Here is a 142,554-nt window from a genome sequence, read left to right as displayed (position 1 = left end):
CCGCCTTTTCCAGCTCAGCAGCTGAGAAAGTGCCAATCCCACAGTTTAAAGGCCCCACTGGCCCTGCCAGCATGATAGATAGTTTAGAAATGAGGATGCGTGTTTAAAAAAGAGAAGAGAAGGAGGGAGAGAGAGAGAGGAAGAGAGAGAGAGAGAGAGAGAGAGAGAGAGAGAGAAAAAAGGCACGCAGCAGCAGCTGTCAGACAGCACAAGGCCCAAGCTTCGATGACCAGGCTTTTAACAGAGAGAGAAAATAAAAGACTGTGCTACTGAGAGGTGAGGAATAAGCTGACAGGTATGAAGTACAAGAAGAGATAAAGAAGTGCAAATGCAAACAGCATGGCAATAAAAGAGATTAGATTACCAAGGGTAAATGTAAGAGAGGCTTCCCCTTAAAACAATACAGCATGATTGCTGTAGTTTAAAACAGATTAGATTCAGGAGAAGGTAACATACTGCAATGGGTTTAGACAAAGTTATTTTGGGGCAAAAGGTCAGTAGTTTGAATAAACTGATCACTAACCTTCTTCCCAAATGTATAGATATAAACATTCATTTGATAATTGCATCAATCTAGTTACAGTCACAGTATGACATGCATATGGTTATTAGCAGGTTGTTTAAAGTGTCACTTCTATCTGGGTAATCTTGATAGACTGTCACGTTGATTCCTAATGCTCACACTTCTGACACCTTCAGCCCCCTCCTGCTCCGTATCACACACATACAGATTCAACAGGTGGGAGCAGAAGACCTGCCACATGGTAATGTCATAAATATTGGTTGACAAACGGGTGGTTTAGAATCTATTTTCATGACAACAAACACCAAAACACTGTCTCTCTGCCTGTTTCCGTGCAATCTTCTCATCTCGTCTTGTAATGCACTGCTATTCAGACCCAGCGTGGTGGGCCCCATACGCAGATATTCATATGCTTTTTTTCTTCCATGGTACTCTCACAGGGGCCCTGCCTAACACTTATTAAACAGATCTTAAGAACATCTCCATTCATCATTGCCACCTCGCTCATGCATCAATGCTCCTGTGTGTCTGAGTGTGTGTGTGTGTGTGTGTGTGTGTGTGTGTGTGTGTGTGTGTGTGTGTGTGTGTGTGTGTGCCTGTGTGTGTGTGTGTGTGTGTGTGTGTGTGTGTGTGTGTGTGTGTGTGTGTGTGTGTGTGTGTGTGTGTGTGTGTGTGTGTGCCCCCTAGAGGCCTTCTGTCAGTTCAGAGAGGGTGTGATGATGTAAGAAGATTAATACTGGTGTGACAGAAGAACCATGCCAGGGAGGAAGGGGTCACTCATTACCCATCTGACCAGCCAAAGTAACACACACACACACACACACACACACACACACACACACACACACACACACACACACACACACACACACACACACACACACACACACACACACACACACAGATGGCAGCTGCAGTAAGAAGCTTCTGTAAACTCTTTTCAGGCTTAATCCACCGTCCTCTTTTCCTGCTTTTGTTAACTTTGTCATCTCCTCCTTTTCCTGTTTGTCTTTCATCTCCCTCGGGAGTTTTTAACATGTTTGATGAAATAAATCACTGTAGAGTCTGAGTTAAGTTTAGAGGGAAATTCCTGCTTTATAAAATGAATTGACTTTCTCCGGCTTATCTTTATGGTCAGCGCGTGGAGCATGTATGGACCGAAAGGAGATGGGAAGAGGTGGAGACATTAGAGGGGTCAAATACTGCAATTACTGACCAATTGATTTCCATTGGTGTGACGGAGAGCATAAGTGTTACTCCGTCAATGTTCACTCAACCTGGCAGGGATTCTTCCTCTGAGGAGGAGGACCAAAGCGGTGAGAGAAAGAGGGGATTCTTGTATGACTTCATTCATCCATTCAGTTGTTAATGAGGATGTTGACTAAATTTCTTCACTACGTTCAAGTAGCAGCTGATATCATTTATCAGTGCAAATCATAAAAAAAAAACTGAATATCTGAACTACAAAGGTTTTAAAGTTGATGTGCTAATATTTTAAAACTAGGTGCAACAGACGTGATTGCTTTACTTTAATAGGAAACTACACTTAATGGAGAAAAGTGGGCTGGTTTTAAATTTGGAAAAGGAGAAAATGATCTCACCCCTTGGCACAGGCAAAATGCACATTTAGCATTTAAAAAAATGGAAAGTTGGAAAGAGGATTTTTTTTTTTTTTTTTCACTTAGAGGAAACGAATACTTGAAAAATGCAGAGGGGAGATGTTGCTATACAGACAGTCTCAAGCTTTCACTGACGTTTCATAGAAGGTACTTAGACAGACTATCATAAAAAGGGAGAGTGAGTGCAAGCAGGTCCCACATACACTCCGAAGTGAAAATCAACAACCCACACGCACCCTGCCACTCCTCCCTTCTCATCTTCTCGTTAGAACATCCCTTACCCCCCTTCTCTGTTATCCAAGGTCCTCTGTCATCGTCCTGTTTACCCCGAGTTTCTCTCCTCTCTTCTCATCTGCTCCCCCTGTCGTGTCTCCATTTAAAAAGGGCCAGACTGTGGTCTGTCGATAGAATCAGTGGAAAACAGTTTGGAAACCCCAACCTCAGTAAAATTATTTGATTACAACCTCCCATTACTTGCTGGTTTGGAGGCATTAGAGGCTCGTCGAGAAGTAATGATTTCCATTTTGTGTTTGACTTGTAATACAATATTTGCTGTGGTTTCTTTCCGAGGACAGTTTGTAACAGTTGCTTGATTTTCTGGTTGTTTAGACATTTTTAAATTTGACATTATCTACATGGAAATGCAGAATGAATTGAATTGGTGAAAGAAAAAAGAACAGTTCAGCTACTGTTACATAAAAATATGGAAAACTTGTGTAATTATTTTACAAACTGCCTAGATTCACCCACTTACCAGACCAGTCATAATTCTGATACTCTGGGGAAAGTATGAGTTAGTCCACATTAGTTGACTAATATATGGCCCTTTCGAACAACAGGAGAGAGACCGGGACTAATTAAGTCTACTTTGTGCCTCACCAGTAATTAAAAAACATCTAAGCTTTGCACATTTCCCCCACAAATCTCTCTGTCCTATTGTCATTTCCTCCTAAACTAATGCAAGTTAAGCTTTTCATTAAAATCCAGAAAACCATGTTCCATCATTTTTTCAACAATAAAGGTCATGAAAACCACAATTGCACATTGCAGAGGATTCGGGGATATGAGAGGCTCACATACAAAGACTCTGAGTTGAGGGGGAGAAGTTAAAGGAGAAAAGTTTGATGTTTTTTTCAGCAGGGATATTTACTGGAGGATGTGTTTGTACATGTGCATACACCATACAGTAGAATTTGTGTATGTGTATAAACACATCCGTTTACATGTTTTTGTATGTGCGAGTGTGTGTGTGTGTGTGTGTGTGTGTGTGTGTGTGTGTGTGTGTGTGTGTGTGTGTGTGTGTGCGTGTGTGTGTGTGCGTGATTGGGCTGTTTGGCAGGTAGAAGGCTGTGAGTGCAGCCTGTCACAGCCCAGCCCTGATTACTCTGCACCATTCATCAAAGTGTCACCTCCCTGACAGCCGCTAATAAATATACTGCCACAGACCCCCACTCGCACCTGGCAGTGCTACACGTTCTCACACACGCAGATACACACCACATCCCCCTCACACACACAAACTGCCACCCCCTGCACCCCGATGCAGCACCAAACACAGCTCCAAACAGCAACACATCCTGAAGCTCATTTGCTAATTGCTGCATTTCCCATCAATTCTGTTTCTGTCTTGTTCAATGTCAACAGGAGCGAGAGGATTTAAATATATTAATGAATAATATAAAGAACCAATTGGAAAACATGTTATATTACTTCCCTCCATGTTTTTTTTTGGGGCCCTTACTTTTTACAGTCAAATTTTGACATGATATTTTCTCGTCATTTTTAATTGTGAGCACAGAAAGAAACAGCAGCCACTTCTTATGCAACAGAACATAATGGACTGATATGTAATGCACTGTGTCCCAGCTGTTCCACTTTCTGCTTGCTTTTTCACTGCATCCATCCACACCTACTGCTGCTGCACACATTTCACACATTTAACAAAATTGTTTTTTTTGCTTTCTTGGTTTGTATCGATATATCTTACTCGTAGCCACCGAAGTTAAGCACTGCATTCAAAACATCTCTACAGAGTATGCTAGTGCAATGTTTCGACAGGCCTCAAAGAAAGCTAAATCCTCTCCTCAAAAATGTGCATTTGCATGTAATTGCTAGTTTGCTTTCCCTTATTTTACTTCATTTGTAGTCAGTGTGGCATACACACACCCATGTGGTCATTGTTCCTCTGTTTGTCTATGATTAGGCAGTATGTGACTACTGTAATGATTCTCTCTCTCGCTCTAAGAGCCTCCTCTCATCTCTGACTCCTGTCTCCTAGCTCCGGCAGATGCTCCCCGGCTCCCCCTGTTGGGAGACAGATGAAGCGTGTGACTCAATAGGGCTGTATGTGTGTGTATGTTACACTATGCGTGGGATTTTGGTGTTCTGCTAGCGGAAGCGTGGATATCGGTATATCCTGCACTGGAAGATGTCCTTGCCAAGCTGTGCGTGTGTGAATGTGTGTATCTGTGCGCGAGTGGCTGTGTGTGGACATGAGCCTGAGGGCATGCTGCGCGGGCAGATGGCATTACTGCATTGCCGGGCCACCCTGGCTAACAGGGGGAGGACAAAGAGAAGGTGGGAAAGGAGGAGGAGACGGGATGTGAGTCAAAGAGAGAGAATGGGTGAGGATTGTAAAACTGATAACAGTGAAGGGGGAGTAGGCTAAGGATTGAACACGAGTTATCACAAGAAAGAAAGGGTTGATAAGCTGATGAATGGATATATCAAAAGGACAAGTAGAGAGAAGGGAAGCAGCCTTGCCAGGCTAAAACCAACTCTTCACATTGTTGCCAAAGTCATCCTCCCACTCGCCTCAGCACAATGTTAAAACACAACTTTCTAACACTCCTTATAATCCTTAATGCACAAGTTTGTAGTGGTCAGTGTGCCAGCTGTGCTCCAGTGTGTGCTGTGTGATTTCATGCGTGTGTGCTGGCGTGCCCTGCATGCCTGCTGGGCAGGAGGGCTGGGCCAGGTGTGGAGTGGGAGCAGTGGGAAGATTGGGAACATTGGGCCTGTTAATTAGAGAGGGGTGATTAATGGGACAGTAGAGAAGGAGTACTGTGTTAGGGAGGAGAGATGAAAGGAGGTGGGAGGGGCTGAGGGCAGAAGACAGGAGGGAGAAGGTAAACTGTTTGGGAAAGAGAGGAATATTTGATCATGAAGAACATTTAAAAACATGTATTTGAAACTTCAAATGCACAATCTGTGCATGTCATACAGGGCAGAGAGTTTTATCACTGCCTGTATGTGTTTGAGTGCGCCTTTGGTGATGTCTACCTCGGGATCCTGCGTGTTATTGAGATGTAAGAAGTGGCATTGTGACAAACTCTCCTCAGGGGATGTGGCGTGTAAACACCAATCATTTGGCAGATGCGCTGTGAGCAAATTGGCAGTGTATTCCCCGCGGCCAAGCCACTCGCCATTATCAGGATTGAGACTAATCGTGTGCCGTCTCCCATATGAGGAGCAATTAATTTACACTGAATCAAACTGCAAGAGAACAGACTGAGGAATGGGAAAACGTAGAGGAGATTGAGCGATGGAGAGGAAAAAGGAAAAAGTGGTGGTTTCTGAGGACAGATAGAGGCCTTTGTGAAAGAAGTTTGTGTTAAGTTTGATACATTTTCACTCAGATCCAAACACACAGCCACATAAACGCTGCTTTTAATTTTTTCTCTTCGAGTCACTTTAAGAATGCCGTCTTGTTTTGAACAGGGATAAACTTTCTCCAATAGGCTCACAGGGAAGTGAATAAATGAGGAAGCTGGAGTGCAAAAGCAAGAGGAAATTGACTTGGGAGGGCGTCCTGTGAAGCAGCTGAACATTTATTAATGTACTTCCACGAAGATCTGACACTGTGATAGTTTTACACTATCTGTATTTCTAGAAAGATGACACTTACAAGGAATCATTAAAGTGAGGCTTTCCTCATTCTCACCTCAATCCAGTCTCGAGGCATTGTAGTGGAGAGCCCCGCACAGCCAGACGCCGAGCCATTATTTCCTGTCTGATTGCTCTGCGGCCAGTGCGATTAAGGAAGAAGACTAAAAGGTAATTTTTCACTATGATGGACAGAAGGGGAGAGAAAAGTAGAGCCAGTCTCAGTTTAATCTCCTGCAGATGGAGGGAGTGAGGGAGAGGCAGCAGTGAGGGGAGGGTAGCCATCGTTTCCAGGGATACAGTACCTAAATTAATCGTTGGCCTGATGGCCTTTTGGATAAGATAAGTAGCATTATAATAAGTAAGGCCATATAAAAGAGCAGACGGCGCTGACAAGCCAAGGAAGCCTATTCAAAATGTCCCTCTCTCTTATACACGTGTACACTATGAAGATCGGTCATTTTACCATCTTTCTTTATTCCAGTTAAATAATTTCCCCCTCATTATCGGGTATTTTAAAAAGACAAAGGGAGAAATAAAAAAAAGTTACATATTGAAAGACCAACAGCCAGAAAACGTCAACAGAGGGAGACTTCTTGGAGCCAGGGGGACAGGAAAGAAAGGTTTTTGAAAGCCCTCGTCATTCATCACTTTGCCACGGCGAAGCCAGGTTGTGTACGCAATTCTAAGTGGTGATCACAACTTCGCAGAGGAGGTGTACCTCAGTGTGTTTGTCAACTCTGTGGAAGATTTATCTCAGATACCATAAAGTGCCAGAGAGGATATGCCGCGATGAGAAGAAAGACCGCATGCAACGATAATCATAAATGAAGTCTTCTGGAAGAGAAGCCAAGTGGCGCTGTTACACATTTATTTTCAAACCTTTTTAAACACTTTTCTATGCCCTTTTAATTATTACAACGGTACAAAAATAATTTCCGCCATCAAATATTTATCTGGACCTGAAAATGCCAGAAGAAAATAGTTTCAGAAATACATTAGCAACTTGCTTTATGCATCCAGTGCAAATGTTTAATATATACATGCTTTGAGAAACTATAATTGTAAACGATCGTTACATAGAAAGAACTTTCGGATGGATTAGCGTGCATCCGTCGAGTCAGTTGTGAGAAGGATTAGTGATTGATAACGAGCTTTAACACCAGCATGTGCTCTGCTCAGCATCATCATGACTAAATATGCTTGGTATCAGCTCTAGTTTGTTAATACATTAATATTGTTCATCATCACAGATACCAACATCTTTCCACTCAGTGCTGTCCTGGCAATTTCACCACAGATAAAGAGGTTTTATCAGCTTGTTATGTCAATCTCTGCTTCCCCCCCCGCTTTGAAGTTTGGTGTGTTTAGTCTGTGTGTGTGTGTGTGTGTGTGTGTGTGTGGGTGTGTGTGTTTATCAGCATTGAATAGAGTCTCTTTTAGAGTTCTCATTTGGCCCTTATTGAGTGATTGCGCGTTCGCGTTTCCCACTGAGCAAACATGTTAGTGCGTCTGTTCTCACAGTGGGCAAACAGCGGAGGGGACTCATGAGTGGTGTTAATGGGGAGAGGGAGGAGCGGGGTAAAGGGTAGATTGGGGAGGCGGCACAGGAGGTGAGAGGCGGGACGGGGGTTATAATTTAATGAGGAGCGAGGCTTACATCAGTGCTTAATGCAGGTGTTTGCCGGTGTTTGTGTGCGTCATATTAATGCAGAAGTGTGTGTGTCGACGCGTGGGTACATGTGTGTGTGTGTTTTTTTTTTGTGTGTGTGTGTGTGTAGAGGCCACAGGGCAACCTCAGAGAAACTCCACTAATTGCGACCACTGGGTTTTACCTGAGGGTCTTCTCTGGCTAATATCATTAGCTAATCTGCTGTGTGTTGTCCCCCTTGCCCTCTCTGTCATAGCGCCCCGCTTTAGCAGCACAACCAGCGGCATCCACCCCCCCCCAAAAAAAAAACCCTGTTTACACCCCGTGCCTGCTTCCCAGAGCCCAGTGCAGACTGCTGAGTCCGGGTTTGTGCTGCTGGAAGGGCCCTACATCTGGGCTCCACTGACAAAGAAGATTAATACCTCAGTCCCGCACACACACACACACACACACACACACACACACACACACACACGCACACACACACACACACACACACACACACACACACACACACACACAAGCATGGGCATACTTGCACGAGTTTGCACCCACGCAGCAAGGTACCCTCCTGGATCCTCTTCAAATGCACAAACACACACACACATTCCAACCTCAATCAGAACCCAACAAAAACATTTGTGCATTCTACCCTCCCTCCTTCATCATGCCCCTGTTTCTCAAGGCTGTGGACCACTCCAAGTCTTCCTCCCCATTTCCCCCCTACACCACTTTAAACAGAATCTCCAGGCCACAGAAAAACAACTTTCTGCTGATGCGACGACTCCTTCATCCTTCCCCATCATTCCCCTCTCTTCCTCCCACTCCCATCACACACCTTTGGTTATGGAGAATATGAGCCCTGAGCTCTGATGCAGACTTTGTACGCGAGTGGGCTGTAGCATGCCCCCCCCCCCGTGGGGAGGAAGTCCACCAGGCAAACATGCTTTCACTTCATTTCAAACCAACAGCATCCGGCTTGTCCAAGAGTTTAAAGTGAGAATACATCCGTGATGCAGAGCAGTAAAGCTTAAAGAATAGACAAAGTTTGAGTTAAGGAAAGATTTGTACCACAAACATTTACATTAATAAAAAAAAAAAAAGGAGTGATGGGGAAGCACAGAACTGGTGAGAAAAAGAGGAGAGGGTTATTTCCAGAAGTGACTTTTTTCTATACCTCACCTCTGAGTGTTCATACTGGAAACTCCCCGACATTCCCCGCTGAGTGCCGCCCAGTGTGTGGTTTGGTCCATGAGAGAGAAGTAACAGGGGTGTTTAGAGGGGTTAGAGGTATTAACATAACCTCTTTCTACCACATTCACCTGTGATGAACAGCATGGCTCAAGCACCACACCTGTTACTGGTGTGTTTACTATTATGTGTGGAAATGAATAAGTCTAACATTGGCAAAAAGAGACAGTTAAAAGGAAGGGGAAATTAAAGGACAGAGAGAGGTGGAGAGGCGTGTGAACAGAAAAATATCTGACTGTTGAGCAAAGCATCTGATAAAAAAAAAAAAAGAAGTGATCACTTAGGCAGCAACTACTCTGGCACACCTTTATGTGCCTAAACGCTTCCCCGTGTCAGCACATTGGCTGCTTGTCAAAGAACAGACGGAGAGAGAGAGACAGTGACCAACCAACAGAGGGGAATTAAGAATATCTGCACAGAAACCGAAAGTGGACAGGAAAAGCTTAAAAGAAGCTGAATTCCTGGTAAAGTTGACATCGCAACGGATCATCCACACGCTGCACCGGGACAGGGGAATGACATCATATCAAATAAACAAAAACAACCAGCACAGACAAATAAGAAAATTCCAGCTTTAGAAAGGAACATGCTGGATGTTGGCATCAATTAAAGATAAGAAGAATCCAGGCAAAATACTTAAGAGAACAGAGAGAGACGTGCAGCTTGAAGGATGCAGTGTATGTATGCAACATAACTCAAACACATTCACTCACAAATCCTGGCCTAGTCGTGTAACAAAACTTACAGTAATACTAATGCAGTGTTAATGCTGAGAGACGTTTCATATTGCTTGTAATGCATGTCCTTCTTTCACATTATAATGAAAAGCAAATTGCAGGACTTCCTTTGATCTTATCACCAAATTGAACAAAAAATGTTTTAAAAACAAAATAATTCACATACATAACAAATACAAAGTCACATATTTTCCCATTTATAACAAGAGATTTCCAAGTGTTTCTAAGCCGAGTAACATTTTTTTAATCATTATTTCATATTTTCAACTCCATGTAAATGTGACTCATGCACCAGAGAGAGTTTCAACAGAAACAACAACAAAAGTGGTTTAACTGATTTGATATGCAGGCTTTATAGCGTCCATGGAAATATATCAAACTGTCTTTGAGACTGTGTGGGGGAAAACAGAGGAAATATAGGTAATATCATTTAAACCAAAATAATAAAACACGTTTTCCATGTAATTTTACCATGAGTCATATTTCAATATCAGAATATAAAGGGGGAGTATTGGTGAGCATTATAAAAATGAATAACTACAGTGGGAAGTGTCATGATCAAACTTGTAATGTTGTTTGGGGTTTATTGTAGGTGTATTCTTCCACTCTCTCCGCCCTATCGGACCAGCATTCCATGTCCTTATAAATAATTCATTTTTTAATCTGATTTCCCAGAGCGATTCTCAGTGTGTTAGTCACATATTCAATAACGGTGCGCGGTGAATAATCTGGCTCTGTGTTTCAGTGATTTTCCCCCATGTTCTGCGTGAGCGTGGAGGGGGGGGGGGGGGGGGGGGAGGCGTCGGAGTCTGAAAGTGACTACAGAGGAGGAGAGAGGAGTCAGGTGCATCATCAGTCAACATCCCCACAGGTTGACAATGAACAGATGCATGCGTTTCTACTACACATCAATGTTTAGGATTACTTGTCCCCGTCATCTGGAGCCTGAACATCAACACTCGTCTCTGCAGCGCTCGCTCACAGACGCACATCTGGAGGGCTGGGGATGACTTGCTCTATGATTAAAACAATATCTCAATCGACAACGAGATGTGGGAAATAATCAAAGTTAGAGGAAAAACTGTAAAAACATTATATATATTATATACATTTATTTTATCCCTGCATGTTGTTTAACAAGTCTTGTATAACCAATTTCCTCTTTAACAAATTATTGTGTAAATGATTTGGAGGAAAGCAAAAAAATAAAAATGGACTATATATATAAAATTACTTGATGAGATATCTCATTAAATGACTTTTTTTTAAATCATTTAGGATTCTAAATCTTGGGGTTTTTTCATTGTCACAAGACATGAATGAAATTTGTGGTAACAAAAAAATATTCTGTGGATGATATTTTTCCTTTTAAATACCAACTTGAGTGTGACACAACTATACCAAGTGGTGAAGAAGTGGAAATGCTTCTTTGGACCATGCTACTGCCTATAGTGCCCTGGGCACGGTTATTTTTCCCAGCCACACAGTCTGGCCACAAACACAGACAACTATGCAAATGCAGTTCACCAAGATTATTCATCTAACTTACAACCATACTAAAAGAATATTTTGTTTCCGCCACAGGCAAGCGAATCACACAACAAAAGAGCTGGAGGTCAATGCATGCGTTTGTACCATGTCAATATAATTAAAAGAACAGATGGAAAATAGCACAACAAGAAAGTGTGTCAAACTGTGTGCCACAATGGAGGAATGTGCACATGAATTCCAATACTGTAGTTCTGAGGACACAAAAGTCACTGTGTGTTTCTGCTAAGGACTGCATGTTTGAATGACTGTCTGGAACCTGATCTTAGTAATGAAAGTAACACCACCAGCAGGGGAGTTAAAAGGTCTGCAACCAGATTTTTCCCCCTGCTTTTTCTATATTGAAACTGAGAAGACATATTCAAAATCTTTTTTATAAGAGCGTAGGTTCATGAGTGTGTATGTGTTTTTTTTTAGGCATGAGGGTAAAAAAAGCAAGAAGCTAAAAAGAGCAGAAATAAAGACAGAATTAGAGCATCTGGCTTATTCCTCATTTGCCCAAGAAAGACTGAAATCACATCTTTCAACCATCCAATTAGTGCATGTCCACTCAGCAGCTTTGTTCATATTGCATGGCATTAAGTAACTTAATACAAAGTGATGGACAAAACTAGTGAAAAACCTTATCTATTAACCCTATTATCATGCAATATTTTTTAACTAAGAAACTTAACCTCTGACCATTCAGTGACAACAACAAAGTAAGGAAGTTAATGATAAAAAAGGTCTTGTGGCAGGATGTGGTTTGATGGTAAGGGCAGTAAAGGAAGACTGACTCTTGGCTTTAAACTTGATCACTCTCTGCAAGTGCACGACACTTGTGCATTCGCAGACACACAAACACACTTATAGACACACACACAAGCGCACAGGGGTTTTGCTGAGCATGAATTCTCAGCAGTTGACTGGACAAACCTTGAGCACCCCCTAGTGTTGTTTTCGATAACCCACAGAACCACACTGTATTACACGGAAAGACAAGTACACACTATTAGAAATCTTAAGGCTGCAATGTCAGAGTGCATAAAAACATGGAAGTTATCATTCACATACTAATTAACACACTTAACTGAAAACATAACTTTCTTTAGCATTCTTTTTAAAAGAAAACTGGAGCACTTACTAATTATCAAAGGAGCGAAAAACTTTTTATAAATTTTGATGGTTTTTTGGTTTTTGATCAAAGAAAGTGCAATAAACAATTTTGATCTTTATACAACTTCCCTAAGGCCATCACTTAAATGTTTCCTTAGTTCAATCCTTGGAGATCAGAGCTGAGTGTTTTGGTATGCACTACAAACACATTTACTTATTGTTGGACGATACAATTCATATCTATCAGTAGATTCCAGCACCTGATGGTTGCTCTTTCAGGCAAATATCCCAGTTAGATTTTGGAGGGTTGAGTGTGAAGCCTTGCCCGCCGCACAAAGCAAACCCTTGGCTAAAGCTTAATGTGTATTTTCATCCAAGCTCCATGTAAATGTTTGCGATTAAAAAGGGAGATATGAGAGCCGAGGTGTTTCTGCAATCTTGCACATCCTAATTTGGTACTGGGGGAGTTAACGCACCTGCCAGCTTCCTGCTGACGAGGGTGATTTTTTTCGACTGTTGTTGTTTATGCCGTCAGTTTAAGGACAGACGAAGACGGTGAGAAAGGGAGAGAGGTCAATACAAAATCAGACACACACAAAATAAACTGTGCACATACACAGATCCCAGGCTGCTGCCTGTAACAGGCCATCTGAAAATGTGAAAATGTTGACGGCTTCATGATTGATGGTAGTTATTTGTGGCTTTCTAACCCTCCTCTTTCGCCCCCACAGCTATCCCCCTCTTCCTTCTCATCTTTTTTTCTGTTTCTCCTTTCTCCCTCATTTTCAGACGATGTGAACATGATTAATAATGTGTAATGTTGTGTAAACGGCCTGCTGTCCATCATTGCTGTATCGGTATGTCTGACATTTTTCAAAACCTAGCAGAGAGGACAGAGGTGTTTCAGGTAACACATAGAACGCAGGACACGAACCTGATAAAGTTCATAATGTCTAAATCAGAAAAGAATCTGGCAAAGCATGAGCTTCGCGCTATTTTGACACCATTTCTGGAAAGAAAAAAAACTTTAGTACTTGTGAATCATTTGTGTAAAGGCAGAAGCATCTATATTTAGATGTTTGTATGGGGACAGATGTATAAATAAAGATGTGAATACAGGGACAAATGAATAAGTGGCAGTGTAGTTCTGGGTGTCTGCTATTACTGCCACACTGCCAGCTCGCCATCCATCACTTGCTAACACTGTGTGGCTGAGTTTGTGTGTGTGCGTGCATGTGTGTGCGTATGTGTGAACATGTGTCGGGAGCAGGCAGAGGAGGAGGATAAGGAGAGAGGAGGGGAGGACATTGGAGGCCACAGTGCAAGTTCCTCATCCATCATTCTGTAAGACCAAACTTCAGAAGCAAAGGAAAGGCGAAGAGGAAAAGCAGGGAAGAGATGTTTTCTCAGAATGATTCTTTGCTTCCTCCCTCCTTTTTTGCTCAAGTAATCAATGAGGCAAAAGGGTGCATGAGTTGTTTCAACAAGCAAAGCTAGGAATTCCTCTGTTTCTTTGACTCACCCGCTTTGGCCAACGATCACCTGCTTTTCTGCCCGACCCTTTTTTTTTTTTCTCTTCTTCCTTCTGCCAGTCTACAGACAGGGGGAGAGAGGGAGGGGGGAGACAAGACAGGACAGGGCCTTTAGTCTAGAGATCATTACCTTTACATTATTAATGTATGGCCAAACCACAAAGGACATTCACAGACAATGAGGGAGTGAGAGTGACTGCTTCTGTTCTCTACATTGAAACATAAAGGAAAGATAGATTTTAAGGCTGTGCGCAACCCGACTGACCACACAAGACCATCAATGAACAGAGCATTCAGTGCAGACTTCAAAACATAACCACAATTCCAAAACTCAATGAATTTACGTAGAATATAGTTGTGCCTCACTAAAGCACCATGATCTTAGCAGTACATATTATTGTGTAGAGTGGAAATAATTCAGACTAATCATCTGATACTTTTAACAAAAGCAGAACACATAACTATGTACATGTGTACTTGTAAAAAATGTACACGGAAAGGAAATGTTCATATTAATCTCTTCATATTTAGACAGCAGTCGTATAATCTTTTGAATAATACTGCTCCAGTCTGTTCCAGACTGAAATCCAGCCAAAAATGCAAATGCCAAATGTAATGGATCATTGCTTGGTCAACAATTTAACATTCTGCTAAGTTTCCTTTCCATAAGGACAGTAGTTTATTTTGTAATCCTTCTTATAACCAGACATAAGGAAGCATCGACAACATAACGTTCCGCTGCAAAGGTTTTATATCGAGATAAATCCACAACAGTTCTGTATATTGTTGTCACGTCTATAGAACAATGTCAAATTGGTTTATTTAATAAATGAGTAACAAATGTTCCAAAGTGGTTATCAAATAATTGAAATGTAATTTTAACAGAAAAAAAAAAGCCATGAGAATAAACACTGTCGACATAAAAGATTTAATACAAAATTACAACAATGTGTTTGTCGGAATTTGTAGGACATAGGGAAGGATTGGCAGACATTCTGGTGAAGCTGAGAGCAGAATTAAGGAGCACGCTTTGTGTTTCATTAAATGCTCAATATATCTTGTGTTTTCTGGATCATTTAAGCCCCATTACAGAACAGTGGCACTGTTTTAATTTCTAAAGTGCCTTTCAAAAGGCATCACCTCAGGCACTTATTCCTGCGCTCTCTCTCTCTCTCCCACAAACACACACACTCACACACACACACACACACACACACACACACACACACACACACACACACACACACACACACACACAGTATATACGTATGTATGTACACACACATTTTTATGCACACAGATGCAAAAGTGCAAAAACGCAGGTGACAAAACACCTGCATTTATATTCACACCTATACTAAATAAAGGAATACACAATGCCTACATGTTGTCTAGTTCTCTGTACTCTTACATTTAAACCTTTTCTTTACACTGTTCTTTACACTGTGTCTGCTCTTGTCCTCCTGTGTGTCTTTCTGTTTAACAGATGACAGCAGCCTTGCATCAGCTCAGGCTGTCTTGGCTAACAGACCCATTTGACTTGCCAGTTTGGCCGGAGAATGAACCCTGGGACTAACCAGAGCCAAGGTCAGATTCTCTGAGTGGGAGCGTGTACACAGGGATGCACTCATCCATTTAGCTCAAGGTGTTGGTGCTGATGAAGACATGCATGCTTGGTTACAGTATATTTACAAGAATTAACATTACACAAACAAAAATCCCCCGATGCATTTGCAAATTTGACTTCAGCGCTTGCATGTGAAGGTATGTGAGAAGCGTATGCTGAGCCAGCTGCACTGAAAGGAGCTGGAGGTAAGGGGAGTGTTGTTCGGGGCAATTGATACATTGCAAATAGAGTGGGCTTCCTGTCCGGGTTTTGTGGCTAAGGTGCTAAACGCTTCAGGAAACCAGATACACTTGCACATTCTCTAAAGAGATAAAGGAACTGGTTTGGTAGGTGGGAGAAACATGGGGTGGAAGGAGAAGAGTAAAGGTACAAAAAGTGCCAGACACACTGATATAACTCTGCTTTTTAACTTTGCTGTATAAACGTAGAACTTCTGCACACCCTTATAATCTGGGATAAATCAAACTGTTGGCACCTACGTTGCATTGATGGCTGTTGACATCATAGACAGCTTCATTTCTCAGAGAATGCCTTTGTCGTTTGTACTCGTTCTCCTCTCTAATGAGATGGAATGTGACTAAATTAGCAGCTGAGAGGCAAAGCTTCATTTACAAGACAATCAAATGATCCTTTACAAAACACACTCAATATGCATTAGATATCAGCTTTGTGAATGTAGGATGGCCTCCCTGTGCACTCGGATGGGGAGGGGGTTGTGTTTGGATGTTGCGCCGTAGTGAAAATGCCAAACTGAAATCATCCATCACAGTGCAATAAAAAGGCCTGCAGCACTCTGAGTGGGTGAGAGAAGTGAGATGTTTGTATTGGCCCACTGGGTTCCCTCTCTGAAGAAGGCAATGTGTAAATGAACGTGTAAATGTTAAAAAATGTTCTTTTTATTAGACGAATTGCATCATTAAATCACATTATAAAAACAAAAAATGCACCATTAATTTCCTTCCCAAACAGCCTTAAGTACATGTCTCTCTGTCCCTGTGCCCATCTCTGTGTACACCCATGGGGCCGCATTTCGAGAGCTATTTCACTCTATTATACTGATCAATCAGGTTTGGAAAGATACATGAACACATGTTTGAGACTGGATGGCAAAAAAAAAAACCATTGTCTTCCTAATTTGGAGAATGCTTGTTTCTCTATCTATACCAAACAGGGGTCCCAGCAAACAGGTAGTGTCTCTTTTCCACTTTTTGCCCTTCCTCCATCAGGACACAAGAGGTAGCATGAATAATAGATGAGTGAGGTGATGAGATCAATCAGAGGCTATCTGTCTGCGAGATAGGGGTGGACAGAGTAGGACGTAGATCTGCACTGGACCAGAGCAGCAGACCTGCTGTCAGAGAGTGTAGCTAGAGGTGGAGATAAGCACTCTGTAGACCGGGGACAGCTCTGCCAGAGAGCCCTTGCAGTAAAAAAAAAAAAAAAAAATGTATTGAGAAGAATGACGAGGATAGGAAACGGCTAGAGGCCCCTAATACACCCTGAAATATCTCATCAGAAAACCTGCATCCACACGCATCCCTGCATGCATTGACCCCTGCACCGCACAGTCTCACATCTGTGACAATGCCAACGCAGCATGACAAATGTAAACAAAAGGTTCACCTATTTATCAATGTAGTGAAGGGGGCGGGGCTAATTATGCAACTGTGAAAATTATGACTTTCTGTTGTTTTGTTTGTCCTCTAAAATATTACAATGCTGAGGATGGAGGTTGTAAAGGGGGAAAATAGCCTCACAGCTTCTCTTCGGGAGGACATACAAAGGCACGAACACACAAACAAACAAACACACACACACACACACACAAATACAGCTTGCGTCCCTGCCGCCTGTGTCCCGTCTGTGCTTGCAGGCATGATTAATCCAGTTCAGAGAGGGAAGATTTTGACCCTAAACAGAAAAGTCCTGTTGAGGCTGCAGGAGGCACTGATTTATTTAGGCACTACTCCGTCCACATTAATTATTCCCATGCAGGTGCAGGCCCAAATTCCTCTTCTCCAAGCTGTAGCCCTAGGATCTGGTACAAACACATACACACAAACACAAAGGTACAAATAAATAAAAAAGTAAGCCCATGAAGCCTGCCCCCATTGCCTTGCCAGGATGCTTATAGCGTCTGGGTGGCAGAGAGAACACTTGCCGTCACAGCAGTGAAGGATTGCACGTCCGGATTTAGAACAAACGCAAATAACAAGCCAATAGCAAACACAAATGTACACACGTAAAGAGTGTGTCCTGAAGCATCCGCTTATCCAGCCCAGGGTTCCTCCTTCTAATTTATCTCCTGTTTGTACCCTCCGGTGAATCCTTCACTTTAGTAGCTGCAAGATTATGGAAGAATACTATTTTAGAAATAAAGTTCTGTCTTTTAAATGATCAATTAAGCAGAAATAAAGAAGTTCAAAAGCATTTACATTACATAAAATAAATGATAAAAATTATCTAGGACCTTCCTGGAGCGACATAACTCTTTACTTTAGATATATGCAAGGCATTTCAATTGTAAAGGATTATAAAATCTTGAGATTAGATAGTAAGATCATTTTCATTCTCAAGTTAATAAAATGTCACGGAATTGTGAAAAATGTTCATCATTATTTCCCAGAAACTAAAGTGACATCTTCATTTTATGTTTAACAAACAGTTCAAAACTCAGGGATTCTTAAATGTTGGGATTAATGAAAACTAAAAGAAGCAAATTTAAGTAACTGGAATCATCAAATGCTTGGCAATTCTGCAGGAAAAGTCTTAGAAAATTACTCTAAGAGTCTCTCATGTTATGAATTTACCTGTGATTTGCAGAGCAGCAACATTAGTCATAACTACTGACACAAAATTAAAAGCCACACTAGTATGTAAACTGACATTTCTCTGCTTGATCACTTTAACTTTAACAACTTTCCTTTACCTCACATCATGGTTTCCTCTTTTTCTGGTTTGTTGTGAGGTAACTGTCCTCAGGTGACACTGGGCTGGAAGTAACACCTGTGTCTATCTCTATATCCGTGTGTGTGTGTGTGCGTGTGTGTGTGTGTGTGTGTGTGTGTGTGTGTGTGTGTGTGTTAAAAGCAGCAGTTCTACCACTGTGCTTTCCCCCTAACAGAGCTTGTGGTGTGTGATGTGTCACTGAGAGCTCGAGTCATTATGGCCTACATTAGCACCCTGCCTCGCCCTGATTAGTCCCCTGCTGAGCTGAAATCCACAATGCAAGTGTACTTGTGTCTGTATGTGTGTGTGTGTGTGTGTGTGTGGGACAAGGAAAGAAGACACAGGGATTAAAGAGAGAGGGAGGGAGACCCTTCCTCCTCTTTACCATGAACACTGTCTCTTCATCCCAGTGACAGCTTCCTCATTTCTCTAATACAAATGGCTGCCGTTCCTGGTCGGCATGCATCAGGAGCTTGGGATAGGGCACCATCACTACTTCTCTGTCGCTCTCATTTATTACCCAGTTTGTTTGCACTCTTATCTGTGGCCTTGCCCTGCCAGCCTATCCATCAAACACATACAGGCACACTTCTGTTGACATATGCTGCATTCATGTGGTGTCGGACACCTGCTCAAGTCGGAACAACAACTCGGAAACTCGGAAAAGAATGAGGTGACCGACTTCCCGACATAATCGTCATCAAATGGCGGGCAAAATATGTTAACATACTTTTAATTAATTCAGGTATTGCACATCAACTTTTTGCTCAAATATAACTTGTAACAGTAACATTTCACTGATCTTCTTCGTACCATCAACGTTTTGTCGTACTATTGTTACAACATTCCGACTTTCCGATCTGAAATCACGTGAACACACTGAAGAACGACTTCCCAACTCGGAAACTTGGACCACCCGAGCAGCACATGAATGCAGCATCATACACACGTCTGCCAGCTGACTGTCATCAGCTTGTCTTCCTGGACATCATCAAACATGAATACTCAGGTATGGCTTCAAGTTTGCATAAGAACTCACACACTTATCTCTATGCCAACATATGCTTTCCAAACAACATACATTGGCATGTTTTGCTCTCATAATGAAATCTCCCGTGTTTATTTTTCTGTCACTTCAGCTTTATGTCAGCCGTCATGCTCATTTTCTTTCTTAAGGTTTTTCCCCCTAATACAAATCCCCAAGAGGACTTGTGTTCCTAAGAGCATGGTATTGAGGAAATCTTTATACTCATCAATAGAAATCAATATGCATAATTTTATATAATCCATGCTTTAACGAATGCCTGGCCGCAGTGGGTACTATCCATCAGGGGCCCTGTGAAAGGACTGTAATGGTAAATAGAAAAACAGAATAGAGTGTTAAACAAGTAGATGAAAATGGTAACAAATAAACAGCAAAGTTGCTCTGGCCATTTCAATGTCAAAAATGTTCAAGTTGACCCATCACAAGTATCCAAGTTTAACAATACTGTTTTAATTTAGCAAATGTTTCAAATATATATATATAAGCTTAAAAATTTGTTTTAGAAGATTTTCATCTTGTGGCGAAGTGCACCATAAAAAACTTCAAGACACTAATCTATTCATGGCATATACGCAGAGAAAATCCAGACCATACAGCTTGAGAGGGTTGGTATTTGCCAGCAGTTTAATGCAAAGCAGAGCTAAAATAAGTAGCTCATTAATTGATATATAGCACTTTGCAAGATGAAATCTCCAACAACTTGAAAAACACAAGTTATTGAAAATTACTCATTGCAAAAAAATATGATATAATTTTGAGATATCTTTCAGATGTAATTGATTTAACTAGCTAGTAAACTACTGGTTCGGATAACAAGATGATATTTTTTATAGACATTCATGGTCCCCAGAAACTGAGTCCTAGTCACTTTGGTGATCTCAGACATTGCTTCTTGCTTAACCTGCTTAACCAGAAGATGAAAGTCTTCATTTAGCCTGTTAGATAGCAAAACATCACTTAAATTGACTGCCACAGATTTTTTTTTTACTGACATTAATGTTACCCAGAGGGGGAATCCAAATGAATTCAGTGATTACCTCCACAGATTACGTTAATGGCTAAGCACATACCGGTAGTATTACTTAGGCACGAAGGATGAAAACATGGTAAATATTTATTCAACTTGCATGTTAGTATTTCCACCATATTACAATTGCATTTATTTCGCAAATAATCTCATCACATGTGTATTAGCCTCTTGTTGCCTAAATAAAGCCTCATAAGGCATCCACACTACTTTCAAATATTTGCCGGCCAACAAGAGAAAACCACCGTGTTTAGACCTGTTCAGTGCGCTGGTTACCATACCAGCCAGAAGAGCACAGAATAGATTTTTTTAGACCGTCTCAAGGTCACGTCATTGACAAAAACACATCACACATCATACTTCTCTACAGCTATATTATTCTATTGCATGGACAGGTAAGACAGAGATAATCAATACTGTTAATTGTGTTGCTTATAAATGGTATGTCAAGACTGAAATAATGGAAAAATTACATGTTTGCCAAAACTTTGTGGTGTAACCTACCCTTTAGCAAAAGATTATTTCATACACATATGAAACACACCAGGACATATATTACATTGATATTTTCACAGACACAACAAACCACTGAGTTCCCACACACATAAACACACACACACACACGCATACAAACACACACACACACATCATGTTTGGGGGCCAGCTGCCAGAAAATGAAGGATCTCCCTCCCAATTCACTTGTTATTGTGCTGTCTGGCTGACAAGTATACCTATAGAGTGAGTATTTATTTCCGGAATGTTTTGTTCCGTTTTCCTGCAATGATGAATGTTTCTTTTATAAATCCATCGCCAGGCCTTTTAAACCATAAACAATATTTCTCCAGCCCAGATTCCTTGTGCAGCAGTCTTGGGGAACCTTGAGATTTCCAGGCTCTGATTTAATGGCTCGTAATTCTTGAAAGGCAATCCTTCTTCACCCTCTGACGCTCAGATGCACCATCCTTCCGGCGGCCCACTGTGCTCGGCCTCTGCTCCCCTCTAGATCCATAGGCCAGTCCAAACGCCAGTTAAAACCACTCAGCTGGAAACAGCACAGTGCCCCCTCTGTCACTGGTACTGGATTATCTTCTATGGGCTGACAGGACAGCGCACCCCATTACTGCTTTTTATTATTTTGAGTAAAGCTACTTGAGAACCAGGTTTGCTTTTGTGTTTAGCTACAGCAGGTGTAGATGATAATCTGATATCCACATCAATTTCTGTGGATATCTAGTAGGATTGGGCCACTAGTTTTCAGAGATCACTGGCCCGACCGTTGTAATCACTAGCCCAGGAACATTACTTTTGATACGAAAAATTACAGTCACCAATTTACTATTGAACCATTCAGATGCTAGAGTAAATTACAACTTTTATTTAATTAATTGAGCTCTAGTTATAAAACATATTGTGTATTTTTCTTATAGTCATGTGCTTCATGTTTATTGACCATGCTGGTAACTGTAAGTTGTGAGTCTACTTAATCTGATTGATATTAATATGAGGCTGTGATAGAGCTGGAGTTGTTACGATCGCCTTTCTCTCCTTCTTTCTTCTCTGTGAGAAACTCTTCATCCTTAGATCTTTACTTTAGGAGCTCTCTTAAGGGCTAAGATGCTTTGTGAATAACTTTTATCTTAACCAGGATCTAGTCTTTAACTTTAAGGGGAAATTTAGCTGCAGCTGTTTCAGCTCCAACTGTCTGTCACTGTGGCTGAAACTTTCCTCCCTTCTGTTTTCGTCATGCCCTGCTGTCACTCTCGACTCTTCCGGTGATTTTTTCCCTTAGAATGCTGATTTAAGATCAGCTTTTGTCTGTATCTGATGGTTTAAAAACCGTTTTGCCAAACGTGTTTTTTAACAAAGAAAACCTGCGCTAAAATCTGTGTGCGAGTGTACAATTCAAGAGTGACAGCAGTGAAGCCGTCGGTTGCCTTTCAACTGTGACACGCACGAGCGCTTATGATACGTTGATGCTGTATCGTTTTTGAAATAATTACTGACAAAACACCGGTATGATAGGAAATCGCTGTGAAATTGAGAATGTGTTACTGTCTCTCTTTTTTTTTCAGGAAGAATTTTAACTGGCCTGAGCGGGCCAGCTGAACGTGCACTCAGCTGGCCCGGACTCTATCAGTCATTGGTCCAGGCCAGCGAGCCAGTTATAATGTCGAGCCCTGTGTTATGAAACAAGAGACTAGCAAATCTGATGACTGCTCTTTGTAAATCAAGTGTCCTTCATGATATTAGTTACCTGCTCTTGTGTGTGCTTAAACAGCAAAACATGGTTTTAATCTGGTACATCAAGGTCCAGATGTAGATTTAAAAAAAAAAAGGAAAAATAAGAAATAAAAGGTAATTCCTAAAAAGCCAAGTTTGGGGATAAACGGATTAAATAAGTTGTCAGTTAAAGTTATACTGATACATAGGACATTAACATTATTGCATTTTTGCTTGCTTGAAAAACAAACATTGACAATATTTTTCAGTATGTAAATAGAAAAGGCTAAATGATTTTATGTGTATATGGATCTGTGAATCACAGGCAGTACAAGACGGTGAGCTTTTTGTTTAAAAAAGTTACCGCGATAGGGCTGGTCCAGGCAAACAGACTTTCAATGCTGTATTACAAATAAAAAATATCAAAAACTTTGGAAGCGTCCAACTTTTTTCTCTCTCAAATATTTCTCTACCTGTTGCCTCTTCTGGCCGGTTATTTATAAATGAACTTAAAAGTCAACCAGAGTGCGTGTCATACAGTATGATAGCACAGAGAAGAGGTTTTAAGCTTATTTGAGAACAGTCAATAAACATACCCAAGCAAGTCAACTACCGCAAGCACAAGGAAGAAATAACAAGTTAAAAAAGCAATCATTAGGCTGGTATCTCTAATTGTGTTGCTTCCTCTACTCATGTATAATCCCTGGTTCCTCGCTTGCCTTCATTAACAATGGATGAATTAATTAGAAACCTTCATAGGATTTCTGCACAGTGAACCCAGGAGATAAAACACATCCTATCCCTCAGACCTGCTCCTTTCCTCCTTTTCTTTTTTTCTGCTCTCTACTCCCTCTGCACTTAATTGTATTGTTTGCTTGTTGTGTCGATAGCAGGATTAATTTCACTATAGATCAGGATTATTGACCTTCTCGTCAATGTTATTTCATTTCTGTACGGTGCTAATTATGGGGAACAGGGCAAAGCAAATTGCACTGTAACTTGTCTCACTTGCTTTCCAATAAAGCAGAAAGAAAACAACATTAATTCCCTTTTAGCTGCCCTGCGTGGCAAAGTAAATTCAAGCACTATCTAACCTTCCATCTATTGTATATAGAAGGGACACGGTTAGCGACTGCTCAACATGATTGGTCAACTTTTTATTTTAAGGATAGTTTACTATTCTGACCCATTCCCCTCCACTGACTGCCATTCTTTTCTTGGTTCTCTCACCTCATTTGAGGGAGGGGGAGGGCGTAGTTCATAAACAATTAACTGGCTGGATAAGTGATACACTCAAGCGCTAACAGACCTGAAAGACATTGTGTTATAAATTCTGGTAATTGAGTGGAAGGAGGTTAGAATCAGGCCATTGCGACTGAGTTGGCATCATCAGGTGGAGTACTTTAACATTAGCATCATCTAGTGAACGAAGATAGAGGAAACATTTTTTGCTGGAAAAGGTAGTAGACAGCTATATGTCTTTGAAGAAAATCCACAGAATTTTTTTTAGAGCTTTACAATGAGGTAATTTTTTTGCCTTTGTGTCCCTTTTGTGGCTACATCTGCTTCCAAAGCTCTACCCAAGTACAGCGAGCCCTAAAATCCTTTAATCCCACCTCTTCTCCCGATCTCGACCCCTCCCTTCTCCCACAGTCCTCTAATGAACTTAAAGGTCAGAGCACTAATAAAACTATTAGCAGAAATGAATCTCTCAGATGTGTTAATGCACTTTTAATTCCTGTTAGCAAATTTCATCCCCCAGCAGTTTGCTGCCCGCTAATGAGAAATAAAACGCCCCGCTCTGGGGAAGGGGGATGGGGGGGAACGGGTCGATGCTCCGGCTACTCCTCAGCAGACTCTATACCCACACGCACACACAAGTCATATACACTAACATTGCACCTTACACACACCCTGGATGTGCTGGATGTTATTCACGGACCGAGGCCTGTTTTCAGCCCTGTGATTCTGCAGGGTTAATTAAAGAGCACATCTCCATCTGTTCTCATTCAGCCTCAGCTCAGTGTCTTCCAATCAAGCACACAAGACACCCACCCATACACAGACACACACACACCCACCCATACACACACACACACACACACACACACACACACACACACACACACACACACACACACACACACACACACACACAGGATCCCACTCTTCCCTTGGTCGCTCTCTGTCATCAGCGGAAGGACAAAAAATCTTGACAGTAAGGTGTTCACAGGGACACATAAACATGACTTAAGGACATGATCTGGCCTCTAACCCAGCTTGTCTCGTGACCTGACTAATGAGGTACAGACGGGGCTTGACCCTGATGTCTAGCAGCCACCAGAGAATATCAAGCCATTGTGAGCAAGACGTCCACTGTGTTTGTGTAAATGTGTCTGTCAGCCTGCTGTCACATGTGATCCTTCAGGGAAGTCAAGGTTCAAAGTGTTCTGGGCCAACTTTTCCACTTACAAGGTGCACATGCTAGTGGAAAAAGAACTCCTGCAACTCATAAAATTAATCATTAATTATAATAAATACTTAATGTATTAATGTTCTTTGAACTGCAGGTGGTGGATTAAAAAGAGTGGCAGTATAAATAGAGGTGCACCAATTGTGAAATCAGAGCCGATACCAATTGAAATAACAATTTAGCTGATTGAAGAGTCCATTTTATTTTTTATATATTTCTTTGTGTCTGTTTTTCAAATGAGCTCTGAGATTGTATGTATTTAAATTGTTGGTAGTTGTCCCTCCGCATGAAATGTCACTAAAAAACTGCATGTTGCTGATCTTTCTCAGCGACGACTAGACTCCCACACTACCAACATTTTCTTTTATGGTTGATCATGAAAACAATTCAATGCTTTTCCAACAGGTGACTTCTTCGGCCCAATAAAAAAAAACGATTTTCTGTGTCAGCAGTACTACAGATGAACTTGCTCACCAGCTTTAAACTGATGTCTGACTCACTCAGACATCAGCTACTGACAATGGAGAATTCTGCATTATCTGCTGATGGGCCGATGTCTGTCAACAAGACCGATATGGACCAATACTAGAGATGTAAAGATTACTCGTAAAATTGTGATAAATCGATTCAAAGGGGTCAAGATTCACATTGGTACTCTGAAAATGAATACGCAATAATATCGTGAGCGTCAGTAGTGGTAGAGCAGAGGCGACTGGCAGCTGCAGAGCAAGATTTTTTAAATTGAGGACGCACCACTGTCCTTTAAATCGAAGGTGTGGAAGCAGTTTGGCTTCCCCAAGACAGAAAATGAAAGAGGTGAGAAGATATCAGACAAGACAAAAATAATATTGCAAGAAGAAGAATAGCACAACCAACATGATGCAGCATTTATGAGAAGCCCCAATCACCTCCCCTTGTTGCGAGAAAAAAAAAACATTAAAAGGCCAAACCACATTGACAAGTGGGTTTGCAGCCCCTAAAGGAATCTTTTTCAGTCATAATTTGTCTACTGTCTCATTTTATAAAATAAATCACGAGAGTATTGTATTGTGAGCCCAGTTTCATGAATCGTATCGTGAGTTGAGTGAATCTTCCGAACCGATACGGATGTTTAACTGATGCATCAGTACAAGTATAAGTTCAGTAGGCTAATGCCCAGCATGTAAAAAAATAAGCAGATTTTTTTTTTATTATCCATGTAAAATGAAGGAATCATGCCTATTACATATTTACCGAATCACAAAATTATTCAAAATGTTCAAACGTTTTCTTTTTTTTTCATGACTTTAAACTTAATGATCAAGAAGATTAATAAGGGATGAATGTTTAAGTTGTAGCTGGGATGCAACAGCTCTAAATGTTCGAGACAGTATGAATAATGCTGTATGAGTAATAAATAAAGTTGTTGTGATTTAAGTTGCATGAACAAAAAAATGTAAATAGTTAATTTCTTTATAATTGAGTGTCATTATTTATTATTTCTCATTACTACAGCTGCTACTGTATCACACAATTGTGTTTAAGTTTAGCCTGTAGAAATGAAATGTTCACAGTAAAATATCATCTTCTTTTATCCTAAGCTGAAAAAAATAAAAGGCAAAGGATAGCAAAGAAAGGCCCAGAGGGGAGGGCAAGCGACGTTATATTACCAACCTAAGCCTTTTAATCAATAAAGAGATAAAAGATATTTTAATCAAAGACATATTTCCTTGTTTGTCTAATGCTTCTGCCGCCACCGTGCACATAATCTTTAAATGCTGAAAAGGATGCATAATGCTCTCCCAGAGAGCTACTCATCCATATAAACACAAAACCAGAGCAGTCAGCAGAAACACACACCAGCCCGGCCCAGTGCACAGACACTCCATAGACGCCAAATTACATTAGGATGGGCATATTAAGAGGAAATTGCATCCTGTAAACTAGAATATTATTTCTACACACAAACACAGCGCTTGCGTACAAACACACAAACCATTTTTCAACATCATATTCCCTAGCTCCTTTGCTCAGTATTCAGTAACAGATCCATACAAGCATTGTTTTGTGCATGAACACACACACAAACACAATTCATAAACACAAAGCATGGTGCTATTAGTGTGTGGGCTGTTTGTCGGACATACAGGCATCCGCTCGCCGTGGCTAAAGCGTTCCAATGAGATTAGAGGGGTAACCGGAGCCCTAGCAGTCCCACTGAACTGAGCTCACGCCGGGCTAACAAGTCCAGAGGTGGTGGGTGGGCTGGATCAGGTTCCAAGAGCTAATGGGTCAAATACCTACTGACATTTAATTGAGTGATAGAGTGTGCACATTTAGTTGTGTGCATGCGGAAAGTGTGTGCCTTTTTTCTGTTTAAATAATTCACCTTTACATTCCAGCATATGACAAATTTCTTTTTTGAAATATTAATAAATAAGATGTGTGAATGGAGGTGGTGTGTGTGCATGTGTTTGAGCCTGGCTGGTACTCTACTTTGCACATGTCTGCCAAGCACCAGGGAGCAAACAGTAGCTCCAGTAATGGTGATTCATGCTTTTCGTCAGGCCCCCTGACAGGCAGGGTTCGATCCCCTGCTCAGTGCACTGTAGCGGCAGGCAAGGCAGCCAAAGCAGGCGGAGGACCACGGACATCATCATAACTGTTGAGGGAATGTAAGGCTGCTGACATATTGATCGACCCACATTTAGGAGTTTTGATAGATTGACCTCGGACTCTTGACTTGAAACAGTGAAAAAAGGAGGAGAGGTCCAGAAAACAATTGAGGTAAAAGGGTTAAGGGTAACAGAGAGACATCTATTACTGAGGCATAATACAGTAAACAGGTTTATTTAGGTTAAAATGTTAAGATTATGTCCATCTTTGATCAATCTGGCCATTCTTCTTCTAATTTATCCATTTAAATTGTAAAACATTTTTGAGATTATGAAACAATTTCCAAAGGCCTAATTTGGACTCTTCAGAAGACTTCTTTTGTCTAACCAACTATCAATTACAAGAGATTCAGTTTACAGTGATAGAAAATAGAAAAGACACAAAATTCTGAAAATACTAAAAGTATTTCTTCCATAATTGTTGTATCACATTTGATATGAATTTCCTTATAAAACATTAAATTATTTTTCTATTTAAGTCCGTTTTAACTTGATGTGTGAGCCAGGCTTACTTTGTTAACTCAACAAAAATGTACACTCATAGCCTTATTCTGTCAAATCTCATGACCAACAAGGTATTAATATTAACCAAGAAAAGAGATAAAATATATCTATGAGGCAACATATCTTCTTCCCTGCCCCCATACCAACAGTCCTCTAGCCCAGCGACTCATCAGACCATCGGGCTAAGCCTAACCCCTCGCCTCCTTTGGGCCCTTTGGGGCTCACGGGCCAGGAAGGAGCAGAGAGGGTACAAGCTCACACTAACGATGGAGGAAACCGTGTCCAGTCGGCTGGAGCCTGAGATGCAGCAGAAGACCCTGCACCATTGTTCTGCCAACATGCTGACAGCTGGTGATTTAGGACCGGAGCTGCCCAGGAGCGCTAAGGGAGGGACAGAAGCTAGGGAGGTCAGAAAGAGGCTCCACAGGCACCCTTCAACAATCGAACCCAAATCCCTCCATCCATGAGATGGCAGAATGAATCATGGCTGACCCAGCATAAGGCCTGAACCTGGCCTCTCCCTACCACCTCCATCCACCCCCTCCATCCACCCCCTCCTCTCACTGGACAAACATGACAAATCTGGTGTTTATTTACTTAAAAAGACCTGGAGAAAGAGCAAAGGGGGGCAGATAAAAAACAGTGTAAAATCAATACGGAGTTAGTAGTTCCTGCCCTACTGCTGCTCTTTCCTGTCTGTGTGGCTGCAGAAACCTGAGCTTGGGTCTAATCAGAACCCCAGGTGGAAAAGGGACGCAGGTGGCTACAGCAGGCTCCTTAACTGGAGGGATATGGAGAGAAAAAAAGCCTGTAGAGAAAGAGGAGTATGTAAAGCAAAATGCATTCAAAGCGAGCTTTGCTTCACAGCTCATCAACGGCAACAAAGATGGTACCAAACAAGTACTATTTGACTTAAATGACCATATCTAATCACATAATTTTGGAGATGAATTAAAGTTGCTGAAGGAGATGTTCCAAAACCATTCATAACTTTGGGGTATCTGGTTATGAGTATCGGCTGATACTATGTTCCTCTGCAATAACATGGGGATTCCAAATTACAGCAGATATGACAAGGCATGTTCAGATTGTGATGTTTATGCCTATTTAATATGAATTTTGAGATGGCATAAACCTGTGCCAGCATCAGATGTAGTAACAGAGATATTACAAGGACGTAGTGTTTCCCACACATAGAAGACATATGGCCGCCCACGAATATTTCCGACCTGTTTTTATGTAGTTTTACATTTATTCATACAATTGCTGCGTGCGTGAGAGAGCGATAGCGAGAGAGCGCAGGCGCCTGCACTCTCTCGATCTCTCCTCCAGCTCGCTCTCTCTCTCTCTCTCTCTCTCTCTCTCCTCACGACTCTGTCCAAAACTGAACGACTACGTGTTTTGGTCTGTGCGCGTGCATAGATAAATTGAGCAGATTAAAGTTTTCTGTTGCAAAAACAAAATTAATTTAGAAGGCAAAACACATTTGATATAAATAGAAACCTAATATTAATATATACCCTAAGATAAGAGTAAGAAAAAATAAGTATGTCGTGCAAGTTGTAGGTGTCCTTAATTGATGGAAAAGCAAAATATGAAACCCAGAATTAAAATGTCTATGACAAGGGACAAGGGAGGTTTTGGTTTGCCAGATGTCAAAGTATATAACCTATCTTTTGAAATAATCAAGTTGGTGAAACACTGGGTCAGAGCAGATATAGACCTAGATTGGATAAACATAGAACAGAGCGTATAACACATACTGCCCCCTTACCATTTTATCCCAACAGGTAGAAAATAATTCAAATCCCATAATGTCCTATTCAAGGAGTGTGTGGAGTGCAGTTCATAAAACTTTTAAATGATCAAAATTCAGTCAATTATACTCTTCACTCTGGAACAACCCTAAATTACGCATCGGAAAGAAAACAGTATACTGGAAGGAGTGGCAATCCAAGGGAATAAACACAATAGGCGATTTATATGAAAATTAATGTCATATCAGGACCTTCAAAAGAAATACAAACTCACAAATAACGGACACTTCTGGAGATATTTACAGATGAGGCACTGTCTTGGTTGCATATATAAGAATGGAGAGCCATTCCTTAATCACTTGACTCAGTTTTTCAAGTCACCTCAGGTAAATCATAAAGCCTCAGCGTTTTATAAAATGTACAAGGAAACCTCAGGGGATTGCTGCAATAATCTCAAACTGGTATGGTTTAAGGACTTTGCAACTACTATTGAAGATGATGAGAGGTTAGATATTCTTTCAAATGTGGGCAAAAACATCAGACAGGCCAGGGGGAAACTTATTCATTACAAAATATTACACAGATATGACTGGACACCAACTAGATTACATAGGATGGGAATTGCTGATAGCAATCAGCACTGGAAGTGTGAGAACGACTTGGGCACATATTTACATACGATCTGGGAATGTGCTATGGTGCATCCATTTTGGTGTAATATTTTGGAGATACTGGGGGATTGGATTGGTGTCACTCTCCCAGTGCACCCAAGGCTTTGCCTCCTTTGTGACAAGTCATTGGTGCATGACGTAACAAATCCCAAATTTAGCATTTTAAAGGTTGGATTTATCACAGCCGCGAGAATTATACTGCGAAATTGGAAGGACCCCAGGCGCCCCACTGTGAAGGAATGGACTGACGAAATGGGTAAGATCTCTTCATATGAAAACATGTTGGGAAAACAGGAATGTTGGTGGAAAGATGACAGAGATATGGGATCTGTTTTGGCGACATGTTAAACTAAGGTCATAGAACGGACTCATGTTGGTGGCTGTACCTCTCTTATGTCTGTGGCATTATTTTGTTATTTTTGTTATCTCATGCTAGGAGATGACTTGCATGCTCTGCCTAAGTGCTCTGTGTTTTGTTTTTGGTATAAGATGTGCAGCATTGTTTTAAAAACTGTTAAAAGTTAATAAAAACTTAAGTTACAAAAAAAAAGAAAAGCAAAATATGGTTTTTCTTTTTAATTTAACAAAATTTTATTTATTTATATTTCATTTTTTTTAACAAATACGTCATATACCGTACACCCAGGTATAATGGCAAGACGGTATGACGGTATGAAGAAATTATAGCGCCCAAGCCTAGCTCCCACTATTTGTTTACATGTCATGCTTGCACAATGCCGTGACGCAACAGACTGGGAGACCGATTGTATGTCACTGCAGAATCAATATGAAAGCACAAAGACGTAACGACAACCGAGCTTCGTTATAGCACTGTTGCAGAATTGTAATCTGAAAAAGGCTACTAATGGAAAACCCTGATTACCGAAATTCTACAAGCTTTGACGAATGTGACACACTCAGAAAGCAGTTTATTTTAAGTGGGGGCACTTGCCAGAGCATTGACTGTTAACAACATTTAAGTCAGTATCATAGGCCAATACAGATACTGGCCCTGATATCAGAACAACTCTACTTACTTAGCTGTGAAGGGTGGAAAACACTACAGCCAAACTCTAAATTGTGGGTGATGTATGGGCATAGTCAGAGATATGAAAGATAAAACTGTTGTCCAGGTTTGAGTCCAGACAGCAAAGCATTGAATCTACAGAGCCTCTACTCTCGCTATATGACAGGGACAAAACAGATAAGACTCATTCTCAGGGGAGTAGGAGGGTGGCCATCAAGCCAACCCCCTAAAAAGAAATAGCAGCAGCAAGCTGTCAAGGTTTTGTCACATCTTACATCAAGTTCGCCTCCCGGTCCATCCCATTGCTGGCAAACCATGCACGCAGTTGTGGCCAAGGATGAAAGTGCTGGAAAATGGGAGTCATTGTAAACCATTTTCTGCCCTGAAGCCCCCACCGCCACCGCCATCCCCTCCGTCTCCACCCCTCTTCTTCCAAACTCCTCTTGAAGACAAATGGGTCCAGGGCAATGACAGAGTAGCTGGTCCACAAATCACCGGCGGCCGGTCTGCTCGTCCATGCTTCCTCCTCCCCCGCTGCCTCCCCCCTGCACCCAACCTCGCCCCCTCCTCGTCCCCGGCCCCTCCATTAGTCATGTGCACGCGGGCAGAGGCGAGCAGCCGTAATTAGACAAGGACAAATCGCCAGCAATGGACACGGACGGGTCCGGCCGCTAAATAAGGCCCTGTTTCCATACCAACTAGTGGGCGGCAAGTAGGGCCAAGGAGAGGACCGGGGTGTGCGAGAATAAAGTGGGGAGGGGTCGGGACTCCATACTGTCCAATACACCCTGCAATCCTCTTGTCCTGGCCTGGCCTGGCACTTCCATTTATTATCCAAAAGGCCCATGGTTTGAACCCTCAGCTCACAGATACACATCTAAACTAAACCCCTATACTCTAAGAGCAACATACCCCCCAACCCCATTCCCAGCAGGTGTCCGGTTTTCAGGTCTACACTTGTCTTAATCAGATACAGATCTTCCTCTCATTATAGTTTGAAATAAAGAGGTCTGTGCCATACTTTTTTTCAGACTCCCATAGACTTAGATCTAAATGTCATGAATATTTAACTTTTGAGTTTACTTTGGTCAAAGTGCTGAAAGTGTAAAATTTAGGATCGCATGTTTTTTTCTACAGAATTTGAACGCAGTCATCCATCTTCTAAGACAGGGGCACAACAGAAATCTCATACAACCCTTCATCACGTTCCTGTCAATGCAACCCAACTACGTCACTTTGTGGTGTTCAAACCAACTCTAAACAAATTAAGTAAGCAAGTAAATCTAGAGCAATAAAGAGGTTTCAGGGTACATTAGGTGTAACATTAGAAGGGTGGAATTAGCAAAAATGAGAACCAATAGAATCAGATTACACACGGACGGAGAAAACGGCAGTCAACAAAATATAAATTACAGCCATTTGAGGGTTGAGCAAACTGAATCCGCAGAGGAGTATCAGTAACAATTGCTTTGGCCAGGTCAGAGCTGCAACACACTCCCTGGGCAGAAGGGGTTTGACAAAAAACTGACCGCCCCACACACAAAGACACACACACGCACGCACAAACACACACACAAACAGCATGCTCCACCAGAGCAAACCTTATTGATCTGCCTCCTAATTTCCTAATTAGTTTTTTATTGGATTTCATAATCGCCATCAGGACATATCAAAAGAAACTCAAAACCCCAGCAAGATTTTCTGCCCTGCTCAACATAATTTTTTTCAACTGTGAAAAGGAAGCCATGTTTTCAATTCCAAGTCCCCAGATGTGAGCGCAACCCTGCTTTTTATTTTCTTTAACTTCACCACCAGAACTCCTTGGACAGCAAACACTGCACAAAAACACCATTTCTCCCATGTGCACTGCAGTAACTGATGTTTAGCATTGCACATTTTCTGCATGATCTGCTGCTATTTGTCACACTTCTGCTCCCTCCACAGTCGCCTCGCACTTGTAGAACTTGTTTAACATACTGAGGCATGAGGTGCGGAAAAATGTGGATATAAAATAGAAAAACTAACACAGATACCAGTAGGTGTTTAAGTACATCCACTCACTTCTTGCAAGTCTTCATGACTCACCAGTTACCTCTGTGTCCTAAATAAAAAGTATCCAGATCTTTTTTCATCCCCTGACACTGCCACTGAACTACACTGGTCAGTTGGCATTTCTGCTCAACACAGGAAGCATCCGTTTAAAGACTGTGATTAGCATAGCTGCTCAACATCAGCATGCTGAATGATTAAACGTCCAGCAGCGAACAGAACTTTCCAACAGCAGCTGGCCAGCAGTTACTGCACACTCAAATGTTTTTATAGTGGTTTGTATGTGATGTTGAACGATATGCTGAGTACAAAAAGTAGACATGGTCTACAGGGATTTCAAGACAAAGAGCATCCAATGTCCTTTTTCACATAAGGGGGCAGTTGTGCCGCAGACATCTGTTTATGAAGAATCTAAAGAGTACAAAAAACAGCAGAGGATACTGTATCTTCAAATTACTGGAAGGAGCGTCCCTTTGGACCACAGGCCTCAACTTCGAGCAGGAAACAATGGTTGAAGATTTAGAACACAAATTATATAGAGATATCATGTCTATTTACACCACTACTTCAATGCAAAAACATTAGTAACACACTAATACTAAAACCTTCTTTTTCTATGCCTCAATATACTCATTTAATGCAGAATGCCAGATGTTTATCAGCCTCCCTGAATTCCCCGTTTTTTCTTTTGTTTATGGCCCATTTTGAGACAAAACCTCTGGCGTGATGAAACCAACACAGCAGCTTTAAATGTGAGAAAATGAAGACAAAGAGGGAAGTAAAGTGTGGAATGATGCAGGATTTGCATCGTTATTGACAGCAGAGAAACAGTAAGGGTTGATGAGGCAAAGCTAAAATCTTCAATTAAAGTAATCTTGAAATTCACATCCCCTATACTGACGAATTGAAAACATGTCTTCTAATACACATGAAACGTATTTTTTAAGAGTACAACATTTGGAAAGTCAAACATCTGGCTGAATAAATTGAGCTCTGAAGTATCAGTGAACCTCCAAAGTAAAACTGTGTGAAGAAATAATTAGAGAAGGTCTTAAGATTGCAAACAATCATAGGGAAAATAATGTTGGAACAAAAGTACAACTTCAGATAAAAGCCCAGCCTGCAAACTACTAGGCTTACTGCACTTATGGTTTTCAGTATTACCAGTAATTGATTTACACAGGTATAACCTTCATTTTTCACTCGTAATGTGTATAATCGTCTTTGAAGACCTTGAAAAAATTCAGGTACTCGCATTATACAGGCTGTAGACTATTCATAAGTCTATGAGGGAAATGTATTATGCCAATCAGTATGGGGTGCTGGTGGTGCAGTGGTTACTGCGCGCCCATGTATGGAGACTATAGTCTTCCAAGCGGGCGGCCCAGGTTCAAATCCCACCTGTGGCTCCTTTCCCGCATGTCATTTCCCACTCTTTCATTCCCTGATTTCTGACTCAATCCACTGTCCTATCTCTCCATTAAAGGCACAAAAAGCCCAAAAATAAATCCTTAAAAAAAAAAAAAAAAAAAAAAATGCCATTCACAATACAAGTTTTGTTTTAAGATTACCGGTATGTAAATAGGTCAAGTAAGAATTTCTAACAAAAAGCCAGAAGAAGGGGTGCGCTGGTGGCGCAATGGTTAGGGCGCGCGTCCCATGTATTGAGACTCTCATCTTAAGCGGTAGGCCCGGGTTCGCTTCCACCAGTGGCCCCTTTCCACATGTCATTCCCCGCTCTCTCTCACTGGTTTCCTCTGTCCACTGTCTTCTCTCTGCATTAAAGGCACAAAAAGCCCAAAATAAATCTTTTTTTTTTTTAAAAAGCCAGAAGAAAATAAATCTATAGATTAATTTAACCACTACCAACTCACCAAAGCCATTGATTAAACCACATGAAACAAAGTCATAAATTATAGTGAGTCATCTTAAATACAAAACAGCATAATTATAATGGCAGCCCTAATGAGTAAATGGTTGTATTTTACCCATGTTAAATTACTTAGACATTTGTAAAGAAAGAAGCTATTTTTTTTTCTATATTCTGCCAAGTCAAAATGCTGTGAAAAGGGGCCAGTACAACATTTTACCTGAATGTGTTTGTGAATGCACAAATATTGTCTAATACGTCTACTTTGAAGAGTGTTTAAATATTGATGAACATTACAGGCACATAAATAAAGTCCTGAAGGTATAACTCCTAAAGTGATCAATAAAGAATTGAAGATTAAGAAGTAACAGAGAAGACAAGACATTTTGCCCTGGCCAACATTAACAAAAAATTACAGTAGAGTACCGTTAATATCTTTAAACTGAAGTGTGAGGGACACATTGACTACATTTTCTTGATCTCATCCAATACTTCAAGTTCTCTCACCCACCAGACTCTCTTCATAGTACAGGTTAGTCCCACTCAACGTGCCTCTAAGTGGCTCTACAAATTCAATCACACAAACCCATGTTCATACTGAGGTGTGAAAAGGGGGGCAGAGCCGAGCTTAAATCCCAGTGAAGATGTTTTTGGCCTTGATCACTGTGCCCATCGATCCCTGGCTGATTCCCACTCAGGTACGTCTTATTTTATTAGTGGCTTCGGCCTTCTGCCGCCCCATTCCGCTGTGATCAATACCAGCATGGGGATGGCCCATATTTTTCTCACTTTTAGTGCCTTAACGCTGTTTAACCGTGTCACCTGATAAACGACAGGCCCTCCCCAAACACTGATTTCCTATTGATTTCTCCCTCATTCCGCCATCCCTCCCTTCGTCACTCTCCCATTGTTTTTATCTCCAGTTATCTCCTCTCTCCTCCCTCTATACCTTCACTCCCATCAACTTAAGTAGGGGATGGACCTGCCAGCTACCTTTAAACCATTCAACCACAGACACCCATTCTGTTAGGAGTCAGCTCAGGTCAGGCTATAGGGGGCCTGAATCACCTCTGTTAATGTTAGTGAATTACCATCCAAAAAAAAAAAAATCCTACAATTTCATCTCGTTAGCCATAGCTTGTAAGGTAAACACCAGTTCTAAACTCTGGAGGTTTGTGCTGAAAGGTAGGTTTGTGATTGTCATTTTCCATCATTAACCACCAAACAGCCCGCGCACAAACAGTGTTGGAGACCTATCTGTGTGCAAGCAAGCAGCAACAGAGCTTTATACAGTGAAGCACCGTGCAACAGATGCTGTGACAACCTGGAGGGAGACAGCTCCATCCATCATATGCTGAAGTCCTGATGATCGAAGCAGGGTTTGGACTGCGGAGGCGGATGCACTGGTAGTACTATCAGGGCGACCTACAATCCCCTTAATGGGCTTCTATCAGGCTTTTACTGTATAAACACATTTGATACTTGAATAGTGGATAGCAAAATTAGTTTGGAAACAGATTAAAAAGCAGTGATGATGAAACTGGGCTGGGACAAAAAAGGGAGGGGGTGTCTTGGATATTGAGATAAATGAAATAAACCGGGTCTAACCTGTTAATACAAATAAATACATAACCGAGAAAGGTTACCTCTTTGTTAATCTCTAATCTACAGTCCTTGTTTGAATCCAGTGAGTTGCTCACATCATTACTGCCATTGATACCATTAAATAAGGGACCCTTATCAAATGTACCAAAGATCCGCTGCAGGTGGTTGTGTGCAGGCTATGGGAGTAGCGTCATTAACTTATTCACAGGACAATACTAATATCTTCTCACTTTTAAAGTCTTGTGTTTTTATTTTATGTTAAACCTTTAAAATAAACTGTGTTGTTCAGTACTTACATTTTACAAACCACTTGAATTTTACACCGTACATAAAAGTTTACTGTTTTTGTTTTTTACCTTCTGTAAAAGATAAATAACAAAAGACAAATGTTCAACTCTTGGATATCTGGTGTAATTTCAGGTCTGCATATGAAGTCTGTACACCGACACTGTGAGCATCTGTTAAAGAATCCGATAACATGACCTGGCATCTTTTATTAGTCCTCTCACCCTCTAACAATGGGTTAAGTGATAAATTGACATTTACAGCACAGCCTGCCAAGAAACACTGGGTACAGAACACACTGAGAAACTGAGCGTGAAGTAATAACGAGGGAGTGGGCAAGAGCAGAGATTTTCTATTAACACAAGGGGAGAAGAGTTGAAGGGTCTGTGGGTTAAAGAAGGGCCACTTTCTTGAGCTAAACTGCCCCCCCTCCTCTCTTATCCCTGAGCAAAGTTTTCAGGATTCAGCCATGGGAGAGCTTGAGCACCAGCTAGCGGTAGTTTCACTGCCAAGAAGCTGCACACCAAACACATTAATCATGACCAGGGGAGTGTAAAATTCAATCGGCTCCTTCCATCCATTTCATGTGAAGCAGACTGAAGGCCGGCCTTGTAGTGCCTGAGAAAGGAAGGATGAAAAAAAGGGGGGAAAAAAAGAGAGAGGAGCTCCCTACACTTCATCAGAACCCCTACTTCATAACAAATGGAGTGTCTCTCTGGCGGAGGAGTGCCATCAGAAACGCGCTTTCTCTCTATCCATTTAATTCCGGCAGTGGAGGAAGGGTCAGGGAGGGAGCAGTGGGAGCGTGTTCTACTCTCCGCTCGCCGCTTCCCCAGTCACACAGTAAACTACCTTTTAGGAATTGTTTCTCAATAAGAAATGATCAGTCCATTTATCTGCACCAGGCGGGCCTGTCTCCTCACCCAGACCTCCAATATTTTTCGTTTGACCTGATCAGGGCTATAAACTAGACCGAGACACTTTCAATTTGTCACCCGAGGAGGCCTCTGCGAGTCCCATGCTACTGATTGCATCCTCCCTCACAAATGTAAAAATTCCTCCCATGCTTGAAATCTGATTTTTGTTCTCATGTATACAGCTACTTTAAAAAATGTGTCTTGTTCATGCTTGAAGAAAGTGTTGAGGGATAATCTACACCACGTCTCAAAACATATTTTCTATATAAATGAAAATATGCCGGCAAGATAAGTGTAATAAATGAAATATTAAAATCATTAATTAAGACACTATACAAATAAAATGCATGTCAATGTTAAAATCATTTTCACTCATCCTGCTCAACACTTAAGGTTATTTTTTGTATTTATGAGAGGAACAGTTTTATTAGATGTAAATGTAATAAATGACTGAATATGATAACCTTTTCAGCCTTCTTCAATGACATGATTTTACAGCTCTTCACCTTTCCAAGAGCAGTAACGCTAAATCTCTGTCCCTCAGCCCCTTTTCTTCTTACAAGGCTCTGCAGATACCCCAAAGGTTATTAGCGTTTGTTCTCGCTTTGATCGGCTCTTTTTGTTTATTGATTGGTTTGCCAGACCTAAGATGAAACCCAGAAAAATGGTTTATGATGCTCCAGATAGTGTGATGATAAAAACAAACAACGCAACACTGTCAGTAAAAAAGTAGGTGATTGACTTTGTGGACGAACACAGGTTACAACAGGATCATTGAAAGGATTCTGAAACAAGAGAATGGACACAAATGTTGACTGTTGATAAAACATAAAGAGCATCAGTAACAGTATGCCAGTATAGGGTAGGTCACCACATACTCCAGATATAAAAACACATGTAATGTTAAATTACAAAGAGGTTACCCTGCTGGAGATGGGTTAATCCGTGTTTGGCAAGACCTTAAATGTTCATCACTCCAGATGTAATTTTTAAAACCATGTTAATCCCTGTCACTTTGTAACGTTATAACACAATGAAGATGTGCTAAACTTTCATTAAGTCCAAGCAGTTTTACCAATGCTTAGTTACATTTTTTAATGACTTCAACTCCTATTTGCATACACTAATATCATGATGACACTGAAAATCGTTTATCCCAGTATGTACCCGAATATAAATTATACTAGTAAAAAAATAGTTGGTTTTTAGGGGGTCTCCCAGAGGACAAAGGGTTTAAACTTCTGTTGCATTCAGCAAAGTCCACAACATGCCATTTCTAGGGAAGCTAAGTATCTCTTTCTAGTACCATCTGTTTTTGCCATGTTGCAGTTCTGTTAGCAACCAGTACTCAGATTAGGATAACGCTGAAAGTGTTTAGTACGACCCACAGCCTGCGACCAATTTTGCGCTACCTACCTCTGTTGGTCACTAGTTGTCAAGAGTCTTTTTAAACCAGCACTCTACAAACAGCATTTACTTAATCGTGTTCCTTCATTTTCTTTAAATGCTTGATTTTGACCCAAAAGCTCCTTAAAAGTGGCCAGCCTGGTCCCTATTGCTATTTAAATTATAGATGTATATAGATTTAAGAATAAACAACGTAAGATAGACACAGAAGACCATCATAAAACTGGGAGAAAGAACCTATTACTAGTTGTTCACTTCGGGGAGAAATATTAACAGGACTGTTTTCTTTCAAAACATGTACAAACTTTGAACAGGGGGTAATTACAAGTCACACATGACTTGCTTTCCCATCAGAAAACTGTTTAAAACAGTTAAACATTCTTTGAATTGGATGGAACATGTCAATGATTTTTTGACAGCACGGAAATATGGTAAGGAACACTCAACCACGCACACACAACTTGCTCAAACTTCTGCCTTGTACAAGTCACATGCACGCGATTAATCACTGATACCTCCGGCTGACACACCACGCATGTATATGGTTACACAACACTAATGGGCAACTGAGTGGAACTGAATAGAACGTTTAGAAATGTACCTTTTTCTTAACTTGTTTTTGCCCTCTTTTACAGACTTCAGGTTGGTAAGAGGCTCCGTCCCATCTGAAGACACCAAGTCAGATGCAGTATTTTTCATTCATTGTACTCCAGCAAATCTCTGAAACATAAGACATACACGGCATTTTGTGGAAGTCTCATAGGTCAAAAAGACTCAGTCTATTAAAAAGCAAAAAATATAATTATGATATGTACATGTTTTAAAAGGTATTACCATTGAATGTTTAAATTTGCAACATTTCAGCATTTTGTGGAAATCAAACTAAAACACAACAGCTTATTGGCCTGCTTCTTAAATTATTCAATAAATACCTAAATATTGCACTCCGTTGGAAAGAACATAGTTACTAAAACTGATTTGACTGTAGAGGCAAGTTATCATTTCAACTTTAACCACACCAGATTGCCACAGTCTGTTCACAGTGGAGGTTGCTGTAGTGGTGTTGTAGTTGTACTGAACTGAAGTATAGTCTTGAACTGAAATAACTAGATTTATTGAGGAATACACTGAGCTGGATCATTTACACTGGAACCAGCATATTAGAACTCATAAAACTAGGTCCTGATCACTTCTTGTCCTCTATAAGCTACGGCATTATTAAAAGCATGTCTGATTGTTTCCTCCTTCCTTGAAGAAGACAGTATCTACCTTCTACAATACACAAAGAATAAGCCATGCTCTAACATCAAAATGTAATAATAAAGATTTCATTTTGCTATAGGGTACACACTTGTGTGGCCATACTTGTTGTTTGATATCACTTACTATTATGTGCTGAGCCATTAGCTTGGACGTTTTCATCAACTGCGAGTTCTTCTGTTGCCGTTTAAATGCTACTTTCATTCACATTAGGAGAAAATCCCACACCTTTTTAAGATCTTTGAAATTAGAAGTAGCCCTACCACTGAAACTCAACAAACAAGTATTTGCTTTTAGACAAGAACCTGTACATTTGGAAAGCAGGGGCATGCACCTCCTAAAATGCCTTCTTATATCAAAATATGAGTCCCCCCACTGCCCTCCACTGGTGGGCTGCAGAATAATGTAACTTCCCTTAATAGGAAAATATGAAGAAAGCCCAAACAAATGCATATATGCAAGGGATGTGATTGATCAAGAGCTAAAATTAACACTGCTTGTGGCCACCTTTACAGTATTTCTTCCAGCAGTTCAACTATGAAAACCATAACGCTTACTGAGCAAGCTTGATCTCTGAGAAGAAGTAGCAGCACTGACCAACAGTAAAACACTGCTTAGACCTGATCTTGTAAGGTACAGAGGATTGATCAGAACTAAATTTCAAAAATACTAACATTTGCCCATGAATGAGTTTTCAGATACAGTGATCCCAAATATGTTTTGCAAATAAACAGCCCCAATGCAACCCCAAGTGCCTCTCCTCTAGCCTCGCTGTGAGTGTAACTGATAGCTGAAGATGACCACTCAGTATTTTATCTAGCGATTCTGCACCGATGCTGACTTAATGAACAGGTGCAACGTCCTGTGTTGTTCATGGGACCCGCTCTGTACACAAAGTTTTCTGTTCTTTTATAATTGGTGATGGAGGAGGCTACCCCTGCCTGGAACGGCCCATTTCCATCAATACTCTATACAAACTGTTATTGCAGGAAAGCATGGTGGGGCAGTTAAACAGTTGTCATGCCAGAGCCCGCTCTATTGTTGAGCATACATTTGGGGTCATGGAAAAAAAAAAAAAAATGGTGGAATTGCAACCCACTTCAAGGCCCAGGAGGTAAAGCCAAGGTTCTACGCTGAGGTGACTCTCTCCACACCCTTTGCCTCAGCCACTGAGATATAATGGAGGAACCAGAGCTCCTACCTAAGGAACCTGCACCCCCCCCCCCCCCCCCTTTCAACTGCCAGAGGAGCAGGGCCCAGATGAGGGACTGACTCAGTGCCAAAGTGTAACGTGTTCACAATTGTGCTCTCAGTTCATGCTGGAACATTTTCCTTGTAAAGATGTCTCAGTTATTCTAGTTATACGCAATTTATGTTAAACTATTTGGTCTGACCTGTATATCTGTATTAAGACATGCAACCCCTGTGCCACACTGTCCAATGGCCTGCTATAACAGAAACCTGATGAAGTGTATTCATCATTTTTGTGCTCTAGTAGTATCTTATTGCTGTCCCTCACTTTTTTTTCTCTTACATGTTTTTTTAACCATTGTTTCAAGTTGCCAACTTCACTCCAGCTAGGCAAGTATTCTCTGGATAAACATGTTTTCATGATTATTTTAAAGAAGCATAATACATTGAACATAGCAGGCATCAGGCAATACAATTATCATAAGACACAGCAAGATTAGTTTTATCAATTTACCAAACTAGGTAATTGCAAACAATAAGCAGTAAGTATCAGTTTTGTCGGTTTAATAAAAGGTTAGTCAACAAACCTCACAGACTTTCCAAAGGATAAGTGTGCCAGCAGAAACTTACGGAAAAGCACTCTTTTATTTCGTTTGGTAGCTATTAACTGACAGACATTTAACTGTGAACCCAAAAGCAGGTGAACAAAACCTTAAGTGGCAGTCACGAGACATTAAGCGCGCGCGCTGGACGGCGCTGGAGGAACGCAGGTTAAGTGTTTTTTTTTTCTTGCTCGTGTTTGATGCTGCTTAGCAATGAGCTGCTCTGTGGTCCCTCTAGTGGTTGAATCCTGCACTGCAGCAGGCTATATTCCGACACAGGTAATATTTACAGGTTAAACAACACGACGCATAGAGTAAAATAATTGTCCTTATTATATCAACATTTAGCTTTAAAACTAGATTTTGAGACAGCACCAATCAGTTCAATATTAGGTTAAAATACAGGCATAACCTTGATGATTTAAATGCTTAGTTAAATGTGCTATTGTATTGCAGAAGCAAAATTGATAATTGCTAAGTTTTTCCACTGCTGGTATATTACCAGTATATTTGCTCTCTGGTTGACTTTATATGCCTTATTTAGAGTTAAAATGAGCATCTTAAAATACATGTTTTTTGCAGTAAACCTACATTTGGTTAATGAAACAGTGCCTACTTTAACGCCCAAGTCCGTAAAAACTCAGCTGGTATCAAAAATGTAGGAAAGGGAACACTCTGGACTTATAAAGGTGTAGGTTTGAGATGCTCTTTGATTTAATACTAAAGGCATTGTTAATTGTTCAAAAATGAGTGCATTGGTTTTTGTTTTGTTTTTTGCTGTTTTTTTGTTTGTTTTGTTTTTAACCTTAACATTCTCTAAAATGACATTTACAGACAGAAAACCCTTGACCAACATATAAACCTTGCATCTGATTATATCTTGGCTCAATGTGGTCTTACAATTGTGTAAAAAATTTAATTTTTGCCGTATATTGTGCAGTCTTTTTTAACCTTACTTCCCATGTGCTTAACACTTTTTTGACAGGATTAAAGGGCCAATGACTCTAGTTCTTCTTCTACCCATACGTCAACAGCAAAAATAATTATTTTCAAAGCTTAACTATCAAAAGGCCTACATGTACACACTCATATGTGCTCTAGCCAACCTCTCACTTACTTGTCTTTTGTATCAGCCCAATTAGCAATTGTTTGTGGTACAACAGTGCCACCTTCTGGAAAACTTGTACATTGCAAATAAAGTACAGTAAACAAAAGTACAATAAAAAAATAAAGGGAAACTGTACTCAGTGCATGACAATAAGGCTTTATTTGAGGATGTGAGGAAGAAATGGCAGGTGACAGGTTTTATCTCAGAGGTTAGCATTACACAGGTCTACAGGTTACTGCTTTGGCTGCATACAGACTCAAGAGTATCAGCACAAATGAGGATAAACAAGCCATTTTGCAAATGTTTCATTTGCATTTAGTCTACAAGGTGATCTTGGGTGTCTACATCTGAGTACCTTTTAGCATGCAAAGGTACCTAACTTGAATATCTGTCTCATTTGATTTGGTTTTATTATCTACTCTATGCTGTTCTGTTGTTTCGTTACAGTTTCACTGAATCTACAGTAGCAATGTCAAGAACAAGATCTACTAATAACCATGCAGGCAGAAGTAAAATTGTGTAACAGTGATCTTACTGATTTGAAAGCAGATTAAAATGACAAAACCTTTAATATACTGCTCACCGACACTTTCAGGGTCAAATACCTCTGAAGAAAAACAAAACTTTAAGTAAAAAAAAAAATCAACAAAAGTGGAAATTAAGGACACATGCTATCAATTTTGGAATGGAATCACAAATAAATGGCTAATTTCCTGAACACCTTGTAGATGAGGTTGATGGTAAAACAAAAAAGTACAAAAAAAAGCCTTGCTCAAAACTGAGAGAATCCACTAGAGGAAAGGCAAAGAGATGGCTGAAATCCAATAAATGCTACAGTTTCTTTGAGGCTTTGGATGCATGTCTAAATGCACTTTATAATCACAGGAACAAATGGCACTTTTTACTTTTGATTTCACAGCTTTACTTTTTTAAATGCTTGGGTGCATTTACACATTCCATCTGAAAAGGAAATGCGAAATAGGCTGATAAAGAAAATTGGCACAGAGTGGTGACAAGGCCACTATGTCTGAGCTAGACGGTAGTAAAGTGGCATTACAGGGTGGAAAACAAGGATCAATAAATAAAGCAGTCTTTTCACAGTATCATTATTAGACCTAGGATCTGAGGTTGACTGAAAAAAATAAAGCAGTGTGTTTCCTTCTGCAGCAAATTCCAGAAAAAGATACATATCCAAATACTCTATGTATAAAACAAAGTTGAAGTTATTCAAACTAAATTGAAACAAAAGTGAATTAAAACAAAAAAAAGGTTCCCACAGTGTGTTGGAAATAAATGAACCCAGACATCAAGTCTCTCAAAAAGGAAACATCCTCACAGTCCATTATCTTCCATTATTTATCATGCACAGGAAAAATACAGCAATTAAAAAAATAATAAAGCCAAGAACCAGGTATGGACGGGCCTGTGGCACAGACCGTTCCCTGGACCTGAGCCTGCTCTGACTATATACAAGAATGACTGAAGTGAACTACATGACTATACTGGAAAGAACACAAGACAGGCTGGACCTGGTCTCGTTTCACATTCATAACCATTTACTTTCATAGATCGAAATATGAACTATATCAAAATAAGACAGGCGCTTTCAAATGAAGCAAGTCTCACGTGTTAACATCAACACCACAAATGTATCCACTTAATCCCATTCTAGCATGGCTACATAGTGTGATGGGGTTGTGCAGGTGGACATGGACAATAAATATCTTACATCTTTATATACAGTGAAATGGAGAGGGGCACAGTGGCAATTTGAGAGGGCGTTTCTCCTCTTCGTATAATGAACCCCTCCGTCTTCAGGTGGTGTGAGGAGGGCAACATTCAGAGGACCCGCGATCTCTTGCTGGCCAGTGAACCATGCTGGAGGAGGAAAGAGACAAGACAGTTTAATTAAAATAATCCTGTTAGCAGATTATGAAGGCAGTCAATAAATGGAGGTGTCAGACGCTAAGAGAGTATTATGAACTATTACAGACATTATTCAACACAACAATATAACAAAACCTCCAACAGCAGCAAACTAGCCTTTACCAAACATTCACAAGAGTTCTAACCATTAAAAGCACAAGAGAGAGAGTCGTGTGTTTCTTTCTTCCACCTACCTTGGCCTGCTTGTAAAAGTGAGGGGCCAGCTCAACCAACCAGGAGGACTCAACAGCAGTCACATCACGCATGTAGTACTTTGCTGTCTGCACCACTTCATTGAAAACAACCCTGGAAAAGAGGCAAGGTGAAAGACTTCAAATTTAATATCTCTGACTGCTGTGTATTCATTCTGTACGAGTCGAGAATGCACTGACCATTTTGGAGGCTTCTCTCCAAATAGCACAGAGTTAGGGTGGATTTGAAGCTCACGGTCATCTCGTAAAGTCCTGACAGAGCAGTTGAATATGAGAGAGTGTCATTTGGTTTGTTGAAGTATGATAATGCTAGGAAACGAAAAACATCTATTTGAAGAAACAGCTAGAGAGCATGTCTCACCTGTAGGAACCAGAGTGGTGAATGCGGGCCGCGTTTGCAAAAAACCCAAATACAATGCACTTCAAGATCACATCAGGGTCACCTGTGCAAAAGAAAGTAGCAATGAACACTCCTTTATACATTTAATACACTGTTATTGCCCTATGCTTGTGTACAAATATCTTCTTTAAGGAAGCACAAAGTTAAGAGTAGAAACAGGAAATTAACAGAGGTTTGCCGACTCACCTATAACACCATTTTTTTTTTTTTTAAATGACACACTCATACCTTCACTGGAAGTCCGCGGAACCTTAAACTTGTTCATGAGTCGCCGGAGCTGCTCTCGTACAGTCACAGCCCGCAGCAGGCCCTTATAGTTGAGGAAGTGTTCCTGACACCACTGGGAGCTCTTCTGGTGCTGCAGGTAAGAGGACATTTTTCCTTTTTTTTTACCCCAAGTTAACTTATTCCCTGTCTTGTACTTAGCCCCAAGTGTTGTGTTCACTTTAACAGATTGAGCCTTAAAAATGACTAGATATAGACACACACAAACACACACTGTACCTTAATGAATGCTTCATACACATTCAGCATTGTGAGGTGGTCTCCCTCAGCAACTGCAAATTTCCTGTGTTCTCGGGCCTGCAGGGTAAGATAGCAAAAAAATGGATAATTGTTACGCTGACAGAGCATTTCTGCAAAACAAAAAACATGCTCCTATTGAAAGCTTGTTTTCACTTACAGCAGCTTTCTTCTGATTGGGCGGCACAACAAATATGTTCTGAATCTGCATCATTGCCGCAATGGTGACAATCTCTTTGGAGCAGCCAAAGTTTCCAGACTCTAGGAGCATCTTGGCAAACATGGGGCTGAGAGGAAACTCTGCCATCCGCACCCCCATGGGATCAGTCAAACGCCCGTAATGGTCCAGACCTGCCAGCAGACACAACAGCTGGTTAAGATTCTGCATGATGTGCAAGGACACCCGAGCTTCGTAGATGCTTTCCGACACAAATTGTGAACACTGGCCTTGCAGTTGAGGTATAGTTTTCCTTTTTTTCCCCCCCTCCCTGCCGACAGATTTGTATCTTACCTCCAAGAGCGTAGAGAAGCTCTAGAGCCTGCACCATGGTCTGAGCAGGGGGAGGCTGCAAAATCAAAAAAAAAAAGATGCTTGTTAAGGCTAATAACCGTAAATTTCACTCTGAAAGACAGAAAAAGTATACATCTGGTGTACATGGGGAGTTCTTGTCATAACATATTTCAAAGCGCTTACACACAATGACTGCATTCATTTTTATAGTTTCAATGCATCTTTCCCCAGACGCCGTGAGCCATTCTGGCTAATTAAAATGTAAAGTACATTTTCTTTCACAGTGCTTGAACACATCACAGCCACCCCTGTGGATGCAAAGAGAGCTACTCACAGAAAGGAAGCTGAACCGCAGCACGTTGTCGATGCCTAACGCTTTGAGCTGCAGGATGACAGGGGCCAAATTGGTGCGCTGCATCTCTGGCACAGTCGAGGCAGGCAGTTTCTCAAAGTCCTCCTCTGATGAACACAACAGAGGCAATAAGAACACAGGGAGGGACTGATAAAGAGTGACAGAAAATACAGGCAGAGAGGGCAAAGGGAGAAGGATAAGACTGCGACAGTTTGTCATAAATGTTAACGATGCACTGTTCCTCATCACTCTTCTATCTATTGCACACTCACACATACCCGTGTACAGTCTAAAGCATTTCCCAGGTCGGTTTCGCCCAGCTCTGCCTGCCCTCTGGCTGGCTGAAGCCTTGGAGATTGGAGTTATCACCAGAGATTCGATGGCAGTGCTGGGATTATAGGCTCGAAGCTTCACAAACGCACAGTCGATGACAAACACAACTCCGTTTATAGTGATGGAGGTCTCTGCAATGTTAGTGGCCACCACGATCTGAAAGACAAATAAAACAGTTGTTACAATTCACTTAGCAGACGCTTTTATCCAAAGCGGCGTACATCAGAGAGTAAGTACAACACAAATCCATTCATACACCGCCACCGAAGCAGCGACGACTCTACCAACTGAGCCACAGCCACCCCAGTTGTATATCACACCATTGTACAGCTGTAGTTCCCTGTGTCAAAACCTGGACAGTTTGAGTAATTCATTGAGGTCACTCTTAGAATTTTCTATATGACTTACTTGATTCAAACCTAATATGAATGATATGTGTGTAGATATGTACTTTCAATGGAGGCCAAGTCATTATAAAGCATATTTTTTTTGCACTATTAACTATCATCCCAGCTATTTATATTAAGTCCATAATAATATCTTAGGAAGATTAATTTGAGCAGCATTAAAAATGTGAAATGTAATTGAAACTGAGTTTGATTATTAAGATCATTTTCAATGTTGTTGGATTTGGAAGTGTAAACTGAAAAAAGGGACGCACACAGACTTTAAAATTTCTTCTGATTTCTTCTATTCATAAATGCACAAAAACAAATCACTATAATGACCTTGCGGACAGATGTCGGGGCCCGCTCAAAGACCTTCATCTGCTCAGCGTAAGGTAGACCAGAGTACATGGGCAAAATTCTGAGGTGTTTCTTCATGCCGTATCGTGACAGAGTCCTGGCCTGCTCCTGAAGTAAGGACACCACTTTCTCCACCTCTTCCTGAGAGAATGATCACAAGTATAGTGTGATTGTATATAATCTATATGCTTTCATTAATAGAAGTTAAGTAGTTCTAAAGTTGTGGTCACTAACCTGCCCTGTTAAAAATGCCAGGACATCTCCGTCATCCTCTGTCTCGTGGATCTTCATCACCGTCTCCACTGTGGCCTTCACATAGTCTGGGACAGGACTGAGAATAAACAAGACGTAAGACGTTGCTCCGTTACACAGAATGCAAAATGCAGATCCTGCAGCATTTCCTGGATTGTGCACTTTGACTACCTGACAGTGTAAAAGACGTCCACTGGAAAGGTGCGTCCTTCAACTGTCAGAATTCCACACGTGTCCTTGTTTGGATCGCCAGACTCATTCAGATTGAAGAAGTCATGAAATTTCTTCACAGAAAAATGACATTAGAGTAAGAAAGGGGAACATTAACATATTAATCCTGCCTTCAGTCTTTCATTCTAATAAGGATGTAACATACCGTGGCAGTATTAGTTAACCATTTGCATAAAGATAAAAGCTGTTCTTTGAACAGGAAGTAGAGTAGATGTCTGATGTTGCATTTCAGCTGATTTGTTTAACGCTGAGCACAGTCGTGGCCTGATTGTGTCGGTCTTTCATCAGTGTATTGTCAGTACAGCAGGATCTGACCTAACATCAACTTTTCCTCTGACTGTGTCTCTTTGTTTCTTTATTCTCGCTTATCAAGCATATCTGCTCATCTTAACGATGTAGTCACCTTGGCATCCAGAGTGGCAGAGGCCACGATCAGCCGCAGGTCTCGGCGCTTTTTCTGAATCTATGGAAGAATCAGAGACGCAGTTGGTGCAGAGAAGAAAAGTCACAAGGTTAAAAAACGAAACAGAAAGCGTGTTTCTCTGGGCTCTTGAGTAATAAAATCTTCTGAAATTACCTTTTTCAGTAGACCAATGGCTATGTCTGTGTACAGGGTTCTCTCATGTGCTTCATCCAGCATCAACACACTGAAAACAACAAAAGAAAACACTGGTAGGAATACAACCCAGTCTGAACTTTAATGACAAGTCCACATGTTCCACAAAAGCGTTCCTTTTTTCCGCACCCAAAACGTTGCAAGACGGCTGAAAACTGTCTCACTGTCGTTGATAACAAGAACTATTAAATACAACAGAGACCATTGTTAAAGATATTAGCAACCTCCAGTAAGTCACAATATCCACAGTGAATACTACATCCTGATGAGAATGGAATTTTGAGACCAATATGGATACAAACTTTCACAGATGGGAGACATACAGTGAACGCTGAGTGGTGTGGCGTTGATTCCAGGCGGACACACACACTAGAGCTCGGTGTTAGTCTGGTCATATATTCTGTTTCATGCATGTTTTAGTCGAGATTTATGTTATTATGTGCTGTCCAGTATGGCTGCTGACTGACACCTTTTGTCATTGACGTTTTCATGCTCTCAGTGCAAGGCAAATCCCCTTCGGGACAACAAAGGTTACAGTCATTCCTTCATTTGTGAGAGCAGCAATGAAACACAGCTTTTTCTGCGTGCTTTTGTTCAGACAGGACAATGCAAAGATTCTCAGACGGCGGCTTTCTTCAACAAAAAAAAGTGTTTAAAATGATCACACATGCACAGGACAGTCTTGTTGGAGCACATGAAAACAGAACTGTGTGATTTACACTATTTTCTAAATTGTTTTCTGCATTACAGGTCCTGTTCAAAAAGATTACAAATTGTAGCACTTGGAATAAAATAACGCAAATACCAACTTGTCTCTGTTATAAGCCCATATCTGCTCAAATATATCCCTAAATCGCAATATCGGTCAGCGCTCTGAGTACTAAAACAGCTTACATCATGCCTTAATCGAATTCATGTACCTGTATTTTTTCAGAAGAGGATCAGACATCATCTCCCGGACCAGCATGCCATCTGTAAGGAACTGAAGCACACAGGTTCAATTAGGTGAAGGAAGTAAACATAAAAAACAGTTGGCAATGAAGAGTTAAGGACGCAGCTGAGGAATACAATACCTTGATCCTTGTGGCATGGGGATCAGAGCAGTCATCAAATCGGATGGTGTAGCCCACCTCATGTCCCAGCAAGGCCCCCCGCTCCTCTGCTAAACGGTTAGCTACCTATCAGCAGGAAGGAAAAGGGGTTGAAAGTACAGAATATAAACGTGTGTCCCTTCAGTCAGTGTGAACTCAAGTGACTTGCAGTGAAATGACATTGGCAGGCGGTGACAGAGCAGCTGAGCGTTAACGGAAAAGTCAGTACGGGTCTTACAGAGATAGCAGCCACACGTCGGGGCTGTGTCACTCCAATCACCTTCCCCTCTGCTGCCCAGCCAGCCTCCAGCAGGTACTGAGAGGAGTCAGATGACAAAAAGAGAAGGTAGATTTAAAATAATGAAAAAGAGCTAAAAGATGAAGACATTGATGTTGCAGAAAAAGCACACACTGCATAAATGAAACCCTTTACTGATGTGGTCCAAAGCCTGCTCAGTAAAAATATGGCCACTTAGCATCAAGACAAGGTCATATTAAAACACAATGGGAGTTAAACCACATGAAGGGTACCAGTCCACTGCGGCAATGTTGTGCCTTTAGCGGTTAGACTGTGTGTGTGTGCATATTTGGAGGGTAGGCGAACAACAACAACAACAAACATCAAATCTCACTTTTCTTCTCAGTAATCCTTAGTTTTTTTGTTTTTTTTCCCAACCTGAGGTATCTGTGTTGTCTTCCCACATCCTGTCTCCCCAACTATGATGACAGTCTGGTAGCTCTCCACCAAATATAAGATGTTGTTTCTGTGCTGGAGAGGAAATATTGAACATGATAGTTTAATGAAACATCACAGAAGACACACACACACACACACACACACACACACACAAGTATTGTTTGGTGAATGCGTGTGTAGGGTCGCCGTGAGACCTTGAAAACGGGAAGTTTCTGTCGTTGTTTCTCGATGGAGAGGGCGGTGTGCGGGTTGAAGACGATGGGGGAGCCTGTGGTCTCGGAGTTGAGCTCGCGTTCCTCGGAGATTCCCGGCGCCTCAGACCCTGGAGCCAAACAGATGGTGCAAGCAGAGATAACATGTTTTATTTAAATCTCAGCAGGCTGAAGCTAGAAGAGGAAGATAGCTTAAATGGGTTTTTTTTTTTTTTTTTAGTGCAAAGTGCTGACATATAACCAAGGACATGGAGGAAACCAAACCTTCACTGTTTCCCTTTACATAGCTTGAATTCAGAGGTTGTTGTTTTTTTTTTTGTGACTCTACGTTGCAAAAGAGTTGCATGTGATATTTTGGCAGGTTCCAAACTTAAATTCCGCAGAGGTAACGTTACCGTGGCTGGACCGAAGTGGCTGCGGATGTCACGTAAGCTGCAGTGTGAACGTGTCGGCAGCCACGCCGAGGCGGACTCAACTTTAATAGCAGCCGGTGGTTCATCTATGCAAACCCCGAAATACATGCATTAAAATGCCGTATAAATGTCTATTTTCGTACTTACCCGGCTTCCAAAATTTCATCGTGGAAAGGGGAGCCGCCATCTTGGACTCTACGTCACACGTGTGTGTGTGTGTGTGTGTGTGTGTGTGTGTGTGTGTGTGTGTGTGTGTTTCTCTCCCTCAATCCAATATGACGTCATGATTTGAGCGAGAGTTTATGAATGATGTCAAAGCCGTCCGAGATGAGCTGCAGCTGCAACCAACTTCGTTCAGCAATTCAGTTCCTATGTTACCGTTCTGCTAAAATACACCCAGACTAAACTTAGAACAAGTCATGTAGTTTTGACTACTTTACATTTACACAACAGCTAAAGTTACTCGTTTACATTCAGGATCAGGGATTTGCAAGTCATTCATACAATACGGTGGCAACAATAAATGAAGTAGTTGCAATGAGATCAATTTATATTCATGATATGAAGATAGAGGCTACATAGGGATACGATAAACTGATCATCGAAATTCTACATCTCAATAAAAACAAAAGCCGTCTGTTTGAAAATGGAGGCCAAATAAAGCCCATGTTTTAATGATTCCCAAAAAATTTGATCATAAAATACAATCCTTTCAAACACCAGCTGTGTATCTAACATGACAGTATCATTGCAAGAACTTTTTGAGAACTGGCTTTTTAAAGTTCCCTATAAAATACTGAGAGATATGTTACATCAAACAAGATATAACACACACACACAAATAAATCTGCGTAACACAAGGTGGATTTGACGAAAAGGACGTTGTACAAAATTTACAGACGAGTTTAAATTAATTTTAAAAAAAAACAACAGGTAAGACTTTGATCTGGAAGCTACATGTGAGAAACAAATAATACATTTAAATTAATTCTACCCTCCTAACTAACGGCATCAGTAAAAGACATCTAAATGTACCAACAGCAAGTCATGGCCGTGCACAGATTGTTGTTTAGCTTCCATCTGTGAACATTTGCATCTGAAAATGGCATGCATGTTTCCTCCGTCTTTGCTCTCGAGGAAACTTTTTGGATTGACATAACTTAAGTTTCTGACTGAAGTAACGTTCTGTGAAACTACTGACAGACACTTGCATTGGGAGATCAGCTGATATGTGTACCATACCGCTATCATTTTTGTTATATGGTGTTAAAATTGGCTCAAGTGAGATTTAAGCCGTGGTAAGCTGCAGCATGTTTCATATTTGTTGGGCTCATACGCTTTAGAAGAAGTAACTGCTCACAGATTTTATATCAAAATGCTGTGTTCATATCCTATGAGCAAAAAAAGTAAGAACAAGGACAACTCAACCCTTAACATCACATAATGTAGCTGGTTACCCTAATAGATCTGACCATGTGCTTTACAGTTATTATTTTTAAACTCTGATTATTTTCTTAAGTCAAATAAGTTATTTTAGAGTGAAATCTAAGACCAATTATTTAAAAGTTGGCACAAACTAAATCCTCTAGTAGTTCTTTAAATCCACTAGGATGCTTTTTTTTTGTCCCGGCACTAAAAGGCATCTTTGTAACACAGATTGACCTGATTGATTCATTTAAGTAGGTGTTTTTTTTATTTTTGCAGTCTAAAATCTGTCACTCCTCTAAAAAGAAGGATCCAACAAATACCAAATCCCTCCTCAGATTAAAATCCGTAGAACTGCAACTAATCTCATCTGATTTTATTAGTTTTCTTAAAATGTTAGTGTTTTTTTTTTTTTTTTTTAACAGAGGTGATGACAAGCCAGTAATGAAGGAAATAAAACATTTATGGGAAGTGTAATGGAGGGTTGCCTTGAAAGGAACCCCCACATTTGAGAGATGTACAGCATTTCAACACGTTCGTCACGGTCGTGTTGCAGGATCTTGTGAATCAAACTAGGATTCCCATGATACACTGCACTGACTGAAAAGTCATACTGAATGTAGGAGTGTTTACACCCCTCAAGTCATGGAGTTCCTCTTGTCTTGACAATTTACTTCAACAGAAATGTTTGTATTTAGTGTCCCATGGATTCCTCTCAGTCAAAATGTAGAGCTGTGTAAAAGATTATCCACACCACCTGAGACAGAGAGAAAACAAAAACAAGCAATTAGACACCAAAGTTCAAACCATATGCCTCACATGCAGCAGATGTCGAACTCAAATACTAAAAAAAATTCATTGTAATGTATTCAACACAAGAATCAGATCTGTAACTGTCAATTCAGATGATAAAGCCTATTCATTACACTGTAATACAACTTCCAAATATATTCATAATAGGTTTAGTAAAGTCTTGATAAATCTGTCAGACGATGACATTCAAGTGGGCCAAGTTTCACTCCAGAAATAACATCATTAGCTTCACTTGTGCTTTTAAAAAGAAGTAAAAGAATCAACCAGCTTTGGTCATGAGGCTGGCGTTCTTAGGAGGATCAAGTAATGACTCTGGTTGTTGCCTAGAAGAAGTCAACATCAGTGAGACTTCTTCAATGTAAGGTCTGTTATTATCATATTGTTTTGCATTAGCCTTTGCTAAACAATGCCTTCTGACATCCTTTTATGTCGTATTTCAGGTAGTTATAGCTGATTTTAAACGAGTCTATGAAGGACTATCCCCACATTTCAGTCATCACAGACATTTGTCATTAGGCACGGCCCAAAAAGATGGCTCAATAGTACAACAATAGGAGGACAGTATTCTAAAGACCAGAACCCCATACTGAAAAAAACACTAAATTTCAAGACAACACTGAATATGAAGGGGAAAAAAAGTGCAACAAATGCAAACTGGAAATGATTTGAAATTACATATTTGACCTATTACTGTAAAATTACATACACAAAATGTTGCTCAATTAGGTTAAGGCTGCAGTATTTTTTTATTGTTGTTCTAATGTCAGTGTTTAGGATAGGCCCATTAGTGTGTGCTGCTGTGTGCACCATTATCGCATCGCTATTTTGGGGGTCGCGGGATGAAAAGTTTGGGAACCCCTGCTATAGACTATCCAATGGTGATGTAATATAACTATAATGACATACGATACCAATGCACTTTCTAAAAATTCCCATCCCACAACAGCAGTGCTCATATGACATTCAACTGTATCTAACATCCATGAGGTGGCTCTTAATAATATGGTCGCCTTGGAATGTCTTTATTTTAAATTTCTTTTTTTTTTTTTGCACCCTTACCAGAAACAGAGCAAAAGACGTCATGAAACCTTCTTTGGTGAGTTCCCACGTTCCACCATACTCCTCCTCATCAATCTGCTGAAAGCTGCTGAAGTATACGTACAGGACCCCGGCATTGATGATGCAGAATCTAGAAAGGCAATCACATCCAAGATGTTAACTTCCCTAGTGGGTATGAAGCGATACGTATACATTTCTGGACTCAGTGAAATGTTAGGCGGACAGAGGTCGTCCCGTGATACTTACATGGCTATTCCCAGGAAACCTTTCAACGGCGCGACACCCCATATCACGCCAAGGATTACTGCGATTATTTGCCGAAGCCAGTAAATCACATCTAAAAACTCGTCCTGAAAAAGAAAAATGTTAATAAGTAGATTATTGGTGGAGGTGCCTGAGGTGACAGGTGGAATTCAGATAAAGGGAAATCCAGCTCGATGGAGGAGGGAGTCCACACTTTTTTATTTTTTATTTTTTTTAAGTTAATGCATTAATTAATCTGAAGATGAATTAATAACCAGGTGAATATATGTTTGATGGTTGAATAATCATTTGAGCAAATGCATAAAGCCTTCTCTGGCTGCAGCCTCTGACGTGCTTTGCTTTTTTGACACTGTGAAGACTTCAATTAAAGAACTGATAAATACACAACAACTTATTTATTTTTTCACATTCAAAAGCAATTTCAATGACTTGACCCCCCCCTCATGGGGAAACACAAGACCCAGCATCATCAACACATTTAGTACATTTGTTTTTGCCTTCAACAGTAAACAACACCCTTGACCCGCAGAGGGATTTTCTCTTCAATTTGACAGTCAAATGAGATTAATGCTTAGCCTTAGCATGGCAGCTACCTTCAAAAAAAAAAAAAAAAGTCATCTTCGCAACACCTCACAACAACTTCGGAGTCATGAGACCTTCGGCCGTAACAAGTTAACAGGTAAGGTTTATTTTTTAAGAGGGCAAGTGACTGACCTTCTCTTCCCAAACAGCATTACTGTTGAAGGCTTTGCTCCATGTGGACTGTTTTACACCCCCATTCAGCAGATGACTTTCTTCTTTCCGCTTTAAACTGCTCGTCATTCTTGGCTGTTTCCTTCGGCCACAAACAAATGAAAGTAAGAATCCAAACCGGATGACACCTGCAGTTAGATTTAAGCCTCTAGCTTTCACTAGGGCAAGAAACTACAGTGAAATATTAGTTGGTATTAAGGGAATGTAGGCTCCGCTGATCTGACAGATTTCAGACACTGACCGAAAAAAGGCCGAGTGAGCATGCGCAATATTTCTTTGACCCCAGCGCCAGACAGCCAATCAGCGAGTGCGACGTTTCTTGCACTGCTGTTGTCGGAATCGGCTTAAATCCGACATCGACCCCCAGTGTTTAAAGACTGTAAATGCTCTAAAATGCAGCTATAAGTGAATGTTTTCAGGGTATCAATTTTACTGTGAGAGAATCTTGCTGTCAAATAAGATTCAAAATCATTCAGGCACAAAATCTTTTTTTTTTTGACCAACTTTTTATTTATTTTGACAGCCTTTACAGGTGTATATCAACCAATAAATCCATTAAGTAGTAATTCATACATCCATTTCATTGTCATAATTACAATGCAAAAATTAAATTTAAAAAAATTAAATTAAAAAAGAAGAGGATGACAACACAACCCTGCAAACCTGGAGTTTTCATAGCTCCCCCCTCCCCCCTCCCATGGGTCATGTATTTTAAATAAACAAAGAAGCATTTACAGTAAGTTTAAAAAAAAAAAAAAAACTATATAGGCAGCTCAAATTAACAAAAAATAAAAGGAGAAATAATAATGATAGCAATAACGGGATTAAACATTTAAATACCACAGTGTAGTGGAGAAAGAAAAAGAACAATCAAACCAATAACAAGATCATAGTATAGATCTGACAGAGTTAACAAAATCTTTTTTGATTTGTAAAAAGGCAGAGTAAAGCTATTATTTTATTTTTTATTTGTTTTCTCTTTATACGTCTATCATTTTATTTAAAGAGTCAGTCAAAAATCCAAAGATTTAGTTAATAACCACATGTGGGGGGAAAATATCAACAGAAAAATCCCCCGTAAAATGACAGAATATAAAAATGCAGCTCTAAAATGTGTGTATGGATTGAAAATGTACTTTTTACATTCTTTATCATAAAGTAATTTGTTTTAAATCGAAACTATATTTAGAAACACTGCGTCAGGGGATACCATGAAACTATTCTTTCTTATGAAACTGACCGAAATGTGCTTTTTTCATGTTAAATTCTTGAATTTGTTACTGCTTCAGATCTTTGAAGATATTTTTAACAAAACAATGTAGCCTACAATCTTCTTTCTGAAAAAACACACAGGGAAACCACTTAAGTGTTTTGATTGTTTTTTGATTGCAATAAACTTACAATAAGCAGCCTACTTAAACTTTGATTGATATATTGGTTGTATAAGAAACTGGTTTAGACTCATTAGACTGGAGTCATTGAGACCTTTCTGTCGTTCTCTCTGTTCTCCAGCAGAGGGCCTACTTCTTAATGGTGCACTTCAGTCCACTTACAGACAGTCTTATCTAGGTCCTGACCAACACTTCTGACTGAAGATAACCCCAATGGTTGACCCTTTCCTAATTGAAAGATAATACTGAAATAACCCTCTTAATGTAGTTATTTGGCCTATAACCCCACTATATGGCTCTGACAAAGCCTGAGTCCTGAAACAGGCTGGATATATGATATTATAATAATCGACCGTATGTGATGTGATTATAGGGAAGAAGAGAATTCCTATGAGATTTGCACTTAAAACACGGTTGAAGGGTTTAAAACTGGCCCTCTAAGTGTGACTCACTCATGAAGCTGGGGGTTGTGTCATCATCTTTAATTTTAGTCTAATTGGATGCATGCATAATAAACACAGCTTCATGGAAAATAAATTAGAGTTTCGGTGTTGGTCTTAAATTGTGTGTTTCTTTAATTGGCTATACTCAGTAAGTTCATACTTCTAGAGACCTGGATGTGACTAATATGTAGGCAGATTTAAATCAAATTAATTTTACTATGAGAAAGGGAAGAAGGTCAAACCTCAGCTCTTTGTGATAGTAACTAATGTGATTTTTTTTAAATCCACATGTGCTTTTTGTAGAGGGCAGGAACATATTCTAAATAGGAACTACTATAATATTATACGTTCAAGTGATTTGATGAACACTACCAGTCAAAAGTTTGGACACACAACAGTAACAGTACTATCAATAATACAGTAAACTAAATTATATCATTATAATATAGCTACTGTAAGCTGTATTTAGGGCACACCTGCTAATAGAAGGGTTTTTCGTTAACCAGGAGTTCACAGGTTCAAGTCCCGGTGCGGACCAAAATCTGGAAATTGGTTTCCAACTGGAAAGGTGCCAGTTCACCTCCTGCAAGGCACCAAACTCTCTGACATCTCTCCATTAGTGCACGTCTATAGGATGCTGTTTGTGCATGTGTGTGTATTTCAGCCTATGTGTGTAGCATGTTTAACAAGTGTAAAATTGAATTTCACCTCGAGGGATTAATAAAGTATGTCTTCTTTATTGTCATCATCATAAACATTATAAATATCACAAGTGCCTATGTTCATGAAAAAGCTGGGTCTTTAGCTTTTTCTTAAAGGTGCAAAGGGATTCTGCAGATTCAATGGGTAATTCATCCCCCCACTGGGGGGTGACATAGGAGAAGGGTCTAGCTAGAGACTTAGGGCCCTGTTGTGAAGGTTAGACCAAATGCTTTTCATTGGCAGAGCGGAGTGGGTGGGAGGGAGTTTAGACCTGAATGATAATGTCTAGATAAGGAAACCGTTTTTTTGTTGCTGTTTTGTAGTTGAGCAGCAGAGCAATAACTGGGACATGAACAGCGGAGTGATAAAGTTTTAAGGTGGTAACAGGTTGCATAACAAAACAGTCAGGAGGGTCTATTATCCATTTTTAAACCAGCATGTGGAACAAAAGCAATGAATATAAACTGTTATTAGTTGTATTGACACTTTAACTGCATGTTTTTTGATGAAGTGAATCAATTAACAGCATAAGCTCCTGCCATGTATGAGGAACATGTTCCTCATAAATGTCTGTGTAAAGCGGGTATTGCCAGAGAGGCACCAAAAGAGCCCCATGTTCAATGTATGACAGCTCATATCGGCAGCTAAATGATGTGCACTTTTGTAGAGAAATTGGACCACTTGTGTAATATCAACAAGGATACTGCATCTTATTGGCCTGATCGTAATGCCTTATTTCTATGTGAGTCCTTGTGTCAAAACATGGTTGTACAGGCCTACGTGTAAATGAAATAAAGTTATAATGTAGGTGTCAATGTGCCAAGGAGGTGGCACTTTTTAGTCGTGTTGCTCATTTCTATTCCATTTTGATTATGTTGTTTTTTCTGCTATGTCTCCTTTTTCATTCTTTCATTCATGCATGTCTCTAAATAGTTGAAAAGGTCAAAATAAGAGTTTGATCACAAAATAGAAAGTTATCTGTTGTAAAATATACACAGACATCGGATTTATTACACACTGTGCTACTCTACTTGTAAACAACAACCGGTCATGTTTTTCAGAATATTGTGTTCGTGCTCATGTTGAGCTTTCTCTATTGTGTCCAAGGTGTGTTTATGTATGGTTGAGGTGTGAATGTAACTTTTGACATACTGTGTTAAGTAGGCTTCTATCTCTTTAAGAGGGGGGTCACCTGGGGAGGGGGACAGGTGTGAGTGAGCTAGTGTAACATCCCGTTAACCCAAGACAGTGGGGGGGGGGGGAGAGAGAGACTCTTGTCCCTCTCCAAAAACTTAATCACGACCCCCTTCTGTTGTCAGGTCAAAGTCATGATGGGGATGTCTGACTCACTTCTGCTCTGAGCACGGTGGAGCTCGAGCTCTTCACGCCAACTCCACCGTCAGTGACGTCTGCGTCACGTGTCCGTCTCTTCCCTCGGTACGTCCGTCGTATTTTCCTCCCCTCCACCGCCTGCTTCAACACTGAGACACTCGAGATAAACAAGCGCAAAAAAAAAAAAAAAAAAAGGGGGTCGTTGAAGGGACCGGTCCGGCTCCTGTGTCCCGCTTATCACCAGCCGATGGACAGAGGGGCTTACACCGAGCCTAAGTTACCATCAGTAAAGCCCAAACCTCCCGTCAGTCTGAGCACATATCATTGTAAACTTTTTAAATCCTTCGCTGCATAAACTGCGCTCCGACAAAGCGAGGTGAGTGTGGTTTTCTGATACATTTACGCAAGTGTTTCACCTTTCCCAAACTTGTGTGTGTGTGAGCCATTGTAAAGGCTTACCTTTTGCGGGGCTGCGCTTTGGCTCAGCATTGCTGGCCAGCTGCATGTCGCTTGCTTAAAATGGCGACAGCCAACGGGGGGAGAGAGAGAGAGAGAGAGAGTAGTGGTGTTTTGGGGGGCTAGGGTCTTACCTTCCGACTCTACTTTGAATTTGCTCCGATATTTTAAAACCTGTCATGTAGACAAGTTGGGGCTCACTCCTCCTAACTTGAGCGGAAGATGAACACGCATCATTTTCGGAAATGTTTGACGCTGCTGCGCTCAGGGACTGACGCTGTAGTCCAAACACTTTGTGCTTTTGGTATTATTATAAAACACCGGGTTTATCTACATCTTTCGAGACATGCATTTCAGTGTATGAATAGCAGGGTGTTGTCGTTTTCTTTTAAAGTCAAGGCATAAAGATATTTTTGTAAACATCCGGCATATTCCCCCCCATTTCTTCAGTGTGGGTTATGAATGAAGAAGTAAGAAATAACACTTTGACTTGCAATTAGTTATGACTAACGATGTTTTCAAAGTTGTCCTTTAGAAATGGACAAGTTGTACACTAAAATGCTTCATCCACAAGTTTGTGTTATCAGGCCTATTTGTCATAATTTAGTGTGTTCACAGGCTGTAGTTTAAAACCCATGCTGAGATACTTTTAAAAAAAAAAGATTTATAAACTATAAGCAGAGTTCAAGCTTTATTCCTTGTTGCCCAACAGCCAGTTATGAGTTTGCTAGCTGTTGTTGCCTTGGTTATTTATCATGTCAGTGTTGTCATGAGTGTGTGATTCCAGGGATTAGAGCAAAGCTTTCCCAGACAGCTAGTTTGTGTCTGATGTGTCCACGTGAGTCCCAGGCATAGACAAGCAGCTTAGTCCAGCTATTTCTCTATCAGTGTTCACATTTCACTATTAGAAAAAGGCCAATTACAATATTAGTGTTCTTAAAAAAAAAATATATATATATATATGTACTGCAAAACACTCAATCTGGGTTAGATATGAGAAACTGCGTCTCAGATGTTCCAAACAGCTTGACAAAAGTTTGTTGACATTCTTGCCATGGTTATTTTGTAAGTATTATTGTTGTGCCTGGCTTTGCTGTAGCCTTTTTCATTCTGTTCATTGTCTGTGCTGTGTTGGTGCTGGAGCTTGTCTGTACATTGATCAGAATCCCTTAACCCCCCCCCCCCCCCCCCCCCCATCCACCTCCTCCCTCCCTCCCCTCTCCCCCCACCCCTTTCTGTGCTTCAGTTTCAGGTTTTATCACCTCAAATCCAACTGAAACAGTCTTTTCTTTCCTGTTATTCCTTTCAAAGTTTTACAATCTCCTTTATCTTGTTTCTTTCCTAGTTTTCCTTTTTTTAAGCATTGAATGGCAAGCTGACTGTGATTGTGTGTGTGTGTGTGTGTGTGTGTGTGTGTGTGTGTGTGTGTGTGTGTGTGCCCTTAATTTATGACTCTAAATCAGTAAGTTTCATCTTCTCATTGTAATGACAATTTATTTCCAGATCTCCTCCAACAATGACCGCACAAACAGAGTAGGCTGCTGCTCCAGAGCGTTTCTCCGTCGCAATCTTTGGGGTAAAGCAGTGTGATCCAATCACACATCCAGACCGAGTAAGCAGGTTTGGGTCAGCAGTAGTAGCAGCCTCTTGCTCTGCTTGGCTGGGTAACAGCTTGTGAAGTCAGCCATTTTAGGTTGGACAGCACAGAGCATGGTGCTCCGCCATTTTTTTCTCTCCCTCCCCTCTCAGCAACCCAGTTTTAATGCATGCACTTGCAGTGGCCACAGCATTGCAGCTGACTGCAACCCATGGAGCCGTCCACTCCCTGGCCTGAGATCAACCCAAAAAGTACCCAGCAGTAGAGGGAATGACACAATGACCGGCGGTTCCTTACGTTTGCCCGTACGGTGTAATGATCCAAATAATGTTGTGAATTAGTCCATTTCACAAAAGGTGTAGCTGTGGTTCTCAGCAAAGGTATTCTGATTGTTACCTTGGAGTTGATTGACAAGGGGAGGTTAGTTGGGGCCATGTCTGTTTAAGGTGGGTGTATATTAAGTATCTGCCAAGGCATTTGTGATTTGGGTTAGAAGAGAAAATGGCGAAGGATTTAAATGTTGGTGTATAAAAGAGAGAGGAAGAATTGGCACAGGGTTTGTGTTTTGGTTCAGGCTTGATAATTAGCTTGAATCCATGAGGGGATAAAGGTGGCTCATCTCTGAAGAAAGATAGCATCTTTTCAGCCCTGTTAATGTATCCATGTCTCTGTTGCCCACAGTGAATACAGAAGCCCTGCAGGCCTCAGGCCCCTGCAGACCAAACTCAAGGGCCACTGAGAGCAAAAGACAGGGCTGAAGCCCAGGCAGATGCCTGCACAAGGACTCACACACTGAATGAACAGGAAGAGACATCAACAGCCAATAGTGTGGCTTGGCGACAGTGACCACACCTAGCTCAGAGACATCAACACCGTGTGAGGGAGGCACTGAAATAGGAGCAGGGCAGGGACTCTCCAAATACCACTCACAGGGGTGTGTGGAACAAACAAGTCCCGCAAGAGCCAGGGACTGGATGGCATAGGAGATGTGTGTGTGTGTGTGTGTGTGTGTGTGTGCGCGCGGTTGTAGGCCTGAGTTTTTACCCACACGCATGTGCTTTAGAGAAATGAGCTGGTGGGAGAGAGAAAGAGAGGGAGGGGGGGGAATAGGAGGTGGTTGCCATGGGGACAGTAACACACCAGTGGCGCTGCCGACCTGTCTCCCTGGGCCAAACTTGCTGGGAGAGGGAGGAGAAGAAGGAATGGAGGGAGGGGAAGCAGAGGGCGCAGAGACGGTTACAGAGGGAGGGGGAGAGGGGAAAAGCGAGGAGAGAGGAAGCAAGAAATGGAGCAGGAAAGGACTGCTTGTGTTGTACACCTTTTTTTTTTTTTTTTTTTTAATGTGCACAATTGTAACACCGACAGATATCAACATTACACCTGTACTCTCAGCTAGGTGAGAAGAGGAACATGCAGCTATGTGGCCAAGCTTGCGTTAGGCTACTATGTGTGCATGCTATTATTGGCCTGCAATCACAGGATATAACCCAGGCCAAGACGAGAGTCAGGCCAGGGGATGAAAGGAGGTCACGCCGTGCTGAGCCAATGATGAGGCGTACATAATATAGGTTATGAACCAGGAGGACGAAAAGATTGTCTTTGTGTGTCACCAGCAGATCTCTGACTCTCACACTGGAAAAAACTGGCAGCCTTACTACCTCAGTAAACAAGCCTCACACAGACATGCAGGCAGCCACCCCCGCACGCCACATACACACACACACACACACACACACGCATGCATTCGCGAGCACTCAAGCGCCCCCACCCCACCTCCCTTCTCTTCACTCTCAATGTTACAGGAAACCCACACATGCAAACGCAGACACACATAGCGGACACAAACCTGACTTCAGCATGTGGTAGGTCAACATATGTGCAACATCAAATTAAAGTTTCTTCCCGATGAGTCGACAGAACTCGTGCATTGCAGAGACACGAGCTGCCAATTTCGACTTGCCAATAATAGCGCCGCTTGTATTGTGCATTGTTTCAGCTCTCACCTGTGTAAGGCCCGTGGGTGTCTGCTGGTAGCTGCCGTTGCTTTATACCAACTTTTGTCTGCAGATGTTTTCACACAGTAATGTTCTTTTTTTTTTTTTTTATTCATACGCAATCAGTGTGTGAATTCAGCGTTGCCATTGTATCCTAAGATGTATGCGAATCAGATTTTATACTAGGTGACAACTTGTGTTTTTGTTTTTAGTTTGGTTTACGTGTTTAGCATGAGGCAATGAAATGCATGTGTGGGCACATACTGCCATGGGAGCTGAACTTCAGGTTGTCCACTGGCTGAAGAGCTTGGGTTGGAACATTCCAGGCTTTGCTGTGCAGTAAGGAGGGAGGGAGGAAAAGAAGGACTGTGTGATTGTAGTTAGGGGCAAGAAGGGGGCGTTGAAGAGCGGGGGTTAGCTTGGTGGATTGGTGTTGGCTTGTTGGAGGGGGTATCGGAGGAAAAATTCTTCCCTGAAACACCTCAGTGCTTCCTCCAAGACTGTTAACACCCCTCCTTCCCCTCGCCTCCTCACCCCAAACTGGCTGCCCATCCCCCATCGTCCTCTCCCATTAGCTCGCTCTCTCTTCTCCTCTCCTCTTCTCTGGCCTGCCCACCCACACCCAACAGCACCACGTGATGGATGGTGGAGACTGCCCACCCATAAGCCTTTGTGTTGGTCATGTGACCAGCCTGCCTTGGCAGAGCGGTGCCCCCTGATGCAGAACTGAATGGCAGGGGAGAAGAAGGGGTGCACAACAGCCCCAGTGAAGGGCAGTTACTCTCTCTGGGGGGGGTGCACGGGGGAACAAGGGGCATCACATTCGCTCAACAGTAGCAGACATCATTTGCCTGTTAACCCCTCAAAGCCAACTCTTAAAAAAACAGACAAAGACAACCATATTGTTGTCAATCCAAGTCAAAAAATGTTAAAGCTCAATAGTAAATATCTTTTTAATATGACAGTGCATAGTTTCATTTTAAAATCTCAGAGAAGATGGTAAGCCATGAAGACTTTTCAGACTACAAATAAAGATGACTAAAAAAAATGCACGCCGCGTCGAACAACAACTAGAACAACTTGTGTGTGAAAAGGGTATCCATCACACCCCAGTCTTGTGAGGGTTAACTGGACTATGAGCTAATCTACCATGACCAGCAAGGCAGTGGGTGAGGCTAGGAAAAAAGAACGCATTTGTCATTAAACAAGTTCCAATCGGTTGGAGAGAGGTTCATCTATTGTATTGTATCACTCTTACTTGGAGTGTAATGTTTACCTGACAGCAACAGTGCAGCATCCTACATTAAGAGGATATATATTGTCTGACCTAGTCCCAGACAACTTTAACCTTTGCGTCAGACTGCTCTGTTTGTGTATAGATAACCTAAGATTTAACCTGTTAACCTAAAGGTTTGTTTTGATTTGTTGAAAAGATATCCCTGCATAGGGAGGGGCTGGGTTTTTAAAAAGTTTTAGGGTTTCTTTTTAGAGCCATTGAACTTTTTAAAAACTTTGGCTTCTCTGTGCGTGAGTTGTCATGTTGGTGCAGAGTGATTGGGAGGGTAATTGCCCTAGAGCTGTCCTCCATTACTGCATCACTACCTCGCTGGAAGGAGGGAGGTGAAAACCTCTCCACAGGAAGTTTCACCATTTTGTAAGGAAGAAAAGGAGGTCTAGGAGTGAAAATCTGAAGATTAACGTTCTTATGATGTTTCTGTCTGTACTTCCCCCGAGAGGAAAACACTATTTTTCAGAGGAACATCTGTCAAACCACCCACTTGCACAATTATGAAGTAGACCCTATCTTAAGCAGCACATTCAAAAGTGAATAATTTGTGGAAATCGTTATTAAGGTGTTCAGTGAAGCTACAGAGGCTCTGGCTTAGAAGAAAATACAGAATGTGCTCTCTCTGTGGGGGTGTGTCTGAACGAGGGGAAGTGAGACAGAGTTGTGTGGGGGAGGGGAAAGACGGGGGTAGGACAGGAGCTCTCCCAAAAAGCCTCCAGTGAAGAAGCAGACTGAGCTTGTTTGAAAACCCTCATAAGAGACGTAGCCTTGAGTTTCATGGTGAAGGGAGATGGGGAGAAGACTTTATAGATAGACACCTGACTGCATCTTTTTGTAAGGCCTTATTATGACCTTTGCTGTTGATTTTTACCTGCGAGCGGCTGTCGTGCATGGTTTTTGTGCAGCTCAGAGGAAACTGGCTTGTACCGAGTAGCGTAAGATACATCTTGTTTTTTTCTCCTCACGTTTCTTCCATTCCATTTGTTATAAACTGGCATACTTTGTACCACTAAACCAATTCTATCCAACCACACACAGGTGTACAGTATCATAGTTGACAAGCTGTTCTCTCTCATTTTTCAGAATTCCCTTCACAACTGCAGTGAGAGCCACAAGTGGACCCATGGACATGTTGCGCTGTCCTCCGTTCTCAAGTCCTGGTCCATAGTTAACCAGAAGCAACCAGTTTTCACACTCGCACGACGTACATTCTTCCCCACCTTCTGGTCAAACCATGGCAAGCAAGAGGAAATCCAAGGTTCCTTGTATGATCCCAAGCAAGATAATACGCCAAGCAGAGGAGGTTGAACAAGACTCTCCTGTCTCCTTGCATCAGTCAAGGATATCTGGAGGGGGCAGACATAGCCCCCTCGATCCAAAACAGTGTTCAAAACCCGAGGCGGGGGACGCTGTGAAAGACGGCGCTGGCACTTACACCTGTAGGCCTTGTACCTTTGAAACCCATGACCTTAACTTGTTCTTGGATCACGTGTACTCTGGTCACCCTGACTTCCGTGCGGACCCCAGCTTCTTTTGTGTGAGCTGTGGGGTTTCCGCGCCCAAGTTTGAGGGGCTGGCCCTGCATAATGCCAGGGTACACCCAAGCACTCTGAACACGACTCTGCAGCTGAGGAAGAAGGACAGGAGAGTAGTAGTGGAACAGAATCTGGTGACTGGGGGAGAAACGGGGAAGGACAGTGAGATTTCCATCACTAAAACACCAATTATGAGGATGCTGAAGGGGAAATCTGAACCTAAACGGATAGTGGTGTCTCACCCAGTCTCAGATGAGCCTTCCTTAGACCCCAACTCTATTTCTGCATCCAGGGAGAGTGAGAGAAAGGAGACTGCTGCAGTGACAGTAACCCATGTTCCCACAATTGTTCACAACGGAACGACCAAGGTCACGCTGCCCTCTGCAATCCAGATAGTTAACGGCTCTGGAGCATTGCCAATGCTCAAAACTCCCATCACACAGGTTTGTGGTAGTTTTTGCTGTCTCTTAAGTTGTTTTCACACATGCACCCCTGAAGATTTCTAGAAAGTCATTTGTTCACATATTTTCCTCACAGCGTAAGATGTGAAGTTAAAAACACTGACTGTAAGACCAAAATACAAGATTGCAGACAGAGTCTGACACTTTGATACACTTGCTTGCCTGTAATTGGACTATTTCACAGTATCAGCTAAAGAGCGGTGAACAACATACTCGCAGGGTATAGGCGGAATAGTTTTTGCATTTGTGAAAACAACATTTGACTGTCTGTTTGATTTGATTAATTCTGATCTTCTTCCTTTGTTTCCTATAGGTGGTCTCTGTGGTTCAAAACAGAACCTTTAATCAATCTGCATCAATCACAGCCTCCACAAACGCTTCCTCAACCTCCTCGCATTCTTCCTCCAAAAATCTCCCCAAGGTAGCCGCTCCTATTTTTTAGTGTCCAAGTGTTTTAACGTTTTGTTGGATTCCAAATAATGTTATAAATGACCATCATCATTTTTTTTCACGTTTGTCCCTCCCAGGTGATGATTCCATTGAGCAGCATTCCTACCTACAGTGCCTCCATGGATTCCTCTTCCTTTTTGAAGACCTCCTTCAGTAAGTTCCCGTACCCCACCAAGGCCGAGCTCTGTTACCTGACCGTGGTCACAAAGTTCCCCGAAGAGCAGATCAAGATCTGGTTCACCGCGCAGAGACTCAAACAAGGCATCAGCTGGTCTCCTGAGGAGATCGAAGAGGCGCGGCGGAAGATGTTTAACACCATCATCCAGACTACACCTGCAGGCTCGCAGAACCAGAACCAGAGTCAACGCAGCCAGGCTCAGCACACAATCACAGTCCTGCCTGCCTCTCTCGGGGCTGCTGGGATCCCTCAATTCCTGCAGGGCTCTCTCGTTGGCCAGGGAGGAGTAATTGTTACGCAGCCTGTGATGGCAAACGGTATCCAGGTTAGCAGTGCTCCCGTGGCCCTGGCTGTCACACCGAAGCCCCAGGCGGCAGCTCGCCCAATGATGCAGGCCCGTCCTGCTGCGGCCCTGGTTGCAGATAAAGGCATCAGCATGGTGGTGGGGACAGTGGGGAGCAGCAGCAGCACTGCAAGCCACATCATTACCAGTAATAGTAGTAGGAGTGGGGGAGGAGGAGGAAGTATTATTACAAGCAGCCAAGCCAGTGTCATCAACCTTAGTCTTGGAAGCAGTAATAACAGTAATGCAAAGGGGAGCAGTGTCAATGGTAAACACAGAGGGGCAAATGCTGACTGCAATGACAAGAAAAATAGTCATGTAAGCAGCCATGTAAATGCCAAGAACACGGATAGCAGCAAAGCCAACAACAGCACTGGGCAGAATAACAACACAGAGAGCAAAAACAGTACAGACAAAAAATCTAATAACGGTAACAGCAGAACAGTCAGTGATGAAAAGAAGAGCAAAGATACCAACAGTAGCAGCAGCGAAAAAAACAACCCAACCAGTACAAGCACAGACGAAGTGGACCCTCCCACCAGCGATTCTCCTGCCATAAGAATGGAGGATGCTTCTTCCCCCGCATCAAAGTCTTCCTCTCCAGCTCCTTCAAGCAGCACGCCTGGCTCTCGGACTCCCGTTAACTCTTTCCTGGACCCAAGCTTTTACAAGGGCAAGAAGTCACAGGAGCAGCTCAACGCTCTGAAGGACAGCTTTCAGACCGGCCAGTTTCCCGACCAGGAGGAAGTGGACCGCCTCATCTCTATGACCGGGCTCACAGTGCGAGAAGTCCGCAAGTGGTTCAGCGACCGGCGCTACCACTTCCGCAACCTCAAAGGTCCGCGCTCCAGCACAGGTGGACAGAGTAAGTCTGGCGGTGCAGCGGGAGCAGGTAGCGGTTCAAGTACGCCTGGGAGTGGTGCTGCTGGCAGTGCCAACCCTGTGGATCTGTCTGACAGCGGCAGCAGTTCTGGTTCAAAAACGCCCCAGCACAGTTCTGCACCCCTGAGTCCAACTGCATCACACACTCCCACTTCTCCCACCACGCCTTCCCGCCGGAACCCAAGACCTCCATCACCTGATTTCACGGCCATCCGCTACAAGGAGCGAGAACCTCATCAGGTGAGATTCTGAGCAATTTTTCTTTTTTTTTTTTTTTTCCATGTGATTGTTAAGTTTAAGGGCAGAAACCGGCATTTTTTCATTATTCCTTCAATTGAAAATAGTTACATTTCACCAATTCTTAGACTTAGAAAGAAGAAAGCTATATTCCCAAATACCGGAATCAGCCTTTCTAAGTCTTGTCAACTCGAGTGAGAGCTTTGTGAAATCTGAGAAGTTCAGCAAGGGTTTGAGTTATACACAACACATTTGACAAACAAGCCCACAATCTTGGGTGTTGTGTGGGTTTTCAAAGAAGTGAGGTCACCATACCTCTGAAGCCTGCACTTCATCTCTGTCGAGGCTGGTGTTGCGCACCTGATTCTCTGACTGAACCGTCGAAGGTGGCTTTGGTATAAGAAATAATATTGCGGTTTGTGATGATTTTTGTCTTGATATTAGTATTTGTCCTTCTTTTTAAAAATCACCTGTTGTGAGTCCAACAATGTTATGGAAGTGCATTACTTTATTTTTGACAGATATTTTTTATCTTTTGTTGTTTAGTTTATTAAGCGCTTGAAACCAGGGATATATGTCCATCGTAATCTTTTAATATCACATTGATTTCCTCTTAACCATTCCAAAAGTAAGGATTAGCTTGCAGTATTGTATAGCAGAGAAAAGCAGAGCACAAGTGCTTCCAGGTTCACATTGTCCACTTGTGTGGTGTGTTTAGGTGAAGGCTCTAGAGACGAGTTTTGCCCAGGACCCTGACCCACAAGGAGAGGAGGTGGACAGGCTGCGATGTGAGACCAAGATGACAAGACGGGAGATCCACGGCTGGTTCGCTGAGAGGAGGAAGAAGATGGCAGCTGAGAAAAGGAAAGAGGAGGCAGAGCGGGTGTTGAGACAGGAGGAGGGGGAGAATGACGGGGAGGAGAGACAGAAAGAGGACGGTTCAGGAGAACTTAAAGTCAACCCCATTAAGATCAATCTGAAGATGCTCAAAGTGACTGAAGCCAATGGCAAAGCTGAGGGTGAAGGGTCGGACAGCCCCACTTTACCCCTTCAGTCCAGCAGCACGCCTGCATCTTCCCCATCACCTACCCCAAAACCACCCCAGTCCTCCACCCCTACACCCAAAACCTCCAACTCCCCCAAACCTTCAACCATTCGAGGTAAGAAGACAGCAGAGCAGCTGCAACTGCTCAAACAAGTCTACGCACGGACACAGTGGCCAAGCGCCACTCAGTACGATGAACTGATATCAGGTACTGGGCTGCCCAGACCGGAGGTAGTGCGCTGGTTTGGGGACTGTCGCTACATGCAGAAGAACGGACAGCTGAAGTGGCTTGACGCTCACCAGAAAATCGCTCTGGAAGAAGAGCTTCAGAAGGTTGATGAACAGATCCTCCAGGCCTGCTTTGACACCCACGGGGGGCTGCAGGAGTCACAGGTAAATATGACCACAAGTAATGATTGTTTACACAGCTTTACTCAAGCAATTTAATGACTCTGATTAACTGAGGCCTGAGAAGCAGATGAACAATCTGTGCTGATTTGCTTCAAAATATAAACAATGTACGATAAAGATATTTTTGCAGCTGAACCCTGAACATGACTGGGAAAAATTACTCACATTACTTTGTAGAGTGTCATTCTTTGGCACTGACTGTACTTTCTTGGACTCTGAAAGATGCACATTCTTAATATGCGCATTGCTGCAGAACCAGTTCAGTCATTAATCTGTGCAAAACACAAAATATTTCAGGAGCTTGCATACGAATAACCCTACAGCAACACGTCAGGGGCAGCAGCATGTTCAAATAATGAGGCTCAGAAAGCAAACTTGAACTTGAATATTTTAGTTTTCTCTTCAGTCATTCATCCCCCCCCCCCGCCGCCTTTAAACCCAGAGACACCTGAATATGGTAAATGGACTTGAGCTTATATAGCGCTTTTCTAGTCTTCCGACTACTCAAAGCGCTTTTACACTGCATGTCACACCCACCCATTCACACACTGATGGTAGTGATCGCTATGTAGTATCATCCATCAAAAGTAACTAATCCCATTCATACACCACCACCGAAGCAGAGGAAGCAATTTGGGGTTAAGTGTCTTGCCCAAGGACGCATTGGACATGTTGCCCAGCTGGGGATCGAGCCCTCGATCTTCCGGTTGAAAGGCGACGACGCTACCAACTGAGCCACAGCCACAGCCACCCCCTCCACCACATTGGAGGATATCTTAGGATATAAAGAAACTTGAAAGCTGTGTGTAACCTATAGATGAATGTTGCTGTCTTACTAATTGTCCTCCTCAATGATTTTAACATTCGCATTTATCTGTAATCTTCAATTGTATATTTTAGTGAAACTACTCTAAAGCGGTATCTATCTATAATAAAAAATGACAGCCATGCACATCCTCTGATTTGTAACAGTGCACTTATTCAGGTTATTCTTTATCCGCAGTTGCAGGAACTGGCCGAGGCTAGCGGTTTAACTGCAGACTTGGTGAGATATTGGTTCAGCACCAAGGCGTCTTTGCACGGGGCGGAAAACACTGCTGCTGCTGTAGTTGCTCGAGGTGCAGCAACTGACCCACAAAAAGGATCCTCCCCTTTGGAGCCACAGCCAGGAGGTGGGACGGAGGAGAAAATGGAGCAGTCGGTGTGTGGTTTCTCAACAGAGGCGGAGGAGGCCAACCCTGACAAGACTGTGAATCCTACTGAAGGTAGTCTTTGTGTGTCGAGTCACTAAGCATGTGCCGTTCAGTAAAAGCCCCCTTAAGATACACCAAACATGGTGTAACACATTATAAAAATAATACTTTCAGAATACTTCCTTTATACATAAAACTGACAATCATTGTCTCATTAAATCAACCAGTTAAAAATCCTAAAATGTTGACCCATGAATTATGCATCAGTGTTTTCCACAAATAGAATATATCTGGGCACGTCACCCAGGTATGTTTCCAGCAGCCTACATATAGCTGCCAGCTGTTTTTGAATTTATATTTTTTTAGCTAGAGTTTGTTGCGAGTCGCGTCTGTATGCTCTACAGGTAATAAAAAAGAGAGAGAGAGATAAATGTCCAAAGTTACGTTCCTCTTTAGATAGGCTGCAGAGGTTGTGGTGTCAGTTTTAAATATGAACCTTCTTATGTCGGTTGAAAGGTTTTGGGAAGATGATAGTTGCCGATGATATTTTGCACTCTCGCATCATTAATAACACGACTCCTGACGCGAGGCTAACCTTTTTGTAATAAATGAATCACAAGTGTAACTTTAAAACAGGGAGTGTTCATTGTTTATGACACATACTGCTGAAAGACGGGGGAAAGGGAAAGAGGTGATGATGTCAGCAAGGTCCAGACCTCGAGACAGTGTTTAAAAGACAAACAAATCTGCGTTATTAATTGGTATTCACATTTTGTTTATTGTGATTGATGTCAGTCAACATTAGAGGTAGTGTAGCAGATCTCTCTGTCAAACTCTCTCTCAATTCTTCAAATCATCACGTCTTAGAATATTACCATGGTCTAGATTATGTTTAAATTAGCAAATGTTTTCTGTTATCTCTTTGGGGATCAAAACTAAAGTCAATTCAGTAATGTTATACAAAACTACCGTACATGTGGAATATACATAGGCTTTTGTACAGCTACAGCTACAGGAAAAAATGGTGCAGAAACACAGAACTATTTAAGTCTGCATGTTTGTAAAAGTATTCAAATGAATGAATTTATAATCAAGTTGAATATGTGCTAAAATAGATTTTTAAATGCACATAGACTAGATTAATAAGATAAAATGCTGCAGGGAAGGCACAGATTGGTGAAGAAAATTGATCAGAATGCGCTCTTACTGCTTTTCAGCCGTTTGCAAATCACATCTGTGTAAGTATGAAAAACCAAATCAGCGGTTTGTAAAATCAAGCTGCAACCCAAAAGTGTTTTGCATTTACCCTGAACAATAGTTGCAGAATAACTCGTTTAATCAGTTCATTTGATTGACTGATTGTTACAGCTTTAAATTGGTTACTTAAATATTGGATACTATAAATTCAAATGATGTGTTTTTTTTTGTTTTTTTTTATGACTTGTTTTGTCTTAGTTTTGATTAGCTTTTTAATTGGGATGTGGAAACCTTGTGGTTCAATGGAGATTAAAGGAGATTAATCATAACCACAACATGAGTAATTGTCCCCCAGGTGAAGCATGCAAATGACACAGATCCCTTCAATGAGGAACGAGGCGTGCTGTGACTGTAAAACAAAAGCACGTCTCACACCAGTTCACTGTGAATAATGATGGAAAAGATTTCTACATATGGAGCTTGTTGTCATAGCGATGGATTTTTTAATTTGTTTTACTTTGATTACAACAGGAACTGACTGAAGAGGCCTTTTGTCTGAGGATGGGGCTCACAATGCAGGTGGTCTTTGTGTCGGCAGTCTGAGGGAGCGACAGCAGATGCGGCTGTAACAGGATCACTGGATGGACCTTGAAAAAACATCCTCACCCATCCCTCCTCTCCCTCCTTCCTCGCTCACACCCCTAGAGGTAGGCATGACCTCCCCCACTACGTGAGATGGACACTAAAGCCACTATACCCCCCCTTTTCCCCATCCATCCGTCAACCAACCCACTCCCGTTCTGTCTGCCCCTCCGCTGCACGCCACATCTCAAGCCCCCCCCACCCCCACCCCGCCCAATCCACCATTTTCCCTCCAGAAGGAAGTTCCACTGCAGACTGAAGTGGAGGAGGGAGGGGCGGCGTTGCTCTACTGTGGTTGTTCTGCCTGCCTGCTGTGATGTGAGACAAGAAGTAAAAGTGGATGTGGAGGGAGAAAGTTAGTCCATATTGAGACCTCCTCAGATGTTGAGCAGGAGTTTGGGGGTGAGTTGTTGGACAGTAATCGACCAAACCGGACTCAGTTGAGGATTGTGTGACAGTTTGTTTAAGGGTACGAAAACCGGCGCAGTTTCTGCTCTGCTCCAGGGTGCTTGCCTCAGCCTTAAAGTGATTCAAATAATTGTTCTATTGTGTCATCCTCGTACTCCTTTTGCCACCAACTTGCACTCATACACTTTGACTTCATGCTTGCAGCTTACTTTAAATGTTAGCCAGGCTTTTCAGTGTCATATCTGAAACACAGCACTGATGTTCATTTGATTATTGATCTCCTTTCTTTTCTTTTTTTTACTTCTCTTTTCTTGCCTTAGCTGTATGACATTTGATTAAAAAGGACATTAAACTGTAAGAGAAACACAATCTGTCATCCAAAGAAGGCAAGCACCCTGCTGTTGAAAGACAAAAAAAGAAAACCACACTTTAGAAGACTGCCTGGGTGGAACCTGGTTTGTGTTGTAGCATCAAGTGCTTCTTTTCATCACCGACGTGTACGTATCTTTGTTTTTAATGGAACTTTCCTATGAAATAAATTTGACTGTAAAAGAACTGTGAACTTTTACCAGAGTTCCATGCTTAGGCTTGATGTATAATTTTTACAGGTGGTATTTGCAGAATAAAAAGAATGTAATAAATGTGTGGCTTTGAGTCGTATGGTGTACATTGAAGAGGAGGATGGTGGTACTAGGAACTTAAATTTCTGCCTGATCTTCACTATAGACTAAAACAATGCTTTGGCCACACCAACATAAGTTATCTTGCAAATTAATAAGACTAAAGGGTTGCAGTGGGGTCTTCATTGTAAATAACTTCACTTCTGATTTTGGTCCTCTCCCTGTTTTGAACCCGCTAATAATGGTTACACTTTCTAAAGCCGAAGGTGACATTTCTAATCGCTCATTTTGCCTCACCAGCTGAGGGGCTGGTTATGAGGGACATCAGCATTTTTTAACTTTAACATTGCTTATTAAATCAAATTTCTATCAAAATGGCAGCAGATTCTTTTTCTCTGTAATGTTTCAGCTCAAACAGTTCAGTTAACCTGCTGTCATGCTTGTAACATGTCCGTTTCAGTCTGACATGCTGAAAAAAAAGTGAAAAATAAGACAAAGTAGTATAAACTAGTAAGTATTTTATTTACTTTTCAGGCTTGAATATGTTTCATATGAAAGGCAAATTAAAATGAGTTATTTTCCTCTCAATAGTTTAGGCACATTACAGAAAGGCAATGTAAATGAGACCATGTGTAACAAAACAGACAAAATTGGAGGAGAAAAAAAAGTTTAAAAAAAAAAATGACCAGGCTGAAGGGCCCTGCACACCCACATATATGCACTGAGTGACTCTGGTTTATGAGACCTCTGAACAGGTTGGTTGGTGCTTACTCTGATCAGACATTAAGGGTACAACAAACTGAGGAGTTCCAAACAGTCAAAATAAGACGACACCTGTAAGGGTGTAGCGTGGCTGTGCAGGTGCTTAAAGCCCAGTGGGGAGATTGAACGATGTGGCTTTTATGTAGTGTATACAGACGGAGGCACATAGACATTAGCAGACAGGCCAGCAACAGAGGGGGAACTCTCCACAACTACCATTCATTGACCAAGGAAGGGGGCAAAAAAAAAAAAAAAAAAAGGAGAGCTTTGGAATAACTATCAGGGTGAAAACCACAAGATGCTAAAACTGTTCATCAAGACCTCAAGTTTTCACTCCATTCCCTGCGTTTACCTCAAGTCATACTGTATGGCTTAGGTGTGTCTCAGTGTTCAAACACTGAGCAGAAATACTGAATAATGTCATCACATAAGAGCAGAGAAAACACTATTTCTGATCTAAACATGGAAAGATAACACCAGTGGCTATGTATGGGCTTTCTCATAGACCCTAAACCCCCTTTCCCTCCCCCCCAGGCACCTTTGTCATCCTTTTGCCACAAAAACACAGCCACGACAAAATATGCCGCTTAGACTGCACGCTTCTCCAAACATGCTCTCACATCACAAAATCAGGAAATGAGGACCCGGCCTTTATCTCCAGAGAAATCTCAATTACCAAGCTAGATGAAAATAAATGAATACAAGGCAAAATGAGAGTCTGAATGATTAACTGTGTTTTCTAACATTTCACTGACAGGCAGCTGTTTACACACATCCTGCACATTCCATCACTAATAAATTCATGTGCAGTGGCAACAGAACTGCACTACATGGCAGTGTAACTTAAAATCCCAAAATGGTTTTTGAGAAGCAGCTTGATGCTGTAGCTAAAGTCTACATAACATCAATGAGCAAAGACACACACAAAAAAAAAATGACCTTATCGTCTCTGTAGGGCAGCAAAATGTTACCAGCATGGTGCAAACTGCACTTTTTCATTATGCTGCACACTGGTGATACAGACATTCACACTCCCTCAATAATACTGTATCACTTTATAAAGGTAGGGGACACATTTCTACATCTTATACAGCTGGTTGCAGTAAAAAAAAAAAAAAAAAAAAAAAAAGGCCTATGTTTAGAACATCAAACCCACAATTCTTTTGAAACCAAATCATCATTCATTCTGTTTCTTTACACTCACTGGAATATTAGAGCTGTATCAGTTATGGGGAAAGTTCTGCTCAACTTAAAAACACTGAATTAAAGGGGCCATTAATCTATTAAGACATGAAATGACATTAAACACATTATATCCTATCTAATCATAAAGTTAATGGGGTAAACCGTAAAACCATATTAATCTCTAGACTACAGTAAAGTTGACTGACGAATTTGAAACCTTCACAATGTTGCCGGTAAATGAAGACAAATAAAAGGTGTGCTCCAGAAAAGAAACATTGAGAATTGAACACATTGGCTATTCAAATTGTTTCCTTTCAACCATAACCATGCAGTTCTATAATCCGTTCCTACAATGACTCGTTTTCTGCCAATAACATGGTCCATGAATGTGTTGGTAGATGATACAAGTAAAAACACCAACAGTCACCAACATGTATCCCTGGTCCTGTTTTATCACACAGCGTGGTGTTGGATCCCTAACAGACATGATCAGAACGCAGTAAGACTATTGAGGGGGACAGACGTTTAAATGTGTCTGACTGGCTTGTAAAGGCCCCTGCAATGCAGGAAAGTGGAATGATGTGCAGTGTTTAAGGAATGTAAGTTAGAAAAAAAAAAAAAAAAGCGTGCACATGTATGTTGGTGTATGCAGACATAACATATGATGCTGCCTGTTCTCTACCTGTTTCCAACACAAAAAGGCTATGACTTCTTCATGATGTCATCAAAAAAGAAAAAATAATAATTTTCCTCCAGGCTATGAGTGGGAGTTAGACAGGAGGTGCATCATTTCCTCCACAAAGCAGAGAAGAAAGAGACACTAAAATAGCCATAGAGAGCCCTCGTGTTTTACACATAAACATAAAAAAAAAAGGAAAGTCACATTATGAAATTGAATGTTTAAAGGTTTAAATAATTATAATAATTAAAAACATGGAGACAGAAGCTCTTTGAGAGCAGGTCAGCTGCTGCTGTTCTCTGGCCAACAGCACAGCAGGAATAAATACATATATTCATATACGTCAAATAGAGAAGAGCGAAGAAACCTAACCGGGGAACAGTTTCAAACTGATACCTTTTAAAACTCTCTCTCTCCCTGGTCTTAGCCTCCGCACTAGGCAGCTGTTGTGCACACCTAAAAAAACTCAAGAGAGGACAACATGCCTCCCAAACCACTAGTCCAGAGCTGGAACTTTTTCAGCCTTGTTTTCATTCTCATGTGAATGTCCGTTTCTCCTTCCTGTCCACGGCTTCGACTTCCTCTCAGCCCTCACTCACCCCTCTACTCTTATGTCCAAGTCTCTCCTTCAGTTCAGGCGAGTGGTGAGGAGACTGGGCCGGCAGGGAGGGGAGAGAGAAGGAGAGTGAAGGAGGGAGGGGGGGACAGTTGGAGAATGGTAGGGAGAGAGAGCTGCCTGAAATGTAGGCCAAAGCGGTGGTGGGCGTTTCCATGGAAACAGTGTTCACAGCAGTCAGTGACATCATAAGTACGGGGAGAGGCGACTGGGTGAGGCAGGGTGGGAGGGGGTGGGGGTGGGGGTGGGGGGGCTGTAACAGAAATACATCCTGATTGGCTTGGACTTTAGACGCGGTTCTCTCCACCCACTCTGGTCCTCCGCAACATCCTGAGGTGAAGACAAAGACAGGAGGTGGTGTAGAAGTGGTCGGAATACTACAACAAGCAGCAGTGAAAAGCCAAAAAAAACAACACAACTCACATTTACCTTCTGTTCGTTGAGTCCATGTGGTCCAACAGTGTCTCCTGGGACACCCTGAAGTCGTCTAGTGGGGACTGGTAGCGGGACTCAAAAGAGCCCTCCCTCCCCCTGTAGGCCATGGCCTGGGCTGGCGACTGGGGCAGAGGGGACATGTTAGACGAGGTGGAAGACACCGAGCTCAGGTCCCCCAAACGTTCCTGCCCTGCTTGGACCGATGCCGTCAGCGGCGCGGCCCCGACTGCAAGGAACGGGCTCAGAACCTCCCCGTTTTCATCCTGAGAGGACGAGAAGGAGAGAAATGAAGCATGTGGTCTGTCCTCTCTTTAAAGCAACACTTGTCATTGTTGATAAATTCATTTTACTTCTTCACCGCCCTTGTCAAAGTCTAAACTAATCTTAGTTAAGCATTAAAACTGAGAACAGGAGGGGGGAAACAACCAGCCCACCTTTCAACCCCTAAAATTAACACATATCTTGCTTCTTTAATTGGCCTTATTTATTTGACATGTCTTGTGATGTTGCCGGCCAGAAAACCAGCCCAGACTCCAGGAAGCCACCATAACTGGCTTTAATACAACATATCTATCAACATGTCAGTGACGTTTGATGTCCACAATAATAGTTATTCAACAGTTTGGGCTTCTTTGCGCTTGTCTGACGCATCCTTTGGTGCAAATGGTGTTTGTTCAGTTTAAAAACGTCAACGGGAAAAAAGAAAAGGCTGCACACCCGGCCTGTGATGATGTTCATATGGACTAACAGAGAGGCCAACTCCAGATCCTCATTGTAGCTGTTCTTCAGAGGAACTGACCGGTAACCTGTTGTCACACAAAACAAATGGGAGACCAGAGGCCTTCATTAGAGCACTGATCAGGCACAAGGGTTGGGGGTCATGTCTGGGAGTGCAGTGATGATGTGTGTACCTGTCTTCAGGCTGTGGATGGGGAATGTGGCCTGAGCCAGGAAGTTTTGGTCATTGAACATGTCAATCTCATAAACCACGAAACGCAGGAAAGCGAAGGCGGGGTTGCACACTGTGAACTGGAATGGTTTGCGGGGCCATGTGGGGTTCAGACCGTTATCAGCTTGAGAAGAAGGGGAGGGGGGGGGAGAGAGAATAAAGTTACAAATGTACAACATGAATGAATTACTTTTTTCCAGTAACAGCAGCGGAAACAATTATACCACTAACATTTTTAGTTACATTACATTTATGTTTACAACTATGTGACACTCAGCTTAGTTGCACTTTAGAACACTGAAATAAAACTTTGTCATAACATCTTTTATATTCCCACACTTTGTTGTTTGGAAGATTTCCTGTTTTTCTACATCCAGACAGGAAATTTCACAAGTGAGATATCAAACTACTCATTCCTTCACTTAAGGCAGAGTTGTCACTTTACTGGCTAACACACCTAAGGTTACATTTTAGAGCAGCACTCACCTTCAGAGTCAGTTTTTTGCTTGGCACTGTCGTATTCGGCCCCACACACCTCAATCTCGATTAGAGGGCAGACTATGCCTCGTCCGTGCTTGGGCAGGTGCCTGGCGCCCAAAACCTTCAGGGAAGAAGAGAAATACAGGTTACTGATTTCATCATCTCATATTATGTGATAGTCTTTAGTAAGTACAGATCCCATAACAGTATGTGGGTGACTTAGGGGTTCTTGAACACGAATGTTAGCCACAATTAGCTACTAAAACTCCCTTTTTTTTTTTTTTAGCCTATCTGGTTACACATTTGATTTAAAAGGAATTACAAGTGCACAAAGAAGCTAGAAGCAGTCTTCTTTGTTTGTATCCTTGAATCTTTTGTAAACAAATACTGGATTACATCGATGTTTAAAAAAAGTAACATTGTCAGGTAAGTTTCCTTTAGGTTCATTTGTGTCCATTTATTCTTATCGAATGTTAAGATAATTATACTCCTGCAAAATATAAGTCTGACTATTTCAAAATATGTCATAAGATGCATCTTAAGGGTAAAACTTTTATGAGAGTTTGACTCCAGTTGCAGCCGTCAGGAGCCTGCGGGTGTGAAGTGCCTGAATGTGTCCATGAGTTTTGTGTCACTGCTGCTGCTGCTGCTGCTAACACTCAGGCAAATCAGCTCACCAAGTTTATACTATCATCAGTTCTATGTTTAAGAAATACAAACATGCACCGGTGCTCTTCAACTTGCCTCACCACCTGTGCATTTTTGCACCTCTGTTTTATGAAACCTTTTACACTATGGCGTAGTGCATTCATACACAGTCGAATCCTCACATTACCATACCTCTATGTCTAGGGTGACTTGCTCAAGGCCTCGTAACGTGTGTCTGTCGAAGGGATCAAAGTTGTCGTCCCTCATGATGAGTGGCTGAAGGACGTAGCCACTTCTTCCGTTCAGCATGAACAGAGCCTGGTTCATCTGCATGGGCTTATCTGCACATGGAGAAAGAAAGAAATTGGAAGATGAAGGTAGGAAGAATAAGAATATAGCAGTATTGAACATTTCTGAATGCTTTTTAAAAATAATCTGAACTGACTAAAAAGTGGATACCTGCTGTTTGGAAGTTCAGTGCCACCAGCTGGGAGCCACAGAGCCACATAGGCAGAGGGTCGTAGTTGGAGGAGTCTAGCCTCTGCCCTCTGGGGTAGATCCTGGACAGCTGCAGTCGATTGTACTGCAGGAACTTCTTCCCCTTGATCTTGTTCACGTACTTCTCTGCCTTGGTCTCAGGGAAGGATGACATGTCTCTGAAACAGGCCCGCTCGGTGCCAATCTCTACAGAGGGCAGAGAGAGAAGTCAGGCCTGACTTGTCTGTTTTGATCCTGGACATGTGTGTTGCTTGTATTGTGCTTTATGTACACAGTCAGTCACATGTGTACATTAAAATGCTTGTAGTGTTTCCTTACTGTCTTCATCAAACGGCACAGGCCTACAGTAGATGACCAGGTCGGATAATTCCAGTGCAATCTTCTTCCTCCTCTCCATCATCTTCCCCTCCTCCAGCTGGTGACAGAGACAAACTTTAAACTCAGCTGCACCGGTGACAGTGACACACATCACTTCTGTTTATTTTTGTGAGAATCAGTTTGACGTTAAGGCTAACCTGAAGCTTTCAGTGCCTTAAACAACTACTGTTTGGGTCGAGGCACAATACAAAGAACTACTGTTCAACGGGCTTTTAACTAAGCGTACACATAAACACGATGGTTGCAACACGTCCCCTGTGTCTGTTTGTTGCATCGACTGTGCAGATCCTTCAAAATTAACAAGAAGCGGACGTGAGATGCAGCACGGACATCAACAGTAGAGGGTTGTGTAAGAGTCAGGGAGATGTCTCAACACAGCAGCAGGGACAACAAGGGCAGAAGGTTATGAAGACAGACTGATAAACCAAGTCCATAATTATCCACATCTGTGCAATGTGTCAATGTCACTGCTCAGAGACAAACATGTCTGTCAAAATATCTGGGACAGGTAAGTTCTGTTTAAGAAATCGACATGCAAACCTGCAAAACTAAATGGAAACGAGAGCTATGATTCGGACCCTGCAGACCAGGGACTTTTAGCCGAGTGCGTCCGTTGCTGTATTTGTATTTGCCTGGTTTTTCATTCAATACATATCTGAGGAGTATATTTTGACATTATAATGAAAAACTACAAGAGGCATTCAAGAGGACTTGTTTTCAACAGCTCTTTTAACTACGACATGTACAGACTCTCTCAGCTGAACGTCAGCAGTTGATATGCTCTCTTGTTAAACTGAAACACCGTCCGTGAATAGAGGAAACTGTAGGAGACACAGAGTGCGGATGGTGCTAACTGTGTGTTGTGTCCACCAGTTATCAGTCTCTTGAGCTGATCTGATGTTTCTATCAATTATTGAAGTGAATATTAAATTTGTACTGTACTTAGAATAACTCAGTAGTAACCTCCTCGAGGGTCACCATGTTTGTTGTTAACATCCCACACATTAGGTAGCTGTGAATACGACCTCAGCTCTATGCTGCGCCCCCTACAGGTATCCTGCAGTAACATGCTTTGCATATGATTTAGTTTATATTCAGTTACATTCATAATGAAGCCTGTTGCGTACAAGGTGCAACAGCAAGTATATCTCCAGCCTTCATAGGGCAACTATAACTCATGAAAGGCCCCTGGAACTTTCAATCTAGCACAAGCATGTTACAAATCTTTCCTTGGAGCTGTATGTTTATATACGTGTACAGATAAATTTACCTTGGCCTCTGACGTCATAGTGACTTCACGGATCTTGAACACCCATTCCTTGAGTTCTTCTTGACTGCTGGCAGCAACGTCCAGCACTTGGCCTGTCCGCAGTGAGGTATTGGCCACCAGGGAGAAGACATGAGGCCTGCTGCCCTTTCCGTCAGTACGCACAACTATAAATAAAAATGGTTGGAAAAAGATGTGAGAAAGGAATAATGAGGAAAAAGCAGGATTCAAAAAGATTTTCTGCAGCAAAAGACCAAAATAATTCACCATCCAACGCGAACAAATGTGAAATGATTTGTAGTGATGCAAATTGTAGGAAATAAAATTTCAATAAAAAAAAAAAATCTAAAACTTAAGTAAACAGAGTAAACAAAAATTGAAAAAAATGTCTTGAAGAAAAGCAAACATTCTTTGCAAAGCTCAAAAGTGCATTTATTCTATTTCTAAACTGTTTTAGATTATTTTTAATTTGATTGAGTTTGCTGTAAAAACGTCTTTTTTTTTTTTTTTTTTTTTTTAAAAGCTGAAGTGGACCGGGTTTAAAACTGACACAATTTGAACTTTGAGCAGCTACCAGTACAGTCATTTGCTAAACCAAAAGCAGCCAGCTTCAAGATTAAGCTTAGTGTCATCACTTTCTCCAAAGAAAAACAATAGCTTCTGTCAGTGATCATGTAGAGGAAGCCTTGGAACAAAGTGTTAAAGACATTAGCCACTAGATGGAGCCACACAGCCACCAAAAGGATTAGAAAAAGTCTCAGGTATAAACAGTGGTTAGCAGAGACAACAATGCATGGCTGCATGTGCCAGCACTAATGGGTGTGTGTTGACTCGACTGCATGATGTCAATACAATACTGGATACCATTCTGAAAAGCAAATCCATAATATAGAAAAACGGGAAAAAAAAGCTGATTACGGCCAAAACGTGCAATTGTTTTAGGTGACTATGGCATTCTTCAATATTGAAAGAGGGTAGGGATTATGTTTATGCATTGACAGCTAGAGAAATAGATTTCCTTGTGGCAAGGTGACGACATGCTTTGCAGTCCTGCAGCACAGAGTCAAATAGGAAGTGGTTGGACCACTCACCAATATGACAGGAAGACACGTCCACACTTCCCCTCAGGAGATCTCCCAATGGGCTGTTTTCTGTCATCTCCTGCTTAAGAGAAAAATGATTAGGAGAGAAGTTATTTTAAATCAGGTCTTCGTGTCATTAATGTTTCTCCTCACAGTTCTGTCAGGCTCTACGGCTGACGGACTGATCTCCTCCACGTAGTTAGCAGGAAACCACAGCTGCTTCTTCCCTCCACAGTCCCCCTTCCACCTGAGATGTAAAAAACAGATATGTTTAGAAGCCCATGAAGAGGATATTGTTCTGTTAATATTAATGGCTCTTTGACTTTGAAATGATGTAAGCATTAAATCAATATCATAACATAGCCCCATCCGGTAAAAAAAAAAAAATCACCCTGTCAAGAGTCAGATACGATTTGTCTAAATGGATAATTAAGAGCAACTTCCTGACTAAAATGGAAAGCAGGTCACTCACCATCCTCCTTCCTGCTTGTCCACATTAGAGATAATGGCGTTCTTAGTGAAGGAGAGCTCATCGTCACGCTGGGCTTTATACTCGTACATGGCTCTCACCGTGCACTGAAACCACACAACAGAGGGTTATGGCATGCAAAGTCATTGTCATTACGATATGCCGGTCAGAAGGCACAAAATTCACCCCGACACGAGCTTGACCATGCTGGATGTTCACCTTAAATGTTGGCATCTGGTTGGCCTCCACATAAAAGCCTGGATTTCTGCCCTCGTACAGTGAACCGTAGTCTGGCTCCTAAAAGATGTCAGAATGTGTGTCAAGAAGATTTTTTTTTTTACTAGTCCACAGAATGCAGAATACAAACTAGACATTTCTCACCCAGATAACAGCTTAATAGTCTTGGGTTAGTATGCCATTGATAGTGGTACTCACGGCAGTGCCTATCTTCTCCAGTGTGTCCTCGTTGATGGGATACCGCAGTTTCATTTTGCGGTACAGAGGATGCTTCTCATAGTAGCTGATGAGGTCTACAAGGCTGTCAAACTCTGAGGTGCCCAGCACCACGGTCTGACCCTCCTGCTGCACCCGACAGTGCTTTATCTTTCCCTCTGCTCTGTAATACAAAGCATAGACACAACAATGAAGACATCGCAGGCATGCCAATAATTACTATGCAAAGAAAACTGAATGTGAAGAATTTTCAAAGGTGTATACTGGTTTTTTTTTTATCCATGTTCTTAGAAGACAGAAATACATAAATGAACTATAGCTTAAAAAGGTAATAGGGGGGCATTACCTGAATGAAATTGCAAACGAGTTGGGTTCTGCCCTCTTCCTCACAAGGAAAGCCCCGTCACGAGGAACCCTCATTAACATGTTCTCTGCATGGCTCCTGGAGAGGTTGGCATGGTACCACCTGGGACAAACAGCAAAATATAGATAGATGGCAGATAATTAAATTGATACAACTTTTTTTTAGATGAGGGCATCAGCTAGTCTATTTACACTCTAGTAATAAAGTGTTATTCAGTGAAGCTTAAGTTAATAAGAAAAGGCTATAAGAAAGAAAATCTTCAAGTGACACCCTTAGATATTTAAACTTTTCCCAAACTGTGGTAATACTGAACAACACGCACTCTTTGCTCTCATGAGCGTTGGTCTGAGGCACAGGCTCAGTCAGCTTCATCTCAAACTCATTGCAGCGCAGCGCCACCTGCTGGTAGTGGTTGATCAGGGCAAAGAGTGTGTCAAACACCAGGTTGTCAGTCAGGTAGAACTTGGGGCTGCCTGCCTCCTGACGAGAGTGGATGCGACAATGCTGCACCCGTCCTGAACGCCTGGTGATGAAAAAGTCAAAGATGCACAATTTAAAAAAAAAACAACTTCTACCTTCACTTATTTTTCTCAGTTGTTTACAGGTTAAGCTGACATACTTGAAAACACTATCGCTTCCTTGTTACCTTTTAACATATTGTCTGCTGATTGTATGACCTTTCTTTCCACCACATGTCTCAAAGAGATTCATTTGCTTTAAAATAACCCCACTTATTTAGAGCCCTTTAAAAGAAAGCAAATGATCCCCCTTCAGACCGTGACAACACTGTAAAAATCAATCATGGGGGGATTGACATTGATTGATCAGTCAACATGTCACTGTTTGTGGTAAAAGTTAACCCGACAGAACACACTGCATGAGTTAGGTCTGCTGCTATATGAGACAGTTTGTCACTAATGCATACAGTCCATGTCAGCAACAATTCAATTTCTCTGTTAGATTGAAGAGAATGTCACTAGGATTTACTTTACTGTTTTTAATAAACTGCAAACACTGTTTGCATATTATTTGGGAATATGATTTAGAAATGTACTTTCATAGTTGCAATATTATCATACATGTACATGCTAATGTTAGAACTGCCAAGCCAAAATAATGATTGTCTGGACAACAGCATTTTTCACAAGCGAGTGCAAAACGTGCAAAATAGTTTTCGTATACTCAGAAGGCAAACTCCTGTACACTGTACCAGAAAGACAGCGTGTAGTCTCCCACAAAGGTCTCACTCTCTCGGACCAGGAAGGAGCCATCAGGAGCTCCGGTCTCCAGGCAGTACTCGGACAGTAACCTCTCAGCTATCTGCCGCCCGTCCCGCCCTGCACCCAGCTTCCCGTGGAACCATTTCTCTGTCACGTGCTGGTCCATACCGTTGGACACCTGGAGGGTGAGAAGAGAGGGAGAGGTTATCAATGGTTATTCACAAGCGTGGGCTTAAGTTAACTAAGCCGCATTAGTTTAAACTGTTCCCTCATCTCTTCCAGAAATACAGTTTTTCTGATGCTTTATATATTTGATGCAGTTCCTTTTGCTTGACAGACAGGTTAATGTTCAAAATCAGGACAAGTGATTGTTACCCCTGTGTATATCAGCAGCATGCCGGCCCTACTAACCTCTCTGTGCTCTTCTTCATCATCATTACCCTGGTTACTCGAGGTCTCCTCTGAGTAGTAGATTTTACTGCTGGTCAGGACAAAGAAATGAGGGTACCACTCCTGGGGGGGGATGAGAGGAAAAGAGAGGATGAAGGGAGACAGTTGGTTGAAATGGCTACATTAAATATTCAGAAGACCCATGTGCTGCATTGAAAAGTAGACAAGAAGATTTTAATCTTCTGTGATACGTCTCAAAGGGGCTCGTACAAAATAAGAAATAATCCGTAAACAAGCGTTTTTACATTTTAGTGGAAAAGAAAAGAATTGCAAGCTGTTTGATGACAGTTACAAACACACTTGACAAACCTTTATACACAATAAACCTACTGACATGATTAATGGGGTCTTCCAGGTACAGGATGCCATTTTTGATGGAGTTGCTGATGTCGTTCTCTGAGTAGGGAGTGGAAGTGGACACCTCCTCGTAGGCACTGCCTTCTGCAAGCTTCTTGTGCTGTTGCAGACAATTAGAAACATTTATCAACCAGAACAGTGCAAACAAAAGCGTCTGTTCACACTTCTTATGCGGATGAAATAGGAAAAGGGTTGTTCCTGACCTTGATGAGGATCTTCCTCTTGAGCTGGTTGGGTGACGGCAGACCATCTGCAGCGATATCCACTGCTTTGGTCAGCAGCATGTCTACAAACACCTTCTTAAATTGAGTCGCCATATTCCTCTGCTGCACAATACTGCAGTGGTCCTCGATGGACAGGATGATAGGATAGCTGCAGGAGGAACACGCGGTAAGTTCTGAGAGTCGCAACTTCACAAAAATGTGCTTTTAATTTCTGCTATGAGATTGTCTTATCTCATTTTCTTTCATACTACAATCAAAAATGATGCAACTGTAATATGTCCACATTGTTTCAGTATCTTTGCCATCTATCTTTCTGTTATCATCTCATCTACACAGGTGGCTGCAGAAAGAATGTGGGTTGTGCTCATGGAGACTCACTCGGACGTTACGAAGGCGTGCTCTTTGATGGTGGTCAAGACATCACAAAACTTGATTTTCGTTGTGAGGGTGTGTCCGTGGTAGATTACTGGCATTCCATCTGGACCATCCCAGCAGTCCACTGGAAAAAAAATTAATAAAAATCATGCAGGTAAGGTAATTCCAACGACAAACTATTCCTAAAAGCACATGCATAATATATTATCAAAAGGAGCTTTGAGACTGGTAAACCTGAAGACACAAGTTCACCTCATGTTTGTTTACTTTTGTTTGAGGTAAAGTGACCCTTCAACCCACTATAAACCAGTCCTATTCATAGAAACCTGCTTGACAAGGGTCTGGTGTAAAGGCCATGTTCAGCATTGTTATGTAACAGCAAGTGTGTGTTTGACTGTATGGGTAAGGGTGTGGTGACTGCATTAAAAGTAGAACTGTAAGAGGCGGGGGGGGTTAGACAGTTAATTATGGGTTTAAAGTCAAGTGGTGCATGGTGTTTAACTTCAGGTCTTAACTGGAGTGAGTGTGTGTGTTTACCTACATTCAATACAGCGGCAGCCCATCCTCAGACAGCGCGCGTATGCCTCCAGGGAGGACTCACTGGAAAACTGGTCTCCCGTCAGGTAGCTAAAAATAAGTATGTACCGTCAAAAGAGTGCACACAAAAGCACACTCGCAACAAACCTGTCTTTCAAAGAAGTCACACGTCAGGAACTACGTCATAAACATACACACACACACTCCCTTTCTATGGTGGTAACACAAACACATTGATACTGTGTTATCAAAAGGCTTCTCTGGCTTTTGTTGACCGTCGTAAACGCTTTCAGTTTGTCGATTCAAATGTTATCAACGCTACATGGGAAGTTTTCGTTCCGCTGCGCCACAGAGTATTGTTTCACATCTAGTGCAGAGGTTATCATTTCAACTGCCTTTCACACACTTTTCAATTGGAGGAAAAAAACATTTTCCAACAAAATAAATGCCTGGATCTCATTCTGGAACATAATTGTTAAATTATACACTTTTATCTGATGTATGGGGCCAGTTCAAACGCCCTCTTTGGCTAGAGGCTTCAAGAGAGGATGTCAGACTAACATGTTCCCAAGGCCTAATTACAGCAGATTTTTTTTTTTTGACAGTATGAAATGCATGAATGAGGGCTACAGAGGGTCCGTTCTTACGTATTGTGCGAAGAAGAGATCCAGTAGTGAGACAGGGGGTTGTTCATGTTATCGGGACACACCTGGTCCAAGGAAGAGTCCCAGATGGTGTTCTCTTTGGAGAACAGGTATGTCAGAAGCTAAAATGGAAAGAGGAAAGCGGTGAGAATGAGGATTCATTTAAATGTTTACTTCCAGGCTTCAATTGGTGTGTTTCTGGGAAGTCTTTCAAAGAGTAGACCGGTCTTAATCGCCATTCAGGCAAAAGTCTCAAGCAAACTTCACAAATTCACTCTGAAGACTTCAGCTACTCATAGAACTCGCATACAGATGAGATGGTGTAAAAAGTAATATAAATAGTTGCTGAATAGAGCTTTGATTGGTGGTGAAATACAGATGTACCCTTTGACTGGATCAGAGCCTGAACCACATCCTTTCATAAATATTTGTATTTGTGTAAAATCTAAAAGGAATACAGCTTTGTGGTTTAACTACCGTTTTGTCAAAATAATACAGGAACAATAAACCTACATCATTACATTTGAAGCATTACTCCACCTGAACTATAAGCACATATTTCATGTAAATGTAATTGAATTGGCACATAATGTAATCTGCTTAGTGTATATCATTTTTAAAGCTTAAACCATTTAGCAGGTGACGAATGCTTGTTAACAGGTGGACACAGTAAACGTTAGAGGGAACTTTTAACAGCATCAGTCAGTCAGAAGACACTCATGAATAAGATATTTTTCCAGACTGTGAATGAGCTGAATTCTATGGATTTCTTTGTTAAATTCAGCAGAGATAGACTGGGAAACGTTTGGCTTCCATGCAATTACTAAATCTAAAAATAAGACCAACTATTATGAGAGACGTGGCTTTGATGTTTACAAAAGCTTCGGTGAGATAATGATTGTTTGTATAGAAACTTTTACAGTGCAAATGAATTATGTCTATTTCATGTTTAATTAGAATGTCATTAGGAAGAGGCACTGTAAAAAAACTAAAAAAACAAGATGGGTAGGGGTGCTTGCATTCACGTCCTTCATACAAAAACAAAACTTGGTTAAAAATCCTGTTTGAATCTGAACAATAAAGTCAGGCATCAAGTTCAAAAAGTGGATCTTTGAATTCACCCTTGAAAGCACGAAGGCATTAGCTTTTCCATGAGAACAAAAAACCTGGCTACCAAGCAGCTTTGCTTTATTCTGCACTCTGGCCTATAGTAGGTTTCTCATGTTGGGTTCACAGTTATAATGTTTTTTCTTCATATTGTCAGCATAACTCAGGCCTGTAAACCATACCAGTATATATATACCAGCGCTTGCAGGCTGGTTTGTACATGCTCCCTCTGGTCTCGAGTCAATGATGTCTTTATGGTGACCACAAAAAGCATTCTTTATTTCTGCAGAACTCTCTAGAGCACCACAGTCAATAACCTCTGTGTGGGAGCAGGTACTTCAGGCTGAGATCATGGCTATCGATGTCAATTTAAATGCATTTCCCGCCCCCACCACAATATTGTGGGGGCATTGGAAAACATACCTCAGAAAAACACCGCTACACATTTTCCGTTAGTGAGAATAGACCCTGAAATGACACAAACTATAAAAATGGTGGCGAAGGCTTTTCTTTACCTCATCTTGGTGGAAATAAGGTTGCTCCACTTCTCTCAGGGGGTCCTTCAGGTAACTGAACATAAACTCCTGAACCTTGTTGTTGTCTGATGCCCACATTTCCTGGATTCACATGCAAACACGTATGTATTAAGAGTGTTCAGGTTAAACAAAATCTGCAAAGAACTAGATGCTCAACTGCTCGTAGATGTTACCTTTTGAGACTCAAGGAGGAAGCTCTTGAAGTCGTCGAGGGACAGCCTCTGTTCTGGCCTGTCAATGAACCTGGCAGACAAGAGCAATGGGCCGATAAAGTAAACACACATATGTGACGCTGCAGAGATTTATTGTGGCTGTGCGTGTGTTTACTTTTTACTTACCTTTGCAGAAACGGGATCTCCAACTGAAAGAATGGACAAAAAGAGAAAATCTTAGTTCATTACTGAAAGTGAGGTCCTTTCAGAGTGTCAGTCATGTAGATTGACATCCTGTAGAGGGGCTGGATGGTTATTTGTGGGGGGTGTGAGGTCATGCATTTAATCTGACCCCAGCCCGCCTGCCTGCCTTCTCATCTATGAGAGTGTTTGTGTGTGTGTGTGTGTGTGTGTGTGTGTGTGTGTGTGTGTGTGTCTGTCCTAATGGCCTCCAGAGGAGTTTGGTGGGTTTTTAGCTGGTCCATATTGATCCCACAGCCATTTGAGAACAGACAGATGGGCGAGGAAGGGTGTGGATGGGGGAGATGATGAAAGTGCTGGAACAGAACTGTCTGCGCATGCATCAAATCACTGCACTTACGTTCTTCTGAGCGTCAAACATGAGGCTGCGATAGAGCTGGGCAAACTGGCTGAAGGACACGTCTCCATTCCTCAGCTCTGAGTCCTGGAAAACAAGCAGCAAAAAGACTGTTAACAATAAATCATGCATCTTAAGTTTCTTACAACACCATAGCGAAAGGGAAGTGGGGAAGGGGGCTCTCTGTGATAAGTAGAAGGAGGTTACCGGAAGTTTCTCTCGGAGGAACCTCATGTTGGGCACCCTGTAGTTGACCTGGCTCAGCATGCTCTTCAGATCCTTACAGGATATCCTAAATGCATACACACATTTTGTTGAGAAAAACAAACATGGATGCGCACGTACGACAAGGGTTCAGGTTAGGCTTCTAATTTGCACACGTAGATCCTGCTGAGGTGCGGATATATCATTTTTAAGGCCAGCTGAAATTGTGCAAACACACGCCCTCTCATATTCTGCTGAGTCTTTTCGGATTCACTTTTACTACACAGCCTGGAATTTTGGCCCGAGAGGACAATACCCCTGCAGCGTAACAAAGGCTTGTGCTTTCGTCAGGGATGTTACAGACAAACATCTCAGTACATCTCCATCCTCTGCAGTCTGTTTCCTGCAGCAGGAAGAGGTGGCTGAGAGGTTAGTTCCTCCGCAACACCTCAACAGAGCTCTCTCTCTCTCACACACAGACACCTACGAGCCTGCTGCAGCTAGCCTACTTGCTCTAGAGGTTACGCTTTTGAAAAAGGACCCACAACTGATGCACCAAATAATTCAGTTACATCTAATGACACCCATTTCCTGTGAGGCTAGATCTGATTCACTTTGGAGTTGACATTTTTTTACTTAGCGGACTTACCTGTCTTCTCTGTTGCGATCAACAGCATAGAACTGCTTACGTAACCATCTAAAAGCAAGAGCATACATAAATTACAGCTTGATATGATATCTGTGCTTTACGTATCTGTCCACAGCACATTCAACAAGTTTTAAACTGGCTATGTGAAAATAAATACTCTGTTTACCTTTCTATCTGCAGTGGTGTTGGGGACTTCAGTGTGTCTGCCACAAGCCAGTTTAATCCCTTCACCCACATAGTCATCTCCTCATCAGATGTTGCTGTGGAAAAAAAAATAATAATCAGCATATACCTGGCTTTGGTAAAATATTTTCTGATTTTCCGTCCTTATCAATCAATCTTTACTTGTATAGCCCCAACTCATAACACGTTATTTCAAGACACATTACAAAAGAGCAGGTAAAAGATCCTCTTGTGTTTTTAAACAAAAAAGACCCAACGTGAATCCATCATGAGCACTTTAACAGGCAGAAACCCTGAGCAGAACCAGACTCATGATGAACAGCCATCTGCTGAAACTGTGTTGGGCTTAGAAAGTGGAATAGCGGGAGATGCAGAGAGAAGAAGGAGGATAGCAACAAACAACTAGTAGAATAGATTTAAAGCTACAATGCCAGTAATAATGAAAGTGTAGTATCAGCAGTGTGTGATAATAGACTGCTCAGTCTTTGATTAACATTACATTACATTAGCTGCAAGGATGATGAAACAGGGAGGACTGATCACGTTATTTATAGAGTTTGAAGTTGAGCAGCTCTTAGATTCTCTTCTGAGGGAGATCACATATCTAAGGATGTGTGATGTTGTCTAAGGCTGCAGCTACAGATCATTTTTATTCTCTGTTGAACAAGTGCTTTTTCTGATCCATAGATAACTTGTGATGCTAATGTTAAACAGAATTGTAAAGTTGATGATTTTAATTAGGCTGTATTTGCCAGTCATCTTAAACATAAAGATATTCAATTTATTTCATCAATTTTCTATCTAACAAAGGGGAAAAAAGAAGAGGCACTTTGAGAGGTGGAATATGGACAAAAAGAGTAATGCAGTTCTTGTGTGGCATGTTGTGCAGAAATTAAAGCAACACTTAATTCTTGGCTTAGATACAGCAATACAATATAGAAGCACTTATAACCAAATATAAATGGAACAATTTCTTAATACAAAAGATGGTTGGAAATTTAGAAGGGACTCATACTTGAGTAAACTGATGGACTGATGGGTAGGAGGTATTCATTTAAAAATAGTTAAAAAAAAAAAAAAAAAAGTGTAAAAGCTAATGCTCTTGTTATATCTGATGCTGTGTAAACCTGTGTTGCTGTCTTCACGTACCTGCCAGGCTGAGTGATTTAAGGCGAAACTCGGTGCCGTACAGGATGACAAAGCAATGAGCCTGGTCCAGCCGAGCTGCAGAGTCCTCCACATAGCGCTCAAAGTCACGTGACTTCTGTCCGGGACGAATCTCCTTGATTTCCCTGATGTCGACTGGTGACACAGACACGTACAACAACCATCAAAACACAGAACCTACATTTACCAATATGCAAAATACCAGGTTAAAAAAAAAAAAAACCTGGACAATACACTGAAGAATTATGCTTTTCATTAGATAACAATCCCAATATGTGTAAGAAGATATCTTCCAGTTTTTAGTTTTTACACTTTTGTCAACATTTTGTCTTTTGATAATTCAATGATAACCAATAAAAATACAAATATGGAATATAAATATAGAATTAGCACCAATAACATCTCTCCCAGTGTAGTAGCTTTATGGCCTCAGTGGTAAACACTAACCCTTTAGCACACCAAACAACACACAGCACATGAGTATTTCAAGCCTCCAGACCACATTAAACACTTAAAGACCACTACCTCAACCACATACAGGTTAAATACATACAACCATTATTTACTGTTGGATATGAGCATGCAATGTTACTGTTGTCTGATTAACCTCAATATAACCTTTACTATAGAAATCTAACAAAACCACCAACTGACAAAAACTCCTTTAAAGTGTGTGCCTACTGTGACTACAAATGTTTTTAATTGTTAAAAATAGTAGACAGTAAAAAGTGTGTTTAACAGGTAACAACCAAGCTGACATGTAGCCTTTAACAGAAGTATACAGCATCAGAAAGGCATGTGTTTTAATCAGAACAGCTTCATCTTCCCTCTTTATTAGCCCAGTGAGCTGCTACAATCTCGTCTTGCCTTCATTAACAGGCAGAAACTTTACAAGTGTGTAGGCTGTAAAAGCAGCTCAACGGCTTCCTATCAGCGTCATATTAGCAGCAGTTAAAGACCTACAGCGGGAACTCTCCTGCTGAAACACACACACACGCACACACACACACACACACACACACACTTCTTTCAGCTCCTGCTCCTCTTCCTGCCCCAGAACCACACATCCTGTGCTTTTGTCGCCTACACACCACATCTGTGTTTGCATAAAGGTAAGCATGTGCATGTTTTTTTTTCAAGCACTAAGACAAAAAAAAAGTGTGTCTTCTCACGCAGAATGTACACCAAGCAGAGCTTTCGATAACACATCACATCTCGGTTTATTTTACCCCAGCAGAAGGGCCAGCAAGACTTCCACTGGGAGCTAAGAGTTTGTGACAGGCCGATCTGTTAGATAACACTTTTAAGTCATGCGAGTCAAAATATTTGGAGTGTGCCTCAGACAGATGCAGGAAATAAAGAGATAGCAAGAGGTGTAACCTTACTGAAGGAGATGAGAGGAGGTATCCCACTCCCATACTTCCTGCAGCGCTACATCCTGCCTGCCGAACCATTTCTTCCTTTACTCACATTCCCTCTACATTTCTCATGACTACATGCAGTTTTTTTTTTTTTACTTACCAGAATGACAACTTTGAATACTTTTTTCCAGGAATGTTAAGTTTTATCATTTAATAAAAGAGGAAAACGTTAATAATATTACTGGAACTTTGCCTAAGAAAATAAAGTCCAGTTTAACAGATTAGTCATTAACTTTTTACTCCAATTGAGGTTAAACGTTCGATACTTGCTGCTTTTGTCATTTTTTAGGAGCCCAAATTACATCACAGAGGAACATTTTTTTGGTTTCAGACTTTTTGTAACACAGAGACAGAGATTTTTAACATATCACTGGGGGCTTGAGCGTGACTTTTCCCATTTCTCCTACGTTTAATGAACCACACAGTTGAATGACCAAAGAGAATAATCACAGGTGATTGGATACTTAAAAAAAACATGAGTCAAAATCTTAAAATTCTGCTTTCACCATAACAACTGTATCAAAGAATAACTGAAAAGATTAGAAATCTTGTGTTTGATTTTATGCCAACTTCTGAACTAAGAAGAAAGAAAGAGAGAGACAACAGGAGCGCTTCTGGTATCCCTCAAACCACCAGTGCTCATAGAAGGGAATACTTAAAAAAAAAATAACGGAGGTAAACTTAAAACCCGAAAACATTAGCATAAATGATCCATGTCCTGGCACTCAGGATGGTTAAAAGTAAAAAAGGCCTTTATTGATAGGGCTAGAAACATTTCAAATACACCAACATGTATGGACTTGCACCTTCTTCAGGGTGTAGTGACAAACTGACACAATAAGCGACGGTGTGTCACTACACCCTGACAAAGGCGCAAGGCGTTTACGTGCTGGTGTATTGAAATGTTTCTAGCCCTATTATTTTTTTTAGAGGAAACAACTTAATTATGAAAGAATCCTCATATTGGAAAATTTAAAATAATAGCAACTACATTACATTTTTGACCAAGTTGTAATAGTAAGATATGAAGATGAACTTATTGAAATGTATTTTGCGTGATTGTGCAGCAGAGAGCATTTATTGTGTGTGCACTCACACATCAGCTGATCCATATCGGCTCCTTTCATATCATGATGGGTGAAGTCGAGCACAGGACTTTCCCCCTGACAAATATCTGTCATGCAGCTATATGGATTTTGTTCCCCTTTCCAACACATTGTAAATATAGCCGGTTAACTGTGAACTAAAACATTGTGGAAAGTTTCATGTTGTCACTGTAATAGGTAAAGTGCAGCTCCAGACACAACCGACCTAACAGGACACTGATCCACTCATTCATTAGTATACTTGTCTCGCATAAAATGAGCTGACGGCCAAGTTAGTGACTTCAAGAGGACAATGTAGAAGCCAGAAAAGTCTTCTCCGAGAAAGCATATGCAGATTCAGAAAGCAGCATAGAGAGGAGACAGTTTCCACAGGAGTGTGCAGGTAAATCCATCCACATGCAGATAACAACACAACCTGTTGGTTTCTTCATTGGTTAGAAATACATTTCAGACTTCTGTTTGATGAACTTTAAGTATGATGACTGATAATAAACTGACGGTTTCTAATTTTAAAAATGGATCTCACTTGTGGACTAAACGTTAAGTCCCGGCTTCTCCGAGTTCAAGGGTGACATCTTGTAATGTTCACAACAGAAAACATACACACGCAGGGTCGCAAATTAACTTATTGACTGACTGGCCAATTGAAATAATTCACCGGCCAAGATCATTTTTAACCAGTCAAAATAATGAACAGTGTTTGCTTCACATACAGCACAATTTATTGAGCTAAAAAGCGTTTATGTTCCACTGGATCGGATCATTTTCTTTCGGTATATCAATAAATGGGGGGGAAAAAAAGTAACTTGTCCACCTTTTTTCCAGGTAGTAGTGCAACCCATGCAGACTAAGTCACAAACCCAAAACAACAATTCATCTGTGAATAATATATTTGCTTCAAAAAATAGTTTCTCTCGATTTAACAATGTTGAACACGTGACATTAGCAGAGCGTTCATTTAGCAGATGTGTGTGCACCACTGGCTGCTCCGGTAACGTGTTGGAAGCGAAATGGGGAGTTTGAATTTAGCGTGCGTTACATCTTCAGTGTTTGGATATATCGCAGCGCTGTTTAACAGAGTCAGTGTGGAGAAGTTGACAGACTACAGCAGGCTGCGGGATAATGTTACATTCAGTAAATTACTGATTGCTGATCAATGCAGACACGATGAGTGCATGGAGGAAAGTCACATGACAGTTTGACCCGATCACGTGTGTTCCCAACCATAAAGACTCGGACTGTAGGGATCACGGATCAACTGTGTTCCGTTGCACTAAAAGAAAACAGTGGCTGGCGTTCCTGTATCTGCGTGTGCATCAGAGTATGTTCGTGTGTCAACTACCCTCCCCCCCCCCCCCCTCCTGACACTCCAACATGCAGAGGAGCAGTAGAGTGAAGATACAGCTACATCAAACACACTCTGAAATGTACTCCTCAAATGGAAAATCTACCTGCATTTAGCTTGGCAGTGTACATTTCGATATGAGAAAAATATGCCATGTGCGGTAAAATGATCTGCTTAACAAAAGCATTAAAAGAACTAAAAAAGAAAAATCCAATTGTGGATCAAAGCTTTAACCCAGTTTTTATATCTGCTGTTCTTCATGTTTTACACAATAACTTTGTTTGCAACACGTTTACAAGGGCTGCCATCCAAAAGGTACAATGTTCACACGCTGCAAGTGAGAAACCATTGCTTGTTTAAGACAAATATTTGTTTCTTATTTTAGCAATAAATGCAGACTTTGTTGTGCGTGTAATGTGAATGCTCATATCCTGATAACACAGCCCTAACAAATGTATATTCACAATTCTATTTATATCTCTGCTTAACACAGACATGCTTTGTTAAAGTCTCATCACATTTTGAATCATTTAAGTCCAATTTTTCACTGCTTTCATGTTATGGTATCTCATCTCATTCTAATGAAAAAAATCAGCAAGTACCATTACGCGAGATAAAAACTTCACTTTTGCATTTTTATATCTGGTGTTTCTGAAGTTTTTCCCCGAAGACAGATGACGTGTTAAAACACGCTGTTAGCTCGAGTAAGGTGAGATTGCTCGTTGTATGGCATGTCGTCAACAGATTGGTACATGATTCAACAAAGATTTTATCGTAGGTCTAGTTATTTTAGACATTTCAAAGTGGAAATGTTACATATTATACCTCCGAGCAGTGCTTTTACAATCTGCTTTAAAAGTCTTTAACTTCTACTTTTCTTAAGGTGGATTTTTTAAGCTAAAACCAACACCATAATTTGATCATTTGGATGAGGACACCGTAGTTTTGTTCTATATAAAAGAACTGGGACCGATATTCTCCCAAAAGTTAATGTTTGTAACTTTTCAGAGCTCTCGTCTCGGGTGGACAAAATATGTGCAGATGGTGAAACTCTTTTTTTATTATTATTTTAAACCAAATCAGCATTTTCAAACTGTTGTTACCTTTCACCTGACTAATAGGCCTTTAGTGATGAATATCTGCAATAAGAGGTAATACATGACAAGACACTAGCTATATTTATGTCAACTACTAAATTATGTTAATTCCTACTTTTTTAGTTTGTAACAATGTGCAATCTAGAGAGTGGTCGCTCTCTTCTCTCAGAGCAGCTTCTAAAATTATGGTTAAAGACTTCTGGCTTTTTGAAAGCTTTGGTAAATGATAATGATGATGAGATGGCATGATTTTTTAAACACGTGGTATTGAAAAGTATCCAAATATTGACAACCTCATGGTCAAAAGCACAAAGTAAAATAAAAGGAATAGTTACCTTGTTGACATTAAATACAAAAGCCTCTATTGGTCAAATGTCAATCATACCTGGGTACATGTATGTTTTTTCACATATCCAGTAAGGTTGAGAGGACTCTGACTCTGAACCTTACCTTTCCTTCAGAATATAAAGCAGTGGTAGTCTCAAAGAACAGGACAGACATGGTACTTTTCTCTACCAGGGCACCAAAGTTAAGGCACACACTGAGAAACTGAAAACAAACATGGAGGCTCATTATTCATATGACCCTAAAACTGACTAATTCAGAAAAGTATGTGTCCAAGCCCCTTAGCGAACTCACTGAGCTGCTCTGCTCTTCTGTTACCCGCAGTTTCACGCTCTAGAAACCATATTTTGTAACAGTCTCTTCAAAATCAAAACTATTCATACTCGTAAAGCTTTACGTAGAGTTTGCACACACTTTCCACTAGAAAAGACTGTGATTCAGTGTCAGGTGATGAGACCTTTATCTTCATGACTTGCTACTTCATGATCTGCCTACACTTCTAACCCAGTTCATAAGCTGCCATTTGTTCTTAAAAAAACCACATCCTGCCACGTCCTACATCATTTGCCAACACATAATGACACATACGTGTGCCGCCAGAATTTGCATGAAGCAGCAAGAACGTCAACGCGAAAAACAATTAATCCTGGGAGCGAGAATGTGTACAATTACTTAGATTGAGAAACAAAACGTTACGCTTCTGAGTCTTTTATATTTAGCAACAAAACCAAAGTGCCGTTTCCACAGTTAATAGGCATCGTTCTTGCACTGCCATTGATAAGGGGTAAACACAGCTGGCTAAATCGTTCCCAAATGATCACACACTTCCAGTAAAACCCCTCATATTCTATTTCTGTAGATTAATGAGCTGCCAAGGCAAATTTCACCTCTTCAGGGGTATCAAATTGCAGCTATGAGCACACTTGTGTGCATGAAACCCTTCATCATAGAGAAGATGATACTGTGGAGTTAAAAAAAAAAAAAAGGGGAGCCTAGTGTCTATTTTTTTTTTTTTTGGTATTGTGAGTGCTCTTCTTGCTGCATCCGGAGAGTGCAGCTGTGCACAAGGCATCCTGCTACCCGAGAGACAGACGACTTAATGAGGCACTGAAGGCCTGCGCGTCCTCAGTTAGACATGTTGTTTTGTTGAGAAATAACCTGAATGTCAGCTTCCTGGTGGTTTACAGTAGATTCGGGGCTTCTAGGGGGGTATTTTCTTTCATGTTGTCAACCATGAAGTTCCACCTGAAACATGACTTTTCTACTGTGGGACAACAACAGTTGTTCGTTTCTGATGTTAGCAAGACTGACACCTGTTCTCTCAACATTTTTAAATTGCAACAAAACTAAAACGAATAATTGGACCATTTTTTTAAAAAACAAGTCACCTGCTCAAATACGGGAGATGGAAAAGCAAACTATGAGGAAATGAAATCAAGGAAGAAATCAATATTGAGCGTTGTATAGGGTTTTTTTCTTTTCAGTGATGTATCGAAACGTGAGTCTTGTCCTGTCTTTGGGAAATGATTTAACAGGTAATAAAAATTGTTTAGTTATTAGAGTCAGCAACAGCTATTTACAACAAAATTATTTGAACTTACTCTTTGTCACATTTTACCCTTTGAGCCGTTCAAGAACCTAACAACACTCTTGTGTTTCTGAGCGCATGTATACCAACCAGCACTAGCCAGCATTCTGTGTGTGTGTGTGTGTGTGTGTGTGTGTGCGCATTTGTAATTGTAATGCATGCTACTCACTCTCTCCCTCGATTTTATCCGTGCCTCGAGTCCAGATAATAGTCCTGGTCTCAAGCTTGACTTGAAATGTCCGTCTCTCTGGCCGCTGGGACTTCTTAGAATAAAACAGCGTCAGTACCGTCCCCAGCTCCAGGTCCCGGTACAGGTTGTTCATCTCTGTGTCGTTGTCCATCCACGGAATAGGTCCGTTGGAAAAGAAGCCCGAGGTCCCAGCCATGTTCACTTCCCCCGTTTGTTGTCCGTTTCCTCTCAGAACAATCTGCTCAGTCCAGGCCTAGACAGGGATACCTACAGCAGCAGAAGAGAGAGGGGGTGGGGGGGGGGATACCCATGAAACAACTATTCCCCAAGGACTTCTAGTGTGTCCATACTGTACACAAATTATACAGCAGTGTCCGCACTATCAGGAGACACACTTAAAGATGTCCTACATTTGCGGTACACGCTAATTCACCAGCAGATATGATGTCAGCATGTGTATGAAAGAATACTTAACTATTCTACATTTCAATCACTTTGTATCTTCCTGGTGTAAAAAAAAACCAAAAAAAAAAACCCACATCATCTTATTTGTAAAAAAACAGTTAGCAATATCATCCGATTTCTTATAAAAGCATGTGTCAACTTACAACATATCACTTCAACAACAAAAGAATGCAAGAGATGAAATCAAGAAACTAATTGGTATACTTCACACGTATTCCGAATAATAACCATAAACAAAATATTTCCATTAATTTTCACACGTGAAAAAAATACTATACATTGAAAAAAAAAGTCAATTTAAATGTCTCGTAAAATTATAAGTGTTAACAACATGTGAACTCTTCAATTTTGTTTTACACAACAGTATAACACACTGGTGTGACAACACGGCGCAAACGTTATATTCCTCAGCTATCTTCCATGAAACACATCATTATTAAAATGATAACTCAGTTGGCATAAGACGCATTTTGACTTTCATACATTTATATCGATTTTTCCATACGGGGAAAGGCTTCTCTCATTGGTACCACTGGAGCTGCATTATGATGTTCATCAAACTGTGACGTGATAAAGATGACAGCTGAAACCTTGAAACGTGTTGATTACGTTAATCACGACGATTAACTCTCTCTAACGTGGTTTTTATCTTAAATCCTACAACGGCGAGGTTAAGTCAGAATTGGGCTATTTTTAAAAATAAAAATAAAATAAAAACTACCAACAACAGGCCTGTAACCTGCTGCAGTCCGTCCCAGAGGAAAAGAAAAGTTTCCTTTTGGATACCAGCAGATTATTTGGGAATACAACTTGTGGCGAATGGCAGCAGAGTGGGATAACAAGAAACGTCTGGTTATTTTCACAGCGTGGAAACGGGGCCGGTATGAGCTAGCATTTCTCTGGGCCAGAAGGAGAAACCATTGCTGGTTTTTTACCTGTCACACACAAAAAAAAAAAAAAAAAAAAAGTAGTAGTGGCCTTTTTCCCCCCTGCTCTGTTTTCGCCTTACCGTGCGGACAACAATCAAGTGGAAAACAACACGTCGCAGGGGCTGCTGTGTTGTACCTAGCGCCGCAATCTCGGCCCAAAAGCACATCTCCAACGGCGGCTCCTCTCTCTCTCTCCTCTCGGGCTCCCGTCGTCTTTATTCTTCTCCGTTTTTTTTCCCCCCACTCCCCGGTTTTCCGTGATCAAATCATGGCCCGGCACTGAAAAGGCGCAGCGGTCCCAGCGACGATATTCCCCGTTTCCTCTTCACCCCTCCGGCCGTCCATAGAGAGAGGTAGGCAGTCAGCGAGGACCGTGGTAAGACTACGCAAGTTTGTCTACTCTCAGATCCAGTCAGCGCAGGCCCTCCCTCACCCCCCCCCCCCCTCCCCCCCCACCCCCAAAAGCCAGCTAATTGTCAAGGTAACCGAAGTCATATCACACTTCCGCTGAGGCCTTTCACAATAAAAGACATGTAAGGGAACTTGTTGCGCAAGTGTTTTGAGACAGTGCGGAGTTGAAAAATGCATTTTTTATGTATTGATTTATCATTTATCATTGTGGGACAAGGAAGGCCTTAAAGTTTATTTATTTTATTATTATTTTTTAAACGAAGAAGAAAAAAAGATGTGGACACAGTCAACAAATATTTCTGGACATACAACTCTGAACTGTTATTTGGTCTGGAAATATTGGTTTTGCTTAAAGTGCATTAAAACTTCGACATGTGTCACAAAGTGCATTATTGCTTAATCTTTTGAAAATGACCAAAACTGGATGAATGAGAATTGATCTTGTTACAAAGTGTCATGCAAATGAATAAACAATATGAATTGAATGAATTGCAAAACCTTATATGATGTGCATACAATGAACTCAAGATGAAAAAATATATATTGACGAATATTGCAGCAAAAAAAAAATATAAGTAAGAGAGTGCAAAGATTTACATTATAAAGTATTGAGAATATGTTTAATGCACAAATATCAGGAAGTGAAAGGGAAAAACTGAAAGGATGTAGAACACGTTCCTCAATGCATTTATTGTGATGTAATTCCCCTTTATCCGGTAATCTGACTCTTCTCCCGTTGTCTTGACGAAGCACATCACTCCAGTAGAAGCGCCTGTTATCCGCCTCTTAAAGAAGCAGGCCGTCTACTTTTACTGTACTTCATAATTTATTGAATATTCAACATAACGTGCAACCAAACTTAGGTTACAGGCAAATATGTCATTATTCCCCTTCCCATTGATCGTAATGCTAACGTAACCAATCAAAGCCCACGGTTTTGGGTATATTCTTTCAATGATCAAATAACTGAACATTTTTCCCCATGGGAAAATTACACTGCCTTTGATCATGTAGCTTAAACGAAGAAATCCAAAAATATTAAGTTGAAAACAACGAAAATATTTAATTGTTTTAAGACCCTTTGTTGGTAATTTAGACCATGCCCCTTACTGCCAATTTAGTCACTGACAAGATAAAGTTTTCATTGTGTTATCAGGGAATTTCTGTGTCAATCTCATTTTCATACAATAAAAAAAGAAGGCGAGGACAAAGGAACAAGGTCGATGTTTTATTTTGAAAACTACAAAGCTCAAAACAATAGGCATTCAACCCATCAGACATTGTGTGATAAATGATCAAATAGCAAGAAATACTAATGTCAGAAGTTTAGAATATCCGTTCACATTATGAAATGAGTTAAGGCAGGACATGCCCTGCTTAATCACAGCAATACAAAAACAAACAACACACTACACTGATAGACTTCTGTGACTCTTTTTTGGCAAAAAATCCACATCCCTCTCAGAAACCACCTCTGTCAAGACTCTTTCAGCTCTTACACAAAAAACATTATGCAGTATTTCAAATGTTTCAAGTAACAAAGAGGAATGTCACGTCTTGTTCATTGCAACACTGTGGAAGCAGACACTGACTGGAGTTGCATGAGCAAGTAAGAGCTTAATGTTGAAAATGCATACATTACACATTTTAGAAATAAAAAACATTGTTGTTTTTTTACGGTAACATGACAATAAATATGTACATCCCTGAAATAAACAGTGAAAAATAGGATGGCATTCGGTGTGCTAATAATTTTATGAGCATAGTGCTAGGGTTTCTTTTTTTTCACGCTGTCGTCAGTCTTTCTGGTGTATTTTATTATACCAATCTTCCACACTGAAATCCAACCAATTGAAATTCATCCTTTTATCACTCAACGTTCCTCACAGTTCCCACACACACATTAGTTAGTTCATTATTCTATGAGAATATAGAATTTCTCAATAAGTCTGATTGCTTAAAAAAAATCTCAGTAGTCATATCTGACATAACATATAACCAATGTGTTCATTGTTGTTTGACCATGGGCAGAAAACTGCAGCTACATACACACTACTGTAATTTCATTTTTAAAAAAGAGATGCCCTACGGCAGGTTGGTCGAATGGTGCAGGAGTTATGCTCTTATGCTCATATTCACAACCAAACCATTTATACAGCAACATGACTAAACTGTGGTCATAACTCTGACAAAGTTTTCCTCCTTCACAGCCCTGCAGTTAACCACTCCAGTGGTATTGTTTGACATCAACTACAAACCATCTTTACAATCAAAGGCATGAATAGAAAAGGTCAAACATTAGGTGTTTAAAACTCATAGTCTTTTTCAGCCATGTCAATAGCCCAGGCAAACTTCTCCCTCTGGGTTTTGTTGTAGATCTTCTCAATGGGGACGCTCCATTTCTTGCACCTGGAGCGAAAGAAAAAAATAAGTTAAGTGACAGATATGATTAAGTGAATGTACTCAATGGCTGCACCACTGCTCACTATATTCACTGTAGAGGAACTTTCATGAAGACTTGACATAGTACAAGTTGCAGCACAATGTAAACAACAGTGCAGTTACATTAAGTGGCCCATAAACTCACTGTGATGCACTGGCTTTTTATTATACCTGTGGATGTTCTTTCATAAAAGACCCAAGAGTCTGCAGTAAATAAGTCTATAGTAGATGTTGGATCACTTTCCCACTGACATGGCCTTCATAATGGTTTTAAGTATCAACTGTGCATTTTGCATGAACATTCAAACCAACAAAATGATCCAAAAAGGTTACAGTCAAATTAAAAAATGCACATTAGCTGGAATTAACTGTGAAAGACAGTGTTAGTAGAGACTACTGTTACATAATATAAAGTGAAGAAAGAATAAGAGCTCCCGAACTTGGCAACGGACTGATTGGACTACAGATCATCTCTAAAAATGTTGATAAAGAATATGTCATTTTGTTTCTCTGAAAAATGCCTTGTCGTTTCTTGTTAAGTTACTTCTTGTTAACTGCTGTAAATATTTGTACTTGCCAAATAGTCGTTAAAAAGGGACACTGCAGAGCGTACAGCTAACAGACTTTTCAGACATCGTGGTATTGAAATTAGAAAGAATTAACTCATTTGGCTTAAGTGGATCATTGAAGTAGCTGGCCAACAGCTGATTCAATTTCAATGACACTGCTCGATACTGTCATGTATGTAGTTGTTATTTAGAATTTTAAGTAAGTTCATTTATGAGGTTACTGAATAATCATAATAAAGCTTTAGCCCAGGTAGCATTATCCTGATGTCACTCAATGTTGTCATCTCTGTTACATATACTAACACACATACAATAACAGAGCAGGTTCCCAAGCACCACCCTACAAGCGGGGACCCCATCCCTTATGCCTTACAATCAGGAAAAACATGAAGCATTCCTGTATCCATTGTGCTTAAGGAGGAGGCTCTCCATAAATAGCAGTAGGACATGGGTTAGGGAGGGCTGACTGCTTTCCCCCATGTTTCTGTGGCCTGGCCTGCCATTCGGCCACAGACAGCTCCTCACTGACTTCACACATAGAGGAAGGAGAGCTGTTTGGGGACGCTCCCTAGCTTTCAGAAACAAACCCCATTGTTCCTCACGCTCACACGCTTTTCTTCCTCTTATTTTCCTTCTGCAGCCGTTAGCTTTCTTACTTGGGCTGCTCCTTTTCCTACTATGCAAGAGCACTTCCTGCCTTTCTGTCACCAAGGTGGATACAAACCCACCCACCCAGAGAAAGGCAGGCCTATTAAACAGTAGGCGGTATACTCATTGAATGTCCCTTTTTTTTAAGCTGTGACACCTGCGATCATTAAAACAGTTAGCGCTTGTTGAAAACCCATGCTGTGTGGTGTAAGTACCATGCAACAGAGATGCGTGGATCCAGGTAGTTGAGCTTGGACGTGCCCAAAGCAATCTGCTTGTTCTCCTCTCTGTCTGTTGCCTGCACCTGTAGCTTCATCAGCTGTTCCTCTATCCTCTGGACAGCTTTACGCTTCACCTCCAAAGTCCTGAGAGACACACAAAGACAGGCAGAGGAAGGAATACAACACAGAGAGGACAAAGTTGTTACAGAAAGTAAGTAACAGAATCTCACACTGGTTCTTACTTTTTGCTCTTTTCATCATGAGAGGCCTTGTGATCAGCCTTTGCAGCCTTCAGCTGCTTCTTAGCTGTTGACAGTTGATTCTGCTTCTCGTCGATCTGCAATCACAACACAGAGACAAGTAGAACATCAGCGTCACACAGAGAGGGACTATCGTTATATTTCACAATATCTCGAATAAAATCAAACTTTTCTCGAATGCAAACAAGACATCATTGCTGGTGGAGGGAAATGAACACAGCAGAAAGGGCTGACCTTGGTCTGAAGGTTCTGCATGGACTTTTCAAATGTTTTTGGGGGAGCTCTCTGGTGATTACAGAGGATTGCCACTGCACGGTTGGCTCGGTTGTACGACAGAATTTTGGCTGGTATGCTGTCATCGGCTGCATCCCCCAGAAATGACACAACAAGGTGGGAGAGGTAGTTTTTAGTGACTGAAATGTGAAAATACTGAGCCTCGTTTTGCTATAGTTATGTATTTACTAACACAGTAACACTTAGACCTGATATTAAATTACATGTAGAGTACCTGTTGTGATTTTGTCTGCACAAAATCTGACAAAATGTTGACGCACATTGAGTTTCTGCTGTATTTGACCCTGTAAGGTGTGTTTTACTGTAAAAGCTCAAATGCTAAATATTTATAACAAAGCCTTTTTTTTTTTAATTATTCTCCTGTGTAAGACTGTGGCTGTGGTGGGCAGTTGTAACTACATATACATTTCACTTTATAATCTGTTGTACAGTGGTTATACAAGACACTGCAGAATTTCTTACAGCTAGACTTATAGAAGCGGTTTCACATCTTTGGAAACTGTCAAACATTTATTTCAGACTTACATAACCCAGAATGTTAAATTAAGTGGGTTGCTGTGTTTTAAAATGATACGGATGTGGTTCAAGTGTGCTACATTCGACTGGCTGACGTTGTTGTTACTCACAGCAGGAAAGTTCCTTGAGCTGCTGCTGCAGGGTGATGGAGGCATTGTAGGTACGAAATACCTTTGCTGTCAGGCCATCCATCAACTCCTGTAAGTGCTTATTCAGAATAGAAGTCTGCAAGGGAGGCACAGAGGAAAGACAGCGAAAAGAGGAAAAGGGAAAAAAAGAGTGTCACATCTGCAAATGTAAAGAGTTCAGTTAAAATGTTGCATTGCAGTTTGTCCATCATTGATGTCATTCTTACATTCAGTCTGTCAAAGAGGTCATCTTCAGGCTGTTTGTTCTCCAGGAATAACTGCAGGTTTTTAAAGACCTAGTAAAAAAAAAAAAAAAAGATCAGCAAAGATTTATTGAGCATTACATCCCTTACATTCAATATTTTCAGACTTACAGGATGCACAATCACATTTCAGCCAGCAGGGGGTGCTAAATTAATTCTGACCAAATGACGTGCTGGTGGTTTTAGTACCGTTTAATGTGTCTTTATTCTGCACTTCTATAAGTAAGTGGGGATTCAGAGAGCAGCTCTAACCAAATAGATTGCAGGTTTTTAGAATATGTGACTTAAAACCGAACACGTCCAGCGAGTGTGTGTCAATACGTGTGTCTTTGTGCGTCTCTGCACTCTGGTAATAGCAGGAAATGGACCACCCTCTGAGGCCGAGCAGACAGAAAGCTTTTAGTGCCTGATCACCTGTCTGCACAAACATCCTCCTCAGCAGTAGCAACTTATTATCTCATTAACACGGAATTCATTCACACATGTGTCAAATACACACACGTCTCATATAAGCATATCAGATTACAGTTTTGTGCTTTCATGTACCCTTGACTTATATAGCCACATTAGGCCCCCACGCCAGGAACCCTGGCTTTATCTTCGACTCAGGCTTTACATTTGATCGGCAGGTAAATACAGTTGTCAAATCCAGTTTCTTTCAGCTCCGTACAATTTCCAAGCTAAAACCTATCCTCTCATTCAGTGACTTACAGACAGTAACCCATGCGCTCATTTCATCCCGGCTTGACCACTGCAATTCTTTATATGCCGGGATAAGCCAGTCGTCCCTGTCCCGTCTGCAGCTGGTCCAAAATACTACAGCAAGGCTGCTGACTGGAACCAAGAAGAGGGAGCATATCAGTCCTGTCCTCGCGTCCCTTCATTGGTTCCCAGTAAGATTCAGAATCAATTTTAAGATTGTGTTGTTTGTTTTTAAAGCCCTGAATAGCCCCCCCCCCCCCCTTTATATTACCGACCTCCTCAGGCCGTACACCTCATCCAGGCGCATGAGATCATCAGACATGGGCCTCCTGGCTGTTCCCCGCTCACGGCTTAAGCTAAAGGGAGATAGGGCCTTTTCAGTAAAAGCCCCGAAACTGTGGAACAGCCTCCCTCATTCAATCAGGTCTGCACCCTCTGTTGACTCTTTTAAGTCCCGTCTCAAGACATACTTTCATATTTTAGCATTTGAGTCCCCTGGTCCTGAATAGGATCATTTCTTTCAGGTTCCTTTGTTGCTTTCTTAATTTTGTTGCTTTCTTTATATATTCTTTCTTCATATTTGTTTATATGTATACATATATATATTTCTCTCTTGTGGACGTTGTGATCTGAAGTTGTTTTTTCTTTTTTAATGTATTGTACAGCACTTTGGTCAGCTGTAGCTGTTTTTAAATGTGCTTTATAAAAAAATATGACTTGACTTGACTTCAACCCTGGTCTCTCTCCATTCTCATCTTTCTTACCCTTTTCTCCACAGGGATCTTGTTGTAGTAGCGGATTGAGTCCTTCCCCAAGAAGTCAAACTCCACCACATACTCCTGGTCATCCATCTTGGGGTACAGTTTGATGTGCTCCACTCGCAGCGAGCAGCAGCCTACTGTGTCAGCTGTCTCCCCTTCCTCCTTTTCATTACCTGCCCTCAGTGCAAGCTAAGGAGGGAATCACCACAAACAACTCATTATTAAGGCTTTAGATTCTACCCTTTTGTGTAGAGCCCTTTGGGTTAGTGCAAATACAAAAACACGGGCGGTCTGTTTTGACATTTAAATGGTAAATTTCAGCATTTTTACTGCGAGGGATTCTGCATCGTGTCATTTTCAATTGAGTTTATTTCTCCTCACCTTGTCTATGAAATACAGTGCAACAGCTCTCTGCCTGATCCTCATCTCTTTGGATTTCCAGTCCTCTCTATACTGGTTACGGATGCGATCCACACACTTCTTTAACCGTCGCGCAGTCTCGTATTTCTGCCAATCCTTCTCCCCCTGCAAACAAAAACACAAACGGTTTACTCAATAGGGAAAAAGATGGATCTTTTCTTTTCCTAATCCAATAGAAAACTGGTGAAATATTGACACTTTGAGTTGGGAGCTATGCTTGAAGTTAAAGCTGTGCGTGTACAGGTACCTTGATCCTGGAGCTAGGGTTCAACATGATGTATTTAATGGAGCCCTGGATGTTCTCTGTCCAAGATGCCAGCCAGGTGACCTTGTTGTCATGGCGAACCTCCTTCCACTTTGTTCCCTGGGGAGGTTTAGGGTGCTTGGAGTCCCTACGGAAAAAAGGTCCACTATAAACAGGTGCATGACGTGTTGATATATTTTCTTCTATTGGGTGAATGCTTGTTACATTTCTCTGGGTGCAGTGTTGTTTAATCACACTGAGACGGTGTTTTGACCTGTGTCAAATGTGTTCCAGGCACACTCCTAGTGGACACATGCACTTACTGCATGCTTTAGATTTTTCTACATCTAATATTCTGGGCTTCTTTATATCTGACTGAACTACTTTAAGACCACCTTCATACTGCAAGCACTATGCTATGAGACAATAGTGTATACAGAAATACAGCAGTTAAACAAAGCCTGAGCTGTACATGGGGGGTTGACATGTCCTCCATGGGCCATGTTATTAATCGCACACCCAGCATTCCCCACGATTACTTTTGACACAGTGCCAGCATGTGTGTAATCGCATGTCACCAATACATCTGACTTACAAATCACTTGTGGCACATTTGTTCTTTTGCCCTTTGTGATGGCAACTGAATGCTACAAATTGGCCTTTCATGAGCACGTCCTCTCCCTCACACACACTCGCACTACCCTTTTGAAATGAAATGACCGAGATAAAAACAAATCCAGCACAACATGGCAGTCAGCAAAGGGGACATAAAATTAAAAAAAAAGAAGCTTTAACAGAAACCGAGGGGAACAGAAGGAACAAGCGCTCATATTCACACCCTACCCTTAGGATTCCACCACTAGTCCCACAACATACTGTTCACAAAACCTCGACGTGGATGGTTTGTCAGAGCCAGCTTAAGGTAAAAAAAACCTTTACTAGAACTAAAATTAGCAGCAGAGGCTAACTAAAATGGAAAATTCATGGCATGATGGCATGGTGAGGTTACCAACTTGCTACAGTTAATAATGATGTCCTCAGGTCTGATGCGCCGTTTCAGCATGCCCATTTTCGGATGATCCCCTCGTCCACGGAAGAGGCCTGGGGGCTCAATGCGGAAGTTTCCGATCCTCTCTTTGTGGTTGTCCATGATGCAGAAACCGTACTCCTGGAGGAGTCTCTCGTTCTCCTCTTTGATTTTCTACAAAGTGATGAAAACATAATGAGAGATTTTCTGGTATTTTCAGCGTTTGAGGAGTTGACATGAATTACCTGTTTCTCCTGCTTTGACATCTGTTTCCTTGCTTCTGATTGGGTCTTGAAGTACTCATTCATGTCACTGAAGTTGCACTTGTTCAGGTCTGTGATCTTTGACTTCTCCTCTGATGTCATTTCCTAAATAAAAGAGAAGGCACTTGAAGCATGAGCTGCTTAAATGCTCCGATACACCATGAGAATGCTTCACACCCAGAGAGGAACTTGAGTATTTCTAATCTCCTAACCTTCCTCCAGTCTTTAAAGAAGTTCTTCCTGAAGATGTCTTTCGTGGTGTACTCGTGATCCAACATCTTTCCAAAAAATGTAGCTACTTCTTCAGCAGGAGCACTAAGCTTCATAAGCTTACCTACAAATACAGAAAAGAATTACATCTTCAACTTGAACGAGAACTGTATTAACGAAGTATTCTTAGTTTCTAAAAACGACTCACCATCATAGTAAAATTTAACTTTGTCAGGCAAGGGTTCATATGGAGGTGCAAACACTGGACCTTTATGCTCAAGGAAGCGCCATTTGGAGCCATCGGTGGATCTTTCCTCCTCCCACCTAATCAGCAACAACAAGATATAAACCAGTGAGGGGAAAGAAAAAACATGATATCTTCTTCTCTTTCGAAGTTTATATCAGATAACTGTATTTTCCGGAGTAATGTCCTGAGGAAAATAACTTTCTTTTCCCTGAATTAACTCACCATTTCCACTTTTCCCCTTCTTCTTTTTTGGACTTCTTTCCCTCTGTTACTTTTTTGTCTTTTGACTTCTTTTTTGGCTTGATGTCCTGAAATGTACAGAGAGAGCAGAATAACTGTTTAGAAAACAAAAGTGCAGACACTGCAGCCAGGAGTAAAATTAGAATGCAATTGTAAACATTAAAAAAAAAAAAAAGAAATCACACAATGAACCTCTTCTTCCTCATCGTCGTCATAATCATGTTTTCTTTTCTTGGCCTTTTTATCTTGTTCCGTCTTGACTTTTTTGGGCTTGTATTCAAATCTGTGGAACAATGTTATTGTTAATGCATCTTAGATAACAATGAAAGTGACCAAAACAGCAAGATCTGGTTTGAGTTGTAAGGTACCCACTCTTCATCGTCATACTCTCGTTTGAAGGTCTTGTTGTGTTGGGGGGAGGGGTAGAAGCCGTTGTCTTCTTCAGGCTCACTCTTTATGGCAGCAGGACTTGTCTCTCTAAATCAAACAGTGCAGACATTAAAATGATGTTAACTTTGAATAAGGGAAGATTAAGCTTGAGGTGAATACATTATTTTATATATATTTTTTAAAACAAGAAAGGGACGCTTTTTACCTTACATATCCATTTTCTTTTTCCTTTTTAGGCTTGTCGGCATGGGATGATTTAATCTTTGACAAACAGAGAAAATATAAGCATATATCTTCATCGGAGTTATCGTTCACAACTTCGAACAATTTTCCTACAACCTTAAATTTGACTTAAGCTATATTCACACATGCACAAAACTCCTGAAAATTTCCCCAAAATGACAGGGTGAGCTGTAAATGCAAACACAAACAGCCACATTCTTCACACAGCACGTTTTATATCCCAGAAAATTCACCGCAATGGAATGGGAGGGGCTGATGATGCTAATGTAACAGGTGAGATCATTGTGCTTGTGCAGGACATAAGCATCATTACATTAAATATAGTATTGATGTATAGGGAAAATTTGTAATCATAGTGTCTGGCTCTGTTGCTTGGCACATCCTTTTTACGTCATGTATTTCCGCCCCCTCCCCGCCCGACAAGAAAAAGGGACGTGTGAACAAGCAATTTAAAAAGACATCAGGGGAGTCTAAAATATCAGACATTTTCAGGAGTGCATGTGTGAACGATTTAATAGTCAGATTAACACTAAAGGCTGGTACAGCCTTTTATAAAAGGCCGACAAACAAGCCATTAACAAACCTTCTCCTCTCTTTTCTTCTCTTTGTCCCGGTCTTTCTCTTTGTGTCTTTCACTGTGCTTGTCTGAGCCTCCTTCACTGTGCTTCAGCTTCTCTTTGTCTCTGTGTTTCTTCTCAGAGTGGTCCTTATGCTCACTGGAACACCACAGGCCACATAGGTCAGAGGTCAAGTTCAAGGGGCAGTTGTAGCCCAGATGCAATTACACATAAGACGTCATGAACAGAGCGTCAACATAAAAGTAACCGTTTTAAACAAACAAGGACGGCGTGATGGGCAGCTGCCAATAAGCACAGCCCAAGTCATGATTCTACAAACATCCTGCGGTGCACAGCACCCAAATATGCTGCAGATGCCATTCATAAAAGTGGATTTCCTGTAGTAGTACGATATGTGCTTGCTGATTCAACATGGCGTGGTTCTGTTAGTTCCGATTCAATCAGCAGTACCCCAGTAGCTTCTTTATTGTTTTTATTATGTTTCATTTAAGAAATGTATTGGAAAAAAAAAAGGTCATCGCAGTCATAATCCTCCTCATTATAGATTGCAATGACTAGAGCCGCCAGTTCAATGCAATATTTCTCAAGTTGAAAAAAATCACTGTAAACTCAACTTAGGGTTAGGGTTAACAATGGATCACTTCATTAATATGTTTTTGTCAAGTGATATGCAAAAACGTCAACTCAAGTATTGTCTACCATTTCCAAAAAATGAGAGGAGTCTGCAGAAGTCTTACCTGTTACTGCGCTTTAATTTCTCTCGTTCTTTGTCTTTCTTGTGGTCTTTATGCCTGTGTTCCTTGTCTCTGTGCTTGTCTTTATGTTTGTGAGTGTCTATGGAACAAAGTAGACATCCACTTGTTAAGCAGCTTGACCAAAAGAAATGAAAAGGAAGAACAGAAAAGAAAATCCATCATGGGGCATGAAAACGAATTGTTTTCATTTGTCATACAGTTAATTTAGACGGCTCTTGAATTGAATAAGAACAAAACGGTACAGAAGACTGAGAAAGAAGCATCCTCAGTATTTCATATTGGTTTCACCTTTTGGAAACAAAAGCTCATTTCAGTGAACTTAAATTCAACTTTAAATGCAGACCAAGTAGTTATATTTGAGAAGGAAAAAAAAAAGGAGTTAGGATGCTGAAATCCCTCCTGAGGCAGACCTTACTTGGAGTTATCATCACCTCGTGGTGCCCTGTTGTCATGGCAGTTTATTAAAGGGTATTATCTGCTCTATTAAACAGTAGAACACATCCCACTCTAAAGAAGAAGAACAAACTAACAGGCTGCTGTGCTTCCTATCACACCCATTGACTGTAAATCAAACCAGGCAGACAATTGAGCCACCAACAAAACAAGACCTTCTGACTAAGAGCAAGTGTGTCGAAGCTTTATACAATTCCTTCAAAAAAAAAAAAAAAAAATAAATAAATATGACTGCTCAGGGCATATTTGCTTTTAATAACGCAGTGTAACTTTTTCCTGTGACATAAAAGTTTTAAACTCGTGGTTAAGCATTCCCTGTTGTCAGTGCAGATATGTTTCTCGAGCACAGAGATGGAGGCTGGGTGCAGCTGGTGGTGAGAGATACGGGCGGGGAGAGGGGAGAAGCTCCCAGCTCTCGCCTCCATATCACGGCAGACAGTTGGCTCTCTCATCGGCGCCCTGGCCGCTTCACACAGAAAAAGAAAATGGCGCAGAGACTAAGTCCTCAACCCCATTTCTGCCACTTTCGACCCCATATTTCGTTATTAATGCATGTTCATATTATCAAACCAAAGCATGCAAAATAAACACGATGCCAGGCCCTTTCGGAATAGCCCGGCAGGTCAACACAACAAGGGCCGCAAGTACACATTTCAGACCCTCTTTTTGAACAATAGCCGCAAGAGAGAGCAGCAGAAGGGACTTAGTCTCTGGGACGCCATTTCTGTCCTTTAAAAACTAACAGTAGACACATCACGATTCAGATTAGAAATTGAAGTCAATAGGAATAAAAATCCTCATTGGAGGACCTACCACTTCCTTTGGATCCAGAATTGACCTAAAAATGTGGAAAAAATATGTTTGAAATATTTCAAATTTGCAAATGCCGGTAGCTTGGTTATTCATGTCAACTTGCATACAAATGTAGCATAGAAGTAAACATGTTTTGCAAGAATGACAATTAAAAACGCTGCACAGTATTTTATATTTTATGAAAACGACGGAAACAACATTGAACTTATTGCATTGACAAAGATGTCTTAATCGTAGTTTTATTTCATGACGATAATGGTCAGCTCTAACATTTATCGCAAAGGAATTTAACAAAAAAAAAAAAAAAAAAAACAGACCAAATTCATGAAATATTAAGCACGAGATACCTGAGAGTCTCCTTGCCCGTGGTCTCCACTCATGGTAAATAGTTTTTGTTTGTAAAGCAGGTGAAGTTATCAACGCAGACAGCTTTTCAAAGATGCTACACTCAGGGAATCCTCTGTTAACAGACTGGAATGGAGTCCCAATGTTCACGGACTGCGCATGCTCAGGCCATCCTCACCCCTGACAGAATACTGTCAGTAGTCTCTACCTGTACCACGAGCGAAATGTCATGACAGTCATCTTAGCCTTTTATATTATTATTTTATTACATTTCGGTCGAATAATGATTTGTACAGAAGAGGATAAGGCCAGGCATTGAGAAGTAAATAATCAGAGTAGGAACAATGTTTTCTCCATTATGCACTTGGAGAAAAAGTTCAATCTCGAGAACGAAATTAAAACAGTATTCGAGATGAAGTCAAAATTACACAAATTTCAGCCCATTTCAATTTAATTCTCGACTTTTAGACTTTTTTTTTTCTTTTCTCTACACCGTTTTTTTTTCCTCAAAGTGCATAAAGGGGAAAAACATCCTTCTCCTATCATTTATTTATTCCTCATGTCTGGGGTCTAATCCTCTTCCATAGTTTTTAGAGGTCCACCTTCCACATTTATGGAGTCCTAAATGTTGACATGACACTCTGAGTGTCTCCTAATTGTGCTCATCAGTAATGCCATATGGAAATCCTGAAATTGCAAACTGAGACTGAACTTGTAATAATTACAACAGGGAGGAAACGTTCACAGAGTAAAAGTTTCACAGAACAAAAAGCAGTAGAAAATTTAATTCAGTTTTACATCATAATTATACAATCATGACAGGCTTCCATTGTCAGTCTTCACATGATTAATCCAGCATTTAATATAAAAAGCACATTCACACAAAACACATACTGTAAGCACACATTCTACCTACAATTCCATGTGATAGCATAGACAAAACAATAGCATAATTCTTTTAAAACAATCTGTACAAGGTGTCTTCATCCAGTGAAATTCATAATCTGGGACATTGAAACCAATTTCTATCGATTCACAGCGGGAACAAAAACATTTACAGTACAGTTCACAGGCTATTTAGACTTCCTTCGTTTGGCCTGGGTTGGGCTCGCTCCAGTTTCTGTTAAATAAAACAATTGTATTAGCGAAAAAAGGTAGCATAACATTTGTTTAACTAAGGTGTAATGACAGATATCCAACAAGATGCTGGTTTGTTTCTATTACCTTTTACAGCAGCACTGGTTCCAGGCCTAGCCGATCTCTTCCTTATGCCGCTGTCCGGAACCGTCTCCTCCTCCACCTCCTTCTCTGCTCTAGAGCTGCGTCTACTCGGTCCCTTGGGCTTCTCTACAACAGTTCTGGGAGGACCAGACAGAAAAACAAACAACAGACAAGGAGGGACAACACAAGGGTGTGTTACTAAAGTTGCAAGGGTTTGCTCAGCTCGGCTCTACTCAGAGAAACATATTATACCACACAGGACTCTGCTGTTTTTCCTCGTCTACCACAGATACTGTCCATCTTCATCCCGACAGCATCCACTGCGTCGACATGACCACTGCTTGTGTCTTTGCAGCCCAAACATGTTTAAATACATACCTTGGGACTAAGTTGATGGGCGTCTTTCTTTTCTTTGCCCATCTGTGATAGAAGTGGAAAAACAGCGGTAAACTATAAACTGTGCTGAAAAAACCCAACTTCACTTCCCCACCATATTATGTCAATCCCAAGGAAAAAAATATGGCTATTAAAGGTCAGTGGAGTGGTACAATTTGCTTTTTGATAGGCTGTCCTGTGTTTTACATACTGACATGCATTAGTATATTTATATTGTGGCATGCTAATACATACCAAGTGCTGAGGCCACGTGGCTCATTGATTTCACCATTTTCCCCCCTGGCCAACCAAATGAACTCCCTGAGTTTCAGTAGAGTTAGAAATGACTAAGCACTTCTCCTTCAAGAGCACAGGCCTAAAGACTATGCCAGCTTTCCAGAGACAAATATGAGGGCACACCTTATAGACCCCAGCACATGAAGGATTTCACAGCTAATCAACAATACAGCAGTTATAAGTATAACAATGTCTTGAGGAATCTTACCCTTGCTCTGGTCCTGTTGAGACCTCTTCACCTGAACAGGACAATTGTAACAAAAGTTATTATTTGTCCACTGAGTGTTAAGTAACTCATGTCAGATGATATGGAACTTCACTTTTCTGTTTAAAAAACAAGTATTATTAATACATTCCCAAATGAAAGAATAAAAAAAACATACCAGACTTCTCACTTGGAACAGGCTCATGCGATTGTGAGGCTTCTGGTTGAACAGGTGCTGGAAGGGAAGAATCAATTAATACAACATGTTTTACTATGTAAAAAGAGTTAATCATTGATATTATGAATAAAACAATTTAGAGAGATGATGCAAAATTCAGCAATGTGCCTAGAAACCCGTCAAATATTATCATTCGTCGGTACATTTCTTGTCCTGCACCTGTATGCACACACTAGTTTCTCTTTTTGAGTTTGTGTCTAACATTCATAAAGTTAAGATTTACAAGTAACCTTAGTATGTGCATGTATCAACAGTATGTAAATGAATTTAATGTTCAAATTCAAATTCAGCAACAAACCTGTTTGATAAACCCTAATCCTGCTGACATTTTGATTTGTCTTTTAAACTAGACAATAATAAGGATTAAACAGGAGTTTCCATAGTGCAGAGCTGCTTATCTTATCTAGAAAATGTCATTAAATTAGAAGTATTATTGGATGCAGTTAATTACATGTTGGGGCACCAAAATGATCCAGAAATGTACAGCAACGCCATAGCCATAATTTTTTTTGTGTTTACCTTGGGCGGTCTGAGAGGTTTCAGCAGGTGCTGCAGCTGGCTGCATAGGGGGCTCCACAGTTTGAGGCTCCACTGTTTGGGGTTCCGACTGAGCTGCCGAAACTCCCCTGGAGTTAGCAACTGGGGAGGATGTGGCAGAGGGAACATCCTGACCAGGTCCAGGTCCGGAAGAAACCGGAACGATGGATGGTACAGAACTTTGTTCAGGAGTGACTGTGGGGGTTAAGGGCAAGCTAGAAGAAGGGACACTCGTAGTAGTACTTACTACAGTGACAATAGGAGCTTTAGAAGTTAAAGCCTGTCCTGGGCTTGAAACTGAAGCAAGGGCAGGCAATGGAGCCTGGGTAACAAATTGATTAGGAAGAGCAACTTGGCTAAGAATGGGAATTGGAGAAGTTGTAGGCAGTGCAATGTTGTTGGGGGCAGCAGCAACAATAGTTTGGGGAACTAGGGGTTCAGTCTGAGTAGCAGGACCATCAGGAGTAAGACAGATCTGTGGCGGCACTGCCCCCACTGGTCCCTGTGCAGGCCTATCTACTGGACTCTGCTGGGAGTCAGCTGTACCCACAACAACTCCAGCAACCTGTGCAGGTTTTCCTTTCACTTGGGTAGCAGGAGGTGGGGACATGGGGCTCTTGCGCATGGTATTTACAGCCCCTGGACTGGAGCAGGGTGGAGGAGAAGACAGGGGTGGGTGAAAGGGAGATGAAGCTGAAGGGCTGGGATGGGGAGAGGGCTGTTGTAATGGGGGACTAGATTTCGGAGCAGGAATGGCCTCGACTACATTTTCTGTTTTGACTGTCCCTGGGTTATTTTGCTGAGGAGCTTGGAGAGTACCAACTGGGACTGATGAGGACATGCTAGTGGCAATCTGCACCTGCCCTATTGAACTCCTGGTAGGCTGAGTGCTGGTCATATTAGCCATAGATGACTGGGTGGAGCTTTGGGCAGGGGAAAGTTGGATGTTTGTAGTGGACACTTGGATAGGCCCCACCATGGTTACTGACTGGGATACCACTGTGTTATTAGGGGCCACAGATGAGCCTGGGACCTGGAAAATTGGGTTAATGAATACAGGGGTGGTGGCAATAAACTGAGGTCTTGGGACAGGAGTCTGCTGCCGGATGTCTTGAGGTCTGATGTTCTTGTTAGGTACAGCCATCATGGTGGAAACCATAGATGTTGGTGCCTGGGAGGTGGGGGAAGATGTAATGGGGTTAGAGGTGACAAATACAGTGATTTGGTTGGGGGTTATGGTGGTAGAGGAGGCAGGAATTTGTATGACTGAGTGAACATTTGTGACAGGTTTAGGACTAGGGCTTGGGCTTAGTTTAAGGGATGAACAAGGTGGATTTACAACAGAGCTGGAGTTAGAACTGGTACTAACAGTTGGGGCAGGACTGCTCTGCCCAGAAGTGACTGGGTTTGAGCTTACACTTGTGATGGCATTAGTGTTGGTACTAAGGGTAGCAGTTGGGTTCACATTTTGATTTGGACTGACACCAACAACTGGAACAGGGTTTTGGTTAAGGCTGGGGGCTGTATTTGAGTTAACATTAGTGCTTGGGTGTAAGCTGGGAATTGAAGTAGGTTGTAAATAAGGGCTACTGGTAGGAACTGGGGCAGCAGGTTTGGGCTTAACTTCTGATTCATTAAAAGCAGCAGTTGTTGAAACAGAGGCCGACATATCTGTACTCTGGGATGCACTGTGGACTGCTCTCTCTAGATCCGAACCAGAGTTCGGACTGTCTTTTCCTAAAACCTCCCTAACAGTATTGCTCTGTATGGGCCGAAGTGGCATGTTTGGGATACCTGTGTTATCTAGCAACTGGTTGAGGGAGGTTGGAGCTGTCCTGAGAGTAGGCGAGACCTCAGAGTCCTGTGAAGGTTCTGCATGTTGTACAGATTGCTTATTGACTGTCCCGGCCTGCAGTTCCGAGTCAGGTTTAGACTGCTGGGGCAAGGGGAAACGAGGACTTGCCATTCTGGGAGCCGATAACTCTCTCAAAGGCTGTGGCAGGTGTTGAGGCTGTGGCATGTGTCGCTGCTCTGCTGTCATCAGTCCCTGACTGTCCCTGACTCCCTCTGCAGGGTTTCCTTGCAACCCATGGAATAGGTTCTGGGGCTGCTGTGCCTCCACACCCCCACTGACTTGAGAAGGCATGGACACTGGACTTTGGGGTACTGATGTAGGGCTAAGCATCATTGCTTGCCCCTGGTTGTTAACCAACTGCTGCTGTGGTGGAGGACAGCTGTTGCCCATCTTTGTTCCTTTCTGTCTCCCTGGACTTGGGGTAGCTGACTTACGACTGGCCGCTGGACTTGATCTTCGACTATTGCTAGGACTTGCCCTCTTAACCTGCCCCCCTGGCTGCTTGTCCTGTTTAGTGCCTGTAACTCCTGGTCCAGTGCCAATAGAGAAAGACTGTTGATTGTTGTTAGTGTTATTTCCACCTGCACTTCCATTGTTGTTGTTGCCTGGCAGAGTTAAGCTAGGAGGGGCCTGACCAATGGCTTTCAGAGTTGTTGGGTTAAGACCCTGCTGATCAAACCCCCTGTTTAGGTTAGGCTGCCTGGGAGGAAGAGGAATGTTGATTTTGGGAGGAAACAGCCCTGCAATAGAGGCATTCAGCCTTTCAGGTGAAAGATTGATTTCTGAGGGCTCAGTACTTGGTGGACGATTTGTTGGGGTGAGGGGATGGTGGTAGGGCCTTGGGCTGGCTCTGTTAGGAGTTTTGGGCCTGGAGCTCTGGGATGTTGTTGGGACACTGGAAAAATGAATGCCTGGCATGGGACCTCCTTGCTGAGGCTGTGTGGATAACTGTTGCTGGGGACTCGCTCCAGTGTGCTGAGGCATTGGTGATGGACCAGTGCCTTGTTTCAACATGTGAGTGTTGGAACCTTGATTGGCCATCATCTGTTGAGTCCCATTTCCTGGCTGCACCCCAATGTCTGGGCCAACAGGCCTGTCCTGCTTCAGATGTGTCCCTGCAGAGGCATCTTCTGATCCAGTCCCTTGAGGACCCTGCCCTACATCAGGATGGGACATTCTTCGTGCAACACCGGCAAGCTAGAAAGATAATCAATCAATAAACATACGAAAAAATAACACTTCACTCACAGATTTAAATCAAATTATGCAATGTAGATGTCAATATCAAGTTTACACAAGTTGCACTACTTATCCCTCACCTGTGAGTTCACCATCATGGGCATCCCCCTGGCTTTGTCGGGCGATGGTGGTACCCCACCATGTCCTTGAAGGCTGATCATTACAGGCATATTTCCTTGCTGTGAGACAGGAAGTCTCTGCACTTCAGGTGTATTTCCCATTCCCCGAGGAGGGAGCTGCCCTCCTGGAGGGATGGACATGCGATTCTTGGCTTGCTCCTGTTGCATCTTCAGCATCATCATCATCTGCTGCTGTTGCTGCTGAAATGCAAAAGGTGAGGCAACATTGAATAGATAAACTTAACTATTCAGTTAATACCAAGCAGTTTCAAAAGGCCATATAATAATAACTTATAATACCTGCTGTTGTAGGTGTGGCTGTTGAGTTTGCTGCTGCTGCTGTTGCAGCTGATGAGGGTGCATTTGAGGCTGAGCTTGACCCGAAGCCTGTGCCCCCGTCATCCCCTGCTGACCTTGAGCATTCTGGAGACCCTGCATCTGCATCTGTTGCATCTGCTGCTGTTGCTGCATCTGCTGCTGCTGTTGTTGTTGTTGTAATTGTTGTTGCTGCTGCATTTGCTGCTGTTGCAATTGTTGTTGCATTTGTTGCTGCTGCTGTATTTGTTGTTGTTGTTGTATTTGCTGCTGTTGCATCTGCTGCATTTGTTGTTGTTGTTGCTGCTGCTGCTGCTGTTGTTGCTGCTGCTGCTGTTGCTGCTGCTGCATAAACTGCATTGGTACTTGCTGCAAAACTCTCTGGTCTCCAGGTTGGCCGGGAAAGCCTGGGAAATGTAAAGACAGGCATAAATATACAGACAGTTAGTTGTAACCATAATAAAAATGAATAAAGCAAACATGACGTTTCTTCAGCTAAAGAATCAGCACAGTAATCCAATATCTCTACCTGCAGGCCTATTGGCAAAATCAGCAAGTTTCGGTCCTGGGCTGTCTAAGCCCAAATTTTGTTCACTACCAAGATTTGGCAGTTCTGAATCCTCCATGCCAGAAGCCACATCAAGACTGCTAAGAAAAAAGGTATGAACAATTAATGCAAGTTATTTGATTTACTTTCATTATCAACCATGGCAAAAGTAAAACTGTAACAAATAAAAAAAATATTACCCAAGTCCCTCTCCTTGCTGTTGTCCTTCTCCCTCTTTCGGCTTCTTCTTTCGTGCCGCCTTTTTCTTTTTGGGTTTGGCCTGGTTGCCACCCCCAGCTCCCTGTTTTCCCCCTGGCCCAAACTGGCTTGCTGAGATATCACTCTGAAGCAGGTTGACCAGCAGTGGGCTTGTCAGTGTAACATCCTTATTGACAGGAAAGCCTCCTGCCTGTCCACAAGGTCCTCCCATTGGCATCTGACCTGGAAACTGTGTGTTAAAGTTCATGCCGTGACCTGCGAAGTGGCCATTTCCCATCTGCATGTGCTGAGGGCCAGTCATCATGCCTTGCTGCTGTGCCTGCATATCAGGGACCATCTGCTGGACACCCAGGTCTCCTGTTCCACTATTAGGATCTCCCAACACATGTGGGTGTTGTTGAGCTGCCTGTTGTTGTTGTTGAGCTGCCTGTTGTTGTTGTTGTTGTTGTTGTTGTTGTTGTTGTTGTAACAAGGCCTGTTGCTGTTGTTTCTGCTGCTGTTGTAACTGCTGCTGTTGCAACTGTTGTTGGATAAGAGGATGACCAGCAGGGAGCCTCATCTGTTGCCCATGCATGCCCATAACTTGGTTGGGATTCCCAGCAATAGGAACCTGCTGGGACTGCTGCTGATTCATCTGCTGATGTTGTTGTTGCTGCTGCTGCTGCTGCTGTTGTTGCTGCTGTTGCTGTTGTTGCTGCTGCTGCTGCTGCTGCTGCTGCTGTTGTTGTTGCTGCTGCTGCTGCTGCTGCTGTAGCTGTTGTAACTGGTGCTGTTGTTGCATCTGTTGTTGTTGGAGTTGAGCCATTTGCTGCTGCTGCTGCTGCTGTTGTGGAGTCATCTGTTGTGGGCCAACCTGGCCCTGGAACTGAGCCATGTTTCCTGGAACATTTGGAGAAGGACCTCGCATCATCTGTCCCGGCATGACCCCTGCTGGAATCTTGCCTCCAAATGCCTGCTTGTTGCCTTGCATCTGGTTGGCAACCATTTGCTCCATCATGGAATTTTGTTGCTGTTGCTGCTGCAGGAGCATGGCCTGGTGCCCTTGGCCTCCAACCATCTGTCCCTGCCCATGCATCACCCCCTGGCCTTGCTGAGGCATCATCTGCTTGGGTGGGGTCATCCCTCCTCTCTGCCCTTGACTAAGGGGCCTTGAGAGGACAGTTTGACCTCCACCCTGGCCTTGAACCTTCTGACTGGGGGAGGAGGACACGGGCTGGGCCTGATGCTGGAGGCCCATCATCTGGGTCTGGAGGCCAGGCTGTTGCTGTCCCATGCTGGGCCCAGCAGTTGTACCAGGGGGCACAACTGCCATGTTACTCTGTCCACCCATAACATTAGGTTGAGCATGGGGTGGTCCCTGCATTGAGTTTGGTGTAGAAGGTGACGGCTGAACTCCTGATATAAGAGGAATAGGGAAATAAAAATAAAAAAAAGAATAAAATAGGTTTTCCAAAAAGGTAATGACCTATGTCTTATGCCAAATGCATGGTGAGACATTTTAGTTCCCTACTTGTAACACCCCAAAAAATATATTTTGCCAACCAATCTTGTTATTACAATATCATATTTTTGCTATATTATTGCTAAGTTCTCTGGTTTAACAAACAGCCTAATTGTATTAAACTAATACATTTTGTAGTAGTTTGATTGATACATGAGATGCAGTACTTTAAATTAAGTAGTCATGCAAAGGTCTTTTTTTTTTCAATGTCTTATTAAACAAAGTGCACATGCCTCATTTGTTAAGACAAAGAAGGTTTATTATTTAATTGATAAAATATCTTCTTTAAGCATATTAAATTGTCACAAGTATGTGATAACTTAATTCAAGGGATCTTTGCCAAAAACATTTGTCATGGTGAAGGTACTTTACAAATATTGCGGTAATTTCCAGATCAAAAGTTGTTAATTTTCACTAAGACATATACCATATCCATCTTCAGTGTTGTACACGTTTTACCTGTGTGAGTCATCCCTTGGCTGTTTTGTAACTGGTGATTGGGGCCTCCACCTGGTGTTCCCGGAGTGCCGGCACTCACCTGACCTTGGACAAAATTTGGGTTTGGAAAGCCCATGGGGCGCTTTTGCATGCCTGAAATTAATATGGATTTGTTGATTTATTTTTGTTGGTGAAAGTTAGGAACAAGATTTATTATAACCTCAACATTACATGCTTCTTTAACTATGGCCCAAAATATTATGACCTTTTCTTTTTTTCTTTAAATAAGAAATGGAAACAGACAGTAACCCACCTGGGTGAACTTGGGACCCGGGCTGTCCATGCTGGGGCATTCCCATGAACCCTTGTTGCATGTTACCCTGCTGGCCGAGGGCTGCCCTTCCTGGAGATCCAACACCCTGGGGAAAACCCTGTGGAGTTGTGGGTCTCTGAGCCATCATGGGAGGAGTCCCTGGTGAACCCTGCTGAAAAGGAGACGATGAGGACCCAGGGGACTTGGCGGTGAGGTTGCCCTGCTGCCCAGAAGTTGGGGGAAGAGGTGGAGGAACTCTTGGCGCTCCTGCAACCCCACCAGGGCCAGCCTGTGGGCCTTTAGGTTGGGGGGCTGCAAACTGACCAACTCCAGCCTGCTGCTGCTGTAATTGCCCCTGTCCCATTGCATTGAATACCTGCCCAGCTTGCTGGCTGCCAAAGGGATAAGGAGGTGGGGGATGACTGGGAGTTTGAACTGTAGCAAGGGAAGTTGGGCGTTGAACAATTTGGCCTTGTGGAGGAGGCTTTCTCCAGGCAGGGCCTCCTTGAGGAGCTTGTTGCTGAAGGACCCCAGGGGGTAACTGGTTCCAGCCAGGAGGCACAGCCATCTGGCCTGATGGGTTGAATGGAGGTCGAGGTCCGAGCTGAGAGAGCTGAACTTGCTGTTGGACCTGTTGTTGTTGTTGTTGTTGTTGTTGTTGTTGGTGCTGCTGATGTTGTAGCTGCTGCAGAGCTGCTGGGTTGAGAGGTCTCCCGGCTTGTAGGGCCTGCATGTGATGGGCAGCCTGAGGAGGCATTTGGCCAGTCCCATGGGGACCAGCTTGTTGGTGTTGAAGTTGCTGTTGCTGCTGAGCTGACATACCTGGCATCATTGGATCCATCACATCTGTGAGAGCAGGAGAAGTAATTTTTCATTATTTTTCTGTTCAAGGGTGATTTACAACATGTTTCATGAGATGTAACAGTATGTGTATTCATCCAGAATCATCATGGTATGGACATCACTGTTTGGTGTATGCACTCATACAATGAATACGTCCGATAGGTAAAAAGCCAGTCACAGATGGCAGTATCCTATCCCGAATCAATGTAGCAGTAATGCTTGTAACTGTTTGTCAACTGCTATTAAACAACAAATGCAAAAGAAGCAGACACAACAAAACACAACAAAATTAGAGTACTCTAGCAAGATGACACAGGGAAGCTAGACGACCTGCCTGCTCCTTTAAAATCAGTTTTAATATTTATACCAATAATAATAATAATAATACAAGGAGTTAGAAAGTGTTTTTAAAAATCATAGTACAACTGACTATAATATAAAAAGCTGCATTATTTCAATAACAGTAGGCCTTTTGTTACCAAACTTATAGCAAAGCCTGTTAAGAGTGCTACGAAGGTACTTATAGAGCTGGAGTTATATCCAGTAACCAAACACAGCGCTCTGTAATGGAGTTTGTCTAAGTTTGAACAAACTACAGCAGGCTGTTATGTTTTGATGTAAAAACAAAATGTTAACTGTTGTCATCCGTAACCACCAGCGGATACCTCTATGCAACAGACACGGTGAGATGAAACAGAGAAAAGTCACGATTCAGCAGATCACGTGCGGCCCGACCCATGGGGATCTGATCTGAATGGAACATCCAACAGCTTCCACAGCTGCTTTTGGATCTCACATAGAGATGCAGGAGGATTTTGACCTCACAGACTCACAAGTATATCATAAATATGATACATTGCTTTTGAGACAGGTATTTTATTTTGTCCCCTACTTTATATTGTATTCATGTTAATTTTTTCAAATCAGGAGATGGTATTCATTACGGTTTCTTTTAAATTTGCATCAATGTGTTTTGTTTTTTTCTTTTTGTAGCTTAAGTTTAATACGCTACAGCCAGACTGTAGGAACTATCACAGGCAGTTCAAAATGACACTAGATAGAACAAACTGTATCTTCTACTACTGTGGGTTTCAAAATAAATGACAGAAACCTAGAATTGTGCATCATTGCTTTTTCCCGTTTTACTGAATTCTTTTCAAACCTTGACTCCAAAACCGAGGTACTTATCAAACCGTGATCAAATCCTACATACCATTAGACACACAAGAAGAAGAAAAAAAGATCAGAACCTGTCTGTGAAGTTGGTCTGGGTCCACGAGGATGCATTTGTCCACTGCTGCCTGGTACCATAGCCTGAACTGCCATACCAGGCCCAGGAGGAACCATTGATGGATTCGGCATCCTTACCCCTCCTATGGAAATATTAACATAATATACAATAAGTGGGGGGAGAAGAAAATAGCTTATGTTACTGTATTGACTAGGAAACTTAATAAAAAAATATTGGTTGTGTTATTTCCTGTGTTACATGTTTATCAATGTGTATACCCCTGGGCCAACTGTGATAGGCTGTGATGACAAATTTCCCCCTGGGGTGAAAATAAAGTTTTGTATTGTATTGTAAATAATGAGAAATACAAAGTTTATGAAGCTCTTTACAGCTTTTTATTTTACTTCTTTCTTTTAAGATAAAGGTGTGTCAGCAATATAAATGAGACAACAACAAATGTTTGCTGATTAGACGGTGTTTCTATTAACTTGGTATACATTCAACTTGTAAACAACTAAGTTAACTAATACCTGGACCAGGCTGACCTGGGAAGCCGACATCCATTCTCATCTGGCCAGGTGCTCCAATTGGTCCATTCACTCTGACCTCTTGTCCTCTATTTGGACCCACAGCCACATTGATGGCCCCTTCCCCTGGAATTCAACAGAGGGAACATTTATAACCAATAGTCACAACAGGAGGTCTTGTTGGATTCATTTATTTTGGTATTGTCTTTGGGATCTTGTTTTGAAATAGAAAACAGTCTTAAGTTTGTCCGTATACCTTCAATCTGTACTGAGAGAATCCCCAGGTCTCTGAGCTGCTGCTGGTTGTTCTGGGCCAACAATCTGAGTCGCTCAGCAGCATCACGAGGAATGTTGAAGGTAACCCGCACGCTGTTCCATGGCTCCACATGCTGTGGCTGTAGCCTATCAGGGCCTAGAAGTGAGACAATGAATTGACACAAAGTTACAGTTACAGTGTATGTGCAGTGAAGCATTCTGCAGACAAAGTACGGATGGACATGTTATTGTTACTGGAATATACAAAATCAAACTGAAAATATGGACGTTTTAAATAAACATTTGTAATACTAAATTGTTTTAAACGAAGAAAGCAAATATACCTCTAAAGAATGCTACGTTCCACTATCCAAGACATGCCTTTGTATTCATAAAGTAATAAAGCATGGAAGGCTGCAAGACCTAAAATGCTATCATTGTACTAAAATGAACAGCAGGAGCAGTACAGTGGATAACTGGACTTGGCAGCTCCCATCTGTGTAAGAATTAATAAAAATGCACCAGTAATGTCTTAAAGTTGAAGAAGATTTTATATTAAAAGAGTAGATATTAAACCAACCCATATCAAGCATGTTTGGTATGCCACTGATGATAGTTTCAAGTTTTTGTTTGAAGTCCTCGTCCTCCATATTCCCTTGAAAAGCAACAAAAACTGTAAAATCTCCATCCTCGCTGCCGTTTTCCTCTGTACCATCTCGGTTGTTTACTTCTTCCTCTTCTGAAACTGCGCATCCATGGCATCCGTCGGCATCCTCCCCTGCATCCTCCCCAACACCTGAGTCCCTGTCGGAATCATTATCAGGTTCCAGGTACTCTGTCCTCTGGGATAACTGAGGCGGGTTACGTCGATGTGCCATCCTCCCCTTTAACTAGGAGTGGCGTTTGAACCGTTTTAAGCTGAAAATACAAATGACAGACAAAATGAGCATTTGGTCATTCTATAAACGCCCTTTGTCACAGCAGTAAAGCAACAGAGAATCAAAAATACAATCAGTATTGTTGAAGATGAAATTAATGTAATAAAGTAGATAAAGCTGGTTAAATTGGTGCTGTTCTCTACAACTTATCACTTCAAATGGTATACGCTGCACGGTGAGACAACATCAGAAAAAAAAAAGTTGGATATTACTTATTTTAAGCACACATCCAAGTGAATGAATGACAAATGTTTCAGATGTAATGTTAAAAACACACCTGTGCCTGAGTGACAGCACTGTGGACGCTGTTTTCATACGTGAAACAGCAGACACGTCAAAAAAAAAAAAAAAAAAAAAAGGTCAAAAGCCGTACAGGTGGACGGACAATCTTAGTTACCGAGTTATTTATTTAAGTCAAACACGGTGACATTATGCATTCACTTTCTAAACCCCTATGGGGCAACTTGTTTAACACGGTCGGCCCTGCAGCAGCACGGGCCTAAGCGCAAACCTAAGGTAGCGCAACAATATCAAATTAAGGAAGAGACAAATATCCTGAATACAATGTTACAGTGCATTTCAAGCCTGCACACTCTTAAACAAGAAATCTAATTAATGCGTTTCTAACAGGCGTCGCTCTTACGAGTGTTTGAATATTGACGACAAGGCGGCTCCTTTGAGGTTCTCAGAAGCTCCAGTTAGCAGTGGTTTGCTAAGTTAGCTTCGTAGCACTCCAGATAACTCAAAATGAATTCGTTTAAACACAACGTAGCGACTCTCCGCTGTGCTGGCTTTAACACCACATGCGGCATCAGCGATAAATCACTCATAAGCATGCAAAAAAAAAAAAAAACCCTTACCACATATATTCTGAAAATAAAGTTCAACCAGTCGACATCTGCTAGCCGGATTAGCTAACAAAACATGAATCACAAGCAAGTCAGAAGAAACGACGTCAAGCTGGCAGGAAAAATAAACTACTTCCGGTGACGTCCAAAACGCGCCGTTCATTTTCATAACAAAAAAAACACATCCAACATTGTTATGTTTTCATCAAACTAACACTTTGCAAATCCGGTCTTTTTCTTCAAATGGTGAAATCATGTTGTTAAGCGTAGTTTTCAGTCTTCCTAAAGGATTACAGAGTTACATTTTTTTTTAATGGTTATTTGATCTTTAATCACACTTTACATTAGTGTTAAATTACTCACAGGTTTGTAAACAAAGCCTTTTGGAATTTGTAAAATACAGCAGCAGTTTTGGTGTGAAGTCATCCATCGTATTATCCAAGTATCTGCAAAGCTCTCTTATTATAACTACAGAAGCGTATATACATCAAATGCACAGGTATGGATGAACACACTTTCAACAATGTTAGGATGTATGCAAACATTTTAATACCTGGGTTTGGACAGCTGATTTCTTTAAATGAAAAAAATAAAAATAAAACAGATACAAATGCACATGAAATTAAAAAAAAAAAAAAACATCAAGTGTTTTGCAAATGTGTGTCTAAAGGCTGGTACTCTACAGTACAGGAAACAAGCATCAACAGTCATATTGCACTAGTGCCAACAATAGAAGTTAACAACATGTTTGAGTGGAGACCACTGGTCATCTTTAAATAAATCACTTTTTGATGCCGTTTTTTTAAGCTGATGGTTCAAAACTTCAAAACTTTCTAATAAAAAAAAAAAAAAGAACAAGTACACAGAATAAAAATGAACAGCCTTTTTCTCAAATGTGCTTGTTGAATGCATTTTGTTCCAACACTCGAAAAATACATACAGCCCAACAAATATTCATATAAAATAGACAGATTACATTCAATCAATTTTTAAAGAATCTGAGCATTTCCAATGTAAAAACAAGAATTGCTGGTTAATTTAAAAAAGTAAGCCACAAGCTTTAACTGAGAACAAATACAATTTATATTTAAACCATACACTTAATCTACCATTCATATTAAATAACAGATGTTAAGTTGTGAGCTAAATCTTAAGGAAATAAAATAAAATCTGAAAATCTTGCTGTATTTCTGTATGTTTTAATTATGTATTATTCTAAACATGGTCCTATGAAGCCTTTAATCATTTGCAACAGTTAAAACTCCAGAAGCTGTACCAAACAACATCTAAACACAGTTAAATACAATTTAAAGAACAGGAGGGTAAATGGTTTAGCCTCTTTGATGTGTTTTTAAAGTTAGGTTAAGGTGTGATAGTGCAATGCTTTCTCTCATGTTTAGTTGAATTACCTTCGTCATTTCGAAGAACGTTAGGTGGGTCAGTACACCCAAGACCATGCATTTGGGGCAAGCGGTGGTTTCCTGGTGTGACATCATTACTTCCTTCATGTCTTCCCATTTTGGTTCAAGATCGCTTTGTTCATTAAATACATTTCCATCCCAGTTCCTGATCCCTTATTTAGAGTGAGAGTATATGCTTAGTACATCATAGGCCAGAAACAAACTGTCACTCAGTGCTGTGAAAGTTTCCCCTTTTCTTTTTGTCACTTCAGACAAAAGAATACAGTCTAAACCTCCATACCGCACATTTTTTGTACTCTGTATGGGGAACTGGAATCCATCAGACATAAATCAGTTAATGCGCCTTATATCTCTATGGCCTGTTCCCTGTAATATAGGACATTAACACTATCTACTATACACATGGGCATTGGATGTTGCTTGAGGCTGTGAGAGAGGGCATGCTAACATCAGGATGTGAGATGATGATACGCTGTAGGTGACTGAACAATTAGACAATCCAGGATCCTTTTCAAATCTCTACAAGGTAATCTCAGACAAAGTGCAGCGACAGTCAAGATGTCGAACTTCCCTGTTATCTTATATTTAGTGTATAACTTGACGTGCAGGTATTCCCTCTCTAACCATAAACCCTACAGTGTTACTCTTACCACTTCTTCATTATGTCAAGTGTTGAGGGAACAAGCCATACACTAGGGCATGTTGGACATAGTGAGTGCAGAGGCATCAGCACTTCTAGGGTCCTTCACCCCAATGATGAGGTCATTGGTTCTGCGAGTGCCCTCCACCAATGAGAGAACTTCTGCCCTCTCAACCTTGTGACCTTTGGCCTGCAGCAACTCCACGTCTTCCTCTGAAAACTCAGCTACAGTGGGGAGAGAAAGTGTGGGAAAACAGGAGGATGATCTGAAGTTAGTAAGAAGAATAGACTCTGGAAAATATTGTCAAACTTAATATTAAGGTTAGTAAAAGTGTTCACATTACATTACAGACCTCAGATCTTTACACCTGAGTCTTGTCAGTCAAAGGAAAGATTTTAAAATCCTTCTCGTAGTATGTAAAGCAATAAACGGTATCATGCCAAAATATGTGTAATCCATACCCCTCGGGTCCTGAGGGACATGTATGAGGCTGCTTTTAGTTTCTACGCTCCTCAACTGTGGAACAAGCTCCAAGAGAACATGAGGCTTTCTCAATCAGTTAGCTCTTTTAAAACAGGTCTTAGAAAATATGTATATTTCCCGTTGCCTTCCAAGAAGTTCTGAGACACAGTGTTTTAAGTTTACAGCCTGCCACTTGGTTGTTCCAGCATTGCTTCATGTATTATGATAACAATAAAAAAAAACAGACTAGACTGACAATATATGCTTTGAATCTGCAACTGATGATCCGAATCAGGAACAATTTTGTAATTATGTTTTCTTAACTGTGTAACGGCAATTCAAAAGTTATCAAAATAATCTGCTATTTGGTTTTCATTGTAAAGTAACTTTAGAAAAGTGTTTTCTGATTACAGGTAGATTTTAAAATGCAAGTATTTCCATTACAAGCCATTTTCACAAGATCATTCTTTTCACAGCAAAGCAAGTCAACAAGAATATTTCACAAAAAGTGGAAACAAAAAGTCTAATGACAATGTAACTCCTGGCAAAAGGGCACTATACCTAGATACATATGATCTGTTAAAATCAGAACAGACATTCTGTAGATGCACTGCAATCCTAGTTTTTGTATGAACTCAGATACATTTGGATCAACCAATGAACACTAGTGATGGATTGATAGTAACTTACAGTCCACCAGAAGGATGTTGGGCTGCAGCTGCGGGTGGAGTCTTCCGAATGTTAAGCTGTCACTCATATTTTTACGTGAAGACAGAACATTCAGAAGCACCTGAGGGAGAGCAAAAACAGAAAAAGAAATATTGAATTACAACACAAATAAACAAGTTGCAAAAAAATGGACAGGGACAAACTAAAATGTATTTTTAGAAAGATATTAATGTCATCAAGCATACCTTTCAAAAGTTCTTGAAGTCATTCAATTACCTGTGTGATTCCACTGAGAGCTTTTTCTCCATTGGAAGATCCAACAGCTAAGTATGTGCCACATAACCCCACGGCAGGCCTCACGGCGGTGGGCATCAGGAAGGACATGGGTCTCCTCCCAGGCTGCAGGTTGTTATGCTACAGCAAAAGAACACAAAAACCATAAGAGCTAAGAAGCTGCTAAAAGACATACCTTCATTGAGAAATCAATACATGCTCAATTAACTTAAGACAAAATGCACAATTACTGGGTTAGGTGATGAGCTTTTTGTTTTATTGGGCCAGGAGAAGTCCAGGATCTGGCTATTTAAGAGGATTCCAGAAGGAGTCACTATCCCACTGCCAAATGGTTTGTTTAGAGAGCTGAAAGAGACACAAAAAGTATACTGGTTTTAGTAGGAGTTTTCCAGTGGTATCATGGCACTTTCAACTAAGTATATTAAAAACACAGTTCAATTAAAGCACAAGGTACCTCATGACGGACACGATGTGGTCGTCTGGGCCCATGACCATGACCTGGGCAGCTGTTGCACCCTCCTCCAAGGTGAAAGAGGGAGTATAATGGTCAGCAGGGAAGGCCTGAGAGTCGTTTATCATTTGGCGGAAAAAGTCAGCTTGTGATTTACTTATGGAGAGGAGATTAAAAAAAAAGGCACCATTCAATTTAAATCTTATATTATTTCTTCCATTAAAATCTTATATTTTAATTATATACAGAAGAAACCTCTACCTCTGCATCTTCATGACTAGTTCAGACACAGAAGAGTTCATGGGGTCTCCCAGCCCACTAGCCAGAGCAAGAGCTATCTTTAAAGCCTGGGAGAGGAACGCAGATTTAAAATGAATTTTGGAAGCAAAGCAGTTACTGCACTTATCTGATCGTATTTGCTGTATAGTGGTGAAGCAGTTAGCACACTACCTCTGCCACCCAGTGGTGAGTGCTGTTCCTTGGCATCTGGCTGGTAATGTTGAAGCCTTCCAGGATGTTCAGAGCAGTGATCAAGCCAACACCTGCATGTGGAGCTGGGGCCGTCATCACATGGCGTCCTTCAGAAAACACCAACATATCATACGGCTGACATCATAATCATTTTGATTATGTGGAATTGTATCGGTGAAAATAAAATCCTGAATCATTTGCGTGATAAACAAAATCTCTGAACACTGACTTCAAAACAGTAGATGATGATGTAATGAGCCATTTTGGTGTTTAAAGACTGCTTAATGGCAAAAGAAAATGTCGACAGACTCACATAATGATGAGGCAGAAAAACTCAGTGTACACAGGTGCTGCACTAATTATTGCAGACCTGTTCACCTGGTATCACTGAAACACTGTATATGTTCAGTTTAATGTCAGTAAGAACTAGTTAAGCCTTCTTTAAATGAGCTATGGACACAGCTATGTAGATTCTCTCTGACTGTTATTTTTTAATGGAAGAAATATATCATTTTTAAAAGAATTAAAATATTTACAAATCAACATTTTGTTTCACATTTTTAACTTCCTTATTAAGTAGCCATGTAAGAAGAAAGATTATGTATAGGGAGCGTGGGAGGAACCATGGTGAGGAGGACCCTGATGTGAATCTGAGGGGTCTCGTCCCGATCACAACTCGCTCACTATGCATAATCACTTACATAAACATATGGGTACTAAACTACACTGTTTATTTTTTTTTACTTTGTATAAAAGAGCAGCTAAAGGAGCATGTGGAGTTTAAATAGTGGGATGGGGATACCGGGCCAATACTCTTATAGCAAGACAGAGCAGTCTATGCAGAACACGCTCCAGTAAACTGTTGGTTTGTGGAGTCAAAAAGAGGCAATAAAGGTGAGTTATAAAGTCCTCTTTTGTTTTGCTTCCTGTACAATCTTGCTTATAATTAATTCTATGGGGCAAGCTTGATGGTATATTTGGGGGGACGGTTTATTTTTACTTCACTGGTTAGCTTCATGTAGCTGGAAGCAGCAATAAAGTTAATCTTGACACAGCCCCTAAAAACAGGTATCATCAAGGTGCTCATTGATCTTTGCTTCGGGTCAAGTGAGTTTTATGGATGCTACCTCATATGGATCCACTGTAATTAATCCAGCTATTTACCTTGATAGATGACCTCTGCTGGCTGCTGTAACACTGTGGCGTAGCTTCCAAAGTCATCCTCTGTGAGCACGCCGCCTCTTGCTTGAACCTGAAAATGAATTAAATGTTTAGCTGCAATAAATATCTACATTAGAATCTAGACTTTTGAAGCACAACAATATAAAGACAACCCAGCCTTACAATCTGATTGATTAATACTTCAAATAATAGCTACAAATGTTTTTAATATTAAGTTATCTAATAACTGAAAAAAAGGAAGAAAATAATACTTAAAAAAAAACGTTGCAGTTTTTGTTGAACTGATAATAACCACTAAACTAATTCTGGAATTATAATGAAAAACTTGCTTTTTATTTTGGAGATTATTTTGTTACAAAACAAATACAGCCCACTGATTTATCTTTGATATGAATTCATTGTTATTTTCAAAGGATACTGCAGCACTAATCATAGGTTTGAGGTGTAAATGTGACTTTTCATGGAGAGCATACAGAATTTGTGACCCAGAAGCAGACAAGGGTAAAAACAAATAAAATAAATGACAATAATATCTTACTGCTGCCGTCATTTCCTGCGTCAGATTTCCACTGTAGAACTCAGATATCCCCTTGACAGCGACTGCATCTAAGATGGCTGCCAAATCAAGACGTCTGGAGAAAAGCCCAGAGAGGGGAGCCTGTCCGTTTGGAAGGAACAAGTCCTGAAATGCATCTGACATGTTTTGATCCTTCGCTTTAGCCAGAGCTTCAGCTACAGAGAGGGGAAAGAAGAAGAAGAAAAAAAAAAGATCTCACCTAATCTCAAAGTGTGGCTCAGGAACAACACTGAGGCTACACAAAAACAGTGTTAATGTTTTTTTGCAGGCACATTGTCATTTGTGATAGTGACTTAACCCAGTGATTTTGACATCTTAACACTATACTTACCGAGGTCATGAGTAACATTAAATCCATTTCTGGCCACATCTGCTGCCATGGTAACAACATCATTCCAAGATATCCTAGGGAATCCAAAAGTCATAAAAGTTTGTAAAACCTTTTTAAACTATAAATCAATATATTAGAGATTACTGTGAAAAAACAATACCCCAAGGTATCTGTGCATTACCCTTGCATGGATAAAGCAAGTTAGTTTTTTCAGTTACATCCACTTCTCAACAGCTGAGACATCAGGATCGTGGTAATTACATATCAGCGTAATTGCAGCCCAACACAATGGCTTAAAAATAACGTATTCCCTTCTTAACACAGCTGGTGATTCTTTCATGAAATCACCCCTTCGCTTTGCACGCAGACCTCATTCAAGCAGACAAAAAAATTAAAGATTGTGTTATTCTTATCCTAAAATGATTATAATGCATTATGTTTCAATTATAAGGGCGATGCCACAAAACAACACAGCGTTGTGTCAGTGTGTAATCATCTTATTTATGTCACACTGCTTGTTGCACACATTTGAGAATGGAGCTAATATTCTTATCATCACATGGACTTTGTTGGCTGTGACTCAGTGTTTGTCTGATCCCTGCCACTCACAAACGGGTTTGATTCAGTATTCTCAAGGATTTTTACTGGATCTAACTTTTACTGGTTTCGACACGTGTACACAATTTAGCAAATAAGCTGCTTTCCAATGTTTAGTTTGATGCTGGGTTGGTGAACTGGATCTTGGACTACTTAACATGCAGGCCCCAGGCAGTAAGGGCGAAAGGGGCTCAATCGGAGAAGTGGTTTTCATCCACAGGCTCACCCTAGGGGTGTGTCCCGTCCTCTTTATTGTACATCTTATATATAAAAGACTGCAGGAGCAACTATGACAACAGCCCTCTCCTGAAGTTTACGGACGACACGTTTTAATTAGTGTGCTCCAGGACGGAGAGGTCGATCACAGGCCAGCTGTGAAAGATTTTGAGGAGTGGTGCGACTACCACTTCTTGAAGCTCAACATCAACAAAACTAAAGAGATTGACATTCAACCTTCCCAACTATGATCACAGGCACACCTGTTGAGAATGTTGTCTGTTACAAGTACATGGTCACAGTCATTGATAAGAACTAGAATCATGACCGGAACACAACTGCAGTCTGCAAAAAGGGCCTGCAGAGACTCTACTTTCTTTTCGTTTTAATGTGGACAAGACATGATGGTTTCATTCTACTGATCTTTAATTGAGTCCATTTTAACCTTTTGTTTTATCTCATGGTATGGTGGTAACCTTTCAGTGCACAATACAAATCATCTGTCCAGTATTGTTTAAACAGCCAATAAAATAATTGGCACATAGCAACTTTCCCTGTCAGATATATGGAACAGACAAATAGTGAGAAAAGTCAAGTCTGGCCAGCTCTGACCGTCCCCTCTTGGAGGAATTTGTCTCCCCCTCCCCATCAGGTTGTGTTGCATTGTCCTATGTTTTTTTTTTTGTTGTGTTTTTTGTCTACTGCTGTAAATAAAATGACCCTTCAGGGACAATAAAAGACTGAACTGAAATGAACTAAACAACAATGAAGTGAGGAATGCAGAAAATCCAGAAACACAAATGACAGCTATTCATGACATGGTATTGACAAAGAGTAAAGACATAAAGAGATTATCTAAAAGTTTCCATACCTGCCATAGAGCTGGTGTGCCTGATGCAGCCCATTAAGCATTCCCGGTACTCCCACAAGCAGGCCCGACTTAAATTGGAAGCAGTAAAAGGGTGTACACACAATTACTGGATAGATAGATACTTTATTGATACAGAGGGAAATTCAAATTACTAAACATTACTAAACACTAATACTAAACAAAAACAAAAACATGTCTTCTGATCACAAACAAAAAATATTACTTACATTAACATCAAGGTTCCTCTGCAGCATCTCCTCTTGTATGGCAGACGGCGCCGTCTCTCTGAAGTCAATGATCCTTGTCTCATTTTTACGGATGTCATGCACCAACATAACTCCACCGCTGTAACATCAACGGAGCACAAAGCTGGCTTAATATAATAATAATGATGTATTAATCCTGCTAGGGGAAATTCGGTTTTTACACTCTATTTAATGAATATGAGGCCGAAATACACACACATGCACAAACAGGATGGAGATGGAGAGGTCTCAGAGTGAGAGGGCTGCCCACAGCGAGCGCTCCAGAGCAGTTATGGGGTTTGGTGCCTTGATCGAGGGCACCTTGGCAGTGCTCAGGAAGTGGACTGGCACCTCTCCAGCTACCAGGCCAATTTCCGGACTTGGTCCGTGCCGGCACTTGAACCGGCAACCCTCCGGTTCCCAACACAAGTCCCTACAGACTGAGCTACTGCCGCCCACTGAGCTAATGCCATTCAGCCAAGTCACAGAGCTTTAGTGATAATCCTGCTAAGAAGAGATTTGTGTGTCTATCACTCACCCTCCAATACCAGAGGTGTGAGGGTGGACAATTCCTAAGCAGAGGGCAGCGGTGATGGCGGCATCAACACTGGACCCCTGTTTCCCGAGAACATCAAAGCCAAGGGATGTACACTGCGCCACATCTGTTACCACTGCCCCTTGGTTAAAGACCTTGAAGGAAAACAAGAGAACATAGCTGGAAGGTAGAAGGGGGCACTAAGAGGATCACGTAAAAATTATTCAAAATCCCATAATCACCCAAAATTATTCCATGAGGAAGTAACACTAAAGCAAAACGGTTACAAGTCCAACTGTAGATGTCACATCCAACACATACAACCCTTACCTGTGGGTCTCCAAAGTAAATCTGCATGATGAGAGCTACTGTGACTCCAGTGGCGAAAGTGAGACACGCTGTGATGATGACCGTTAGTCCATCTCGCTGGCAGGCACAGTCTTCTACAAAGGGGTCTCTGGTGGTCTCCCGCAAGGATGCCATATCATTGCTAGCCAATTCCGAAGCTGACGAGGGGAGACGCTGGAGGCGAGCTGACTTCAGGAACAGATCTGGGTCTTGATCGACAAAACAACAACAATGGTTTAATTAACCAGGAGAAGAGCTTTTTGATACTGCAAATCTTTTTTTCTCCCCCTTAGATCAAACTCCATAAAAAAAGTGTCCTTTTATAAACTACTGGAGGATAATTGGGAATTCTGGCTGAATGTACATTGCCCGCACGCCTGTCCACCATGGGGTCCAGAGCCTTCAGCCGCTCTGAATATTGACTCTCGCTCCATTTTTAAATCCCATCTCAAAACACATCTTTTTAAAGTGACATATTCTGTCTGCTCATTATCCATCCTGTCTCATAAATCCTCTACACAATGAGTCATACACTATACATTGTCTTTTTAATGTTAATTTTATCAATTGTAATTTCTTGTTTTTAATGACCTTGAGTGCCTTTAAATAAAACATATTATCAGTTTTATTATTTATCATTGATTAAGGTCATTCAAAATTCTGGATCTAGCTTGTCAAAGTAGGTGCTCGTCTATGCCACACAAGATACTAACTTCGGAAATGTTGGGGTTGTTTGATGGTCAGAAAATAAAATCAAGGAACCTGAGGACTTGACCTTAAGAGCTTAAGAAACTTTGAGGGACCATTTTTACTACCTCTTCATATTACACTGATAAAAGCACTAACCAAGAAAATTTGAAAATCATAATCAAATACAGGCCGGTAATGCTAAATTTCCATTAGCAGCAGCCCATTGTTGAATCCAACCTTTAGAAATAATGTGAAACAATAAAGCAGTGAAAACAGCACTTTGGATATTTGACTGGAAAACAATGCAGCTCTGTGCGTGCTCATACAGAAACCTAAAAACACTCAACTACATATTCTCTTTCGAAGGTAGAACGTGTTGTCGCTGACTCCGATCTGGCCTCACTCACCAGTGTCATGCTCACTCAGGGCATTGTCATCATCTTTGCGCGATTTAAGGGTGTTTTCCCCAGACTGCGTCTCATCCTCTGGCAGCCGCGGGAAGCTGGTGATGCTCATGTAGTCCACTGGAGAGTAGGCACTCCCCAAGGTTGTCTCTGGATTTGCATCTTTATCTGCCAGGCATCCACTTGGATAACCTGCCACGATATCAGGGGCAGGGCTGTGCATGGCTACAGTGTTAATCTTGCAGTATTTATCTTTAAGGTGTGTGGGGGGGATTTAGGCCAAGACACCTTTAACTCCAGTCACATATGCTTCTTGCCTGGGTCAATCTTTTGTTCATCCAGTGCTGCTGTAGTGTTGATGAAATACATCCACTTTTTTTTTTTTCTTTTAGATCTTCAATGTATCATTATATCACAATTCTCCTGTAACCCTATTTTCTTGTTGAATCAACTTCATAGCCAGGACAGGGGTGTGTTGCTCTGATGATGATGCATTTCTCCAGTCATGTAGGTTTCCACCTGCATGAAGAAAAAAAAAAAAAAAAAAAGAAGCAAAACATGCAGGTCAACGTGTTTTCAGAGAGGCATATCCTTTGAGAAACCTTTGGGCAGCCTATATCATTAGATAACATCTTTACATATTGTCTAATGACACAGACAATGAAGCTATATGTTTATTATTCTCCTTCTACTTACCGTGCATGAGCAAGCACCCAAAGCCTACCGCAAAATATTTACATGCGACAACATGTCTGTGTCGACCACAGCAAAGCGAACTACATGACCATGCTAATATTTTATTTTTTAACAACAGTATTAAGTGTTAAAAAAAAAAAAAAACACGAACGCGGATTTAAACCCCGAAGAAGAAGAAGAAGAAGAATATCGTGTACTGCCACAAGCTAGCAGGTTTCTAGTAATTCTGCGGAAACCACACGGCCCTCCCCAGAAAAAAGCTCAATTCGTTGCCAATGTCACTTACCGTTGTCTTGGTATGAGTGTAGTCAAATAAAAAATAAAAAAGCATCCCAGACGGTGTTATTAGGGGATCTTGAACATGGCAGGTGACGTGAGTAGTATGAGTAGCTCTCCGTCACCAAGACTACAAGAGCTGCGAGAATCACGACACTACACGGCAGGAAGGGAAGTTAGCTTCACGTTACAACTCGGGATAAACCGGTAAGACCTGTCGTAGAAATTCAGCTTACTGTAACTTAAGCTTTTTTTTATTTTTATTTTTATTTTTATTTTTTTTAAACAACGAAACCAAGATCCAGCAGAATACTTTTACTGTTTCAATTTGGATGTAATATTCTTAAGTTACATAAATTAGCCTATGTTTCCTCCGAGTATGTTTTCGTCGAGGCACCAATATCAGACTTACTTCCATAAATGGCGTTGGGCCTTTAAAAATCCTCTAAATCTGATCTCCACTGTTGATGACAAAATTCCTTCCTTCTTTTTTTCTTTTTTTTTTAGCAAAGGTGCATCAAGCCGCTTCCAATCCAGTATTACGACTGTGACTAAAGGGTCAACTTCCCATGGACACACACTCTCCAAGCCTTGTTGATTTGTAGGGAAGTGGATAGACAGGTTATAGCAAGTCTGCAGAATGCAGATCCAATTACAAACATTGGTTCTTCCCATGACCTAACTCGTTTGTTGGTGCTCCACCTATTAAGTAGTGGGTAGAGGATCCTAAAAGGCTCAATTGATAGTGCATTGTAATCCAGAGAGAGGTCAGCTTTACTTTAGGACACTTCAGGATC

General features: G+C 41.3%; 7 protein-coding genes across 17 annotated transcripts; 1 reads left to right on the top strand and 6 right to left on the bottom strand.

Moving 5' to 3' along the window:
• Positions 1-44,229: 44,229 nt before the first annotated feature.
• dhx35 (DEAH-box helicase 35) lies at positions 44,230-52,873 on the bottom strand. Its single transcript, XM_020644910.3, has 21 exons — positions 52,751-52,873; positions 52,173-52,300; positions 51,958-52,050; positions 51,520-51,597; positions 51,264-51,368; positions 51,111-51,172; positions 50,152-50,221; positions 49,978-50,037; positions 49,515-49,627; positions 49,326-49,422; positions 49,074-49,232; positions 48,291-48,501; positions 47,995-48,119; positions 47,661-47,715; positions 47,310-47,500; positions 47,132-47,209; positions 46,856-46,985; positions 46,589-46,670; positions 46,408-46,479; positions 46,210-46,321; positions 44,230-45,967 (listed from the first exon to the last, which is right to left on the bottom strand). Exons 1-21 carry the CDS (start codon positions 52,788-52,790, stop codon positions 45,929-45,931), a joined length of 2,100 nt encoding a protein of 699 aa, XP_020500566.2. The 5' UTR covers positions 52,791-52,873; the 3' UTR covers positions 44,230-45,928.
• A 365-nt stretch (positions 52,874-53,238) lies between these two features.
• On the bottom strand, positions 53,239-57,171 carry rab5if (RAB5 interacting factor). The gene is made up of 4 exons (XM_020644891.2): positions 56,879-57,171; positions 56,147-56,250; positions 55,901-56,030; positions 53,239-54,785 (listed from the first exon to the last, which is right to left on the bottom strand). Exons 1-4 carry the CDS (start codon positions 56,984-56,986, stop codon positions 54,744-54,746), a joined length of 384 nt encoding a protein of 127 aa, XP_020500547.1. The 5' UTR covers positions 56,987-57,171; the 3' UTR covers positions 53,239-54,743.
• Positions 57,172-60,771: 3,600 nt separating this feature from the next.
• Positions 60,772-75,743, top strand: zhx3b (zinc fingers and homeoboxes 3b). Of its 2 annotated transcripts, none has more exons than XM_020644888.3 (7): positions 60,772-61,161; positions 67,204-68,098; positions 68,430-68,537; positions 68,644-70,209; positions 70,925-71,644; positions 72,666-72,927; positions 74,584-75,743. In XM_020644888.3, exons 2-7 carry the CDS (start codon positions 67,355-67,357, stop codon positions 74,592-74,594), a joined length of 3,411 nt encoding a protein of 1,136 aa, XP_020500544.2. In that variant the 5' UTR covers positions 60,772-61,161; positions 67,204-67,354; the 3' UTR covers positions 74,595-75,743. The 2 variants fall into 2 exon arrangements, with proteins under 2 accessions (XP_020500544.2, XP_029135364.2); XM_029279531.2 differs by lacking the exon at positions 60,772-61,161 and adding an exon at positions 66,856-67,055.
• Positions 75,744-76,223: 480 nt separating this feature from the next.
• plcg1 (phospholipase C, gamma 1) lies at positions 76,224-103,280 on the bottom strand. Of its 3 annotated transcripts, none has more exons than XM_020644900.3 (33): positions 102,957-103,280; positions 101,462-101,749; positions 94,373-94,525; positions 93,207-93,300; positions 93,041-93,088; positions 92,395-92,479; positions 92,191-92,274; positions 91,776-91,798; positions 91,611-91,680; positions 91,417-91,518; positions 89,798-89,916; positions 89,155-89,240; positions 88,617-88,737; positions 88,218-88,386; positions 87,992-88,114; positions 87,619-87,720; positions 87,198-87,385; positions 86,310-86,510; positions 85,970-86,089; positions 85,606-85,786; positions 85,390-85,467; positions 85,174-85,277; positions 84,855-84,948; positions 84,711-84,783; positions 83,623-83,786; positions 82,293-82,389; positions 81,936-82,160; positions 81,669-81,817; positions 80,835-80,949; positions 80,311-80,472; positions 80,117-80,205; positions 79,388-79,662; positions 76,224-79,294 (listed from the first exon to the last, which is right to left on the bottom strand). In XM_020644900.3, exons 2-32 carry the CDS (start codon positions 101,676-101,678, stop codon positions 79,390-79,392), a joined length of 3,909 nt encoding a protein of 1,302 aa, XP_020500556.1. In that variant the 5' UTR covers positions 101,679-101,749; positions 102,957-103,280; the 3' UTR covers positions 76,224-79,294; positions 79,388-79,389. The 3 variants fall into 3 exon arrangements, with proteins under 3 accessions (XP_020500556.1, XP_020500554.1, XP_020500555.1); XM_020644898.3 differs by having other exon boundaries at positions 79,394-79,662; XM_020644899.3 differs by having other exon boundaries at positions 79,394-79,662; positions 84,711-84,780; positions 102,957-103,279.
• A 1,222-nt stretch (positions 103,281-104,502) lies between these two features.
• Positions 104,503-116,951, bottom strand: top1b (DNA topoisomerase Ib). Its single transcript, XM_020644884.3, has 21 exons — positions 116,322-116,951; positions 115,975-115,999; positions 114,691-114,787; positions 113,959-114,091; positions 113,338-113,393; positions 113,115-113,219; positions 112,935-113,025; positions 112,725-112,810; positions 112,464-112,579; positions 112,258-112,379; positions 112,028-112,150; positions 111,769-111,956; positions 110,759-110,903; positions 110,473-110,616; positions 110,095-110,280; positions 108,593-108,661; positions 108,348-108,462; positions 107,662-107,789; positions 107,410-107,504; positions 107,162-107,311; positions 104,503-105,696 (listed from the first exon to the last, which is right to left on the bottom strand). The coding sequence occupies exons 1-21, from the start codon at positions 116,352-116,354 to the stop codon at positions 105,594-105,596; spliced, it is 2,310 nt and encodes a 769-aa protein (XP_020500540.1). The 5' UTR covers positions 116,355-116,951; the 3' UTR covers positions 104,503-105,593.
• Positions 116,952-117,089: 138 nt separating this feature from the next.
• ncoa6 (nuclear receptor coactivator 6) lies at positions 117,090-130,546 on the bottom strand. Of its 7 annotated transcripts, none has more exons than XM_065961070.1 (17): positions 130,393-130,546; positions 129,175-129,512; positions 128,596-128,751; positions 128,343-128,465; positions 127,832-127,954; positions 125,739-126,584; positions 125,447-125,578; positions 123,468-124,881; positions 123,250-123,368; positions 122,706-123,127; positions 122,367-122,606; positions 119,175-122,244; positions 118,596-118,652; positions 118,421-118,451; positions 117,919-117,960; positions 117,544-117,677; positions 117,090-117,439 (listed from the first exon to the last, which is right to left on the bottom strand). In XM_065961070.1, the coding sequence occupies exons 2-17, from the start codon at positions 129,470-129,472 to the stop codon at positions 117,393-117,395; spliced, it is 7,254 nt and encodes a 2,417-aa protein (XP_065817142.1). In that variant the 5' UTR covers positions 129,473-129,512; positions 130,393-130,546; the 3' UTR covers positions 117,090-117,392. The 7 variants fall into 7 exon arrangements, with proteins under 7 accessions (XP_065817142.1, XP_065817143.1, XP_065817145.1 ...); XM_065961071.1 differs by having other exon boundaries at positions 122,367-122,603; XM_065961073.1 differs by having other exon boundaries at positions 122,367-122,597.
• Positions 130,547-130,906: 360 nt separating this feature from the next.
• On the bottom strand, positions 130,907-142,349 carry LOC109992334 (glutathione hydrolase 7). 2 transcript variants are annotated; one of them, XM_065961077.1, is made up of 16 exons: positions 142,170-142,349; positions 140,789-141,304; positions 139,674-139,900; positions 139,347-139,498; positions 138,791-138,908; positions 138,564-138,631; positions 136,880-136,953; positions 136,510-136,703; positions 135,954-136,041; positions 134,769-134,896; positions 134,580-134,665; positions 134,322-134,474; positions 134,098-134,212; positions 133,850-133,987; positions 133,595-133,694; positions 130,907-132,666 (listed from the first exon to the last, which is right to left on the bottom strand). In XM_065961077.1, the coding sequence occupies exons 2-16, from the start codon at positions 141,006-141,008 to the stop codon at positions 132,494-132,496; spliced, it is 2,034 nt and encodes a 677-aa protein (XP_065817149.1). In that variant the 5' UTR covers positions 141,009-141,304; positions 142,170-142,349; the 3' UTR covers positions 130,907-132,493. The 2 variants fall into 2 exon arrangements, with proteins under 2 accessions (XP_065817149.1, XP_020500541.1); XM_020644885.3 differs by lacking the exon at positions 142,170-142,349 and adding an exon at positions 141,768-142,084.
• Between the last annotated feature and the right edge of the window lie 205 nt (positions 142,350-142,554).

Source organism: Labrus bergylta, chromosome 12 (genome assembly GCF_963930695.1).
Source record: "Labrus bergylta chromosome 12, fLabBer1.1, whole genome shotgun sequence".
Classification (NCBI taxonomy): domain Eukaryota; kingdom Metazoa; phylum Chordata; class Actinopteri; order Labriformes; family Labridae; genus Labrus; species Labrus bergylta.
Note: the sequence above shows the minus strand (reverse complement) of the source record. Positions and strands in the feature narration are given on the sequence as shown.

Coding starts and splice junctions, on each gene's coding strand:
- dhx35 (XM_020644910.3), bottom strand. CDS start 52,790: ATGGCGGCTCCCCTTTCCACGATGAAATTTTGGAAGCCGG. Junction 51,369..51,519: donor GACGTGTGGCTGCTATCTCT/GTAAGACCCGTA, acceptor TCCTGCTGATAG/GTAGCTAACCGTTTAGCAGA. Junction 45,968..46,209: donor ACTTTTACAAGCAGGCCAAG/GTAGGTGGAAGA, acceptor TTCCTCCTCCAG/CATGGTTCACTGGCCAGCAA.
- rab5if (XM_020644891.2), bottom strand. CDS start 56,986: ATGACGAGCAGTTTAAAGCGGAAAGAAGAAAGTCATCTGCTGAATGGG. Junction 56,251..56,878: donor ATGCTGTTTGGGAAGAGAAG/GTCAGTCACTTG, acceptor TTTCTTTTTCAG/GACGAGTTTTTAGATGTGAT. Junction 54,786..55,900: donor CGTCTTTTGCTCTGTTTCTG/GTAAGGGTGCAA, acceptor TCTCTGTCTCAG/GTGGTGTGGATAATCTTTTA.
- zhx3b (XM_020644888.3), top strand. CDS start 67,355: ATGGCAAGCAAGAGGAAATCCAAGGTTCCTTGTATGATCCCAAGCAAG. Junction 68,099..68,429: donor TCAAAACTCCCATCACACAG/GTTTGTGGTAGT, acceptor TGTTTCCTATAG/GTGGTCTCTGTGGTTCAAAA. Junction 71,645..72,665: donor GGGGGCTGCAGGAGTCACAG/GTAAATATGACC, acceptor CTTTATCCGCAG/TTGCAGGAACTGGCCGAGGC.
- plcg1 (XM_020644898.3), bottom strand. CDS start 101,678: ATGGCTGGGACCTCGGGCTTCTTTTCCAACGGACCTATTCCGTGGATG. Junction 93,301..94,372: donor TAAATCACTCAGCCTGGCAG/GTACGTGAAGAC, acceptor TTTTTTCCACAG/CAACATCTGATGAGGAGATG. Junction 86,090..86,309: donor AACGCTCATGAGAGCAAAGA/GTGCGTGTTGTT, acceptor TGTTTGTCCCAG/GTGGTACCATGCCAACCTCT.
- top1b (XM_020644884.3), bottom strand. CDS start 116,354: ATGAGTGGAGACCACGGGCAAGGAGACTCTCAG. Junction 114,788..115,974: donor TTCTGGATCCAAAGGAAGTG/GTAGGTCCTCCA, acceptor TTTGTTCCATAG/ACACTCACAAACATAAAGAC. Junction 107,790..108,347: donor GCTCAAGGAACTTTCCTGCT/GTGAGTAACAAC, acceptor TGGGGGATGCAG/CCGATGACAGCATACCAGCC.
- ncoa6 (XM_065961070.1), bottom strand. CDS start 129,472: ATGGCACATCGACGTAACCCGCCTCAGTTATCCCAGAGGACAGAGTAC. Junction 127,955..128,342: donor CCCAGGTCAGCCTGGTCCAG/GTATTAGTTAAC, acceptor ATATTTCCATAG/GAGGGGTAAGGATGCCGAAT. Junction 122,245..122,366: donor CCATGATGGTGAACTCACAG/GTGAGGGATAAG, acceptor TTATCTTTCTAG/CTTGCCGGTGTTGCACGAAG.
- LOC109992334 (XM_065961077.1), bottom strand. CDS start 141,008: ATGCACAGCCCTGCCCCTGATATCGTGGCAGGTTATCCAAGTGGATGC. Junction 134,897..135,953: donor AGCAGAGGTCATCTATCAAG/GTAAATAGCTGG, acceptor TGTTTTCTGAAG/GACGCCATGTGATGACGGCC. Junction 132,667..133,594: donor CAACATCCTTCTGGTGGACT/GTAAGTTACTAT, acceptor TCCCCACTGTAG/CTGAGTTTTCAGAGGAAGAC.